Genomic DNA, 144,179 nt, shown 5'->3' with positions numbered 1-144,179 from the left:
GATCCGTTAAGTTTTCATGCTGGCTTTTGCATTGTAACTGTATTTTTATCTATGATGATTGTTATTGCCAACTAGTGTGGTTGGTCAGTATGCTATGTATGTTTTTGCGCGCAATCGTTGCGCTTCTGTACATTTCTATTTTGGGAAAAAAATAATAAAGAAAAACTTTAAAAAAAAAAAAAAAGAAAATGTCCTGGGACACAGGCTGAAATGGATCTGGCACTGGTTCAAAAATACACGATAGGAACCTGCATCTCCATCATAGCGGTCCGGAAGTGGCAAAGAAAAACGTGGGTGACACTGCCAGGAGGTGTAGTCTGAGGATCAACACTGCCAGGAGGTATAGTAGGAGGAACGGCAGCTCTTGCTTCCTGCTGACGAACGAGAGCGTTCAAAGCTTGGAGGAGTTGGTCCTGTCAAGACTGGAGATCCAGCAAATCCGCCCGCATCTCTTGTGATGTCGTCATCGTCTTGGATTGACCGGCGGGGTCCATGCCCTGAGCTTACTGTCACGTCGGGGTTCGTGGGCCAGCTGGGCCCTACCATCTTGGAGGCAAAGCTGTCCAACAGGACGCAGGTCAAAGTCTATAGTTCGTATAGGGTACCTGTGGCAGCTCAGATAGTAGCGAGGCAGACTAGGCAGGAACTTGGCAGCAGGTGGACGACAGGTGTGGAGGCAGGTCAGACATAGAATACAGCACGGCTACATCTCAGCATGGCACTAGATCAGGATACAGGAACAGGAAACAGGAACAGGAAAACACTGGGAGCAGGAAACACTAGGGGGCCATTTGCAAGACAGACTAGGGATACAACAACAAAGCTCAGGCATAGAACTATGGGGCTGGACCCTTCTTATAGTCCAGAGTACTCACAGGTCAGAGGTCAGGTCCTACGAGATCCGGCATTGGTGAGTAGACGCGAGCGCTGGCTTCTCCTGAGGAGGAGGCTGGGGCCAGTGCTCGCCGACTCGTGGCAGCGGCTGTCAGGGGAGGAACGGAGCTGACAGCCCGCAGCCACAGACATGACAGGGGGTGCATAGTATAGAAAAAATCTGTAACGATCCGTGGGTATGTGGACCCACTAGGCTGTACCGCCGTAGCGGAGTAGCAGCTGGCCAAACAGCAGTCTATACAAAGTCCTAGTGCAAGAGTACCTGTAATTCTCCAGACTGTAGCAGAGGCTTAGGCACAGATGAAACTTGAAGGTAGATGACGCCACCTGTGGTGGATGATATCAGGCGTGACAGAAAACACCAGATGTGGTGTACGACAGCAGGCGTGACAGGTGGCACAACACTAGATAAGGATCAGGAACAAACAGCACGGCATACAGGTAGAAGGGTACGGGAACACTGGGAACAAGATAACACTAAGGGGCCATTTGCTAAGACTTACATGGGAATACACAACGCTCAGGCAAGGAGTGAAAGGGCAGAGCTCTTTTTATAGTCCAGAGTGATCTGGGGCTAATTTGTAATATTTTTCAGGAACGAGCGCGCGAACCCTAGAGAACACCGCAGGACAGAGCGGAACAGAGTGCCAGGTTCTCCTATGAGGGAGATGCTGGCCCGAACTTGGCAGTCCGCGATCGCGGCCATTGAGGGGTGAGTAGGGACGACAGGCGGCGGCCGCTGCACAATCATTAAAGGGCCTTCATGGTCGAAAATCAGCTGGAACACAGAGCGGTAGAATGGAATTCAGGGGCCCCTTTCTAGAGATATGTGCGGGTCCCAGAGGTGGACCTCGTATAAATCACAGTGGAGAGCCGAGACAACAAACGCTCTACTCCATCAGTGACAACTCTAGGCTCATATGCAGTATTACAAAGCTATACCTGACCTCATCTCCTTACTACATACATGTGCACCATGTATTGTAGATTGATATCTTTATGCAGGGTCCATATATACTATAATAATGAAGGCTTTATTAATATTAATTTAATCTAAAGTCACTACTTCATTGTGCAGTCATCATAATAGGTCATCATGGCTCTGCCCTGCCATCTCGTGCCATGGAAGCTGTCGCCGGGCCAGGGCGCTTTTAAAACAAGCAGGGGAAGGGAGCCAGCGCAGTGCTCCCTTCCACCTGCTGTACACCCCGGCCCTGCCACACAGTGTATATACTTACCTCCAGCGAATAGCCATTCGTCCAAATGGCATATACTCCTCCTCCTCACATGCACTCTGCGCTGTGAGGAGAGAGCGAGCGACGGAATACATGGCCATCACTCGGGACACATTCCGGTGATGGCCATGTATTACCCGGCCCCATAGACTTCTATGGGAGCCGGGCGGCCGGTTAAACGGCCGAAAATAGGACATGTCCCATTTTTTGACGGCCAGGCTTACCGGGCCGTCCAAAAAATCGGTCGTGTGAATAGCCCCATTAGGGGTCTATTGTTCCTACTGCAGCTGGGTGACGGCCGCGGCCGGGAAACCCTGTCGTGTGAATAAGAGCTAAGGCCTTACATTAATCAATAAGTCTGTGGAACACAAATCTGCCATCTAGCTAGTTGCCCTTTAGTTTGGTGTACTGCTAACTTTATTAATTTGCTCCAGAGATGAGAGGTTAACTCAGTGCAGCATCTCCCGTCCCTTAAGTAACATGAAGCCTTATTTCTGCAGAATTATCTTGAGACAAACAATAAAACATAATTCTATTTTTGAGGTTGTGGAGTTTATATTAAGAGAAGCAGACAGAATAATGAAAGTGCCCATGTGTTCTAGTGGGATTTCATTTACTACAAGCAGAAGAACTCATCAACGCTCCAGAATAAATGCGCTGAACACAAATTGCAAAAATATTTGTCTGGCCGTTTTTTATTGTCTACATCCCTTAAACTGTCTTCTTAGACAATCCTTACAGCAAAGCTTTTCTCCTCATACACAAACAAGCAAAATAACTATGTAAAATCCTTAACTTACCTCTGTCAATTCAGTCTCTTCATAGAAATTCCATGAAGCAGAGTAGAAATTCTGCCTGGAAAAATCAGCACCGTTTTTTTTTAAGTGGCTTTGCACCACATGCGTTTTTGCCACCGTTTTTGTCACGATTTTCGCCGTGTTTTTTTAGGCTTTTTTTTTTTAGCTATCTCTCCAACAGAAAAATGGAATAACCAAAGGCTTTTTTTGCTGAAAAACGCGTAAAAAAAAAAAACGTGTTTATTTCCATCTCCCATTGATTTCAATGGGGTTTTTGAGGCGGAAAACGCCTCAAGATAGGGCAAGTCGCTTATTTTTCCCACAAGCGTTTTTTTTTTTGCTTGCGGTAAAAAAACGCCTCCACCTCCCATTGAAATCAATGGGAGTAAATTTCGGCTGTTTTTTGCCACGGCAAAAAACTCTGTGTGAACAGTTTAGTAAATATTTGTATTGCTTATGAAATAAAAATTCTGGAGCATCTTTACTTAGAACTGTGTTGTGTTGTGTTGTTCCTCTGTTATTCCTCCTGGAAATGTATGAATAAATTGACAACTGGGTGATATCATTTGTCTTGTCAAAAAGGTGTGACCCAACACAGTCTGGCACAGCTATAACAAATTAAAGAGTGTCAAACTGTGAAGGGACACCCCCCCCCCAACCGGTAACACTCAGTTGTCAATTTAATCATACATTTTCAAGAACAATAACTGAGGAACAGCACAGCATGGTGTTCTAAGAAAAGATGCTCCAGCATTGTTGTTTCATGAGGAATACAAGTATTCACTAAAATAGGCATGTGCTCCTCAAGGTAAGGTTTACACTTGCTGGTAGTGGTGTGATACAGATTCAAGGGATAATTTATGGCAAAATAATGAGTTGGAACAGTTTTTTAATCTGTATGGTGGAAAAAAAACAATAGATTTCCCTGACCAACTAAATTGAATAGAAGAAAAAAAATATATCCATTATGATCTTTTGTTGCTACCATTATTTCACAGGCAATCAGACTAACAAGCAGATAGCAATAGCAAGTGAATGGGCAACATTTTTCAAGTGCTGCAGTGTGCATAGTCAGCAAAAATTTAGCAAATTGTACCAAATTTATCATAATGGTGTGGTGCCATGATAAACTTGGTGATGCTCACTAGACATGTCAGGTAATTTTCTTTCCCTTATGGCTAGCATACATATATACCAATATTTTATAAAATACTGATCGCTGGCAAATAAATAATACAGCATTGCAATCACGGTCTCTGGCACTACTCTATGCTGCCCTCATATAGGGCAGCATAAACCTGGGGACAGATTCCCTTTAAGGTCCCATGCACACAAACTTATTTTTGCAGCCCGAGTCATTTCAATGAGCCCATTAACACGACCGTGGTTTCCACGGTCCATGCATTGCCCAGGAGTCTGGACCGCAAAAAGATAGGAGGTAGATATAAAGGACATGTCTTATTACGGCCACATTTTGCAGTCCAGGCTCATTGAAATGAAGGCACACGGCAAAGTACTGTGATTTGCGGGCAGCCGCGGGTGACACTCCGCGGCCATCCAAGCTGCAGATCACGGCCCACGCACACCACTACAGTCGTGTGCATGAGGCCTAAGTCTATCCAGAAAAGAGCTCCACTTTTAATTAAGTAGAAATATTTAGAAAGGTCTAGATTTGCCTATAGAAATGTTGATTGCAAGAATTTCTGGTTTCTAGCAGTGTCCAATGCATTTACGTTATTTGTGTTCAGAGAATCGACATCTTTTACAAAGTGCGTTATGTATGACAGCACAATGATAATTAGCTCGGCAGAATTCTTATTATTTTCTTAAATTGCAGTAATTTCCTACATATGCTTTATCACATCATTCAAATGAAGATATTTAGTGCATATAAGGGATGGCCACATTTACTTTTCAATTAAAACTTCCATTTTCTGCATTTTATATCATCCATTCATTTGTGATAGAGTTCATTTATACTTTATCTATTAATGCAATTTTCTGAATTTGGCTCTGCCATATTAATGCCGATATTAATATTTCTATACTGCCGTAGTGTCATTCAGTCACTGGATAAATAGTACTGTACAGTGCCCAGATAAATAGAGCATGCTACTTTATTCAGATTGTCATACTTTGCCCAGGTAGTGTTATATAGTATCCATATCCTGCCACACCGTGCCCAGAGTGTTTCATATAGTGCCAAATTATGCTGCACTATTGTTTTCTGTATTTTTTTTGCAACGAAGGCCCCTAACGGAGCATCCAACGTAGATGTGAACAGGCCCTTACGCCCCCTGCACACGTATCGTAAAAGCTGAGGAATTTCCGTGCAGAACTTTCATCCTGCAGGTTAAGAATCTGCATCGGAGGGTAAGTTCCCATCCTGTTTGCTGTGGATTTTTTCTGCAGCGTGGGGATGAGATTTGTTAAATCTCCATTACTTTGCTGATACTGTTAGGGTATGTTCTCACAGGCTATTTTCAAATGTTTCTCGGGCCGTAAATGCCCTGAAAAACGGCTTAAAAATGCAGGGGCTAAAGGCCTCCAAACATCTGCCCATTGAATTCAATGCGAAAAACGGCGTTCCGTTCCCACGGGGCGTTTTTTACGTGGCTGTTTTTTAAAAACGGCCACGTAAATAACGCCTCGTAAAAAAGAAGTACATGTCACTTCTTGGGCCATTTTTTGAGCCGTTTTTCATTGACTCAATAGAAAAACAGCTCCAAAAACGGCCGTAAAAAAGGCAAGTTGCTTAAAAAACTGCTGAAATTCAGAGGCTGTTTGAAAACAGCTCCGTATTTTCAGCCGTTTTTGGATGAGTGTGAACATAGCCTTAGGCCCCATGCACACGACAGTAGTTTTCATCAGTAATTACGCACAGTAATTACTGACAGTAATTACGGACCCATTCATTTTTATTGGCCACAGACACCTTTCAGTATTTTTACTGATGGGTGTCCGTGCTGAAAAAATTATAGAACCTGCCCTATTCTTGTCAGTAATTACGGCAAGGACTATCCCATATCATTTGCAACCTACCTCTTTTTGTACGGATCTGTATATACAGACACCCTTCCGTATATATGGATGAAATACGGATGACTACTGATCCGTATTTACGGACAGTATTTCAGGATAGATGAAAATACTGTCGTGTGCATGGGGCCTTAGGCCTCATTCACACGACAGGGTCCGAGTGTCGGCCGATAAAAACGGCCGGTTTGCATTCGTTTTGCATCCGTTCCGATTCCGTTCCGGGCTGTGTTGCCGTTTTTAATGGCCGATTTTGACCCGTTTTGCATCCGTTTTTTCCCCTGTCCGTTTTACAAAATCGTATGAATTTCATTTAAATTTGTTGCCACTCCCAGCCCTCTGTAGATAATGCCACAGCCCCCCTGGTAGGTAATGCCACAGCCCCCCTGGTAGGTAATGTCACCCAGCTCCCTGTAGGTAATGTCACCCAGCCCTCTGCAGGTAATGCCACCCAGCCCCCGGCAGGTAATGCCACCCAGCCCCCTGCAGGTAATGCCACCCAGCCCCCTGCAGGTAATGCCACCCAGCCCTCTGCAGGTAATGCCACCCAGCCCTCTGCAGGTAATGCCTCCCAGCCCTCTGCAGGTAATGCCACCCAGCCATCTGCAGGTAATGCCACCCAGCCCCCTGTATGTAATGCCACCCTACCCCCTGCATGTAATGCCACCTAGCTCCCTGTATGTAATGCCACCAAGTCCCCTGTAGGTAATGCCACACAGCCCCCTGTAGGTTGCACCCATCCCCCCCTTCCAGGAGAAGTCACTGACTTCAATGTCCATATATGGACAGTGTAGTCACTGACTTCTCCTGGAGAGGAATTCCCTGCAACAGGTCGGGAATTCTGCTTCAGAAGTGAGTGACGTCACTGTGTCCATATATGGACAGTTTGGTCACTCACTTCTTCTGTAGCGGAATCCCCGGCCACAGGGTCGGTGATTCCGCTTCCGAAGTGAGTGACGTCGCTGTGTCCATATATGGACAGTGTAGTCACTCACTTCTCCTGTAGCGGAATCCCCGGCCACGGGATCAGGGATTCCGCTTCAGAAGTGAGTGACGTTGCTGTGTCCATATATGGACAGTGTAGTCACTCACTTCTCCTGTAGCGCAATCCCCGGCCATAGAGTCGGAGATTCCGCTTCAGAAGTGAGTGACGTGGCTGTGTCCATATATGGACAGTGTAGTCACTCACTTCTCCTGTAGCGGAATCCCCAATCCGCGGCCGGGGATTGGGGATTCCGACTCCTACAGGGAGCAAAAAAAGACCCTCCTCCTCCTCACATGCACTCTGCACTGTGAGGAGGAGGAGGAGGAGAGAGAGCGCGAGCGACGGAATACATGGCCGTCACTCGGGACACATTCCGGTGATGGCCGTGTATTACCCGGCCCCATAGACTTCTATGGGAGCCGGGCGGCCTGGTAAACGGCCGAAAATAGGGCATGTCCCATTTTTTGACGGCCAGGTTTCCCGGGCCGTCAAAAAAATCGGTTGTGTGAATATGGGTCTATTGTTCCTACTGCAGCCGGGTGACGGCCGATTTATGAACGGCCGTCACCCGGCCGGGAAACCCTGTCGTGTGAATAAGGGCTTACACTGCAGGATTTTTGCATGGAAATTCTGCTGCATTTACACAACGTGTGCTGGAGCCCTAAGCAGCCTAGGTGTTCAATAAATAATAATGTAAGACAAGATCAAGGGTGAGGGGTTATGTTCCTGGTACAGAATTTCATTTTTTTTTAAATTTCAGTTTGCCACCTGCAGAATATCTGCATGAAAAAAAATGAAATTACTGGACACTTAACATCTTAAACCAGCAATTAACCCATACCTGCACAGAACAATATAATTAGTCTCTGCTGGACTAATTAGATAAAATTGCTGGGTTGTTTAGTCAAGCAGCCCATAAAAAACTGATTACATGGACAATTCAACTATTCTGTTCACATACATCCATACTGCAGAATAATGGCAGCCCGACCAGGGGCAACATCTGTATAGAGTTTGTTTTCCTTCTGTTACGTGAGTTTCCTCCATGTACTCTAGTTTCATTCCATACTCCAGAATAGGTAAATTAGATTGTTAGCTTCACTGGTGACAGAGTGACTGATGTGAGTACACAAGACATGACATAATAATCAATTACACTACTTTGATTCATTTCATTACAAAGAAATGTATTACCAATGCCATTTTAACCGGCAAGGACAAGATAATATATACGTTCTGGCAATGCGTTTTTCTACGGGTTTGATGCATTTGTTGGCAAGGAACCTGGCTGACCGGCAATCTTCACACCAGGGAGAAGATTTTAATTGCCCGTACTAATAATACAAGGAGGAAATCCCAATAAGGCATCACTGGGATTTCCTAAACCACAAAAAGTTCCTGTGTCTTACAGCTCCCTCTAGAGGTAGACCAAATATGTATATGGTCTACCAATAGACCTGCATGTCTTATATCAAGGGCTATTATATAGCATGCAATATCATGCTATATAGGCCAAGTCTTATAAAATAATGTAAAATAAAGACACAGACAACACATAAAATAAATACACGTTGAATAAACACGTTACCTAAATATTTTACTAACCTCTCAAAGGTGGTAACCTCATGACCATTAGGGTATGTGCACACGATAACGTCAATTACGGCTGAAATTACGGAGCTGTTTTCAGGAGAAAACAGCTCCTGCATTTCAGACGTAATTGCTCGTACTCGCGTTTTGCGAGGTGTCAATTACGGACGTAATTTGGAGCTGTTCTTCATTGGAATCAATGAAAAACGGCTCCAATTACGTCCCAAGTAGTGTCCTGCACTTCTTTGACGAGGCTGTTATTTTACGCGTCGTCTTTTGACAGCGACGCGTAAAATGACAGGTCGTCGACACAGTACATCGGCAAACCCTTTGAAATGAATGGCCAGATGTTTGCCAACGTATTCGAGCCGTGTTTTCAGGCATAAATCGAGGCGTAAAACGCCTCCATTACGCCTGAAAATAGGTTGTGTGAACCCAGCCTTACTGTAAAAAATAAAATACAGATATTATTTATCAGTACATTTCTCCTTAAATAATAAGAAAACATTGCATATTGTCATTTTTCCACTAATTTTCCCAAATGCTAAAGATAAAAATATTAAAATACTAAAAGTAAAAAAAAAAAGATTTTTATGTTACATCGTGATCTGAAAACAAAGAAGAATAACCAGTCGCATAATATCAGTAATAAAAACAAAGCAGAAGATCTATATTTCAATGCTACTAAGAGAGCCTTCTGACCCCCCCCCCTTAGATATTAACTACTAGTAATATATAACATCGATCTCAGAGCAAATATATATTCTATTTAATAGAGGTCACTACTTTAAGTTATTTTTTTATACGATTCCTTTGATTCATTTACTAACACTCAATCGGCCCACAGGTCCGACCGTTCATTAAATGACAAGATAAGTATCATAACAAAGCATTGGAAAGTCTATTATTATAGATCTCACCGCTCCCAGCACAGCGTCTTTTTGGGGACTCCTTCAGTTTCCTTAAACGTTCTTCCAATATTCCGCCCCTCATTGACACCCGCTCTCCTGTTGTGTGTAGCTACAGATGCCTAGAATGGTCAAACCTCCTTTTGTTTTTTTGTTTTTTTATATAAAAATGTTTATCAGTGTGTTTGGTGCAACTGTCTAAATACATTTTATTAAAAATAATTTTTACTTTTCGAGATACATCTGCTTTGTATCCTGTATACAGAGCAGCTGTATCTTGCGCTGAGACCTGAATCTATTAGGTCAGCGGCACTGACAGGTTCAGTGACATCGGGTCCTGCGTGTCCCACGCAGGATCCACCGACCGATTATCGCTCACATCTAAGGTATGAACTTAGATGTGATCGGTAACAGCTTGATACTGCGTGTCAGAGATACGCAGGACCCGCTGTCACTGAACCTGTCAGTTTTGCTGACCTGACGGATGCAGGTTCCAGCAGTAGATACAGCTGCTTTGTATACAGATTCACTGTATAGCTTCCATCTTTATATACAGGTACACAGGTGATAGATAGGAGACGCAGGTACAATTACATGCATAAGCGCTACATAAGCGCTGAATGGCAGGGTACCCATTCAGCGCCTTTCAATGATGCAAGTGGCGCGATGACGTCATCGTAACGCTTGCGTTGTTCAGCCCCAGCAGACCTGCTCAGAAGGGAGCAGGCCTGCATTGAAAGAGGATGGCACGGGAACGGCATCAGGTGAGTATGTAAAGTTTTTTTTTCTCTGAAAAGTGTGAGTTATCATTAGCATTATCTACAGGGGGAGCTCTATCTACAAGTGGCACTATCTACATGGTGGGCTATAGGTGGGGCACTATCTACAGGGGGGATATATGTTGGGCATTATCTACAGGGGGGCTATATGTGGGGCACTATCTACAGGGGGGCTATCCTGAAGAGTCACATAGTCCTGCCTCCAAACCCAGGAGGAGGCTGCTAGTGATGTAGAACAGCCAGGGGGATGTAAATCAAGATCTGGGCGGTGCAATTACAATTTTCGCCTTAGGCAGCAGAAAAGCTAGAATCGACACTAGAATAAACCTACTATATTTAATTTCATTTTTTTTTTAACATATTGACATAGGACTCTCCTGTGGTGTGCAGCCTATAATTTGTTACTTTTACATATATTTTCCCACTGTGCTGCTTTGGGTTTTTCTGAGATAGATATATATATATATATATATATATATATATATATATATATATATATATATATATATAAAACCATAAAAAGATAGATAAGATAGATGATAGATGATAGATAGATAGAAGCAAATCAGCAGCACAGGACGGCTTTAATTCTCTCGAACGGGTGCACGTCTCCCAGGCCACAGTCCAAGAGTGACCCCTCAGTCAAGATAGGAAGAAATTGAGACAGCACTCAAGTGCTGTCTCAATTTCTTCCTACATAGATGATAGATAGATGACAGAGATAGATGGAGATGATAGATAGACAGACAGACAGATAGATAGATAGATAGATAGATAGATAGATAGATAGATAGATAGATAGATAGATAGATAGATAGATAGATAGATAGATAGATAGATAGATAGATAGATAGATAGATAGATAGATAGATAGATACAAATCGAAAAAATGAGCAGCAACTCCAAAGATCAAGTGAAAAAATGGGTACTTTATTGCCCGTGCGACGTTTCAGCTCCGTCCACTGGAACCTTTCTCAAGCAAATGACTAGTGTGAGTTCACACATTATAACAGGTTTCAAACATAAGTGCTGTTTAACAGTAATCAAAAGAAAATGCAGACGTTTGTACATAATGGACTGTGCAAATTACAATACATATACGTGAATATGGATACAGAAGTTGAATACATATATAAAAGTTTGTATTTGTATATACAAACAAATAAAATAAAAAGATCATCACAACAAGGTGATTAGTGCAAAGGTGCAGTGAGCTAAAATCTATCTATTCACCTCTGTGTATACCGTGGGTGTAGCCGAAAGCGGCGTCCGGGCAGCGCAAGTGCGCATGTCCGGAAATAAATCAAACTCAGGGTAACAGAACGAAGCGGCGCATGCGCCGTAAGGGAATGAGGACATAGACGCCATTTTGGATTATGGAAAGCATGCCTAAGTTGCTCGTACGCGCATGCGTGGGATAGTAGCGCTCGGTCATCCTGATATTAATATCTATATAGATTTAAGTTATAGTATAGTATGGAATAATATCTGTTAGACTAATGGGAACAACATGCAAGGATGTATCCATACATTTATGCACCAATAGTACGAGTGTATCTCTACACTCGTAGTAGTCAGGTAGCCATGTGACCTCATACACTTGAAAGGATTTTTGGGAGAGGAGAAAGGATAAAGTGCCCATCAAGGATGGTCATAATCCAAGCTCCAAAATACGGAGCACCAGCGGCCAGAACGTGCGTTAGCTTGCTCTTCGGCTGGTAGAGCATCCATATAACTCCCTATAGGTAGTGTGGTGGGGACCACACAAATGTGTATAGCGAGGGGACAAGGGTGGCATATGACATTTCAAAGTTGTGACATACAATGGACATCAAATGCAGGTTCCTATCAGGAGACCAATTATTGGAGCGGTATACATAAGTAAATATATCCAATTACCCAAAAGTAGATATAAAGAAAAAACATATAAAACACCAGTAGGGTATCATAGAGGTGATGGATACGGAGTGTGGATCATCTGCAAAAAAGTAAAAAGAATAGTGTTAGCATATAATAAGAAAAAGAAAAGTCATAAAAATCATAAAACCAGAGGGCGACCTCAAGTAAGGAGCCCATGGGGACCCAAGGGGGAGCGGGGAGACTAGACCAGCCCACCTAAGGCAAAGTCTACATTTAAGCCATGTGGTTTAAGGGAGTTGAGTCTGTTAATCCATTGGAGCTCACGTATTTTAAGCAGTTTAGACCTGTTACCCCCTCTTCTAAGAGGAGGGATGTGGTCAAGTATCCAAAACCTGAGTTGATTCTCATTGTGTCCCATGTCACAGAAATGTTTGGACACGGGTAAATCTAGCTTCTTTTTCCTGATAGTATACCTGTGTTGGTTGAGTCTGGTCTTAAGATCAAGTGTAGTTTCACCGACATAGAGAAGGTTACAGGGACACTGGAGAACATAAATGACAAAGTCACTTTCACAGGTGAGAAAGTGTCGAATGTCATAACTCTTATTGGTGGTGGGATGTACAAGAGCCGGGCCCTTGTTGATAAGTCTGCAATTGACGCATTTCAGGCAGGGGAAACATCCTAATTTGAGCTGTTTGAGGAATGTTTGTCTACTCACTCTCTGTGGGCCCAGATCAGCCTTTACAAGTTTGTCCCTCAGATTTGTAGGCCTACAATATGAGAATAATGGGGGATTAGTAAATTCAGGTATATTTCGAAGACAGTTACCTAGCATCGGCCAATGACGGCGGATGATATCAGCTATTTGTCCACTCTCGTCAGAGTATGTTGAAATGAACGGTATACGTTCCTGTCTGAATCTTGTGGCGATGTTCTTTAAGTAAACGCCGTGGATAACCACGTACTTTGAATTTGTTGATCATGGTATCAATAGATTGTTGGGATGTCTCAGTGTCACTTACAATTCTTTTAACTAGCATGAGTTGACTAATTGAGGAAACACTGATCTATACATCCTCACATTTTTCACATGTCCTTACATGGTGGCGCTATATTGATGATGTCTTTTTACTTTGGACAGGTGATCTGACAGAACTGCAAGATTTCTACACATACATTAACGAGATAGATGAGACAGTCAAATTCACCATGGTGTACTCTGACACAAAATACAATTTTTGGATGTACTGATCATATTGGAAGGGCAGAATTTTATAACCGAACTCTACACTAAGCCCACTGACTGCAACAACTTGCTAGAATTTCACAGCAACCACCCCAGAAAAATGGTAAGGAGTTTACCAATTAGTCAACTCATGCGAGTTAAAAGAATTGTAAGTGACAATGAGACATCCCAACAATCTATTGATACCATGATCAACAAATTCAAAGTACGTGGTTATCCACGGCGTTTACTTAAAGAACATCGCCACAAGATTCAACATGTAGAGAGAGGCACACTTCTCACACAACAGACATCTAAGAACAGACAGGAACGTATACCGTTCATTTCAACATACTCTGATGAGAGTGGACAAATAGCTGATATCATCCGCCGTCATTGGCCGATGCTAGGTAACTGTCTTCAAAATATACCTGAATTTACTAATCCCCCATTATTCTCATATTGTAGGCCTACAAATCTGTGGGACAAACTTGTAAAGGCTGATCTGGGCCCACAGAGAGTGAGTAGACAAACATTCCTCAAACAGCTCAAATTAGGATGTTTCCCCTGCCTGAAATGCGTCAATTGCAGACTTATCAACAAGGGCCCGGCTCTTGTATATCCCACCACCAATAAGAGTTATGACATTCGACACTTTCTCACCTGTGAAAGTGACTTTGTCATTTATGTTCTCCAGTGTCCCTGTAACCTTTTCTATGTCGGTGAAACTACACTTGATCTTAAGACCAGACTCAACCAACACAGGTATACTATCAGGAAAAAGAAGCTAGATTTACCCGTGTCCAAACATTTCTGTGACATGGGACACAATGAGAATCAACTCAGGTTTTGGATACTTGACCACATCCCTCTGCTTAAAATACGTGAGCTCCAATGGATTAACAGACTCAACTCCCTTAAACCACATGGCTTAAATGTAGACTTTGCCTTAGGTGGGCTGGTCTAGTCTCCCCGCTCCCCCTTGGGTCCCCATGGGCTCCTTGCTTGAGGTCGCCCTCTGGTTTTATGATTTTTATGACTTTCATTTTTCTTATTATATGCTAACACTATTCTTTTTACTTTTTTGCAGATGATCCACACTCCGTATCCATCACCTCTATGATACCCTACTGGTGTTTTATATGTTTTTTCTTTATATCTACTTTTGGGTAATTGGATATATTTACTTATGTATACCGCTCCTATAATTGGTCTCCTGATAGGAACCTGCATTTGATGTCCATTATATGTCACAACTTTGAAATGTCATATGCCACCCTTGTCCCCTCGCTAAACACATTTGTGTGGTCCCCACCACACTACCTATAGGGAGTTATATGGATGCTCTACCAGCCGAAGAGCAAGCTAACGCACGTTCTGGCCGCTGGTGCTCCGTATTTTGGAGCTTGGATTATGACCATCCTTGATGGGCACTTTATCCTTTCTCCTCTCCCAAAAATCCTTTCAAGTGTATGAGGTCACACGGCTACCTGACTACTACGAGTGTAGAGATACACTCGTACTATTGGTGCATAAATGTATGGATACATCCTTGCATGTTGTTCCCATTAGTCTAACAGATATTATTCCATTCTATACTATAACTTAAATCTATATAGATATTAATATCAGGATGACCGAGCGCTACTATCCCACGCATGCGCGTACGAGCAACTTAGGCATGCTTTCCATAATCCAAAATGGCGTCTATGGCCTCATTCCCTTACGGCGCATGCGCCGCTTCGTTCTGTTACCCTGAGTTTGATTTATTTCCGGACATGCGCACTTGCGCTGCCCGGATGCCGCTTTCGGCTACAACCACGGTATACACAGAGGTGAATAGATAGATTTTAACTCACTGCACCTTTGCACTAATCACCTTGTTGTGATGATCTTTTTATTTTATTTGTTTGTATATACAAATACAAACTTTTATATATGTATTCAACTTCTGTATCCATATTCACGTATATGTATTGTAATTTGCACAGTCCATTATGTACAAACGTCTGCATTTTCTTTCGATTACCGTTAAACAGCACTTATGTTTGAAACCTGTTATAATGTGTGAACTCACACTAGTCATTTGCTTGAGAAAGGTTCCAGTGGACGGAGCTGAAACGTCGCACGGGCAATAAAGTACCCATTTTTTCACTTGATCTTTGGAGTTGCTGCTCATTTTTTCGATTTGTATGTACCTGGAACTTGGTCTGTTCCTCAGAGCTTGCACCCACACGCTGCCAGTGCTGCCTAACTCTGTATATGCCTAGATAGATAGATAGATAGATAGATAGATAGATAGATAGATAGATAGATAGATAGATAGATAGATAGATAGATAGATAGATAGATAGATAGATAGATAGATAGATAGATAGATAGATAGATAGATATGTTCTATTTGACTAGTAGCATTGAATTAACATAATCATCTGCTCATTAAGAATTAATGATGGAAAACTCTGATACACTGTAGATGAATCTGTGTTTTGTCAGTTCAGGCCAGGTGTGTTCTTTGTAATTATGATTCCGAAAATGACAATGACATGAAAATTACACCCGATATAATGAAGGCAAACGAGAAACAGTCATTTAGGGAAGAAAAAATAAATAGCAGAGTAAACACTAACTTTCATGTTGTGAGCTAAATGAAGGGGAAATAACTTGCAGCTGTAGAGCTAAATCTGATCCATAAATTGCGCTGAAGGTATTTCTTTGTGATAAGAAGCTCACAGTCTATCGGGACTTTCTAATCCTTCCTCAGCCAAAGAAGAATCATGGCTGGCTGCGAGATATCCGTCATGAAGCCAAAATGAACATGTTGTAGTACAGGACACGTACATTGGCACAGCATCGAGCAGAATAGCAGGATTTCTATGAAGTGAGGGCGTTTTAATATACAAGCATTTTGATAAATGGCACACATATATGTATGTAGACAGGTCAAATTCGTGGAACACTATACAGACACATTCATTCCTGGGTGTATTCTTATTTCATAGAATGCACCCAGCCTGTATTGTTGGTTAATCGGTGTGCTGTAAGTTGTCTGAAGTTTGATGCCAAATTGCAACAAGCCTAGCCTATCAGTTATATAAAGTTAATTATTTCAATGTATAAACACTAATGGAAAGGACAAAAAACACACACAAGGGTATGTATATGGCAAAAAGTCTATCCAGTGTATCGCAAAAAATACAAATTGTATTGATGACAGTAACACCACATGAACATTGTAAAATAGCTAGAGCTAATCTCCTGGGGATGCCACCCTGATAAGTAGCCAGTAACAAAAACCCCAGAAAAAGACCCGCCTACAGACTCCTCCGATAAATGCAGAAATACGGATCTGGGTAAACCAAATATTGCATCAAGCTGTGAAGTATACAGACATGAGGTGTACAAATTCTACCAGATCATGGAATACTCAATGGAGGGGAGAAAGAAGGGGTCTGGATGCCCCACGCGTATCGCCACAACATGGCTTCCTCAGGCATAATGCTATAGTAAGGTGCATAATATTATATATAGACATTGGTTACTCGTCTGTCGCACTGGTCATGTGCGGGGAGCCGTGGTATGTTGGTTTTGGTGTCGGCCACTGCGCATGCGCACTGTGTATGGATGGGGTTGCTGTTGTACGTTCGTCTATGTGGCGCCAGCCTTTGGTGCATGCGCATTGCGTGAAGACAGACGCCGGATACCATTTGCCCGTCGCTTGCACCTAGAGAGAGGACGAGGTAAGTGTGCGCATTTATGCGCACATCTTTTTATCATTTAAAAATTAACCAATGTCTATATATAATATTATGCACCTTACTATAGCATTACCCCTGAGGAAGCCATGTTGTGGCGATACGCGTGGGGCATCCAGACCCCTTCGTTCTCCTCCTTTTGAATATTCCATGATCTGGTAGGATTTGTACATGTCTGTATACATCACGGTTTGATGCAATATTTGGTTTACTCAGATCCATATTATTACATTTATTGGAGGAGTTTGTAGGCAGGTCCTTTTCTGTTTTTTTTTTTTTACTGGCTACATATAAGGGTGGCATCCCCCAGGAGATTAGCTCTAGAATGCATTTGCTTTTTAAATGATTTGACTATGTTCATGTGGTGTAACCGTCATCAATAAAATTAGTATTTTTTGCGATACATCTAGTGTCTATAGACTTTTTTCCATATACATACCCTTGTGTGTGTTTTTTGTCCTTTCCATTGAAGTTGAATAGGGTATGTGGCAATATATGTGCGGTGCCCGCAAGTGTGTTTTGTTTGTGTAGATAATGTATAAACACTATACAGTGAGCTCATAAGCTCCCCCTAGTGGTGACTGCAGGCGGATAGAATTTATCATATAACTCTGGAAAGCGCAAAAATACCTAAACTTCTACTGCTTGAAAAATTTATTAAAAAATAATAAACATTTTGCTGTGCTTCCCTGACTCCCTAATTCTGCTACATCTGTAAGGTATGGAGAAACATGGAGCAGATAGTCAAAATAGTGCCATGGTCGATGGTCGACTTAGTTTCTCACTTGGACTGTGCCAGGAATGGTCTGATTGCAAAGACATTTATTGATAAAGCTAGAGTTTAACCAGAGTCAGTGGTTGACATGTAATGGGACGATGACTGTAGAGAGTGTCATAGTAGCTGTGTATGACATAGCGTTGCAGTTTGGAGAATTACATGCTACTGTCTCTTTAAATTTGCACAGTGCTATGTAGACCTATTTTACCTCCACAGGTGTAGATTCTGAAGATAAGGCCTTTCGGAGATGTCATTATGTATATAATTGTAATTGTTTATTTTGTGTTATCTGTTTGTAGGATGGGTAATGGTGAATCACTGTAGTTTTAAATGGAGGACGTACCGATGCATTAGGTAGAAGTTAAAGATCTGTCCAAAAAGCCAAGTGAAGTGAGTCAGTCACGATTGCTTGCATTACCGCTATTTTTTATTATCTGCCGTAACGTTAAAGGGTAACTAAACTTTCAAAAAACTTTCTGACATGTCAAACCGAATGGTTTGCTGTCTCCCTGGTGCCAGGGTTCGGCATGTGGTGGAACGGGTGGACAAATTGCTGGGAGGGGCTGGTGATGATCCAGCTGTCGTGGTCCATGTCCGTACCAACGACAGAATAAATGGTAGGTGGAGGAGCCTTAAGAATAATTTTAAAGAACTAGGCTACAAGCTGAAGGGAAGGACCTCCAAAGTAGTATTCTCAGGAATCTGCCTGTGCCATGCGCATCACAGGAAAGACAGCGGGAGCTCAGGGAGTTAAATGCATGGCTGAAGTCTTGGTGTAGAGGAGAAGGATTTGGGTTCCTAGAGCACTGGGCTGACTTTTCATTGGGGTACAAACTGTATTCTGCAGATGATTTGCACCTAAATGGAAGGGGGTCCGCTGTGCTGGGGGAGAGAATTCTAGCTGGGGTGGTGGAGTATTTAAACTAGGGCTGAGGAGGGAGGTCAATGTAGAAAAAAAAGGGGTAGCCAGGTTAGAGAGGGGTCAGTCTATATTGGTGGGGGGAGAAACAGAATGTGGGGAGAGGACTAGACAACAAGATAAGGAGATCCTTTCGTTACAAAACAGCAGTGAAAATAAAAAGGCCCAAATAATGGCAAATCACATTTCTGATAATAAAAGTGAAAAACTGACAGGCAAGTTAAAGTGTATGTTCACAAATGCCAGAAGTCTAGCAAGCAAAATGGGGGAGCTGGAGGCCTTGATACTGGAAGAAAATATAGATATAGTTGGTGTTGCTGAAACATGGCTGGACTCTTCACATGATTGGGCTGTAAATCTACAGGGTTTTACACTGTTTCGGAAAGACAGGACAAATAGGAAAGGCGGTGGTGTATGTCTGTATGTGAGAAGTGATATGAAGGCGAGTGTGAAAGAGACAATAGTGGGTGAATACTGTGAGGAGGTTGAAACCTTGTGGGTGGAACTAGAAAGGGAGGTAAACACTGAAAAAATTACTTTTGGTGTAATCTATAGACCCCCCAATATAACTGAGGAGATGGAAGTTCAGCTATATAAACAGATGGAGCGGGCTGCACAGGCGGGTACTGTAGTGATAATGGGAGTTTTTAATTTCCGGGATATTAATTGGTGTCATGGTTCAGCTTCAACTGCAAAGGGGAGACATTTCCTCAACCTGTTGCAGGAAAATTTTATGGGCCAGTTTGTGGAAGACCCGACTAGAGGTGAAGCTCTGTTGGATCTGGTCATTTCTAATAATGCAGATCTTGTTGGGAATGTCAATGTTCGTGAAAACCTCGGTAACAGTGATAATAATATAGTTACATTTTACCTATACTGTAAAAAACAAACGCAGGCTGGGAGGGCAAAAACATTTAATTTTAAGAAAGCCAATTTCCCCAGGATGAGGGCTGCAATTCAGGATATGGACTGGGAAGAACTAATGTCAAATAATGGAACAAATGATAAATGGGAGATTTTCAAATCTACTTTGAGTTATTATAGTGCAAAATTTATTCCTATAGGTAACAAGTATAAACGACACAAATTAAAACCCACATGGCTTACACCTTCTGTGAAAGGGGCAATACATGACAAAAAAAGGGCATTTAAAAAATACAAATCTGAGGGTACAGCTGTAGCCTTTGTAAAATATAAAGATCTTAATAAAATCTGTAAAAAGGTAATAAAATTAGCAAAAATACAAAATGAAAGGCAGGTGGCCAAGGATAGTAAAACAAATCCCAAAAAATTCTTCAAGTATATAAATGCTAAAAAGCCAAGGTCTGAACATGTAGGACCCCTAGATAATGGTAATGGGGAGTTGATCACAGGGGATCAAGAGAAGGCAGAGTTAATAAATGGGTTCTTCCGCTCTGTATATACAACAGAAGAAAGAGCAGCTGATGTAGCCGGTGCCAGTGCTGTTAATATATCAGTTGATATACTGAATTGGATGAATGTAGATATGGTCCAAGCTAAATTAAATAAAATAAATGTGCACAAGGCCCCGGGACCAGATGGGTTACACCCTAGAATTCTTAAAGAGCTTAGTTCAGTTATTCCTGTCCCCCTTTTCATAATATTCAGAGAATCTCTAGTGACTGGTATAGTGCCAAGGGACTGGCGCAGCGCAAATGTGGTGCCGATTTTCAAAAAGGGCTCTAGGTCTTCCCCGGGTAATTATAGACCAGTAAGCTTAACATCCATCGTGGGGAAAATTTTTGAGGGGCTATTGAGGGACTATATACAGGATTATGTGACAAAAAATAGTATTATAAGTGACAGCCAGCACGGTTTTACTAAGGACAGAAGTTGTCAAACTAACCTAATCTGTTTTTATGAAGAGGTGAGCAGAAGCCTAGACAGAGGGGCCACTGTGGATTTAGTGTTTTTGGACTTTGCAAAGGCATTTGACATTGTCCCCCATAGATGCCTAATGGGTAAATTAAGGACTTTAGGTTTAGAAAATATAGTTTGTAATTGGATTGAGAATTGGCTCAAGGACCGTATCCAGAGAGTTGTGGTCAATGATTCCTACTCTGAATGGTCCCCGGTAATAAGTGGTGTACCCCAGGGTTCAGTGCTGGGACCACTATTATTCAACTTATTTATTAATGATATAGAAGATGTGATTAATAGCACTATTTCTATTTTTGCAGATGACACCAAGCTAAGTAATATAGTTCAGTCTATGGAAGATGTTCATGAATTGCAGGCAGATTTAAACAAACTAAGTGTTTGGGCGTCCACTTGGCAGATGAAGTTTAATGTAGATAAATGTAAAGTTATGCATCTGGGTACCAACAACCTGCATGCATCATATGTCCTAGGGGGAGCTACACTGGCGGATTCACTTGTTGAGAAGGATCTGGGTGTACTTATAAATCATAAACTCAATAACAGCATGCAGTGTCAATCAGCTGCTTCAAAGGCCAGCAGGATATTGTCGTGTATTAAAAGAGGAATGGACATTAGTGAGGCCTCATCTAGAATATGCAGTTCAGTTCTGGGCTCCAGTTCATAGAAAGGATGCCCTGGAGTTGGAAAAAATACAAAGAAGAGCAACGAAGCTAATTAGGGGCATGGAGAATTTAAGTTATGAGGAAAGATTAAAAGAATTAAACCTATTTAGCCTTGAAAAAAGACGACTAAGGGGGGACATGATTAACTTATATAAATATATTAATGGCATATACAAAAAATATGGTGAAATCCTGTTCCTTGTAAAACCCCTTCAAAAAACAAGGGGGCACTCCCTCCGTCTGGAGAAAAAAAGGTTCAACCTGCAGAGTTGACAAGCCTTCTTTACCGTGAGAACTGTGAATCTATGGAATAGCCTACCGCAGGAGCTGGTCACAGCAGGGACAGTAGATGGCTTTAAAAAAGGGTTAGATAATTTCCTAGAACAAAAAAGTATTAACTCCTATGTGTAGAAATTTTTCCTTCCCTTTTCCCGTCCCTTGGTTGAACTTGATGGACATGTGTCTTTTTTCAGCCGTACTAACTATGTAACTATGTAACTATGTAATAGTGATATGTCAGAAGTTTTGATTGGTGGGCCCTGAGACCCCCAGCGATCGCTAAAACAAAATGACAGAAACGCTCGGGTGAGCGCTGAGCCGCTTAGTTTGGCTGAAAAGGTGCTGAAAAGTCCTTACTCCTTTGCTAAAAGATGGTTGAAGTGTAAGCCGAGCTCAACAAGGACCACAGGCTTCGTTCACATCTGCGTCAGGGCACCGTTCATGGGTTCCGTCGGAGCCTTCCGTCAGGGGAACCCATGAACAGAACCCTGACTGAATAAAATGGAAATTTCAATGGTGACGGATCCGGTGCAAATGGTTTCCATTGTTTAAGGGTTCCATAGTTTTGACATAATGAATTGATTCTGTCAAAGTGACAGAACCCTTAAACAGCGGTGACAAAGGGAAACCATTTACACCGGATCCCCCACCATTAAAATCAATGATGATGCAAACGGAAACCTATGGTTTCCGTTTGTTTCAGTCAGGGTTCCGTTCATGGGTTCCCCTGACAGAAAGCTCCGATGGAACCCATGAACGGAGCCCTGACTCAGATGTGAACGAAGCCTGTGGTCCTTGCTGACTCGGCTTACACTTCTAGCATCTTTCAGCAAAGGAGTAAGGACTTTTCAGCACCTTTTGTGTTGCTTTGTTCATATTTTAGTTGGTTAGTATTTTCTTTTAGAAAGTTCCTGAAAGTCAAGGTCTGAAATTGCACTATAATTACTTGAAAGAGAATTTTCCAATTACAGAGTTTCCACAAAACAGACCATGGAGACCCATATTATCTCGCCCTGTATCACTGTAAAAGCACATTTGTCTTCAATTTTTCATGTTCAATTTGCTTTGACATGATACTAAAAACGGAATAGCCTGTTTTATAACAAAATCTATACAACCAAGTAAAAAAAGAAGAAATAAATTATAAACTTCTGGAATGATCACCTGCAGATCAAAAACAACATACCAGGTAAACTTAGAAATATAGGAAAAACATGAAATGTCAAACCATGTGACAAAATCTCATTAATAATAATAATGTTTCCTTTATCATTAAAATGAATGTTTACCTTAGCATACTATTTTGTCTTTTTGTTCTAAATAGATCCAAATGTCCGTGTTGATTCATTTCATAACATATAAATAAAAGGGTCGGAGCTCCGTTTCTCTGACACAGAATTCCAAATCCCCTGCATAGACCTAGATATAAAAGATACAATTCTGGCTGCTAGGAGCTTATAAGATACTGTTTGTACAATTAAACCAATAATAAAACAGGATGCAAAATAAGCTCTTAAGCTCCCCCTAGAGGCTGCTGCAGGCAGCCAGAATGATATATTTTAAAGAGGTTATCCCATTAATAATTTTCAAAACTCCAGAAATGCTATTAATAGTTTATTAACAATTTTTAAGTAATTTGCAATGTTTCTTCTATTTTAAAAAAACTTTTTTTTTTGCTTTCCTGCTGCTGTTAATCTGTGCTGCTGGGGGAGAGGCCCTAAACAGAATTAGTCTTCTCCCCCCTCTTGCAGCTGACAACAAGGTTCCTTCTTACTTTCCTTGCACATGGGTAACATGGGATCCAGAGTAGTGAAGATATATACTGTGTAACATCCACAGTAGAGATGAGCGAACTTATCAAAAGTTCGGTTCGGCTAGTTCGCCGAATTTCCCGAAAAAGTTCGATTCGGACCGAACTAGTTCGGACCGAACATGTAATTTCCGTGCGCCGAGCATGCTACTGTCCAGGGTGCTGATAGAGTTAATGGGCTGCACTAACTCTTTCAGCAACCTTGACAGTACATGCTCGGCGCGCGGAAAATACAATTTTAATGTAATAATACGTTCATACTTACTTTCCTCCTGTCCGGCCTCCAGCGATGACGTTTCATCCATGTCGCCGCTGCAGCCAATCACAGGCAGTAGTGGCGGTCACGCACGTCAGGATGACGTCAGAAGGCCGGCCTCCAGGGATGACGCTTCATCCCACGTGACCGCCTCTGCAGCCAATCACAGACTGCAGCGGCGACATGGATGAAACGTCATCGCTGGAGGCCGGACAGGAGGAAAGTAAGTATGAACGTATTATTATTTTTTTTTGGCATGTACAGTGAAGGAAATAAGTATTTGATCCCTTGCTGATTTTGTAAGTTTGCCCACTGTCAAAGACATGAACAGTCTAGAATTTTTAGGCTAGGTTAATTTTACCAGTGAGAGAGAGATTATATAAAATAAAAAAAAAAGAAAATCACATAGTTAAAATTATATATATTTATTTGCATTGTGCACAGAGAAATAAGTATTTGATCCCCTACCAACCATTAAGAGTTCAGCCTCCTCCAGACCAGTTACACGCTCCAAATCAACTTGGTGCCTGCATTAAAGACAGCTGTCTTAAATGGTCACCTGTATAAAAGACTCCTGTCCACAGACTCAATTAATCAGTCTGACTCTAACCTCTACAACATGGGCAAGACCAAAGAGCTTTCTAAGGATGTCAGGGACAAGATCATAGACCTGCACAAGGCTGGAATGGGCTACAAAACCCATAAGTAAGACGCTGGGTGAGAAGGAGACAACTGTTGGTGCAATAGTAAGAAAATGGAAGACATACAAAATGACTGTCAATCGACATCGATCTGGGGTTCCATGCAAAATCTCACCTCGTGGGGTATCCTTGATCCTGAGGAAGGTGAGAGCTCAGCCGAAAACTACACGGGGGAAACTTGTTAATGATCTCAAGGCAGCTGGGACCACAGTCACCAAGAAAACCATTGGTAACACATTACGCCGTAATGGATTAAAATCCTGCAGTGCCCGCAAGGTCCCCCTGCTCAAGAAGGCACATGTACAGGCCCGTCTGAAGTTTGCAAATGAACATCTGGATGATTCTGAGAGTGATTGGGAGACGGTGCTGTGGTCAGATGAGACTAAAATTGAGCTCTTTGGCATTAACTCAACTCGCTGTGTTTGGAGGAAGAGAAATGCTGCCTATGACCCAAAGAACACTGTCCCCACTGTCAAGCATGGAGGTGGAAACATTATGTTTTGGGGGTATTTCTCTGCTAAGGGCACAGGACTACTTCACCGCATCAATGGGAGAATGGATGGAGCAATGTACCGTCAAATCCTGAGTGACAACCTCCTTCACTCCACCAGGACATTAAAAATGGCTCGTGGCTGGGTCTTCCAGCACGACAATGACCCGAAACATACAGCCAAGGCAACAAAGGAGTGGCTCAAAAAGAAGCCCATTAAGGTCATGGAGTGGCCTAGCCAGTCTCCAGACCTTAATCCCATCGAAAACTTATGGAGGGAGCTGAAGATCCGAGTTGCCAAGCGACAGCCTTGAAATCTTAATGATTTACAGATGATCTGCAAAGAGGAGTGGGCCAAAATTCATAAACTACAAAAAACGTCTGACTGCTGTGCTTGCCAATAAGGGTTTTGCCACCAAGTATTAAGTCTTGTTTGCCAAAGGGATCAAATACTTATTTCTCTACGCAAAATGCAAATAAGTATATAGAATTTTGACAATGTGATTTTCTGTTTTTTTATTTATGTAATCTATCTCTCACTGGTAAAATTAACCTAGCCTAAAAATTCTAGACTGTTCATGTCTTTGACAGTGGGCAAACTTACAAAATCAGCAAGGGATCAAATACTTATTTCCTTCACTGTATGTATGTTGGCATGTATGTATGTTGGCATGTATGTATGTTGTCATGTATGTATGTATGTATGTTGTCATGTATGTATGTATGTATGTATGTATATATGTGCATGTATGTTGGCATGTATGTATATATGTGCATGTTTGTATGTATATTTGCATGTATATATTTGCATGTATGTATGTTTGCATGTATGTATGTTTGCATGTATGTATGTTTGTATGTATGTTTGCATGTATGTATGTTTGCATGTATGTATGTTGGCATGTATGTATGTATGTTGGCATGTATGTATGTATATATGTGTATGTATGTATGTATGTATGTTTGCATGTTTTTATTTGTGCATGTATGTTTGCATGTATGTTTATATATATGTGCATGTATGTAATTATGTTTGCATGTATTTATGTTTGCATGTATATTTGTGCATGCTTGTATATATGTATGTATGTATCTTTGCATGTTTGTTTGTATGTATGTATGTTTTCATGTGTGTGTGTATGCATGTATGTATGTATGATAGTTTGCATGTATATATGTGTGTATGTTTACATGTATGTATATTTGCATGTATATATGTGCATGCTTGTTTATATGTATGTATGTATGTTTGTATATATGTATGTATGTATGTTTGCATGTATGTTTGTTTGTATATATGTCTGTATGCCCATGTATGATACTGTCTGCTGGCGCCCTGTATCTAAGTCAACTTCGCGGCAGGCTTCTATACATGGTATAACAGTCAGTATCACACATTAAACTGAATCTAAGCCTACGACATGTTTTATTTCATTTTTTTTTATTTATTTTTTTACAGGTTTGGTGTTTGGACTACGTCGGTTTCGAGGACTACTTAGATGATGGTTTTTTTTTCTACAATAAAATGGTTAATGAGGGTTGTGTTGGGGGTGCTTTATTTCAATAAAATATTTTATCTATATCTTTGTCTTTTCTTTTCAAATTGTATTACTACCACTTTAGTAATGGCCGCTGTCTGAATGACAACATCCATTACTAAGGCGAGGCTTAGTGTTAGCCGGTGCAGAGGCTAACACTAACCACCATTATTACTCCGGTACCCACCACCACCAGGGGTGCCGGGAAGAGCCAGGTACGATCCAGTACCCGACCATCTGTTATGATGGTCGGTCTCTGGGGTGGCCGCAGGCTGGTATTATGAGGCTGGGAAGGGCCAAAAACAGTGGACCTTCCGACCCTTGTAATGCTAGGCTGCTGCTGCTGTGTTGTATCTGGCTGGTTATAAAAGTGGGGGGGGACCCCACGTCATTTTTTTAAATTATTTATTTATTAATTATTATTTATTTTTTTAAAAAGACATGGGGTTCCACCCAATTTATCATAACCAGCCACATACAACACAGTGTTATTAGCCTGGGAATGGACAAAACCAGTGGCCCTTCCCACCCATGTAATGCTAGACTGCTGCGGCCTTGTATATGGCTGGTTATTAAAAATGTGGGGGACCCGTCTATTGTTAAATTTGTTAAATTCAAAAAAAAAACGACGTGGGGGTCCCCCCCATTTTTATAACCAGCCCGATACAACACAGCAGCAGCAGCAGCAGCAGCCTAGCATTACAAGGGTGGGAGGGTCCACTGTTTTTGGCCCTTCCCAGCCTCATAATACCAGCCTACGGCCGCCCCAGTACCCGACCATCACAACAGATGGTCGGGTACTGGATCGTACCAAGCTCTTCCCGGCACCCATGGGGGTGGTGGGTACCAGGGTAATAATGGGTGGTTAGTGCTAGCCTCTGCACCGGCTAACACTAAGTACCGCCTTAATAATGGACGCTGTCAATCAGCCAACTGCCATTATCTAGGCACTAATAAAGTTAAAAAGAAAACACAAAGACAATTATTTTTTATTGAAATAAGAAATCCCCAACAAAACCCTCGTTAACCATTTTATTAAAATTTGAAAAACGTAGATCTACGCAGTAGTCCAACGAATCGAAGATGTAGTCCAATCGGTACATCAAAATCTGCAACAACATAAAAAAACAGTTATCAATGTGAACAATAACAATACTTCTACTCACCTACACACATATATACACGCACACACAAACAAACAACCATACACAAACACACATATATACACAAACACAACAAGATATACACACACACACACACACACATACACATAAACAGACAAACACACACACATATACACGAACTCACACATATACAAACAAAAACACACATATCCAAACACACACATATACACAAACACACACACACACACACACACACATATACACAGTTATACACAAACACAAGATATACACAAACACACACACACAAAGAGACAAACACACACACATATACACACACATATACACGAACTAACACATATACACAAACACATATACAAACAAAAACACACATACCCAAACACACACATATACACAAACACACACATATACACAAACACATGTACACAAACAGACCCATATATACACAAACACACACATATACACACAAACACACACCCATATACACACATATACACAAACACACATATACAAAAACACACACACACACAAACATCTACACACACACACACACACACAGTTCACAGCAGCACAGAGTATTTCAGGAGATGAGCGTGCAGATCTTGTGCGGGGTGGTGACTTGCCAATCATGTGAAGGTGTTATTGAGGACAGGAGTGGAGGAGAGGTAACAGACTGAGCTACGTAATGGTAAGAGCAGAGTTCACAGCAGCACAGAGTATTTCAGGAGAGGAGCGTGCAGATTTTGTGCTGCTGTGAACTCTGCTCTTACCATTACGTAGCTCAGTCTGATACCTCTCCTCCACTCCTGTCCTCAATAACACCTTCACATGATTGGCAAGTCACCACCCCGCACAAGATCCGCACACTCATCTCCTGAAATCCTCTGTGCTGCTGTGAACTCTGCTCTTACCATTACGTGGTGACTTGCCAATCATGTGAAGGTGTTATTGAGGACAGGAGTGGAGGAGAGGTACAACTGAGCTACGTAATGGTAAGAGCAGAGTTCACAGCAGCACTGAATCTGCACGCTCATCTCCTGAAATACTCTGTGCTGCCTTAAACTCTATGGACAGGTCAGGATCCTGTTTCTTTTAAATGCTGCCCTGTAGCGCAGCCTTATATAGTGGATCGAGCGGGTTCCCCAGCAGCATTTAAAAGAAACAGGATCCTGACCTGTCCACAGAGTTTAAGGCAGCACAGAGTATTTAAGGAGATGAGCATGGCCGGCCACGGGCAGCCGGTCGTTTTTCCGAGCCGTGCTCCCATTATAAAATATATTACCCGTAATGACCCGTAATGTGTGCACCCGTCATTACGGCAGCGTTGCTAGGCAACGTCAGTAAATAGTCACTGTCCAGGGTGCTGAAAGAGTTAACTGATCGGCAGTAACTGTTTCAGCACCCTAGACAGTGACTACCGATCACAATATAGAGTAACCTGTAAAAAAAAAGACGTTCATACTTACCGAGAACTTTCTGCTTCCTCCAGTCCTGTCTCCTGGCCGTTGCCTTGGTGACGCGTCCCTCTCGACATCCGGCCCGACATTCCTGGATGACGATACAGCCCATGTGATCGCTGCAGCCAATCACAGGCTGCAGAGGCCTCTGCAGCCAATCACAGGCTGCCGCGTCAGAAAAGAAGGTCGGACTGGAGGAAGAAGAGGGACTCGTCACCAAGACAACGACCGGGTACGTATGAAATGCTTTTTATTTTATTTTTAATCAGCAGCCTCTCTTCTCTATCAGTGATTGATAGAGATAAGTGGCTGCCGATTTGTATAATATTTTTGACCGGGTTCGGTCAAAACGGGTTCGGCCAAACCCGGTGAAGTTCGGATTCGCTGCGAACCGAACTTTTCCGGATGTTCGGCCCGAAACCGGGTTTGGTTGTCCTGGTTCGCTCATCTCTAATCCACAGTTTGCACTCTCTCAGAAACCAATGAAAATGTAATCACATAAAACAATATAGAGTCGGTTGGCATGTGCAGGGACCATACCAGCTGTATGCAAAGATTTACAGTCCTAACAAGATGAGAAGGAGTCTACTTCGCTATACTGCCATTCTACTGCAAAGAGTCTGCACCTTCCCTGACAAGCAGGGCAGGCAGCTGTTTCTATTGGCTGCTCTGCAGTGAACAGAGGAAGACTATGCAGAGAACTGGCTTTGGGAGAGTGACTGAGCATGCGTGTCCACCAGCACTTCAAGGTGGCGTTATACTATGTAAGTAAATGTCATAAAACTTGTGGTGTTAAAATATATAAAGATTAATATTCACATTTCTTCTGAAAGTCCATGAGGATCCTGCCTCTCTGAGTGTGAGAAAGTAGGATATTAGGGTTAACTGCAGTCACACTTGTACTTTCAGATTTTGAGTAGAGTTAGGTTTATATTGACTTCACAGATCATAGGTATTATATATAAATGTTGTGTGGTCTGACGGAAAAAATAGCACTCCCCAGGCCTAGGAATTAGTTTTACGGCTAGTGTACAGAATTCCACAATAGTTAGCTAGACAACTTTGAAATCACGTTTGAAAAAGATTCTGCATTTCCCTTGATAAAGACCATATGGTTTTCAATTTCTATCACATACTTAAAAATTAATATAATTCTAGCCATATAAATGTAATGGAAAATGTGAGTCAGTTCACGAAAACAGAACATCTCATACATGTAATATTAAATACAACTGTAAGAAAAAATATACAAAATATGATGCTCATCATCCAGAAAGATTATGAAAATATTTTAATATTTCATATTTCACATATAAATATATAATCAAATATTTTGTACCAAGTAACATATAGGAGTGTATGTACAGGACTTTAGATTGTGGCCGTTCTGTCTGTTATATATTATGTTATCTCATACCTTCGTCTATCATTTCCATATTTAAATGCAGCTGGAGTTTTATCTTCATAACATATATAGAATATAATAAGATATATAACATACATAATGCAAATTTCAATAGATTCAAAGTACTGTAGACTCATTGAGAATCATGCATGGAAACTTTGCTGACTAAAGAAACAGAGGGTGTTGCTGCCATCTGTTGGATGCAGTATACACCATCCAAAAATGATTTATCATAATATCATGAAGTAGTAATATCTCATCTTAGTAATGACACCTGGAGTCTTATACAAAATATTACTATTGCATAATTTTTGTTGGGCCCAAAATCCATCTAAAGTACTGTGGTTATGATTTGGTAGAATAGTTTAGTTTAGGCACAATAAATTAAAGCTTCATTCCCTAAAATTTTAGTTTAAAGTGTAACTGATTGGCTGATGTGTATAAACACAAGCCCACCAGGAAGTCAGTGCAAAGAGAGCTGATTTCCATTACAGCAAAGATGTAATGTTTATAAAGTACAGGTTACTAAACTACCAGTGAGAAAAAGAAGATAATCAAGCAATTGCTACATAAACGGAAGCAAACAAGCCATGGTAAAAGGAGCCTGAAGATTAAATTACAGAAATTCTTCACCTTAGAATGCGTCAATCCAAAGGATGAAATGTTATTCTGGACACAGATGCATTGATGACCCAGGTTACAACTGTAAGGGTATGTTCACACGGCCAAATTTCAGACGTATACGAGGCGTATTTTGACTCGTTTTACGTTTGGAAATACGTCTCAAATACGTCGTCAAACATCTGCCCATTACTTTCTATGGGTATAACGCTGTATTGTCCACAGGACGCGTAATTTTACGCGTCGTACGGCAATTACGACGCGTAAAATTACGCCTCGTAAAAAGAAGTGCAGGACACTTCTTTGGACGTTTTTGGAGCTGTTTTCTCATAGACTCCAATGAAAACAGCTCCAAAAACGGACGTAATAAGCGCCGCGAAAACGGCGTGAAAACGCCGCGAAAAATGCGAGTTGGTAAAAAAACATCTGAAAAGCAGGGTCTGGTTTCCCTTGAAAACAGCTCTGGATTTTCAGACGTTTTTGTTGACTACGTGTGAACATACCCTAACACCTGCAGAGAAAGCATTGTGCATAGTGGATGCTGCAGTTAATGCCAAGCAGGGACTCACATCAACAGACATTAGCACTTCTTCTTCTGAAGTGCATTGGACTACATGTCCCAGCACCACTTGCTTCTCTATACCCCTGCAGCCTAGGAGAGGAGCAGCAAAGTGGAGCACTGATTCGCTGAGCAGAGGATTGTGGGATAAGGCTGAGTAGGGAGGAGAGACAGTGGCCATCTTTGGGAGAGACACATGATCAGGAGATAGGGAGACTGTGAGTGCATTGCAGAGAGAAGAGAGTCCTCCACTGGGGCACACAGCACAGAGACCCAGAGACAGTCCTGACAGCCCGGCAGCTCACTGTATGAGAGGAAGAGATGCTGCAGCAGCATCACCTCTGCAAAACAGCCTGATTCCAGGGAGGTTCCCTGGTCTGCAGCACAGGAGGATTTTGCCCCCCACTCCATTGTCGTCCACGCGTCTGAACGCTGCGGCCACGAGCTGGATCCCGGGGGAATATCATCTTTGCTGCAAGAAGTACTGAGTACACAGTGCTGGAACTTATTGTGCTGATATTGAGGACTTAGTGAGAGAACTGTTCTTCAGAGGAATTTCAGTATTTAACCAACGGTTCCTGAAAAGTGCGCCAACGTCCACGGCAACAGGGCCCCAACATTTGGACTGTGTTCATTGCATTACTGCAGCCATTAGTAACAGTATAAGTGTGTGCCAGCTATTACCAGCAGTATAAGTGTGTGCCAGCTATTACCAGCAGTATAAGTGTGTGCCTGCTATTACCAGCAGTATAAGTGTGTGCCGGCTATTACCAGAAGTATAAGTGTGTGCCGGCTATTACCAGCAGTATAAGTGTGTGCCGGCTATTACCAGCAGTATAAGTGTGTGCCGGCTATTACCAGCAGTATAAGTGTGTGCCGGCTATTACCAGCAGTATAAGTGTGTGCCAGCTATTACCAGCAGTATAAGTGTGTGCCGGCTATTACCAGCAGTATAAGTGTGTGCCGGCTATTACCAGCAGTATAAGTGTGTGCCAGCTATTACTGTCAGGTCCGTATATCAGGGAAGCTCCTTTCTCCCTGTCATTTCACACCGAATAACCACCTCTGTAAATTGAAAGCTGAAGGCATGCCTGGAAAGAAGTGAACCAGTCAGAAATGTTTGCTACACAACTTTCCCTTGATCAGAAAAGAGGAGAACTGAACTTTATTCAGAACAAAGAAACAGACAGAGGAGACACATGCCCCTCCCTCGAGATGTGGGACTTGCTTAAGTCCCATTGGCTCCTCTGCTCTAAGTTTTCCTGTACATTCTTCTGAACACTCCTCTTTGCATTCCAGGGGGCGGTGTTCTCCATAGGCGTGTTATGCAGGCTCTTTGTGCTCCATCAATCCAATCTCTTTGTGTAATATACTGAATATATATATATATATATATATATATATATATATATATATATATATATATATATATATGTGTAAGGATAATATTTTTCAAACAATATACATGGTAATGATCCCTGACAGTCTTGCCTATCAACCTACAACTGACCACTCGAACCAGGCGGGTAGGGGTTTTGGATTTCTTCACCAGCTTGAGACGAGCTACTCCTTATAAGTAACCCCCCTTTGTACCTGGACTTCCAAGGTTTCTGAATGGTCCTAACTGTCCCTATTCTCCTCAGTATACAGGATGGTTGTCTTTAAAGGGACTGTCGGTGTCACCTCATCTATTTGTGTAAGCATAGTGGGCACAGTCTGTTCTACAGCTTTCGTCATCATTTTCCTGATACAAGGGAAAACACAGCACACAAGGACAGAGAATAGTATTAAAAAGGCGACTACCACTACTCCTATTTGTGCTAATATTTTCTGCCATCCAGTCATCCATGAGAAATACTGGTCCCATGGGTCGGTAATACCTGAGTTCCTTTTCAACTACTGAGATAAGCTCTCCAGCTTATGTATGGCCATTGTGACTTTTCCTTTGGGCCCGGTGTTGTCGGGGATATACGTACAGCAGGTTGTCCCTATCATTCGGCATACCCCACCTTTTTCAGCCAATATCATATCAAGAGCTATTCTATTCTGGAACGTCATAGTTGAGGTGGGCCCTAGTTGGTCGGCTAACCCTTGTAAAGCATCTCGGGTATAATTTACAAACCGCTGCTGGTTGTCATATATATAATTAATCCAGTCTACATTTTTATTAACAGTAATAATTGGGATAAGAGACTCAAATCCTGCCTTCACCTGATCTCTGGCCTTGAACTCGTCTGGCACCCCCCTCGGGACACCAATTGTATCTATATACACATGTGGATCGAAGCTTCCCCTTGGGGATGCCTCCCTCTTTCTGCGGGGGTAAGATCCTTTCATTGGGTCATCTGAACCTTCACCAAGAATGTGGAAAGGCATAATTGCTTTAGCCAATGCACATTCTCCTTTCCATTGCCCCTCAAGTCTGGTTCTGATTTTCATATCCCCACATATCCAGTATATATCGCCCAAAAACTGCACCTGATTCTGAGTAATAGATGCATTTAATGAGCTGTACTTTGAACAGTACCCTTCCGGAAAGTTCCCTAGGAACCGGCCATTTCCTTCTGTATTGGTGTAACATGTGTAGTTGCCTTTGTAGATGGTAAGTCCCTGGGCTTGTTTGGGTATCGTGGTGACTATGGGGTATTCCTTTTTCCAGGACTCGCATACTGTGTGGTCTAATGTTATATTGGTGTATAGGCTTAGGAAACATTCTTCAGCATCGTCAGGAATATTAAGTGGTACTATCCCCAGGTGTGGCCGGGCTCCTGCACACACATAGCAGTTGGACTTATTCACTTTCCGTGTCGTGTATTGTACCCACTCTAACCAGACATTATGGTCCCCAAATCCGGTTTCTACGGCCATAGTGTCTTCCAATCCTGGGTCAGCCATGGCCATCATTTTTTTATGCATCTGTATTTGGGATAGCAACACTTTTATCAGTCTCTCAGGGTTCAACTTTCTCCATTCTCGGGAGTCTACCATATCTTTTAGTTTGAATTTTCCCATTTCTCTGTTTTCTCCCCCATGGGTCCCTAATATGTATGTGTCTTGGTCTGTTTTACTAGGGTTTTCTATGGTGAGGATCAAGTTTAATCCTGACAGACCACAGGCTTTCCTTGATAACGTCATTCTATTTAGAAGTGACTTCCTATTAATGTCTTTCTTTTCTAAGGCACTCTGTGGGCGATATCCCCAATGGTCCCCCGTGTTCCAGCCCACCGCCTTCCAGGATGTACAATGATTGCTGTAATAATTGTCTGTTACACATATATATTGAGTGCCTCGATCACACTGGTGATAAGCATTCCAATATCCGCATGTTTGTTTGACACAACTATGTTTGTTTCTGAAGGATGTTATAGACTCAAATTCAAACTGGTATGTAGCTACATGTGTACTAGAAGAATTATACCAAAAAGTGGTCACCCCATCAGCCTGGGAGATTCCTACATGTTCCCCCTCAACACTCTGTTCAATAACACGAAAAAGGATAAGGATGTACATGGTGACAGTCATTCTTTGGAAGAGACCCTCTTGCAGTGCGAGGCGTGGATCAATGTCGGCCTTCCTTCCAGCTTAACTGCAGTGGGCGAGATCAGGAGGACCTGGTATGGACCCTCGAATCTGGCTTCTAAGGCCCCTCTGACGTGTCTTTTCACCAGTACACAGTTTGCCGGTTGTAGCTTGTGCACCCCTGAGACAGAATCTGGATCTGGAATGGAAGAAAATACTGCAGCATGTGTTACTGTCAACTCTTTACTGAGGGAAATAACAAAATTAACAAGACTATCATTTCCTAGACTAAGCTGTTGCGGGTAGTAACATCCCATTCTGGGAGGACCCCCAAAGAGGACTTCATATGGGGTGAGTCCTGTTGGCTGTTTGGGGGTATTTCTAACCGAGTACAAAGCAATGGGCAATACTTCGGGCCATGGCAGGGACAGTTCTTTAGTGGCTTTAAGAATTTTACTTTTCAGAGCACCGTTCATTCTTTCCACTTTGCCACTGCTTTGAGGGTGGTACGGGGTGTGTAGTCCAAGATCTGCACCCACCATCTTCCAAATGTCTCTGGTCACATCTGCAATAAATGCTGGTCCCTGATCACTTTCTATGACTTCAGGGATGCCGAATCTACAGACTAACTCTGTCAGCAGTCGCTTCACCGTGGTTCTTGCTGTCATGTTGGACACTGGGTACGCTTCAGGCTATCCTGAAAACATGTCCACCACCACCAGGACATATTCATACCTTCCACTCTTTGGTAATTGCATATGGTCTATCTGTATCCTTTGAAACGGGTACAATGGTCTTGCCAAGTGTTTGTTTGGAGTGGGTTCAGTTCTTCCTGGATTGCAGGTATTGCAGATTTCACAGCTTTGGGTGTATTGCTTAACTGGTGTGGAAATTCCGGGTGCTACGTATAGTTTGTTTATGGCAGCAATCATCTGATTCTTCCCTCTGTGTACTAGTCCGTGGGCCCATTGTACTGTAGATGGGTAAAGTGCTCTGGGTAGACATATTCTGTTCCCTTTTTTCCAGAGTTCATCCTGCGACGATTGTATCGCCCCTGTTCTGAGCCATTCTTCTCTCTCGTGGGTCGGGGCTTGTTTTTGAAATTCCTGGAGGGTCCTAACTCCTGGATTATCTATTTTCTCCCCCTCCTGCTCTTCTTCCTTCCTTTTACCCCTCCTCGTCACTATGTACACACCTGCCTCCTCTCGAGGTGCTATGGCTGCTTGCTTAGCCTATTGATCCACAAACAGATTTCCTTGGGCTTCTGCCGTATGGGTTTTCCCATGTGCTTTAACTTTGATTACCGCCACTTGCAGGGGGAGCTGGAGGGCCTCCAGTAAATTCTCCACCGCCTCTGTATTCTTGATAGGGGATCCGGTGGCTGTCTTGTAGCCCCGTATGGCCCATAGCTGACCAAAATCATGCGCCACCCTGAATGCATATCTAGAGTCAGTATAGATATTGACGGTTCGTCCTTCTGCATGTCTGCAGGCTTCAGCTAGGGCTATCAGCTCCGCCTCTTGCGCTGACATGTGCGGTGGAAGAGATCCGGCTGTAATGACCGTGGTAGGGGACACCACAGCATATCCAGTGTGGAAAGACCCCCATTCATCCGCATATATGGATCCATCAGTGAAGAGGGTAAGGTCAGCATTGACTATCATCTGTTCAGTCACTGTGGGCAAATGTGATGTTTCATGGTGCATTACCTGAAGGCAGTCTTGTTCATGGGCATCTGGATCATCATGATCCGTCATAAGCGGGGGGTTAGGAGTGTGAGAAGAAAACCCATCTGTATAATCCCCCCTCGAGAGAGAGAGAGAGGAAGCAGTGTGGCCGGATTCAGGATTGTGCATCGCTGTAGGGTCACATTTTCTGGGAGAAGAAGAGAACATTGGAGTCTCATATGCCGCTGTGTAGAGAGATGCTTTTGTTGGCTTTGATCAAGGATGACTTTGAGATCATGTGGAGCCAATATCGTAACTGAATGTCCTAGAAGAATGTCAGACGTTTTATCCAGCAATTCCTTGGCGGCCAGCACAGCTTTGAGACATACAGGGGCCGCTTGTGAGACAGAGTCCAATTTACAAGAGTAATATCCAAAGGGACGGTGTGTCCTGCCATGGTGTTGGGTTAACACTCCGGATGCATGGCCGTGGTATTCTGACACGAAGAGGAAAAATGGTTGCTGATAGTCGGGGATGCCAAGGGCTGGCGCGGAGACAATCAGGTCTTTGAGTCTTTGTACCGCATCCACTGCTTCCACAGGCAGATGTGGATTCCAGACTACATCCTTCAAGGCAGCATACAGCGGTTGCATAAGGGCAGAAGCATTGGGAATCCACTGTCTACAGTAGGTGACCATACCCAGGAACGCTTGGAGTTGTTGCACTCCCCTTGGGAGCGGAATATCTCGAATAGCAAACTTCCGGTCTTCAGTAAGGTGTTTCATCCCCTGAGAAATGCAGTGTCCTAGGAAAACAACTTTGGTGGCACACCACTGGAGCTTCTTCAGAGAGACCTTACAATTAATTTTCGCAAGAAACTGGAGCAGGCGTAGAGAAAGATGATGACTTATCTGTTTGTCCGGACAACAAAGGAGTAGGTCATCCACGTATTGGAGAAGTGTGGCTTCAGGGTGAGTTCGTATCCAAGGATCCAGGCACATGGAGAGGGCCTGAGAAAAGTGATTTGGTGAGTTCTGTGCTCCTTGTGGCATAACTGTCCAAGTGTACTGAGCTCCCCTGTAGGTGAACGCAAAGAGATACTGACAATCAGGATGTAGAGGGACACTGAAGAAAGCATTGGCCAAATCAATAACCGTGAAGTATGTAGATTCGGGCGGAATGTTACTCAGCAGAGTATGCGGGTTGGGGACCACTGGAGTTTCTAGTACCGTGGCAGCGTTAACTGCTCTCAGATCCTGGACCAAGCGAAATGTATCGGGCTCACCTTTCAGAGTTTTCTTCTCCACAGGGAAGAGGGGGGTATTCGCTGGAGATATGCAGTGGATAAGGGCGCCATTCCGTAGTAGTCCCTGAATCTGGGCGCCTAAGGAAGCTTCTAGTGTAGCCTTCAAAGGATATTGTGGGAGCCGTGGTATGTGCACACCTTCTTTGAGGAACACTTGAACAGGTGGAACGGGTAATCTCCCTATATCTTCCGGGCCTGTGGACCACAAAGAATCGGGGATCTGATTGTAGAAATATTCCGGAATAGGGGTGGGAGGGGGTTGGTGTAGAAGCAAAGGGATAGCCCTGATCTGACAGGTCTCTTCCTGGGACAGAGGAGTGTCCAAATCAAGGTACATTCCAGAGTTTTCGTAGCGGATAATTGCGTGAAGATGGCTTGCCGTCTACACCAACACAGGAGATATAATCTTCAGATATGAAACTGTCAGCAGGTAGATCCTTAGTTCTTATGACTGATCTGGCTGCACCCGTGTCCACTAGAAAAGGCAAAGAGTGGCCTCCCACCAGGATCCTAACAGAAGAAATAAGTCCAGACTGTGCAGTAACAGATGACATGGTGGGCACGGGCTTGCCGGTTCCCTACGGTCGGTAAGGGCGTTCCGGAGAGTGATGACGGTAATCGCCTTGAGGTCGTGGATCTGATCGATCGTCCATACGAGTCTTGCAGTTTTGCTGGAAGTGTCCTGGTTCCCCACATCTATAACAGAGGAGGACTTCCTTGGCCCGTCCCGGACCCTGGCTGTCAGGATATTTCCTTGTAAATCTCGCTCGTACGGGTCTGGGCCCGTAAGATCGGTGAGGAGGACGGTAAGCCTGCTGCTGGTAGAGAGGGGGGCGTCGCTCTGCTGGTCCGGCGTACATAATTGTATTGATATCCTGGCACACAGCTACCTTTGTAGACTCCTGTGGGGTGGGGGCTGGTTGCTTTTCAATAGCTTTAGCTATGAGGAGGACCTTCCTGGGATCCATGTCAACATATTCCGGCCTGCCCTCCACCAACTTCTTCTTGATATGCTCCTTAAGACCATTAACAAAGAAGGACACTGACAACACCTGTTGCCTTTTGACTTTAACATCAAACCCCTGGTCTTGGAAAAGGGATTGTATCCGGGCATAGAACTTCTCCACTGACTCCGTGGTGTCTTGGGTGCAGTCTGAAATACTCGTGGAAGATTCCGTTAACCTATCCCTGGCCCATCCTTGCATTTGACGGCAAAACACATCTCCTGATTCAAAGGTTACCTGATTTGATACTTGTGTATCATCCAAGGCAGACTGGATTATGGGCCAGAAACCATCCCCCGCCTTGATGCTAGTGATGAGTTGCAAATCCTTCCATGCTGCTTAGTATGTCTCTTGAATTTGTCTGAGTCTCCTGTAGAATGGCATAGGATTGTTGTCCGGGTCCGGGAGTTGGCTCACAATCTGGTTCACTTGCGTCGGATTGAAGGCCACATATTTGTTGGGTGCGTCACCTTGGGACGCGGTCGTGGTTGTAGGTGGGTCAGGGACTGGAGGAGAGCCGGGGATGGCGGAGGAGGCGGCTGTGGTAATCCCGATCTCCTGAGGCAGTGCCGCATCGGGGAGTACCACGATGGGTGTGGATATGGGAACTAGAGGTAAGGCTGTAGGAGGGGGTGGGTAGACCGGTGGGCGGGGTAGGCCAGGTAGCAGTTCATCCGGATCTTCAGGGAACATCTCCTTAAGTAAAGGTGAGGGGATAACTTGCTTGGACATGTTCTGCACGGCCTGCTTCAGTGCTTGAACAGTAACATCATCATTGCTAATTAATCTGATTTCCTCCAGGGACGGCACTGCTGGGTGATGCCGTATGGCCTGAACAATTGCCTGTGCGCATGCTTGAGGTGGGAACCCGAAAATTGCTGCACTAATAGCTGGGAGTGCTATGGTTGTGAGACGTTTATAATTGGCGAAATCCAGAATCCTGCGGACAGTTGTTTGAAGCTGTTGAACACAGTGCTCGTGATTCTCGGCCTCATACACAGGGCCTACTGCATGTACTATCAGGGTGCAGGGGAGATTTCCTGGGCCTGTGGATACCAGATCTGTCACTCTAAGTGGGCCTTGTTCCTGAACTATGAGATCGCTGTCACGTTGGATTCCGACACCTCCGGTGTGTACTATTGCTCTGGCCACCCCTCGCATATGGCGGAGCTTACTATTAGCTGGATTGACAATTGCATCCACTCGCTGGGTGACAATATCGCCCATTCCTGCTATCAACAAAGTGTCAGTAGGCCACACCAGTCTTTTTGCCAATGGTTCCCAGTGCTGTGGGTGTCCTGCATCAGAGAAAGTATCCCTCTCTTCCACTGGTGGGGACTCTGGTATGTGAAATGTGACACGGCCCGGGATCTGATTGACAGGGAGGGGGAGCGAACAATCCTCTTTCACAGCATGTAACTCATGCTGGGATTCCTTGTCTTCATCCGGTTCACACTGACTCCTTCTCTTCGCCATTTCACGTTGAAAGGCCGGGCTATTAAGAAAATCATCTATGGACGGGAAGCGCCCAGTCATGGTTGGGGGGACAATAGGGAAAAGGGGCACAAAATCTTTCGGCACATAATAGGCACCATCTGGTGTAAGGACTGGGTATAGTGGTAATAGTGGCTCTATGGTAGCTTCATGTGGAGTAGTAAGATGGCTGCCGGGGGTAGGAACTTCCTGTGACGTACTGATGTCAGTTCCGGGTGTACTGGGCGTGTCGGTGGGTGCGGAAGGGGTTGGTCTAGGGGTTGGGCTTGGGCAAGCTGATTTGGTTGAGCCGGACGTGAGCTCATCAGGGAGTGAGGGGCAGCCTCTCCCACAGGAAACACATTGTTCAATTGTAAGGGGGTTTTGCTGGCCACAATAAGGGCACACCCAAAATGAGGGATGGCGGCCATTATAAGGTGGGGGCTGCTCCTTTGTTGTATAATACATATAACATAATATAATGCCTTTCTTATTCCTAACTTCTGCTTCTTCAAATCCCTCTTTGCTGACCGCTATGGCTGTTCGCTGCCATGCTAAAGCACTTTCCATCAACTTACTATCTTCTAACTTCCCTTTGTTCTCACAAATCCCTCTTGCCCAATCTGCGGCTTGGATCCTACCTCCTCTATGGATCCCACACACATCCATCAATGTCTTCATTTTACTCACATACTGCTTGCCTTCCCGTCGCTTCACTAAATCATACAAATAGGACTGTCGGAAACGGACGATCCTGGAGATTTGAATATGGACCGTAAACCATCCATTCTAACAGTCTATGTTATACATGTAATTTATATATCAATTTTTCAGTCTACAATGTATCCCTGTACATCTCACTGAAATATAACAATATTTATCTAGACTCTCCGGCCTCGCTGGAAATATTAAAATCCCAGTCGATAGCTCTCCGGCCTATTATATAATTTTTATTTCGACTCTCCGGCCTCGCTGGAAATATTAAAATCCCAGTCGATAGCTCTCCGGCCTATTATATAATTTTTATTTAGTCCCTAATTACCCAGAGTATGGTTAGTCGGGCGCGACTAAGGTCTCACAGGTTTTTTTTTACCCTCACAGCGGAAAATATCACCTCTGTCGCCTGAGATAATTCAGGAAATCAACAAAAGGGTTCTACAGATCACCACAAGACTGTCCACTAACACAGATAAGACGAAGATTTATAAAATCAATTCGCTTACTGTGTTATTTCGGAGGTGATCAAATTCCTTATCAGTGGGAAATCTCGGGTCCTCTGTTTCACCCTGTGATTGTCGGTTATCCGGATTTCGATATTTCCTCGAGTGAGGCCCCACGTTCGGGCGCCAAAAATGTCAGGTCCGTATATCAGGGAAGCTCCTTTCTCCCTGTCATTTCACACCGAATAACCACCTCTGTAAATTGAAAGCTGAAGGCAAGCCTGGAAAGAAGTGAACCAGTCAGAAATGTTTGCTACACAACTTTCCCTTGATCAGAAAAGAGGAGAACTGAACTTTATTCAGAACAAAGAGACACATGCCCCTCCCTCGAGATGTGGGACTTGCTTAACTCCCATTGGCTCCTCTGCTCTAAGTTTTCCTGTACATTCGTCTGCACACTCCTCTTTGCATTCCAGGGGGCGGTGTCTTCCATAGGCGTGTTATGCAGGCTCTTTGTGCTCCATGAATCCAATCTCTTTGTGTAATATACTGGAAAAAAAAAAAAAAATAAAAAAAAAAAAAAATATATATATATATATATATATATATATATATGTAAGGATAATATTTTTCAAACAATATAAATGGTAATGATCCCTGACATTACCAGCAGTATAAGTGTGTGCCGGCTATTACCAGCAGTATAAGCGTGGGCCAGCTATTACCAGCAGTATAAGTGTGTGCCAGCTATTACCAGCAGTATAAGTGTGTGCCGGCTATTAGCAGCAGTATAAGTGTGTGCCGGCTATTACCAGCAGTATAAGTGTGTGCCGGCTATTAGCAGCAGTATAAGTGTGTGCCGGCTATTACCAGCAGTATAAGTGTGTGCTAGCTATTACCACCAGTATAAGCGTGGGCTAGCTATTACTAGCAGTATAAGTGTGTGCCAGCTATTACCAGCAGTATAATTGTGTGCCAGCTAATCCCAGCAGTATAATTGTGTGCCAGCTATTACCAGCAGTATAAGTGTGTGCCAGCTATTACCAGCAGTATAAGTGTGTGCCAGCTATTACCAGCAGTATGAGTGTGTGCCAGCTACTACCAGCAGTATAAGTGTGTGCCGGCTATTACCCGTAGTATAAGTGTGTGCCGGCTATTACCAGCAGTATAAGTGTGTGCTGGCTATTACCCGCAGTATAAGTGTGTGCCAGCTATTACCAGCAGTATAAGTGTGTGCCAGCTATTACCAGCAGTATAAGTGTGTGCCAACTACCGTGTTTCCCCGATAGTAAGACACCCCCGATTGTAAGACGTATCGGGGGTTTCAGGGGGGTCGGCTAATATAAGCCGTACCCCGAAAGTAAGACATATGTCTTACTTTCGGGGAAACACGGGGGTATTGCCGCCTCCTGCCCACTTCCGTGCCGCCCCCCTCTCCATACGTCACCGCGCCGTCCTGTGATGGCGCGGGTACTGAGACTGTACCCACGCGATCAGCGGCAGGAGCACGGCTGTTATACACAGCCTGGCTCCTGCTGCAACTGCCGGAATCGAAGCGCGCGCCGATTCCGGCAGTTTAACCCATTAAATGCCGCTGTCAATAGTGACAGCGGCATTTAATGTGTTTGACAGAGGGGGGAGCTCCCTCTGTCACCCGATCGGCGCCCCCGCAAACAAATCGCGGGTCGCCGTCGGGTTTCCATGACAGCCGGGGGTCTAACAAAGACCCCCAGGTCTGCCTTCAGCATCTGCCTGTTAGGCGATGCCGGAGGCATGACCTAATAGGTTGCCTGTCAGTTTTACACTGACAGGCAATAATGCTTCGGTATACTAAGTATACCAAAGCATTATATATGCGATCGGCACATCGCATAGTGAAGTCCCCTGGTGGGACTAAAAAAAAAACAGTTAAATAAAGTTTGTGAAAAAAAAATAAAAAATAATTCGACTATTTTTTTCCAATATAAGACATACCCCGAAAGTAAGACATAGTGGGGCTTTTGGGGATAAAAAGAAAGTAAGACACTGTCTTACTTTCGGGGAAACACGGTATTACCAGCAGTATAAGTGTGTGCCAGCTATTACCAGCAGTATGAGTGTGTGCCAGTTATTACCAGCAGTATAAGTGTGTGCTGGCTATTACCAGCAGTGTAAGTGTCTGCCGGCTATTACCAGCACTATAAGTGTGGGTGAGTGATCATTATCTTGTGTGGGTCACTGATATACCGTATATGTTTGGTGAAGACAGTATCTTAACCCTTTGTTATTCCCATAACATTTCAGGGAATATTGATAAGTGTTGTACCAGCCAGGCCTGGCATATAGTCCATGCCACCACTAGGGGAGCAATCACACAGAACTGTAATTGTTATGTCATTTGTGCTTTATTTCTTTATTTACATCATTCTTATTCAGATCGCCCTTGTTTACCTTTCCCTAAATAAAATGGTTGAGTAATTTCACCATAACCGCTTGTGAGTGTGTACTGAGCTCAGGTGGGGGTTTCCCGAGTCGACCCCTGGCTGAAGAGGAAGACCCTCCTGCTTTCCTATAGAGCTCCTAGCAAGACTCGGGTGGAGGCACTGCGCCATAGTGAGGTCAGAACTACAATACACCCTGCCTACAGAGGTCGGCCCAAAGGGGTGTTACAGTGGAGGCACTGCTGAGATTAGAAATAGCCGCCATGGAAACGTTCACCGAGGGAGAGGTGTACACGTGGTGTGAGAAGATGAGTGCTGCTGCGGAACATAGTTTTGTAGTGTGGGGCGAACTCTTTAAGGCGTCTAATGATGACATACTGCAGATAGTGAACAGGCTTCATGGGATTATCTACCCCAAAGTGATTGACCGCCGGGAAGAAGAAGGGGACAATTGTCAGTAGCTTTAATAGCCACGGAAAGGGTTTTAGAGAGAGAATATTTCCCATCTGTTATAGCTGTGCCACCAGAACATGGTCGGCAATGGAGGATCATATGACCTATGAGGCCTGCAGCAACCTTGCATCAGGATCCATTCATTCAGAATAGGAGGCCGAGTAGATGTTTACCTACTACTCCACCTCAGGCCAAGTCAGAGGAGACTTCTGCTACTGCTGACATGCTGATGGCAGCCATGGAGAAAGTAGTCAGCCAATTTGCAAAGATGCAGCCTGAGGGGAGCTACCGCCGTCTGAGGACCTTCTCAGGTGTCACCCCTACACCAGCTGGAGAAGAAGGGTATGACACATGGAGAGATGTTACCCTGCTGTACCTAGAAGAGTGGCAGTGTACTGATATTGCAAAGAAGCAGAGAATAGTGGAGAGTTTGAGGGGTCCGGCTATGGAAGTGGTATAGGCTGCATGGCGAAGCAAGCCCCAAACAACTTCCCAAGACTATATGGCTGCTCTTGAGGATGCTTTTGGGTCCCCAGAGGATGCCACAGACCTACTTTATAAACCCTGTACTACATACCAAGATCCTGGTGAGAAAATGTCTGACTATCTTTACAGACTAGACATACTGATTAACAGAATAGTATCCAAAGGAGATCTTAGCCCTGGAGAAGTTGACTGGTGCCGCCTTGATCAAGTACTGCATGGAGCTCTGACCCTGGACCCTATCGCTCAAAGATTGAGGTGCTGCAATAAAGAGAAAATTCCCCATTCCTTCCCTCAGTTACTTAAGGAAGTGCGACTAGAGGAAGTTACTTTGGCAGCCAGGGAGCAGACACCTAAGATGGTAGCTGCTGTTGCTCTAAAGCCTATGCCAAGTTGTCGTGAGGAGGAGCTTCTTAAAATCATAGAGAAGCAGGGGGAGCATATTGCACAGCTCTTAAGTGCCCAGGCTAAGGAAGTGGAGTGGTTAAAACAGGTTGCTGAGGCTGTCACTGAGAGACATCAGCAGTACCCGAGAAGGGCAAGTGATGATCCACGGAGAGGTAGAGATATGAAAACAGAGGGGTGCAATGTTTGTGGGGAGTCCAGCCACACAACTCGCCAGTGCCCGAAGCGGTGGCATTCCAAGACGTCTCCGTCTCCTCCCCATCAGAAGAATAAGCAGTCGGGAAATGGGAAAGGGGTCCAGTAGAGTCCCATACTGGCCCCCCGTCAATATCAAAGGCATACTCTACTGCCCCATCTGCTGTTGCAGGTTGGAACAACTTCCTGAAGGTCTAGTAGGACAGGCCCCACATGTACCAGCCTGTATCAATGCTCAACCATGTACTGTGTTGCTGGATAGCGGATCTCAAGTCTCATTTTTGAGAAATAGTACAAGAAATACCTGTCAGACGTGCCCATACAGCCCTTATCGGGACTTGTGGTTTGGGGGTTGAGTGAACATAGCTACCCATACAGAGGATATGTGTCTGTTATGCTACGGTTCCCGAAGACAGTTGCTGGAGTGGAGAAGGGGATACCCATCATAGCACTAGTCTGTCCAGAGTCTGAAGCAGACCAGAGATCCGTGCCTATTATAGTGGTGACAAATGCAAACATCTTCCATACCCTAGCACAGTGGTGTCGAGAAATCGGGGGCAATAATTATTCACAGACCCTCACCATTCATCTAGCCTGTCTGGCTGCTTACGAGAGAAAGGAGGAGGAAAAAGAAAGGGAACTACGTCATGAATGTTTCAAACGAAAAGGGGTCAATAATAAAGGGCCTGATGGAGCGTGGTGCCGCCTTCTCATTATGAGACTGGGATCTGGGCCTGGCACAAGGAGTGGACTGATCCGACTGACTGATGAGAAGCCTTTCCGAGAGAGGTCCCGAAGGATAGCTCCTGCCGATATTTAAGATGTCAGGCTGCATCTAAGAGGCCTGCTAGATACTGGAGTCATCCAAGAGTCCAACAGTCCATACGCTTCTCCCATAGTGGTTGCTCGGAAGAAAAATGGGGATATCCGGATGTGTGTGGATTACCGCACTTTAAACAGGCGCACAGTTCCTGACCAATACAATGTGCCCAGGATTGATAAAGCTTTGGATTGCCTACAAGGCAGCAAGTGGTTTTCTGTGCTTGATCTCCGGAGTAGTTATTACCAGATACCCATGAATAAAGAGGATCAAGAGAAGACCGCTTTCATGTGCCCCATTGGGTTCTTCCAGTACCAGAGGATGCCCCAAGGAGTTTCTGGTGCTCCCACCACTTTCGAGAGGTGCATGGATAAGGTGATGGGAGACATGAATTTCCGGGAAGTACTGGTCTACCTAGATGACCTGATCGTGTTTGGGCAAACCATAGAAGAGCACAACCAGAGATTGTTCAAAGTACTGGATCGGCTGAAGAAGGCTGGGCTCAAGTTGTCCCTCGACAAGTGTCGGTTCTGACAGAAGACTGTGAAATATGTGGGACGCATTCTCAGCCGGGAAGGGATCTCTACAGACCCAGCCAAAGTGGAAGCTGTAGTCAAATGGCCCAATCCCACCAAATTGTGGGAGCTCCGGTCTTTTCTAGGATTCTGTGGGTACTACAGAAGATTTGTACCACAGTACTCGAAGATTGCAAAGCCTCTGACTGCCCTCACCCAGGGGTATCCTCCTCCTAGAGGGACTCACTCCAAGAAGCCAGCTAAGCAGGCCTACTTCAAGGTTAAAGGGGTTGTCCGAGATAACATAATATTTTTAATAACACCATTAACTCATTTAAGTTAAAAAAATAAATACATTTGTAATATACTTACGTTTTCCAAAGTGGCCCCGTTTCCAGATCCTGCCGTCGGGAACTTGATTGTTGACGTCTCTCTCTGCTCTGGCTCTGCTGCTTTGTTGATCTTGAATTCTTGCCGGGTACACGACACGTCACTTGTGACGTGGTGTGTATCGGCTTGTTCTGTTGTAACGCGCATGCGCGGCCCCTGCTGTTATCTCGAGAACAGCAGGGACTGCGAGAACAGCAGTGACAGCGCATGCGCGTTACTGCATGTGAAGCAGAAGAAGCCGATCTACACCACGTGACAAGTGACGTGTCGTATACCATCCGAGGTCTCTCTGGTGCGAGACCATGTGATCGGGATACGACACGACAGTGGAGGCGGCTGAAAAGGTGACGTCAGAGCTCAAGTGACCAGAAGGAAGAAGCAGCCAGAGCGGAGAACAGAAGCAAGATTGCACAGGTAAGTATATTATGCAATTTTTAATATGTGTAATGTATTTCTAACTGTACTTAAAAAAAAAATCTCGGACAACCCCTTTAATGAGCTGTTTGGAGAAAGATGGATACCGGCATGTGATGAGGCATTTGAAAAGCTGAAGTCCTGCCTTACACAGGCTCCAGTATTGGCCTATGCGGACCCCAGCAAGCCATACATTCTGCATGTGGATGCTTCCCTTGAGGGGCTCAGAGCAGTCCTGTATCAGGATCATGGTGGTCCCCTGAGACCAGTCAATTACATCAGTCGAGGATTAACTCCGAGTGAGTGCAACTACCCAGCACACAAGCTTGAGTTCCTAGCATTGAAGTGGGCAGTGGTGGACAAGCTGCATGACTACCTTTATGGGGTACAATTTGAAGTTCACTCCGACAACAATCCGCTGACATATGTGAGGACCACAGCCAAGCTTGATGCAACTGGGCATCGGTGGCTTTCAGCGCTGGCAGTGTACGACTTCAGCTTGAAGTACCGACCGGGCACACCAACATTGATGCTGACGCCCTATCCTGTATGCCCAAGCAGCTGCTGTATGATGACGAAGAGACATGGATAGAGGTTCCTGCCCCAGAGGTGAAAGCCATGTGTCGCAGACACCAAGCCAAGACTGTTCCTTTACGGGGCTGCGCTCATTTCTTAGGGATTTCAGAGGAGGCCCTTCCACCCTTGTTTTGGCAGTTGACTAAGGTGAACACTGAGTCCTTGACTCAATTAACCAGAAGCCAAGTAGAGAAGGCCAACCGGAAGATCTTTCTGTTGGAGTGGTCCGGTGGCCAGTGAAAAGGGACTGGAGACCTGAGAGAAATGCTCTGAAAACAGAAGAGTCCATCTTGTTTGCTCGCCAGTCAGAGTTTCTAGTAGTAAGAAATGGACTGCTGTATCGAGAGGCCAAACGGCAAAATGGAGAGGTGAGAAAACAGCTGGTGCTACCTGGCCAGTTTAGGGAGATGGTCATGAAGGCTTTGAATGATGACCACGGGCATCTTGGCATTGAAAAGACAACTGGTCTTGTTGCAGACAGATTCTACTGGCCAAAAATGGAAGCAGACATTGAGGGCTACTGCATGTCATGTGCACGGTGTGTTCTGAGAAAGACTTTGCCCACTCGATCAGCCCCTCTTGTTAACATCACAAGTGATGGCCCACTGGAGCTCGCGTGCATTGATTTCCTCTCCATTGAGCCTGACGAGGGCAATGTCAGTAATGTCCTAGTGGTCACTGACCACTTCACCCGTTATGCGCAAGCCTACTCCACCAAAGATCAGAGAGCGGTCACCGTGGCCAAAACATTGTGGGAGAAGTACTTTGTACATTATGGGCTGCCCGCCCGCATCCATACTGACCAAGGAAGAGACTTTGAGAGTCGGCTGATCAAGGAGCTGTGTGAGATATGTGGGATTAAGAAATCTAGAACCACACCTTTCCACCCCCAAGGGGATCCTCAACCAAAGAGATTCAACCGTACCCTTCTCAACATGTTGGGCACCTTGGACCCCAAGCAGAAAGGACGATGGAGCCGACACATAAGTCAGTTAGTTCATGCCTACAATTGCACCAAAAATTAGTCAACTGGGTACTCCCTCTACTTCCTCATGTTTGGTAGGGAAGCCCGACTACCAGTGGATATTAGCTTTGGAGTATCACCTGACCAGTCATCGGGAAATACCTATTTGAAGTATGTGTCACAGTTAAAGGAAGAACTGAAGGAGGCTGACAGATTGGCTGACCAGGCTTCCAGTCGATCAGGAAGGCGAAACAAAAACCGTTATGGCTGCAGAGTCCGAGAGCAAGTTCTGCAGCCTGGGGATAGGGTCCTCATTCAACAGCTGGGCCTTCCTGGAAAGCACAAGCTTGCTGATCGGTTGTGTCCAGAACCCTATGTGGTGGTAGAAAAACTGCCTGGTGTTCCAGCCTACAGAGTGAAGCATGAAAATGGAAGTAGGACCATCAAGACCTATCATCGCCAGCATCTGTTGCCTGTAGGACAAAATATTTGTTTGCAACAGCCACAAGCAAATGGAGCCAAGACGCCCACCTGGCCTCCTAGAAGGAGTGGCCGCCATCGACGAGGGATCAGCCCAGTGCTTCCCCCTGAAGGAAGTGATAGTGAATCCAGTGATGAATGGGGTCCAGACTACAGATGGGTAAGCAACCGAGGCCATATCATCAAATATGGTACAGATCGGTTGCTTGATGTGAACAACCAGGAAGAATCCAGTCTAGAAGACAGCATACAGTGTCCCAAGTCGGGAGAGAATTTAGAAGAAATAGAGTCACCAGGTAACGAAGTAACCATCATGGAACCGGAGTCTGAAAGTCAAAAGCTAGGGGTCGAGGAGGGGGCTCCCACAGTACATACCCATCCCAGACGGGACACTAGGCCCCCAATGATGCTAACCTATGATAGAATGGGGCATGCAACTGAGGTACCCAGAGTATTACACCCCAATTTCATTGACATGTAGCCATATTTACCCTCTGTGCCAATGTAGCATGGAAATGGTATGTGCGTGACTGATTGTGGTGTTGGTCAGGATGCTTTAATGCCCAATTGTATTTCAGGTGGTGAGTCTGACACTAGCACCGACTTACCAGGGGGAGAGTGTAACACCTGCAGAGAAAGCATTGTGCATAGTGGATGCTGCAGTTAATGCCAAGCAGGGACTCACATCAACAGACATTAGCACTTCTTCTGAAGTGCAGTGGACTACATGTCCCAGTACCACTTGCTTCTCTATACCCCTGCAGCCTAGGAGAGGAGCAGCAAGGGGGAGCACTGATTCGCTGAGCAGGGGATTGTGAGACAAGGCTGAGCAGGGAGGAGAGACAGTGGCCATCTTTGGGAGAGACACATGGTCATGAGATAGGGAGACTGTGAGTGCATTGCAGAGAGAAGAGAGTCCTGCACTGGGGCACACAGAACAGAGACCCAGAGACAGTCCTGACAGCCCAGCAGCTCACTGTATGAGAGGAAGAAATGCTGCAGCAGCATCACCTCTGCAAAACAGCCTGATTCCAAGGAGGTGCCCTGGTCTGCAGCACAGGAGGATTTTGCCTGCCACTCCATTGTCGTCCACGCGTCTGAACGCTGCGGCCCCTCTGCTGGATCCCAGGGGAATATCATCTTTGCAGCAAGAAGTAGTGAGTACACATTGTTGGAACTTATTGTGCTGATATTGAGGACTTAGTGAGAGAACTGTTCTTGAGAGGAATTTCAGTATTTAAGTGCACCAACGGTTCCTGAAAAGCGCACCGACGTCCGAGGCAACAGGTCCTTAACGTTTGGACTGTGTTCATTGCATTACTGCAGCCATTAGTAACAGTATAAGTGTGTGCCGGCTATTACCAGCAGTATAAGTGTGTGTCGGCTATTACCCGCAGTATAAGTGTGTGCCAGGTATTACCAGCAGTATAAGTGTGTGCCAGCTATTACCAGCAGTATAAGTGTGTGCCAGCTATTACCAGCAATATATGTGTGGGTGAGTGATCATTGTCCTGTGTGGGTCACTGATATACTGTATATGTTTGGTGAAGACAGTATCTTAACCCTTTGTTATCCCCATAACATTTCAGGGAATATTGATAAGTGTTGTACCAGCCAGGCCTGGCATATAGTCCATGCCACCACTAGGGCGTCAATCACACAGAACTGTAACTGTTATGTCATTTGTGCTTTATTTCTTTATTTGCATCATTCTTATTCAGATCGCCCTTGTTTACCTTTCCCTAAATAAAATGGTTGAGTAATTTCACCATAACCGCTTGTGAGTGTGTACTGAGCTCAGGTGGGGGTTTCCCGAGTCGACCCCTGGCTGAAGAGGAAGACCCTCCTGCTTTCCTATAGAGCTCCTAGCAAGACTCGGGTGGAGGCACTGCGCCATAGTGAGGTGAGAACTACAATACACCCTGCCTACAGAGGTCGGCCCAAAGGGGTGTTACACAACAGTTTTAATAAATTCATAATGTTAATATGCAAACCACATTCTCTGCAAAAATTAAAGCCTTAGAAAATTGCATTAAATTGCTGTAGGTGACTATTTGTAATGTTATAGATGTTATTTTTTAGCTAAACCCTGAGAGCAGCAAATTATTGTTTTCTTATAGTAAACTGTAGCACTACACATGCTTATGTATTAACACGTAGACTCTACTAGAGGGGTTTCTTTGTTTGTGAAACATATGTTCAAATCTTGGGGGCATATATAATGTATGAAACATCAAAAGCTCATTCAACGGGTTTTGTCTCTGAGTGATTTTTCTTGCTACTGTATCACCTACCAGGAAAAGCTACAAGTCATAAAAATATGTAAATCTTTATAAAAGGCTGGAATGTTTTACATGATTTGGAAGAAATTTGGGTTAGAGTTAGAAATTGTATCAAATTGTATTTGAATTCTATATAAAGCATGGATACAATTACATAGAGATTCTAGTTGAATTCTTTTTTTTATGACTTGTAAATCCAAAGTAGCCAGATAAATCTAGGTTAATTATCCCACAGTTTACTTTTAAAGTATTGCCAATAGGTGCATTAACTGTAGTAATACCTACTGATAACCAGTAGTGTAGTGATACTATGTGCAGTATAGTATACATGGGTGCATCTAGCCATTTTAGCTGTCTGAGGTACAAAGTGAAATGGTACTAATCTGTCAAAATACTGCTTCTCGTAGTCAGGAAAGAGAACCACCTGGAGAAAAGTTCTCACCCTCATAGTAAACTAGGTCTATTCATGAAGAAGACATTTTAGGAATAGCACTGCTATAATGTTATCCCTGATATGGGACTACTGCATTACAGAGGACAGATAGAACTATATATAAATATTAATGTATTGTTTTTATTTCCAGAATCTAAAAACATTTATTGAATGGTAATTTGAATGTTTTTTTACATTAAGATTAAAATGAGCACATTATACCACATTCTTGACTACCATCAAAAGGGAGGGGAGGGTTTAATAAGAAAATACTCTAAAAGCACTACTATTGGCCATTAATGTAGGACAAAATGTCTGCAGTCAGCTACATAGATATAGGGGTTGCAGTAATCGCAATTGCGGCCAGGTCCTAATGCTTAGGGATTACAGACCTTCCATCACATCACTCGGTGCTGGTTGTAAAAGCTGACACTGGGCACATTGTGCAGGTGACACCGATTGGATAACTTACTCCTGACTGCCAAAGGGGTCACTGCAGCGTCTGTAGTGATTGAAGCAAAGCAGCAAAGCACTGCGTACCATGAGGCATTGAGATCCTGGGGAATGAGAGGAAGGGGTAGACTGAAAGGAACAGAGAGAAAAAGGGAGACACTGTACTCACCATAGTGGATAGTTGTCACTACTACTGAGTTACCTGCAGCTAGTGAGAGTCAGAGAACACACGCCGCAATGTACTCCTTGTACCGCAGTTGTACAGAGGTGATGGGCGGTGCTGAAGCAGAACCTTGGCACTGGGGACCGTGAGCCTTTATCTATGCCTCTGTAGTCAGTAAATTGGAAACTGCATTGTTTATATTCGAAGGATAAAAAACTGACCCGTTAAGTGGTGATCAAGAGGGAACTCTGATAACCCTTGCTTTCATTGGGCTTGCTGGATTAAGTGGCTAGTGTAACAACGCTTGCTCTCATTGGGCTTGCTGGATTAAGTGGCTTCTGTAACAAGTTGAGTTATTAAACCGGATTGGGTTCCTGCGTGTGATACTGTGTGGGATAAATGAATTGAGTACGTGCAAGTAGAAGTGTTATGGCAGCGGTCACGGACCGCGACCTTCACTTACCTGCCTCCCACAGATCTTCCTCTTCTTACCGGCGTCGTCCTCCCCAGAGATGTCGGCACATGAATTAAAGGGCCAGTGCTCACATATGTAAATAATTAATTAATAATTCCCTGATCACCCTGAACTATAAAAAGGGCCCTGCCCTTCTGATCCTTGCCTGAGTGTTGTTAGTTAATCCCATGTTAGTTGTAATGACGGGGTAGGGAGACAGACAGGTGAGTTCTAATCTACCGCCACTCAGTCCCTGCCTACTTGCATGGCCCGTCCTAGGCGACGGCGTACAACTGGGCGACGGTCCCTACGCTCACTAAGTGCATGGCAGACCAACAGACAACGGTACAGAGAAGCTAAGGGTAATGGTGCAGTTGCCCACGGCAACACCGTGAGCAACAAGAGTAGTGAAAGAGCCGAGTCAAACCAGGAGTGTACGAGGTACCAAACGCAGAGCAGGAGAGTAGTCAGTAAAGCCAGGGTCAATTTGAAGTAGAGGTCAATAGTACTAGCAGGAGCAGCAGACAGAATCACAGGCAAAGGAGGAGCAGGAAATGAAGGTATAAATAGACAGAGGGCGGGAGCTAGGTTCTCCCACTCCTCAGCCTCCCAGCCTGAGTGGTAGCAGATCGAGTCACTCTAACAGACCTAGAGACAGATGCAGGCTGATTAACCACGGGCGTCGACACAGAAGCTGTGTCAGGCAAATCCTTTACATTAGTCTTTGCAAATGGTCCCTTAGGGTATGTGCACACGATGAGAGGCTTTTACGTCTGAAAAGGCAGACTGTTTTCAGGAGAAAACAGCTGCCTCGTTTCAGCCGTAAAAGCTCCTCCTCGTATTATGCGAGGCGTCTGTGACGCTCGTAAATCTTGAGCTGCTCTTCAATGAGTTCAATGAAGAACGGCTCAAATTATGTTGCAAAGAAGTGCCCTGCACTTCTTTGCCGAGGCAGTCAATTTACGCGTCGTCGTTTGACAGCTGTCAAACGACGACGCGTAACTTACAGGTCGTCTGCACAGTACGTCGGCAAACCCATTCAAATGAATGGGCAGATGTTTGCAGACGTATTGTAGCCCTATTTTCAGACGTAAATCGAGGCACAATACGCCTCGTTTACGCCTGAAAATAGGTCGTGTGAACCCAGCCTTAGTGTTATCCTGTTCCCGTTGTTTCCCTTGCCCTGCTACCTGTATCCTGTATCACGTGCTGTATTATTGTCCCTGAGGCAGTTTAGTGTATGGACTGGTGTCCGGCAACACCCGTTGTCTTCCACCTCGTCTGGCGCAACCTACTGCATCGGCTGTCATCCGTGCCAGAGCCCCTGCCACCATCTGGACTATTTCAGGTACCCTTGTGCTACGAACTTGTAGAGACTCTTGCATAGACTGTGACTTGGCCAGCTGCCTCTCCGCTATGGCGGAGCGGCCTAGTGGGTCCACATACCCTGTAATCGTGACAGTACGCTCAGGCCATGGAACCCGCTGGCCAGCCCAAGACCGCAGTTCAAAAGATACAGATGGAGATGCATTACCTACGGACATGTCAGGATCAACTCCTTGAGGCTGTAAATTTCATCATGGCCTGTCTGGATCAACTCAATGTTCCACCTCCGATTCTTCCTCCAGAGACTGTTGCTGTTCCACGGTCCGTTGCTCTCCCTGTTTTTTCCAGATCCACAGTTTCACTGCTTCTTCCTCCTCACTATGATGGTGATCCCAGAACCTGTAGAGGGTTCATCAACCAATGCACAGTTCATTTTAGGCTATGAATTCACCTCTTCCCCTCTGAGGAGGCCAAAGTAGCGTTTATCATCTCCATCCTCGCTGGCAGGGCCCTCACAAGGGCGAATCCCATCTTTGAACAACAAGGACATGTATCCTCGGACCTAGCCTTGTTCTTGCAGTCTTTCCGTGCCGTGTTCGAGGAGCCGGGCTGAAACTTCTTCTGCCGCAGCCACTCTGCTAATCCTCAAGCAAGAGGGTTCCACAGTAGGAGAGTGTGCTATCTCCTTCCGTACAATGGCAGCAGAGTTGGCATGGAACGAGGCATTTGTGGCGACCTTTTGGCAGGGACAGTCCTCGCATATCAAGGACGAGTTTACAGCCTGCGACCTTCCTTCTACCTTTGATGCCCTCATCCTGTTGGCCACTCGGGTTGACATGAGGATCCGGGAGCGTACTCAGGAGGTTGGACAGGAGAGCCGGTGTCACAGACCAGCACCCTCAGTCCAGAGACCACTATTTCCTCCCCTTACTGCCCGGTGGATTTACTTCCTAACGCTTCACCACCTCGAGGGCGCATTTACCCTCTCACCCTGCCAGAGACCCCAGCCATGTTCGCCTACGTTAAAAAGAATCTCAAAAGAGGGTTCGTCCGAAAGGCTTCCTCCCCGGCTGGAGCCGGATTCTTCTTCGTGAAAAAGGACAGTTCTCTTCGGCCATGTATCGACTACCGGGGCCTGAACCAAATTACTGTTAAAAATAAGTATCCCCTGCCGCTCATCTCAGCACTTTTTGAGAGAATCTGTGGGGTCAAGGTATTCACAAAACTGGACCTACGCAGAGCATATAACTTGATCCGTATCCGCAGAGGATTCTAATGGAAAACCGCATTTAACACCCGAGACGGCCATTACGAATACCTTGTGATGCCCTTTGGCCTGAGTAACGCTCCAGCTGTGTTCCAGGAATTTGTAAATGACATTTTCTGTGATCTACTATATGTCTGCGTAGTGGTCTATCTGGACGACATCCTGATATACTCACCGGATTTAATGATGCATCGGGAGCACGTTTGCCAAGTACTGTCGCGGTTAAGAGAGTAGAGCCTTTACGCTAAAATTGAGAAGTGTGTGTTCGAGAGAAGCTCTCTGCCCTTCCTGGGCTACATAGTGTCCGATTGTGACCTCAAGATGGAACCAGAGAAGGTGAAATCCGTCCTGGAGTGGCCCCGTCCACAGGGCCTTTGGCCCATACAAAGATTTCTGGGATTCGCAAACTTCTATTGGCAGTTTATCCTGAACATTCCCCTCTCTGACTGCCCCAATCTTGGCCCTCACTAAGAAGGGGGCAACGCCAAGTTTTGGCCTCCAGAGGCAGAATCGGCATTTACTAAGCTCAAGAACGCTTTCATCTCAGCATCTGTTCTTCATCACCCTGATGATTCTCAGCAGTTCCTTCTGGAAGTGGACGCATCTTCAGTTGGTGCTGGAGCACTATTAGGTCAAAAGAACTCTAAGGCCAAGATGGTGGCTTGTGGCTTCTTCTCGAGATTGTTCTCTCAGGCAGAGCGCAACTATTCCATCCCTACTACCGTCCGTGCCAGAGCCCCTGCCACCATCTGGACTATTTCAGGTACCCTTGTGCTACGAACTTGTAGGGACTCTTGCATAGACTATGACTTGGCCAGCTGCCTCTCCGATACAGTGGAGCGGCCTAGTGGGTCCACATACCCCGTGATCATGACAAGAAGCTAGCAAAACTGACACAATTTAAAACAATTTTTTTCATCCCAGCTTCTCTGCTGTGCAGCTAACTAGGGGAGGGGTTAAAAAGAGGCTCTGTCACCACATTATAAGTGGCCTATCTTGTACATAATATGATGGGCGCTGTAATGTAGATTAAATCAGTGTTTTTTATTTAGAAAAGCGATCATTTTTGACGTAGTTATGACCTATTTTAGCTTTATGCTAATGAGTTTCTTAATGGACAATTGGGCGTGTTTTACTTTTTGACCAAGTGGGCGCTGTGGAGAGAAGTGTGTGACGCTGACCAATCAGCATCATACACTTCTCCCCATTCAGTTACACAGCACATAGCGATATAGCTATATCGCTATGTGCAGCCACATAAACACACTATAACGTTACTCAAGCGTCCTGACAGTGAATATCATTACCTCCAGCCAGAACGTGATGTCTATTCAGAATCCTGAGACTTCTGTAGCGTCTGTGTGATATTTACAGCAAGGCAAGCGTAATCTCGCGAGATTACGATGTAACCTGTCATTTAAAATGAGATTACGCTTGCCTTGCTGTAAACATCACGTACCGGCTGGAGGTAATGTATATTCATTGTCCGGACACTGCAGTAACGTTATAGTGTGTTTATGTGGCTGCCCATAGCGATATAGCTATATCGCTATGTGCTGTGCAAATGAATGGAGAGCAGTGTATGACGCTGATTCGTCAGCATCATACACTCCTCTGTACAACGCCCACTTGGCCAAAAAGTAAAACACGCCCAGTTGTTCATTAAGAAACTCATTAGCATAAAGCTAATATAGGTCATAACTCCGTCAAAAATTATCGTTTTTCTAAATAAAAAACACTACTGTAATCTACATTATAGCGCCGATCACATTGTGTACAATATAGGCCACTTATAATGTGGTGACAGAGCCTCTTTAAGAATAATTTTAAAGGACTAGGCTACAAGCTGAAGGGAAGGACCTCCAAGGTAGTATTCTCAGGAATACTGCCTGTGCCATGCGCATCACAGGAAAGACAGCGGGAGCTCAGAAAGTTAAATGCATGGCTGAGGTCTTGGTGCAGCTTAGAAGGCTTTGGGTTCCTAGAGCGCAGGGCTGACTTTTCATTGGGGTACAAACTGTATTCTGCAGATGATTTGCACCTAAATGAAAGGGGGTCCGCTGTGCTGGGGGAGAGAATTCTAGCTGGGGTGGCGGAGTATTTAAATTAGGGCTGATGAGGGAGGTCAATGTAGAAAAAAAAAGGGGTAGTTAGGTTAGAGGGGGTCAGACTATATTGGTGGGGGGAGAAATAGACTGTGGGGAGAGGACTAGACAACAGGATAAGGAGATCCTTTTGTTACAAAATGGCAATGAAAATAAAAATGCCCAAATAATGTAAAAAAAAAAATCACATTTCTGATACCAAACGTGGCAATTTGTAATGCAAGTTAAAGTGTATGTTCACAAATGCCACAAGTCTAGCAAGCAAAATGGGAGAGCTTGAGGCCTCGGTACTGGAGGAAAATATAGATATAATTGCTGTTGCTGAAACATGGCTGGACTCTTCACATGACTGGGCTGTAAATCTACAGGGTTTTACACTGTTTCGGAAAGACAGGGCAAATAGGAAAGGTGGTGGTGTATGTCTGTGTGTGAGAAGTGATATGAATGCGAGTGTGAAAGAGACAATAGTGGGTGAAGATTGTGAGGAGGTGGAAACCTTGTGGGTGAAATTACAAAGGGAGGTAAACACTGAAAAAATTACTTTTGGTGTAATCTATAGACTCCCCGATATAATTGAGGAGATGGAAGGTCAGCTATATAAAAAGATGGAGCGGGCAGCACAGGGGGGTACAGTAGTGATAATGGGAGATTTTAATTACCGGGATATTAATTGGTGTCCTGGTTCAGCTTCAACTGCGAAGGGGAGAAATTTCCTCAACCTGTTGCAGGAAAATGTTATGGGCCAGTTTGTGGAAGACCCGACTAGAGGTGAAGCTCTGTTGGATCTGGTCATTTCTAATAATGCAGAGCTTGTTGGGAATGTCAATGTTCGTGAAAACCTCAGTAACAGTGATCACAATATAGTTATATTTTACCTATACTGTAAAAAACAAACACAGTCTGGGAGGGCAAAAACACTTAATTTTAAGAAGGCCAATTTCCCCAGGATGAGGGCTGCAATTCAGGACATAAACTGGGAAGCACTAATGTCAAAAAATGGGACAAATGATAAATGGGAGATCTTAAAATCTACTTTGCATAATTATAGTGCAAAATTTATTCCTATAGGTAACAAGTATAAACGACTAAACTGAAACCCCATATGGCATACACCTTTTGTGAAAAGGGCAATACATGACAAAAAAAGGGCATTTGAAAAATACAAATCTGAGGGTACAGCTGTAGCCTTTGGAAATTATAAAGAGCTTAATAAAATCAGCAAAACTACAAAATGAAAGGCAGGTGGCCAAGAATAGAAAAACAAATCCACAAAAAAATCTTCAAGTATGTAAATGCAAAAAAGCCAAAGACTGAACATGTAGGACCACTAAATAGTGGTAATGGGGAGGTGGTCACAGTGGATCAAGAGAAGGCAGAGTTACTAAATGGGTTCTTTATCTCTGTATATACAACAGAAGAAAGAGCAGCTGATGTAGCCGGTGCCAGTGCTGTTAATATATCAATTGATATACTGCGTTAGCTAAATGTAGATATGGTCCAAGCTAAGTTAAATAAAATAAATGTGCACAAGGCCCCGGGACCAGATGGTTTACACCCTAGAGTTCTTAAAGTGCTTAGTTCAGTTATTTCTGCCCCCTTCTTCATAATATTCAGTGATTCTCTAGTGACTGGTATAGTGCCAAGGGACTGGCGCAGGGCAAATGTGGTGCCTATTTTCAAAGGGCTCTAGGTCTTCCCCAGGTAATTATAGACCAGTTAGCTTAACATCAATTGTGGGAAAAATGTTTGAGGGGCTATTGAGGGACTATATACAGGATTATGTGACAAAAAATAGTATTAGAAGTGACAGCCAGCATGGTTTAAGGACAGAAGTTGTCAAACTGACCTGATCTGTTTTTATGAAGAGGTGAGCAGAAGCCTAGATGTGGATGTAGTGTTTTTGGACTTTGCAAAGGCATTTGACACTGTCCCTCATAGATGTCTAATGGGTAAATTAAGGACTATAGGTTTAGAAAGTATAGTTTGTAATTGGATTGAGAATTGTCTCAAGGACCGTATCCAGAGAGTTGTGGTTAATGATTCCTACTCTGAATGGTACCCGGTTATAAGTGGTGTACCCCAGGGTTCAGTGCTGGGACCACTATTATTCAACTTATTTATTAATGATATAGAGGATGGGATTAATAGCACTATTTCTATTTTTGCAGATGACACCAAGCTATGTAGTATTGTTCGGTCTATAGAATATGTTTGCAAATTGCAAGCTGATTTGGACAAACTAAGAGTTTGTGCGTCCACTTGGCAAATAATGTTTAATGTAGAGAAATGTAAAGTTATGCATCTGGGTACCAACAATCTGCATGCATCATATGTCCTAGGGGCAGCTACACTGAGGGAGTCACTTGTTGAGAAGGATCTGCGTGTACTAAATAACAGCATGCAATGTCAATCAGCTGCTTCAAAGGCCAGCAAGATATTGTCGTGTATTAAAAGAGGCATGGACAGGCGGGACAGGGATATAATATTACCAGTTTACAAAGCATTAGTGAGGCCTCATCTAGAATATGCAGTTCAGTTCTGGACTCCAGTTCATAGAAAGGAAGCCCTGGAGTTGGAAAAAATACAAAGAAGAGAAACAAAGTTAATAAGGGGCATGGAGAATCTAAGTTATGAGGAAAGATTAAAAGAATTAAACCTATTTAGCCTTGAAAAGAGACAACTAAAGGGGGGACATGATTAACTTATATAAATATATGAATGGCACATACAAAAATATGGTGAAATCCTGTTCCATGTAAAACCCCCTCAAAAAACAAGGGGACACTCCCTCCGTCTGGAAAAAGAAAGGTTCAATCTGCAGAGGCGACAACCCTTTTTTACTGTGAGAACTGTGAATCTATGGAATAGTCTACCGCAGGAGCCGTCACAGCAGGGACAGTAGATGGCTTTAACCCCTTCCCGCTCCTTGACGTACTATTACGTCATGGCAGCTGTATCGTTCGCGCTCCATGACGTAATAGTACGTCTCGGGAGTAACGGCCGTTTCGGCCGTCCTCCCGACACATACAGGAGCTGTGACGCTGCTGTCTTGTTCAGCAGCTGTCACAGCTCCTACAGCGGGGACCGATCGCTGTGTCCCCGCTGATTAACCCCTTAAAAGCCGCGTTCTATAGAGATCGCGGCTTTTTAGGGGTTAAGCTGCCATCGCCGGCCTGCTACGCGATAGTGGCCGGCGATCAATGGCGTCCGGCTATGCCATAGACGGAAGCCTAGTGGGTCCTGACAACGTCAGGACCCACTATGCTTGCTGTCAGTGAGTAGCTGACAGTTCTAATAAACTGCACTACGCATGTAGTGCAGTGTATTAGAATAGCGATCAGGGCCTCCTGCCCTCATGTCCCCTAGTGGGACAAAGTAATAAAGTTAAAAAAAAGTTAAAAAAAGATGTGTAAAAATAAGAAAATAAAAGATTTAAAAGTAATAAAAGTAAAAATCCCCCCTTTTCCCTTATCAGTCCTTTATTATTAATAAAAATATATAAACAAACAAATAAACTATACATAATTGGTATCGCCGCGTCCGTAACGGCCTGAACTACAAAATTATTTCATTATTTATCCCGCACGGTGAACGCCGTAAAATAAAATAATAATAAACCGTACCACAATCACAATTCTTTGGTCACTTCACCTCCCAAAAAATGGAATAAAAAGAGATAAAAAAGTCGCATGTACCTAAAAATGATACTGATCGAAACTACAGTTCGTTACGCAAAAAATAAGTCCTCGCACGGCTTTATTGATTGAAAAATAAAAAAGTTCTGGCTCTTAGAATAAGGTAACACAAAAAGTGAATGATTGTTTACAAAACGTATTTTATTGTGCAAACGCCATAAGACATTAAAAAAACTATAAACATCTGGTATCGCCGTAATCGTATCGCCGCGCAGAATAAAGTGAATATGTCATTTATAGCGCACGGTGAACGCTGTAAAAAAAAACGAAAAAAAAAAACAATAGAAGAATTGCTGTTTTTTAGTCACCACGCCACCTAAAAATAGAATAAAAACTGATCAAAAAGCCGCATGCACCCCAAGAAAACTACAATGGATTCCTCAAGGGGTCTAGTTTCCAAATTGGGGTCACTTTTGGGGGGTTCCCAATGTTTTGGCACCACAAGACCTCTTCAAACCGGACATGGTGCCTAATAAAAAAGAGGCCTCAAAATCCACTAGGTGCGCCTTTGCTTCTGAGGCCGGTGTTTCAGTCCATTACCGCACTAGGGCCACATGTGGGATATTTCTAAAAACGGCAGAATCTGGGCAATAAGTATTGAGTTGCGTTTCACTGATAAATCCTTTTGTGTTATAAAAAAAATGGTATAAAGAGGATTTTCTGACAAAAAAAAATTTAAATTTCACCTCTACTTTGCTCTAAATTTTTGTGAAACACCTAAAGGGTTCATAAACTTTCTAAATGCTGTTGTGAATACTTTGAGGGGTCTAGTTTCTAAAATGGTGTATTTCATAGGGGTTTCTAATATATGGGCCCCTCAAAGCAACTTCAGAACTGTACTGGAACCTAAAACAATAAATAAATGAGGCAATACTTCGCTTCTTACATTATACTGATAATGAGCCGTGCCCACCCCGAGATGACCCCAGTTTTGACCGTTTGTATAAACGGAGACCCCTATTAGACCGTTCCAGTGCCCGGTTTTCCCAAGCATACACCCCCGAGAAGTGTATTTCTATTGATGAGTCCCTGGTACATTTTAAAGGGAGAGTTCAATTCCGCGAGTACCTGCCGGGTAAGAGGGCAAGGTATGGCGTGAAGATGTATAAGCTGTGAGAGTGCATCAGGGTATACCTACAGGTTTAGGATATATGAAGGAAAGGCCACCCCTAAACCAGACTGCATCCTGGACTACAATAGGTACATGGGAGGGATGGACTTGTAAGATCAAGCCCTGAAGCCCTACAGCGCTATGCGGTGTGGTATAAGAAGCTGGCCGTGCACATCATACAGATGGCTTTGTACAATGCGTACGTGCTACGTCGATGTGCAGGCCAGACGGGAACTTTCCTGGAATTTCAAGAGGTGATTATCAAGAACCTAATCTTTAGGGACCAAGAAGGGGGGGGCACCCAGTACTTCTGGAAGCGAGGCCACACGCATCGTACCAGGGCAACACTTTCCAGGAGAAGTTCCCCAAACTGGCAAGAAGGGAAAAAGTCAAAAGAGGTGCAAAGTCTGCTATAAGAGGGCGATAATGGATGACACAATATATCAATGTGACACGTGTCCCGAATAACCAGAGCTCTGTATGAAAGAGTGTTTTAAAATTTATCATACATCCCTTGGTTTATAATTTACCCCAATTTTACTTACCCTGATGCACTCCACACAGCTTATCCCCCCTCGTCTTTCCCCTCTGAGCCCTGCTGTGTGTCCAGGCAGCTGATAACAGCCACATGTAGGGTATTGCCATACCCGGGAGAACCCACATTACAGTTTATGGGGTGTAGGTCTAAATGCTCACTACACCTCTAGATGAATGCCTTAAGGGTGTAGTTTTTAAAACGGGGTCATTTCTTGCGGGTTTCAACTGTACTGGTACCTCAGGGGCTTCTGCATACATGACTTCGCACTAGAAAATCCCCAGTAGGGAAATGGTGGTCCTTTCCTTCTGAGCCCTCCCATGGGCCCAAACGGCAGTTTATCACAACAAATAGGGTATTGCGGCACTCAGAACAAATTGCGCAACAGAATGGGGGTATTTTGTTTCTTGTGAAAATAAGAAATTTTCAGCCAAAACTACATATTATTTGAAAAAAATAATTTTGTTTTCATTCCCAGCCCAATTCAAATAAGTTCTGTGAAAAAACTATGGGGTCAAAATGGTCACAACACCCATAAATGAATTCCTTGAGGGGTGTAGTTTCCAAAATGGGGTCATTTGTGGTTGGTTTCTATTGCTTTGATACCTTTGGGGCTCTGCAAATGCGACATGGCACCCGAAAACCAATCCAGCAAAATCTGGACTCCAAAGAACACACAGCGCTCCTTTCCTTCTGAGCCCTCCCATGGGCCCAAACGGCAGTTTATCACCACAAATGGGGTATTGCCGCACTCAGGACAAATTGGGCAACAAAATGGAGTATTTTATTTCTTGTGAAAATAAGAATTTTTGAGCTAAAATGACATATTATTGGAAAAAATATATATTTTTTTTAATTCCCAGCCCAATTCAAATAAGTTCTGTGAAGAAACTATGCAGTCTAAATGGTCACATTACCCATAAATGAATTCCTTGAGGGGTGTAGTTTCCAAAATGGGGTCAATTCTGGTGGGTTTCCATTGCTTTGATACCTCTGGGGCTCTGCAAATGCGACATGGCACCCGAAAACCAAACCAACAAAATCTGTACTCCAAAGAACACACAGCGCTCCTTCCCTTCTGAGGCCTCCCATGGGCCCAAACGGCAGTTTATTGCCACAAATGGGGTATTGATGCACTCAATTTTGGTAAAAAATTACATCTTATTGGAAAAAATGACATTTTTTTAATGTCACAGCCCAATTGAAATAGGTGCTGTGAAAAAACTGTGTGGTCAAAATGCTAACAAATGAATTCCTTGAGGGGTGTAGTTTCCAAAATGGGGTCACTTCTGGTGGGTTTCCATTGCTTTAATACCTCTGAGGCTCTGCAAATGCGACATGGCACCCGAAAACCAATACAACAAAATCTGGACTCCAACAAACATATAGCGCTCCTTTCCTTCTGAGCCCTCCCATGGGCCCAAACGGCAGTTTATCACCACAAATGGGGTATTGCCACACTAAGGACAAATTGGGCAACAAAATGGGGTATTTTGTTCCCTGTGAAAATAAGAAATTTTGATCACAAATGACATTTTATTGGAAAAAATGACATTTTTTTCATTTCACAGCCCAATTCAAATACGTGCTGTGAAAAAACTGTGCGGTCAAAATGGTAACAACAACCCTAAATGAATTCCTTGAGGGGTGTAGTTTCCAAAATGGGGTCACTATTGGGGGACTCCTACTGTTTTGGCACCTCAACACCTCTTCAAACCTGGCATGCTGCCTAAAATATATTCTAATAAAAAAGAGGACTCAAAATGCACTAGGTGATTCTTTGATTCTAGGGCTTGTGTTTTAGTCCACGAGCGCAGTAGGGCCACATGTGGGACATTTCTAAAAACTGCAGAATCTTGACAATACATATTTAGTAGTGTTTCTCTGGTAAAACCTTCTGTGTTACAGAAAAAAAAATGAGGAGGGAGGTCAATGTTGAAAAACAAATGAGGAGGGGGTCAATGTAGAAAAAAAAAGGGGTAGCCAGGTTAGAGAGGGGTCAGACTATATTGGTGGGGGGAGAAACGGAATGTGGGGAGAGGACTAGACAACAAGATAAGGAGATCCTTTCGTTACAAAACATCAGTGTAAATAAAAAGGCCCGATTAATGTCAAATCACATTTCTGATAATAAAAGTGAAAAAATGACAGGCAAGTTAAAGTGTATGTTCACAAATGGCAGAAGTCTAGCAAGCAAAATGGGGGAGCTGGAGGCCTTGATACTGGAAGAAAATATAGATATAGTTGGTGTTGCTGAAACATGGCTGGACTCTTCACATGACTGGGCTGTAAATCTACAGGGTTTTACACTTTTTCGGAAAGACAGGACAAATAGGAAAGGCGGTGGTGTATGTCTGTATGTGAGAAATGATATGAAGGCGAGTGTGAAAGAGACAATAGTGGGTGAATACTGTGAGGAGGTTGAAACCTTGTGGGTGGAACTAGAAAGGGAGGTAAACACTGAAAAAATAACTTTTGGTGTAATCTATAGACCCCCCAATATAACTGAGGAGATGGAAGTTCAGCTATATAAGCAGATGGAGCGGGCAGCACAGGCGGGTACTGTAGTGATAATGGGAGATTTTAATTTCCGGGATATTAATTGGTGTCATGGTTCGGCTTCAACTGCAAAGGGGAGACATTTCCTCAACCTGTTGCAGGAAAATTTTATGGGCCAGTTTGTGGAAGACCCGACTAGAGGTGAAGCTCTGTTGGATCTGGTCATTTCTAATAATGCAGATCTTGTTGGGAATGTCAATGTTCGTGAAAACCTCGGTAACAGTGATCATAATATAGTTACATTTTACCTATACTGTAAAAAACAAACACAGGCTGGGAGGGCAAAAACATTTAATTTTAAGAAAGCCAATTTCCCCAGGATGAGGGCTGCAATTCAGGATATGGACTGGGAAGAACTAATGTCAAATAATGGAACAAATGATAAATGGGAGATTTTCACATCTACTTTGAGTTATTATAGTTCAAAATTGATTCCTATAGGTAACAAGTATAAACGACTCAAATTAAAACCCACATGGCTTACACCTTCTGTGAAAGGGGCAATACACGACAAAAAAAGGGCATTTAAAAAATACAAATCTGAGTGTACAGCCGTAGCCTTTGTAAAATATAAAGAGCTTAATAAAATCAGTAAAAATGTAATAAAATTAGCAAAAATACAAAATGAAAGGCAGGTGGCCAAGGATAGTAAAACAAATCCCCAAAAATTCTTCAAGTATATAAATGCTAAAAAGCCAAGGTCTGAACATGTAGGACCCCTAGATAGTGGTAATGGGGAGTTGGTCACAGGGGATCAAGAGAAGGCAGAGTTACTAAATGGGTTCTTTAGCTCTGTATATACAACAGAAGAAAGAGCAGCTGATGTAGCCGGTGCCAGTGCTGTTAATATATCAGTTGATATACTGAATTGGATGAATGTAGATATGGTCCAAGCTAAATTAAATAAAATAAATGTGCACAAGGCCCCAGGACCAGATGGGTTACACCCTAGAATTCTTAAAGAGCTTAGTTCAGTTATTTCTGTCCCCCTTTTCATAATATTCAGAGAATCTCTAGTGACTGGTATAGTGCCAAGGGACTGGCGCAGTGCAAATGTGGTGCCGATTTTCAAAAAGGGCTCTAGGTCTTCCCCGGGTAATTATAGACAAGTAAGCTTAACATCCATCGTGGGGAAAATGTTTGAGGGGCTATTGAGGGACTATATACAGGATTATGTGACAATAAATAGTATTATAAGTGACAGCCAGCACGATTTTACTAAGGACAGAAGTTGTCAAACTAACCTAATCTGTTTTTATGAAGAGGTGAGCAGAAGTCTAGACAGAGGGGCCGCTGTGGATTTAGTGTTTTTGGACTTTGCAAAGGCATTTGACACTGTCCCCCATAGACGCCTAATGGGTAAATTAAGGACTATAGGTTTAGAAAATATAGTTTGTAATTGGATTGAGAATTGGCTCAAGGACCGTATCCAGAGAGTTGTGGTCAATGATTCCTACTCTGAATGGTCCCCAGTTATAAGTGGTGTACCCCAGGGTTCAGTGCTGGGACCACTATTATTCAACTTATTTATTAATGATATAGAAGATGGGATTAATAGCACTATTTCTATTTTTGCAGATGACACCAAGCTATGTAATATAGTTCAGTCTATGGAAGATGTTCATGAATTGCAGGCAGATTTAAACAAACTAAGTGTTTGGGCGTCCACTTGGCAGATGAAGTTTAATGTAGATAAATGTAAAGTTATGCATCTGGGTACCAACAACCTGCATGCATCATATGTCCTAGGGGGAGCAACACTGGCAGATTCACTTGTTGAGAAGGATCTGGGTGTACTTGTAAATCATAAACTTAATAACAGCATGCAGTGTCAATCAGCTGCTTCAAAGGCCAGCAGGATATTGTCGTGTATTAAAAGAGGCATGGACTCACGGGACAGGGATGTAATATTACCACTTTACAAAGCATTAGTGAGGCCTCATCTAGAATATGCAGTTCAGTTCTGGGCTCCAGTTCATAGAAAGGATGCCCTGGAGTTGGAAAAAATACAAAGAAGAGCAACGAAGCTAATTAGGGGCATGGAGAATTTAAGTTATGAGGAAAGATTGAAAGAATTAAACCTATTTAGCCTTGAAAAAAGACGACTAAGGGGGGACATGATTAACTTATATAAATATATTAATGGCACATAAAAAAAATATGGTGAAATCCTGTTCCTTGTAAAACCCCCTCAAAAAACAAGGGGGCACTCCCTCCGTCTGGAGAAAAAAAGGTTCAAGCTGCAGAGGCGACAAGGCTTCTTTACAGTGAGAACTGTGAATCTATGGAATAGCCTACCGCAGGAGCTGGTCACAGCAGGGACAGTAGATGGCTTTAAAAAAGGGTTAGATAATTTCCTAGAACAAAAAAATATTAGCTCCTATGTGTAGAAATTTTTCCTTCCCTTTTCCCGTCCCTTGGTTGAACTTGATGGACATGTGTCTTTTTTCAGCCGTACTAACTATGTAACTATGTAACTATGTAACTATGAAATTCAGCAAGAAAAATGAAATTTGCAAATTTCACCTCCACTTTGCTTTAATTCCTGTGAAATGCCTGAAGGGTTAAAAAACTTTCTAAATGCTGTTTTGAATACTTTGAGGGGTCTAGTTTTTAAAATGGGGTGATTTATCAGGGTTTCTAATACATAGGCCCCACAAAGCCACTTCAGAACTCAAGAGGTACCTTAAAAAAAAGGCTTTTGAAATTTTCTTAAAAATATGAGAAATTGCTGTTTATGTTCTAAGCCTTGTAACGTCCAAGAAAAATAAAAGAATGTTCAAAAAACGATGCCAATCTAAAGTAGACATATGGGAAATGTGAACTAGTAACTATTTTGGGTGGTATAACCGTCTGTTTTACAAGCAGATGCATTTAAATTCTGAAAAATGCAATTTTTTCAACATTTTCTCTAAATTTTGCAATTTTTCACCAATAAACACTGAATATATCGACCAAATTTTACCACGAACATGAAGCCCAATGTGTCACGAGAAAACAATCTCAGAATCGCTTGGGTAGGTTTAAGCATTCCGACGTTATTACCACATAAAGTGAAATATGTCAGATTTGAAAAATGGGCTCTGAGCCTTAAAGAGGCTCTGTCACCAGATTTTGCAACCCCTATCTGCTATTGCAGCAGATAGGCGCTGCAATGTAGATTACAGTAACGTTTTTATTTTTAAAAAACTAGCATTTTTGGCCAAGTTATGACCATTTTTGTAGTTATGCAAATGAGGCTTGCAAAAGTCCAAGTGGGTGTGCTTAAAAGTAAAAGTCCAACTGGGCGTGTATTATGTGCGTACATCGGGGCGTTTTTAATACTTTTACTAGCTGGGCGCTCTGAAGAGAAGTATCATCCACTTCTCTTCAGAACGCCCAGCTTCTGACAGTGCAGATCTGTGACGTCACTCACAGGTCCTGCATCGTGTCGGCCACATCGGCACCAGAGGCTACAGTTGATTCTGCAGCAGCATCAGCGTTTGCAGGTAAGTCGATCAAACACTGATGCTGCTGCAGAATCAACTGTAGCCTCTGGTGCCGATGTGGCCGACACGATGCAGGACCTGTGAGTGACGTCACAGATCTGCACTGTCAGAAGCTGGGCGTTCTGAAGAGAAGTGGATGATACTTCTCTTCAGAGCGCCCAGCTAGTAAAAGTATTTAAAAACGCCCCGATGTACGCACATAATACACGCCCACTTTGAATTTTACTTTTAAACACACCCACTTGGACTTTTACAAGCCTCATTTGCATAACTACAAAAATGGTCATAACTTGGCCAAAAATGCTCGTTTTTTAAAAATAAAAACGTTACTGTAATCTACATTGCAGCGCCTATCTGTTGCAATAGCAGATAGGGGTTGCAAAATCTGGTGACAGAGCCTCTTTAAGGCCAAAGCTAGGCTGCGTCCTTAAGGGGTTAAACAAGGCTTAGATAGTTTCCTAGAACGAAAAAATCTCAGGTCCTATGTCAATGTGTAGAAATTTTTCCCTTCCCTTTTCCCATCCCTTGGTTGAACTTGATGGACATGTGTCTTTTTTTCAACAATACTATGTAACTATGTAACCCACACTGTAACGAGCCATGTACCTGTGTGATCATAAAATAATCAGCACACATTTCACTCCCTGAAAGTGAACAATTAAAGTTCCCATTCAATGACTACAAGCAGAGATCTTGAAAACCGTGAAGGATTATTAGTATATTATTAGAAAATTATATCAATTTTTATTATAAAATAAAAATAAAAAAACGGAAGTAACACTTTAAGGGCTTTACAGTCTGGTTCCCAGTGTTGGTCACAACTGATGTACTGTGGTTTATGTCCGCAGCCACCAAATATTTTCCTTCCAATAATGCAATAAGTTTTATGAAAAGTTACTGTGTTTATTTAGTAAAATCATCAGATTTTTGTAGATTAAATCTTTGGGCACATAATATTGATGTCGTAGAGCCTTCTGTAGTTTGCATATGCATTTAGTCTTTTAGAAACAGCCTGAAGAAAGTTAGAGATATGATGAATTCTACAAAGACAGATGCTTTTCTGCTTCTCGTACTTTAATCCACACTTTAGGCTTCACTAATTAATCTAATTCCACCTCCTCTAGAGTCAACATCTGGTATTTAATTTGGTTTACTACTGCTCAGAGCTATCTGAAAATGAATTCAATTACGATCCCTACAATAAAGTGAACAATCTTTCAAAGTCCATTAATTGTTCAAAGGTGCAAACAGCCTCTACACTCATCTCACTGAAAATATGATCATTATAGTCAACGAAAATGATGATAGAGAGGTGCAAGGTGCTATCTGTGAAGGAGGGACAAGAGGAAATAAGGCAAAACAAGAGAATCACATAGGCAGGCAGCAATGAGCCAATTACCATCCCCTGTACAACTGGCAATATTACTCGGATTTACTGCAATTAGGCAAGTTTTTCGCTATGGTTTGTGGCCGTATAGTTTTTACAGGCGTTTCACCTGTTAAAAAAAATTTTGTAGCTGAAAAGTACATAGAAAAATGACATATATGTTTTTTGACCGTGTGGCAAACTACCGCTGCTAGTACAGGAACCCTAAGGGTATGTTCACACGGCCTATTTTCAGACGTAATTTGGGCGTTTTACGCCTCGAAATACGCCTGAAGAAACGCCCCTATTACGCCTACAAATATCTGCCCATTGCTTTCAATGGGTTTTACGATGTCCTGTTCCCACGAGCCTTTATTTTACACGTCGCTGTCAAAAGACGGCGCGTAAAATGACGGCTCGTCAAAAGAAGTACAGGACTCTATTGAAAACAGCTCCAAAAACGGCTGTAAAAAAACAAAGCAAAAACGCAGCGAAAAACGCGAGTTGCTCAAAAAATGGCTGAAAATCAGGAGCTGTTTTCCCTTGAAAACAGCTCCGTATTTTCAGACGTTTTTTGTTAAGCGTGTGAACATACCCTAAGACTTAAGGTACTTGGGTGATTTTTAGTGGTGTGATTAGCAATGTACTATTACGTTGGATGTATGCCATGACAATATGGCTCAGGCTTAGGAGCTGAGCCCACACCATAAGTGGCATGTGCTGTTTCAAACAACTGGCACTCACCTGCAATGGCTAGGATCGGGATAAAACCCATGCCGGCCGTTAAACCCCTCAGATGCCAAGGTCAATAGCAACCGCAGCATTTGAGCGGTTAGACATAGGAAGGGGGCTCCCTCTGTCCCCTGATCGGTCCCCCCGTAATGAAAATACTGGGTGTTAATCTATTGAAGGCCACCAGGACTGCTTTCTATGATCTATTATTAAGCCTTGCCCAAGCACAGATAAAGGCAACACAATGCAATACATAAGTATTGCAGTGTATTGCATGAGTGATCGAAAAGCGCATGTGCAAAGGGGTATGCCCAACTTAGGAAGCAATGGCATATCCAAATGACCCGCACCTATATCGAGAACAGGGGTCACTCGACCGATGTTTCATCTGGTGCAGCAGCTGTAGCCGCAAATTCCTGACGGTGATTCTGTTCAATGGTAGCTACGGAAATAGACGAACGAGTAATGCTCGGTTGTGTTCCGTAACTTCTATTGAATAGAAAGAAGAAGGGCACGCACATTCACATCCCTCCCTCCACTAGCCCTTGCCTAGAATCTGCGGCCAGCAGCCACTACTGCGGGCAGAACGGGGGTTGAGTGACCCCTGTTCTCAATTTAGGTGTGTCCCAGAGCTGGGACCCTTATCTATCAGACATTTATGGCATATCCTGTGGCTATGCCATAAATGTCTAAGTTTGGAATAAGTTTGAATTCTTTTAGCGTTCTATTCAGATGGTTTTTCTAAGTTTGGAATACCCTTTAACCCCCTCCTTCTTTGGCCACTTTTGACCTTCCTGACAGAGCCTCATTTTTCAAATCTGGCATGTCTCAATTTATGTTGTAATAACTTCGGAATGCTTTTACCTATCCAAGCAATTCTGAGATTCTTTTCTCGTGACACATTGGACTTTATGTTACTGGCAAAATTTGCTCGATACATTCAGTATTTAATTGTGAAAAACACCAAAATTTTGCGAAAAATTACAAAAATTATAATTTTTCTCAATTTAAATGTATCTGCTTGTAAAACAGGCAGTTATACCACACAAAATTGTCACTAATTAACATCCCCATATGTCTACTTTAGATTGGCATCATTTTTTGAACATCCTTTTATTTTTCTAGGACGTTACAAGGCTTAGGACTTTAGCAGCAATTTCTCACATTTTCAAGAAAAAATCAAAAGGCTATTTTTATAGGTTCCAGTTCAGTTGTGAAGTGGCTTTGAGAGCCTTATATATTAGAGACCCCAATGCATCACCCCATTTAAAAAACTGCACCCCTCAAAGTAACTAACTGACGCTAACTATAACGCTGTAAATTTACCCTAAAACTGTCGCTACGCTAGTGAATGAACTTCAGTTAAAAAAACCCCCGCTAACTATAACGCTGTAAATTTACACTACATCTGTAGAAAAAATCTATAGCTAAAACTTCTGCTATATATATATTTTTTTATGAAACGGATGTCAGTAAACGTCCGCTACACTAACGCCCTAATGTTACTATCTTTTTTCCAGTTTCATAAAAAAAAGGCCCAAAACAAAACCTACGTCAACAAATTACCACTGATGCTGATTATAGACTCCGCACTCAGTGGCTGCAGGGTGCACACAAAAAGATGGTGCAGTAAAAAAAGGCCAAAAAATAAAAAACCTGCGCCAAAAATTAAGCACAGATGCTGATCCGTAATGGTGGTCACTGATCGGTGCTCAGCGGCCGTAGGATGCGCAAACTGAAATGGTGCGTATACAAAAAGACAAAAAAAAAACTGCATCAAAAAAATTACCACAGATCAGTGATGGCGGTCACTGATTAGCACTCAGTGGCCGCAGGGCGCACACAGGGCGAAGGTGCAGAAAACAGAAAAAAAAAGTCCTGTGCCAAAAATAGAGCGCACAGGGCGATCAGTGATGGCGGTCACTGATCCGCACTGAGTGGCCGCAGGACATAAAAAGGGGAAGAGGAGGGGGCAGGGATAAGAAATTTAGGGACAAAAAAAATAAATCAGCAGTAGCACAGATAATGATGATGACCACTCAGTGTGATCACACAGCAGCAGGAAGCAGACAGATGAAATCTCAGCAGAATCGCAGCACAGAAGGACTCAGAACCGGTAAGTATGGCTCACAGACGGTCACACCAGCTCTGCTCATCGTTCCTAACCGGAATGAGGTGGACAGGGCTGGTGGAGGGTGTTTCAAACACCTGTCATTGCTGCGATTGGTCGGTCGGAGCAGACCGAGCAACCGTAGTGATCGGGGGGGTGGCATCACCGCCATTTTCTACAAGGTACATGGTAGGGATTGGTGCTGTCCTAGACAGCACCAATCACCACGTTATCACTGTGCCTTGTGGCACAGTAATTGGCTAAGGGTATGTTCACACGACTTAATTTCTGCAGTTTTTCAGACTGTAAACGGCCGAGAAATCGGAGGCAGAACACCTCAAACATTTCCCATTCATTTCATTGGGAAAATGGCGTTCTGTTCTTGAGCTGTTTTTCATTGACTCCAAAAACTGCCGTATAAAACGTAGTGAAAAACACGAATTGCTAAAAAAAACGCCTTAAAATCAGAAGCTGTATTCCCTTGAAAACAGCTCTGTATTTTCAGACGTTTTTGGTTTGTGCACATATCCTAAAGCCGCAAATGGCCGCAATTGGTCGGTCTGAATTGACCGGCCAATGGCAGCGATCGCCAATGGGCGTCGTGTACAAATGGCCTGCTGTTATGAACAGCAGCCATCTTTATTTCAAAAAGTTATTATTTTTTACTATAACCATTTTCCCGTTTGTCGTAAGTATACGACATTTCGCGGGAAGCACTGGCTTTCCATGACATATACTTACAACAAATGTCGGGAAGGGGTTAAGTTACTTAGGAGGACTACAAAAAAAGGTAAAACGTTTTTAAAAATTTAAAACTCTAAAGAAACCTATTTCTCACAAAAAATTATGTAAGCAATAAGAAAAAGTAAACATAATTGGTATCGCTGAATCCATAAAAGACAGAAGTGGTTTCATGTAACTTTATTTAACCTGCCGAGTGAACACCATTTGAAAAAAAAAATCAGATCTTTGTGTCACTTATCACAGGCTTCAGAAGTTCCTGTACCACACTAGTTCTGCACAGGGGCGACAAAAACTTCTATCATCAGCTACCACTGACACTTAGACATGTTCCTGTCACACAGGTATAATGAAGAAGAATATAGTGCAGCCTCCCTGTCTGTATACTTATGGTTTCTCCGCTTATTTAGAAGAACATGGAGAGATTTAAATTCACAGTGTCCCCCAGCATGCAGAAATGGTATGGTCTTTAGCTGGTCATGTGATGCTGTGCGAAAGCATCATTGGATTGATAGCAAAGCAGAGAGCAAGAGAAAGCTGGGGAAATCTAAGAATCAAGATGGAGGCTTTTTTTAAAGCACAGACAAGCATTTTAAATAGTAAGTCCAGTATACATAAAAGAAGTGTAGAGTGTGGTATACAGTCAGGTGGGGAATGAAGACATGGAAAGTTGTATTTCCACTGGAGGTCTTTATTAACAAATAGTTTTTCCTTGTAAAAAGTAGTAAAACATAGTATAACTATATCAATTTGGTATAGTTGTAATTGTATTGACCCACAGAATATAGTTAAACCCAAAAAAACAATGGAAGAATCCCTGTGTTCTTGCTATTTCACCCCACAAAGAATTTTCTTTTCAGTCTCTCAGTAAATTATATGGTACATTAATGGTGCTCTTGGTTATGGCTCTAGGAAGTTGACAATGGAAAAACTAAAATGAAAAAAAGGAAACTTGGCTCTATGTCCAAGTGGATAAAAAAACGTGCACAATGGTGTCATTGTAAACCATGTGTAATCGCGTGGCATGTGATTTAAAAAAAAAAAGATTAATTGCTAATCCTATTTGTGAACAGATCTCCATACCATTTAGGCCCCATGCAAACAAAGCCTGTATGGCAGCACATGGAAGCAATATGGCTCCTTAGTATGGGGATGCACAGCCTATATATACCATTGTTAAATGCTCTGTTATAGCTAACCTCCCCTAGAAACAATGCTATGAAATTGAATGGATGCTGTATTATGACTCCTTACAACATGAGGGTTGTACAGAGCTGTGATATCATGATTTGATCCCAGGGACTCTCCTGTTCCAGATAGCAGCATTGCTCACTGAGCTATCTGGGATATTGTACAGCTCTTTTTTCAGTGTCAGTGTCCAGTTTCACCAAGGTCTGCTAATAAACAATCAGGTCTCATTAGCGAAACTCTCTGACCCCTTATAGAAACTTTGCCCTTTGCACGTCCTCTTCGCCAGATTATCGAGATGTCTGCCTTTAGTCTAGCTCATTGCTGCTTTGCTGCCTTAAGGCTTTACTCTGCCGAACTTGGACTGCTTCTGACCATGTCTCTGCCTCATGCTACAAACTGTTGCCGCTTATCTGTGTATCGAACTTGGATTGTTTTTTTTACCACGTTTCTGAATACCGAACCAGGACTGTTACTTAACTACTCTTGCTTAAAGGGTACCTAAACTTTCAACAAACTTCTGACATGTCATAGTGACATGTCGGAAGTTTTGATCGGTGGGGGTCTGAGCACTGGGACCCCCACCGCTCAGGTGAGCGCTGAACCACTTGGTTTCTGATCTGCTTTTCTTGGAAAGCCGATGTAACGGTGCATGGACTCAATGGAAAGTCTATGGGCCCGTAAACCGTTACATAGGCTTTCCGAGTTCATTTCGTTCTAGCGATCGGTAGGAGTCTCAGTTCTCAGACCCCCACCAATCAAAACTTCTGACCTGTCACTATGACATGTCGGAAGTTTGTAAGTTTAGTTACATTTTAATAAATCCAGCCTTCAAGATTGTTTCAGCCACTGGACTGCAAACCTGCTTTCAGAACTTGACACATAGTACAGCCATGTGCCTGAGCCCTAACTGGAGAAAATCAATTTATGCTACAAAATCACTAATTTATGCTATGGTTGAGGAGTCATCACCTTTTCCTTTGAAAAGAATAGACCAATATATTGCTACTATCTTCTTACTAAAAACTGATCATTTTAAGTGCTACTTTTGTAGGTAAAGCTCAAGATTACACAATTGTTAAGCCCTAATGCAGCAAATCCCACAACCAAAATTAGGTTCCAAAAAGTTTAATTAAAACTAAAGAAAATTCAGCATTTGATCAGTCCCAACACTACAATTGCCGATTGTAGTATTGCATGGCAGCCATTCAAATGTAACACATGGACTGCCCAAGTCCGCCAGAGCTGGAAACGCTCAGGGACACACATATCATATGTGCAACTAGTGCAGCTGTAGGACTATGATAATTACTGCTCACAATTACTCGTGGTCTATGACCAGCATCCCACTCCCATCAAATTTAGGTTCCATATCGTAATGGTCAGATTTTTTGCAGTGATTGCAAAGTGCTTTGTGACTTTTTCCCAATAGTGAAACACTGACATTGCTGAGCGAGTTGCAGTAATCTTCTGATTTACCTTCACTCACAGGTTACCTAGCCAGTTGATAAGCAAAGGCTCCATATACTGTCCTTGCACATTGTTGTTGTGCCTGCCCCTAGTGACGCCAATTCTTAGTGGCTCTCCGCTCTGGCTTATATGTAGATGGCACATGGAAATTGTTTGTCTTAGTGAAACAACCCTTTAAGGGCTTGTGGGTGATTCTTTTAATATTTTCTAGGAAATGAAAGTTGATTTTTCTATTGTACAATATGTCTTGCAATTCCTCTGATAATTAGTTTTCAGAAAAATGTGTTAATGACAAATATAAATAAACTGGGGTTACGAAGAATTGGTCACATAAATCCGTATAAGGTTTCATTTTTAAGTAAATAATTTTTATATACTGAGATGCAAAATTCTATTCTGACATTTTATAATTATGTGTAGGTACATTAGATATTTTTCAAAGAACTACAAGTTCATAAATATATCATGAATTATTAATGTTGAACTGTAAAAACAGAAATCAAGTCAACAAATCACAAAGTACAATTTACATTGCGGAACAATTACACTTATTATAGTGACAATTTAATTAACATATGCATGAAACATAAAATCTGTGACAAGTGGAGGTTCATATTTTATGAACCAGTGAGTTTAAAGAATAACTGGGTTACGTACCCTGTATTTTATTATAATGATCCTCACTGTGAGAGTCATAATCACCTCAGAGACTTAAAGCGCTCTTCTGTCTCCGATGTACCCGTGTCTTTGTCTGTGTCAAGATTTATCTAAGATGTCTTGCAGAACGATTTTCCAGTGATTTGATTAGATGAAAATTTGCTGATTTGATGCATCCTTTTAATTGATTTGCAATCACAAATATTCTGTGCACTAAAGACAAAGATGATGGGGGGGGGGAGAGACAATTTAAAATGAAATTTTAAATTGAAAACTTTCCTAATTACCAGATGTGTGGCATTTCCTGTAATGGTTCTGTTCTCTGACTGTTATCAAGGGACAGGTACAATAAAACACAACGACATGCAGAGAATCACAGCTAGAAATTTCTAACCATATGTGCACCGTATGTAGAGATGCAAATTTCATCTCCATAAATATGTATTGCTTCTCATTCTCATTTGCTTCAGCGGTAAAGCACTCTGCTCATTTATATACTGTAGATGCAAAAGATTCTATTGTATTCTTTATGGAATGGATATTTACATATCTTCCAAAAAGATCAAATAAAAACAATATACTTATAAGTTTACAGTATACAAAAGAAAGTTCAAATCCACAGCATGTGGAAATTGTCGAAAATAAGGACATTTCCAAGTCAGTTGAGGCCGGGGTTCACACAAGGAGATAATTGTGCAATTAAAAAAAGCCCACAATTATCACGTCAGGAAAAGCATAGCAAAAAAAAGCAGCAATGAAAGTGCCTTCCCCAAGTTATTGCCACAAAGTTATAAGTAAACAATATCCTTGCATGTCTTTGTATGTGTAGGCACTTTTCAAACCATTTTTAGTGCTTCAATGCATCAAAAACAAAGTGAAAAATGTAGCAACTTTCCAACTAATCGTGATTACAAAATGTAACACTTTGTGTATACAGCTCATATGCAGACCTATTTGTCTTCATGGCTACAGACTAGAAATAAACCTCCCATTTGTCCCCCTCCTCTCACCAACCTACTATATGTGCAAAGTTGCTTAATTTTCTTTTCAACTTTAGAAGCATTGGAGCTTTGGTTGCCAAAGTGTACATAGCCTTTAGGATTTACAGTTGCCACTGCACCATTACAGTGATCTCCTGGCATCCTCTAAATGTTGAATCATTAGTCAGATTGCCCACCAGAGGATCCTCTGGTGGGTACAAGTTTTGACACAGTAAAGAGCCCCAACAATAACAGAGCCCCAAAGGTCGAGCAGAAGATGACCTGATTTGAAGCTGTTTTAGAGCCAATCACTTGCCGCTAAGGACTATTTTTTATGGGTTTATTCAGAACAAACTTATTAGACTATTATTATTATTATTATTATTATTATTTATGACCTGTGTGAACAATTATAACAGCAAAGTTGAAAATGCAAAGATGGATATGCACATGTTCTGTATAGATTGACAATGGCCCCTCAGAATCATTTCCTCTGGAGGAACCTTAGGTCGACACTGTTTCCACTGAGTCCAATGATAATGTGGTTCACATGATTCCAGCTGATGCTTGGTATTGCACACGGTGATCTAAGCTGGTGCTCAGCCATGAAAAACCATTCCATTAAGCTCATAAACTGTTCTTATGCTGATGTTGCCCCTGGAAGAAAACTAGAACTCAGTGTTCACATCACTTTACAGACCTATGGCATATGCGCCAGAAAAGCTACATACCACGTACATATGCCAAATGTATCTATAGAACCCTATTCACCTGGTATATGCCAATAGAGTGTCCTTTTGGCATATGCCTGGCCGGTATGCATTAGCATACCTTGATTTTGCTGTATAGAATAGTGTAGTAGAATACACTATTCTATACAGATGGATACAGTAAAACAAATGTATACTGCATGGTGTACGTTTTTTTACAATGGGATACTATTAGTAACCTACGCCCCTGTATGCCCATACATTGGGATATGTCCCAGCCTCTGTCAGGAGATCCTTCTAACATATACCTCCAATACAGAGCTGTAATGTCATGTGAACAGAGCCTTAAGGTTGTTTTTGCACAATTAAAATTTATCGGTCGTCTGTTTCTCTTGGCTCTATAGAAATCGAATAAAGCGGCATGCGACCACAGCTTTATTTAAAATCCTCTGCAGTGAGGAGGAATGGGGGTCGGGACCCCCGTTCTAGAGTTCAAGGAGGGGGGTCCCAGTGGTGGGGCCCCCAGCGAACATACACTTATCACCAATCCTGTGGATAGGTGATAAATGCTAATTGTGGGAATACCCCTTTAAATGGGGTGTCTTAAGAAGGAATCACTTTGTAGTTATCCCTATACAGTACAGTAACAGGGTAGAATTGCATATGGGGAAAGCGACTGGCAGTATAGGCATCTATAATAATGTGTGACAAAGGTAATGTTGTTTCCGCAAAATAAAAAACGTTCTATATTTCATATATTCGTGTATTACTTGTAAAACAACTGCATGATCCACCTTGAAACTATCCACTAATTCAAAGACTAGCAGCACCGCCGGCAATAAATGAAATGGGTTGTATTCAATAAACTGTGAAACAGCTATTAGAAGCTTTGTGTCCCATGATATCGCACTAAGGGATATGGCTGTTTATCAGCTCATTGAATCAGGATCAGCGTCTTAAGCACCAGCTCCCTGCCATGATGTCTCTATAGCACAGGGGATAATACAATGCCGGCATACCATTTGCAGGCTAATTTTTTGGGTAGTGAATGAAAAAAGCATGTGTTGAAACAGAATGAAATTGTTAGCACTTCATTGGTCTTGGTGAGTGCTAAATTGTGAGCAGCATGAGAATGAGACTTTATTTTTTGGAAATGGCTGTGAGTTAAACAGTCTGTAAAGAAAATCCTGAAAATAGTAATAGACAGACACATTTTGCCATGTTTAGATTACGAGACATTTCCCATTAGTGTATTATTGGCACAGCGGGGGGAAAGACTTTACAAAATACGGTTATAAGAAATATGAGCCAGAATCAAGTCAATTCCCATGGCTTAAAAACCCAACAGAAATTACTGACCCAGCAAGATGATAGTCTGTGCACGGCATAGCATATGTATTATATACAGTATTGCCTATAGTTTGGTTTGTGTTTTCATAGAATGTAACAAAGCTTGAAATGAAATTATATAGAAGGATTATTATGTATAGATATATACTAATATAAAATTACATAGCCATAAAGTTTTCCTTTGACATTATTATTTGTAAGCATTTCCAGATATTAAAAATCCATGCAAATAGGCTTAAAAAATTATTGACTGTGCAATATACTTATCGATTCCGCTGTTTGCCTCGCGCATCCCACACCACTCCTGTTGCTCCTCCATGCGCACTGGTGCGACGTCACCTCAGATTACCGCCACGGTTAATCTTCTGGTAATGCTACTGTTGGAATGTCACCACTGTGGCCAGGAGAAACAAAGGGAAGAGCAAGGAAAGTGGTTGGAAGAACCCCTTTAAAGAAGACTTGTCACCTCTCCTGAATTTTAGTAAATACTTGTATTCCCCATGAAAAAACAATTCTAAAACATATTTTCTTAGAACTTTGCGAGGTGCCACTCTTCTGTTTTTCATCCTAGACATGTATAAATAAATTGACAACTGGGTGTTATCATTTTCCTTGTTAAAAGGGGTGAGTTCCTGCACAGTCTCACTCTGTCAGCACTGATTGGATGTTGCCAGTATGTGTAGGGACACGCCTCCAACTTGTACCCCCCAGTTGTCCATTTATTCATACATTGCTAGGAGGAATAACAGAGGAATAGCACAACGTAGAGTTCTAAGAAAATGTGTTCCAAATTGTTATTTTATGTGGAATACAATTATTTGCTATAAGAGACATGTCAGAAGATATGACAGGTCCTCTTTAAGTTCTATAGAAATTAATGGTATAAATAGCACATCCTTTAATTCATAAATAATGGGCACTATAATGGGCAAATAAAAACTCTTACTTGATGCTTATTCAACTGGAGATATTCTCAATATAATTTTCAAAAAAATAAAAATACATATCCAAATTTTACAGATTCTCACATTAGCCTCCTGTACCAGAGAACGCATGATTTAAGTTACAGTATAGGCTTAGGCCTCGTTCATACTTGCTAGGAATAGGAAAGAATAGCCCAGTGTTTCTCTACACTATTCCTTCCTATAAAATATATATTTACCACAGTTATTCTATTAATCTCTTTAAAAAATCTTGTTACTGATTCCTGTATTAAAAGTGTTGTCTAATGACATATATTAGTGGTATCATCAGGATACGCCACCCGTGTCTGTCATGAGACAACCCTCATGACGCTAGGATATGTCACCAGTGTCTGTTCGGCGGGGCTCTAACCGATTTGTGACCAGCGTCAATTGCTAGAATGAAGTGGCAATGCCGCTGTCCTGAGGTAGCTACTGTAGTAGCCATGCTGGTTATAATGTAAAAAAATGGATATGTCCTTTAGCTGCCCATGCACACTCGATAAACATTGTCGAATCTGTATGTGAGCACCTCGACTGTCCCCCAAGTATCTGGCATGTAGGATTTGGACAAGCTATCCTTCCTTGTGCCAAGAAATAGGCCACTGACGAAAGTGTTTGACAGCAGCTTGTCCCCTCTGCCCTTTGAAATAAATGTGCATTATTTTAACTTATCGCCCTGTTTCTAACCTTCCCTTTGCTTCTAAACATCTAGAACGTCTGGTGTATAATAAAGTCTGGTCAATTACTTCCCTACTGATAAGGCCACATCCTCGGCCGCTGCCTCCTGCTCCCACCACAGCATACTTACCTGTCCCCAGAGTTTTCTGGTTCCCCTGGGCCACACTGCTTGCGGTTTTCTCGCTGCTGCTGCTCTCCTTCAGCTCTTCTTTCTGACACGCTGACTGCGTACGCTGATTCTTACGGTCTTAAAGGACCAGCATGAGCCAATCCACCCAGCTTTCCTGGATACAAAATGTACCCTCCCCCTTTACTCTGGACCTGAGCAATGAGGTTAGTTAGTTTGTTTTTAGTTTCCCTGTTGGATTGCGTTTAGGATTACCATTGCTGACTCTAACCTAACCTTGACCACGTCTTGTCTGACGCCAGGGCCGGCCTTAGGATAGATGGCGCCCCGTGCAAAATGATCTTTCGGCGCCCCACTCCATCATTAAAAAAAAATGCCCAATAAAAAAAAAGTATAATGCCCCTTTAGTGCCCCCATACAGTATAATAATAATAATATTTTATAATATATTACAACCCCTTCAAGGACACAGTATTTTGACCTCTAATTGTGCCCACAATATTATGCCACCTGTAGTACCCCTACACAGTATAATGTCCACTTAGTGGCCCCCACAGTATAGTGTCCCCTGTAGATTTTGCCATACAGCCTCCCTGTAGACAGTGCCATAATCCCCACCTCCTCCTTGTAGATCGTACCATACAGCCCCCCCACCTCCCCCTTGTAGACAGTTCCATAAAGTCCCCCACCTCCCCCTTGTAGACAGTGCCATACAGTCCCCCACCTCCCCCTTGTAGACAGTGCCATACAGCCCCCCCACCTCCCCCTTGTAGACAGTGCCATACAGTCCCCCACCTCCACCTTGTAGACAGTGCCATACAGCCCCCCCACCTCCCCTTTGTAGACAGTGCCCCCAAAATAAAACAAAAAATGTACTCGTCTAGGCACCGTTCCCACAAGCTGAGCTGCTCCACAACGGGATCCTTGCGTAAGCCGGCATGATCTTGTAGCCTAGTACAGAGTTTCCCAACCTTTTCAGGATCGAGGCAGCACTGGAAAAATAATATTTCCTCATGGCACCCCTACCAAATTTTTTTTCGATAAAGACAAAAAACTGCTAAAAACAAGTACTACACTCGTAGGGTATGTTCACACAGCGTTTTTTGTAAGGCAAAAAAAATATGCCTTAACATTCCTTCGGGAATTGACAGCGCTGTTTGACCTTTTTTTTTTTTGCATTTTTTCTTAAGCCGTTGAAGTGAATGCAAAAGACACAGGCAAAAAAGCACCAAATGGGCGACGCAGGTATTTACTGCCTCCTATTAATTTCAATTGGAGGTCAGAGATGGAAACCACTTGAAGACCATCAGCCCCCCACTCACCGTAAAATGACAATCAGCCCCCCACTCACCGTAAAATTACAATCAGCCCCTCACTCTCAGTAGAATGACCATCAGCCCCCACTCACAGTAAAATGACCATCAGCCCACCACTCACAGTAAAATAACCATCAGCCGCCCACTCACAGTAAAATTACCATTAGCCCGCCACTCACAGTAAAATGAGGTCAGAGATGGAAACCACTTGAAGACCATCAGCCCCCCATTCACCGTAAAATGACAATCAGCCCCCCACTCACCGTAAAATTACAATCAGCCGCTCACTCACAGTAAAATGACCATCAGCCCGCCACTCACAGTAAAATAACCATCAGCCCGCCACTCACAGTAAAATGACCATCAGCCCACCACTCACAGTAAAATAACCATCAGCCCACCCCTCACAGTAAAATGACCATCAGCCCCCCACTCACAGTAAAATAACCATCATTCCCACACTCACAGTAATATGACCATCAGCCCCCCACTCACAGTAAAATGACCATCAGCCCGCCACTCACAGTAAAATAACCATCATTCCCCCACTCACAGTAATATGACCATCAGCCTGCCACTCACAGTAAAATGACCATCAGCCCGCCACTCACAGTAAAATGACCATCAGCCCACCACTCACAGTAAAATGGCCATCAGCCCCCCACTCACAGTAAAATGACCATCAGCCCGCCACTCACAGTAAAATGACCATCAGCCCACCACTCACAGATTCCCCCTGTAGATAGTGCCACACAGCCCCTTGTAGGTAGTGCCACACAGCCCCTTGTAGGTAGTGCCACACAACCCCTTGTAGGTAGTGCCACACAACCCCTTGTAGGTAGGTCAACACAGCCCCTTGTAGATAGTGCCGCACAGCCCCTTGTAGGAAGTGCCACACAGCCCCCTTGTAGATAGCGCCACAATTCCCCCTTGTAGATAGCGCCGCACAGCCCCCTATCCACAGTATATATGGACAGAGACATCAAGCGGAGCGCTCCAGGAGCGGAATCCCTGGCCACACAGGGATTCCGCTACTTCAGGGAGCTACAGTGGCGGTAGTAGATAGCAGAGCAGGGAGATACCTCCCTGCTGCTATAGTGCCGTCGCTACGGCTGTAGCAGCCACAGCGGGCGCCCTCATGCCCGGTGTCGCCACAAGCAGCTGCTATGGCTGCTACAGCGGTAGCGACGCTACTGAGTGAAAAAGCGCCTGGGCGGAAAGGCGACTGCTGAGTCGCCGGGCCCGAGCGCTTCTGAAACAAGCAGGGGAAGGGAGCCAGTGCAGCGCCCCCTTCCACCTGCTGGAGTGATGCGCCCTGTGCAAAGGTACAGGTCACACACTCCTAAGGCCGGCCTTGTCTGACGCTTACCCTGACCTTCTGCCCATCTTTCGTTATGAACAGACTCTGCCTGCCTTGACCTCGGCTCGTCTTACCGTGAGTGAACGTCTGCCGCCTGCCCTGACCTCTGCTAGTTTTGACTGTTCAATGTGAAATAAATCTTTATGATGCTGTTAGTCCGGGCCATTAGACCCATGGTTTGGCAAAAATTTACCTGTATTATGCTTATGTGAATCCGGCTTTAGAGGCTTAGGTGTCCTTATTCTAAAGACTAATGTGCAGCACAATAAATAAGATCAATATGCCTGATAGATGGATATGAAAAATATTGTAAAAAATTACAAGTACATGAGAAATAACTGCAAAATAAACATTGATATCCTTCTGTCTGTGTAGACATGCCTTCCCCAAATACAAGAAGACAAATGAGGTACAGGCAGGGGGAATAGATATAGGGGGTGCAGAGGTAGCAGACACACCTCGGACCTGGTGCCTGAGGGGGCACAAAGTATCCTTTGCCACATAAGAAGATACCAGTTTTATAAATGGAACATGGTAGGTGGGGACCGTTACGGATTTTGCATTGGGGCCCAGGTTCCTTAACCTATGACATCTAGATACAGGGGAGTTACTATAGAAGAAACATAGACTACCAAATGTGGAGGATGAGAGACTGTATGCAGCGTGGTAACAGCTTCACACCTGTAAAATGTCTGACTATGCTGTTGTAGCAAGTAAATACAGGAGTAAGCAAGGTTTTTTTGTATTTAGTCAGAGGTGCACCGGTCTCACCGCTATTTTCAGGATGAGGGCATATTCTGAATATATCATCAGCGTACAATAAAGACTAACTCCTGTAGTACAACATTAATTTATACATTGACTAAGTTATGTTACTAATTTAAATAACTAATTATACTGTTAATTGATTCAATGTTTTAAGTGTCAACGTCTATGTACAGAGACAAGACCGCAGAGCGTTCATTTGTTCATTTGCCAATTAATTGTTAGTAATGAAGAAAAAAGTCTATATTGAAAGAGAGTGAAATTTTCAGCACCTCATTAGTTTTGATTATATATGTATTTTAAGTATCATTTGAGACTTTCCAATGTGAAATAGTGGCACAGCTATAAAAATGCTATTAAATAATTTATTTAATTTAAATAACATTGTAGTAGTTAATGTAGTGGTGGTCAGCCTCCCACATTATAGGGGCCCCAGATGGGCCCTTGACTCCAACCATGGGCTGTATGTTACATTTAATGTCACACGTCCTCCATTTGGAAAAGTAAGTGGATGGACATAGGTAGTCTTCATTATAGTCTATGGGTGATATGTAAACCGCTGAGTGAGTGTTCTCTGTATTGTGGGAGTCAGACTTTTACAGATCAAACATTTAGGTCAGATCCTATCGCTAGCCCCTTTAGCAATACTGATGATTCCTACACTATAAAAAATGTCCTTGTCACAAAAAATAGGCAAAATAGTGGCCAAAGCAAAAGAGCAAGTCTTCGGGGGGGCACTCTCCAACGAGCACCCGAATAAAAAGAGAAAATGTAGACAGAACTCACGTCTCCCTGCAGAAAGTTTGTGAATTTTATTCTGGCTGCTGGAGAAAGGCTAAATGACCAGAATAAAATTCACGAACTTTCTACATGAAAACATAAATGCTGTCTACATTTTTTATTTGAATTGACGGTAATAAAATAGGGACAATTTGCCGCAGTAGTAATCTGTATTTACTATAGGTAAATAGTTACAGGTGCAGTACATTAAAGTCTAGGCTGCATTTTTTTTTATTTATTTTTTTAAAGAAACCAGTTAGAGGAAATGTTCCCAGAACCAGAGACGCAACTTGAAGCCGAGTCTCCCGTCACTTAGGTCAATGATAAACGGGGTACAAAAAAATTGCAGAATATTTATTTTGTATTCATACCCAAAAATAGTATGAATAAAAAGTACAACTTGTCCCACAAAGAAACAATGCCTTATTCATCTGCGTCTATGCAAAATAAAACGTATAATGTATAAAAAGTTATACAATCCAGAATCAAGAGGTGAAAAAACTAAAAAATGTGTCTGGTTCTTGAACCCAATACTGAATGTGTCCATAAGGAGTTAGATTGGGGAAAGGAATATATGTGAGAAATGAAAATTTACAGTGTTACGGAGTATGCTGGTGGTATATAAGCAATGAGAAATAAAGATCGATGGAATACCCCTTAGGCTGGAGTCACACTTGCAGTTTTTTATTGAGCCATAGTCAGGAGTGGATTCAGAAAGAAGGAAAAGTGTAAAGTACAGACATGTTCTACTCTATTCTGTTTTCACCCCCACTGTATGTTTGGCTCAAAAAACTGCATGAAAACTGAATGGAAATGAGCTGCAATACCAGACACAGCCACAACCAAATGAATGGCGAGGTGCCTGAATAAACAATGAAGGGGACGCTCACTGGATAACCACGGCCCCTTCAAGCAGCTGATTAGGGAAATCGTGCAGTTTTGGACCCCCACAAATCAGATATTGATAGTTTATTCTACAGATAGGCCATCAATATTACAGTAAAAAAAAAAAAAAACACCTTTAAAAGTGTTGTCCAGGTTCGGGACCGTTTTTTATACTGATGACATATGCACAGGTTAGGTCATCAGCATATAATCTATGAGGGTCCAACACCCGGACCCCTTACTGATCACTTGCTACTGCTGCTTCCGGTCACAGAAAGCTATGCAGAACTGTATATCGGCTCTGCGGGATTACGGCAGCTCTGCTCCTATTCACTTGAATAGGAGTAGAGCTACAGTACTGCAGCTCGGCCGCTATACAGTGGTCGGAGCCGTCTGCTTCCGGCACTGGCCCACTGTATGGTGCCCGGAGGCAGCCGGAGCAGCTGATCGGTGCGAGGTCCGGTTGTCGGACCCCCACCGATCATATACTGATAACCTATCATATGGAAAGTTCTTCAATATAAAAAACAACCCCCAACCTGGGCAACCCCTTTAGGCTAGAACACCATAGCTACATCTTGTTGGATTTTTGTGAAGGGCTCAAAGTGTAAATTTGTAACAGTGTATTACAAAAAAGAACTTTTTCATTTGCTTGAACTGACAGCGAGACTTGAGAAAATTAATGTTCTTTCTACAGTTTTGGAGTTATTCATTTAGAGAAAATAGGGAGAATTAACATTGTCTTAATCAATGAATTAGTGGCTCATTAGGCGAACCCAGTGTGAGAGATTTTAATTATGTGTAGTTAATTTGTATATCCATAAGTAATATATATCATGATAATTAATTTCCATCTAAAATACAATTATGCTATAAGTAATGATTCTCAATATTATTTTTTTTAAACCCAATAAATAATCTGGAGTCTGCTTAACTAAACATTTCACTTTCTTTCACTGGAAAGTGCTTTTAAATTGAACTCACCACTATAATTACCATACTACATTATAGTTATATCTATTATATGGCACATTCCCTGCTATGATATTGTATGACATGCTCAAGGACTGGCTAACCAAATGCCCTTATTGTCCTCTAATCATACCTTAGTCCCATGACAATGTACTTAATTTTATATTTTACATGCTATTTACTAGGCTTTAAATGCCCTGAGCAAAATTTCCATTTGCTATGAAATATTTAAATATCTTCTCAGCAATAGGTTATAAGCAAATTGCTGCATGCACCATTGTAGGATATCAAAGAATGCTCAGATATTCAACATTGGTTTTATCTCATTGGCTGCAAGAAAATACAGTGAAATCACTATTCTAGGTTTCTACAAGGTAGGTTCCCAAGTTTTAAAATTCTTTTTTTTCAAAACACTAAAGGTACATCCAATACAGGGAGGTATAATAATCGCCACCAAAAATTTGTTTTCAACCTTTTGTGGGGCGTGCTGTAGCTATAAAACAAAGTAAAGCTGTTGTTAGGTTTTTTTGTCTAGCATCACGGGCCATTGAACAGTTGAGCTATCGCATGTACGAGCGCTCGTTTCCGATCATTGCCCTTTGAAAACAGGGCAAAGATCAGCCAATGAACGAGCAAACGTGATTGGTAGTCGGCAGCACATCTACCTATTATTATTGATAAATAACATTATATTGGCTGCATGGAGATGCCACAAGAGGGAGCTAACTACATATGGATTTATACAGCCTGTATTGAACAGGAAGGGATCTCCTTATGCAGTGAGCTCCACCTAGTGGTGGCTGCCAGGAGAAGCTAGGACAGAGGCAAGCAGGGGAAGCAGTACAGATCCCATGACTGACACCATAGCACTCACATGCCCTGCCTTTAAAGTACACATATCTGAATACTAGCAACTGCTTCTTTTTAACCTGTTACTTCACTTGAAATATTCTGTTCCTTTAACATAAAAAGTTTAGAAATAATTTGTATTATGTGTTTAATTGACCATGAGAACGGTATATTCTACAGAGTAGAAGATATTAGTGCTTCTCATGTAAAGATTAGCCATCTCCACCACTGTCAGGTACAGATGCAGTACTGTATTGAAATAGGTTCCCTTGGAGGATACCTACTAAACCACTATAATGAAATAAAACATAACAGCTGTGATCTAATGGGAAATTGTTAACGTTGACAAAAATCAATTAAGCAGATGTTAACAACATTGAAATTCAAAAACTATTATTCTCATCAACTTTATCACTTAAAAATCTCTACTGAGACTGAATGGTAGGAAACCTATTCCCTCCAAGATGATGTTTGAGCGTGTAGCATTGTACATCTTTGTTGGGTATACTCAGCTATTTAGAATGATTCCTAAGCTCATTATAATGGTATTAATCCTTCCAAAACAATAGAAAATTTTACTGATTATATTTAATTTGTGAAATTGCCTGCGTTGACATGCATAGTGAAAAAGAGTCGTCAAGAACCAACTAAAATCAGTAACATACTGTACTTGAAAGAAAAATGGAACCAAAGTCTCATTCACACCACCATATTACGGATGGACGCTCCCTGGAATGATATGGGCCCCGTCCTGTATGTGTGCGAGCCTCCAGAGTGTGAAAAAAGAATAGTGCCATACTAAATCCTAAGAAGGAAAACATATACAATATGTATCTATGGATGACTGATAGTATACGGTAAATCAGATGTGATCGTAGTGAAAGGTTTACGTCTGCTTGTCAGAGTTCATCCACTATTCATCTCTTATTTTGACTGGAGTCTCTACCTCTGTCTACTTGCTAAAACAAGCACTGGCCTCCTAGTATTAATGGACCTGTGGTACAAAAATGTGGTGTCTCATTCTGATAGTATCTGTAGGTGCTAGTACTGATTCTGTTCTGTGTAGAACCCCGCCTGCTTCATACTTACTTGACCTCTGCTAGACAACCGGATACCTCCTCCTCTGATCCCGTCTTCAGTCGCAGCCATTTTGGATTCGTCCATGGCTCTCCTCTTCACCACAGCCGGCAGCATCAGCAACCGCTCATGTCGTCAGGTCTGGCGGCCTATTTAAAGGGGAATCAGCCTGACATGCCTTGCCTGCAGATTAAAATACATCCTTGCCTGAGTACTTGTTCTTGGATATTGACTCTGTTCCTGACTCCTGATACTGACCTTGGCCTTGTTCCTGGATTACGCTCCTATCTAGTCCCTTGTATTTGTCACCTGATTCTTGTGGTTCTGCTTGTGGTTCTGCTTCTGGTATCGACTCCTGACCTGTCTACCTGCTATGATTCCATCTCTTCCTCCGGCTTGTAGTATCCTGACTGCTATTTCATTGATGAATGTGGCTACGATCCTAACTTCGCTAGAAGTTCTTCACTACAGTGCAACTGACGCAAATCTGTGTCTGCTCTGGGGACCGCAACCTGGGAATGAGACTGGGAAAGTCCATACGTCCTCGCAGAGATTAAAGGTGAAGAACGTTGACTTTCCTTAGACTCCACACCACAGTCTAGCCAGCACCAAACCGATTGCAGCTTAGAAGATCAACTTCTTTGGTGAGAAAAGTTAAAGTGGCTCTGTCACCACATTATAAGTGCCCTATCTCTTACATAAGGAAATTGGCGCTGTAATGTAGGTGACAGCAGTGCTTTTTATTTAGAAAAACAATCTATTTTCACCACGTTATGAGCGGTTTTAGCTTTTTGCTAAATTAAGTTCTTAATGCCCAACTGGGCATATTTTTACTTTTTGTGGGCGTTGTAAAGAGGAATGTATGACGCTGACCAATCAGCGTCATACACTTCTCTCCATTCATTTAATCAGCACATAGTGTTCTTGATAGCTCAGTATGTGCAGTCACTTACTTACACATGAACGTTACTGAAGTGTCCTGACAGTGAATAGACATTCCTTCCAGCCAGGACGTGATGTCTATTCACAATTCCGACACTTCGGTAACGTTTGTGTGGGACTTAGAGCACAGCAAAGCGTAATCTCGCTGTAAACTGTCATGTACAGCGTGATCTCGCGAGATTACGCTTTGCTCTGCTATAAATCACACACAAACGTTACCGAAGTGTCGGGATTGTGAATAGACATCACGTCCTGGCTGGAAGCGATGTCTATTCACTGTCAGGACATTTCAGTAACGTTAATGTGTAAGTAAGTGACTGCACATACTGAGCTAGCAAGAACACTATGTGCTGATTAAATGAATGGAGAGAAGTGTATGACGCTGATTGGTCAGCGTCATACACTCCTCTTTACAACGCCCACATGGTCAAAAGTAAAAAAATGCTCCAGTTGGGCATTAAGAAAGTAATTAGCATAAAGCTAAAATCGCTCATAACATGGAAAAAATAGATAGTTTTTCTAAATAAAAAGCACTGCTGTCACCTACAGTACAGTGCCGATCTCCTTATGTAGGAGATAGGGCACTTATAATGTGGTGAGAGAGCCACTTTAAATTGTTTGCACAGTTTGTACAATCAATATAGGGTATATACAGTTAGGTCCAGAATTATTTGGACAGTGACACAATCTTCATAATTTGGGCTCTGCATGCCACTACATTGGATTTGAAATGAAACAACTGAGATGCAATTGAAGTGTAGTCATTCAGGTTTAATTCAAGGGGTTGAACAAACATATCCTGTGAAACGTTTAGGAATTGCAACCATTTTTCTACACAGCCTCCTCATTTCAGGGGCTCAAAAGTAATTGGACAAATTTACATTACCATAAATAAAATGTTTTTTTCTAATACTTTGTAGAGAATCCTTTGCAGGCAATGACTGCCTGAAGTCTGGAACCCATGGACATCACCAAACGCTGTGTTCCTCCTTTGTGATGCTTTGCCCGGCCTTTACTGCAGCTGTCTTCACTTGTTGCTTGTTTGTGGGTCTTTCTGCCTTAAGTTTTGTCTTAAGCAAGTGAAATGCAGCTTGATCGGGTTGAGAGCTGGTATTTGACTTGGCCATTGCAGAATATTCCACTTCTTTGCCTTAAAAAACTCCTGGGTTGCTTTCGCAATATGTTTTGGGTCATTGTGCATCTGAACTGTGAAGCCATGTCCAATCAACCTTGCTGCATTTGGTGGAATGTGAGCAGAAAGTATATCCCTGAACACTTCAGAATTCGTCTGGCTACTTTTGACTTCAGTCACATTCATAAACACTAGTGAGCCAGTGCCTTTGGCAGCCATGCATGTTCATGCCATCACACTGCCTCCACCATGTTTTTCAGAGGATGTGGTGTGCTTTGGATCATGAGCCGTTCCAAGCCTTCTCCATACTTTCCTCCTACCATCATTCTGGTACAGGTTGATCTTAGTTTCATCTGTCCAAAGAACACTGTTCCAGAACTGGGCTGGCTTCTTTAGATGTTGTTTGGCAAAGTCTAATCCGGCCTTTTTATTTTTGAGGCTAATGGTTTGCATCTTGTGGTGAACCCTCTGTATTTGCTCTCATGAAGTCTTGTCTTTATGGTAGACTTAGATACTGATACACTTACTTCCAGGAGAGTGTTCTTCACTTGGGTAGATGTTGTGAAGGGGTTGTTCTTCACCATGGAAAGGATTCTGCGATCATCCACCAATGTTGTCTTCCGTGAACGTCCAGTCCTTTAGGAGTTCACGAGTTCACCGGTGCGCTCTTTTTTTTCCCCAGAATGTACCAAACTTAACATTTGTGCTATCTCTTTTATGGATTTCTTAATTTTTTTCAGCCTAATGATGGTCTGTTTCACTTGCACTGGGCGCTCCTTTGACCTCATGTTGTGGGTTCACAGCAACAGCTTCCAAATGCAAATGCCACACCTGGATTCAACTCCGGACCTTTTACCTGCTTAATTGATGATGGATTAACGAGGGAATAGCCCATGCAGCCCATTAAATAGTTCTTGAGATAACTGTCCAATTACCTTTGGTCCCTTGAAAAAGAGACAGCTACATATTAAAGAGATGTAATTCCTAAACCCTTCCCCAAATTAGGATGTGAATACCCATAAATTAAAGCTGAGCATCTGCACTTTAAGCCCATATTGATTATATAACTGTATATTCAATTAGTTTTGGTAAACAGCTAAAATGCCAAAACATGTGTCACTGTCCAAATAATTCTGGACTTAACTGTAGATGCCATAGAGGGGGGTCCCCCACTCGCAACCTTGGTCATTGAGTAACTCAGGGGGAATAACAGTGGGTAAACTTAGTCCAGCAATTATTTTTTATATCTTTAATCCTAATTGCTGAGAAAGGACCTCTGCTGCAAAAATGTAAAAAATAAAAATTAAAAAATATATTATATCGACTAAACCTATTTTTCCCCAATATTTTGTAGGACAATAGTATTCTTTGAGCGATTAGCGCAGCGTACTAATTACACATATGTTCTATTTACCTACATACTGTGATAATTAAAACTTGATTATTTAGTAAAGAATTTTCCTGTTACGTTAAGATGCTCGTGGCAAAAAAATGCTTAAACAGCTTTAATTTTTGAATCACTAAGCAAACAACCAATTAAACGGCAATTACCTACAATAAAACGTAAAGTGTTACATCGCATATCTGCTAGGATCAGGGTAAAACTAATTTATTTAGGTGGCTGTTAAAACGATGACCAAACATAGTTCTGCCTTCATAATAGCTAATCATAAAGAGTTCTAGACCTTCAGGCAAGAATTAGTATTAAAAGCTATTATGATTGTGAAAAAAAAAAGCATTTAGCTTGAATCCCTTTTGACTCGGTAGTTTGTTAATAAATCTCCCTCATGCAATCTCCTTCTGCATAGACAGATGCCTTAAGGAGATCTTCTAGCCTATGATAAAGCACTAAAAGTGTTATTTTTTTTTACAGAGATGGCACCATTGGTTACATATTTATCCTTGGGCAAAGTCATTGAGAAAAGATCTTCTCCAGATATTTGCCTTTGAAGTTTTTTTTTATTAAGCAGAAAAACTGACTGTCCTTTTGAATTTCTCTTTTCTATTATCTTCAAGTTTTATAGCAAGGAAGATAATTGTTTCTGATTTTACAATATACAGTGTAACAAATGTTTGTATTTCAGCATAATAGAGAAGCATTTGTATTCAACAGCATTCACCTTCACCTTCTCACTATTTACCTTTCCCCGTGATATTATGGGGGTCTCTCATATGAGGGTATGTTGTTATTAGGGGTATTACATTTGCAACTATATAATAAGGATCGCAGCACCCACAATTTATATAGTCTGTATTTTTTCATTATTTATTGTCTTACAAGATTACAAAAAGACTTTGCTGGGTAACTTGTCATATTTTGCCATTATCACGGTGTCCACATGGGGCCATACAAAAGAATGGGTCCGCAATTTATCCTGTCGTGTGCATGAGGCCTAAGGCCATTGATATTGCTGTGTACTTTAGATCTCATGATGAGTTAGCCAGCAAAGTCTTAGGGGTAGTTCAAACAACGTTTTTTGTCTGGCAGAAAAAAAATGTGCCTTAAAATTTCTTTGGGAAGAGGTCAGAGGCGGATAACGCTCAAAGAAAAAGCATGCCACGAGTCGACTGCGCTATTGATTCCGTCAGAAAAACAGAAACCTACCGGAATGGTGACGAGCAGAAACCATTAGCAATGTTTCTGTTCCCATTGATATCAATGGTGATGGAAACGGAAGCTGTGGTTTCAGTTTGACTTTCCGTTGCGGGATTCACCCGAGGGAAACCTCAGACGGAACCCTGGAACGGAAAGCCGATGCTGATGTGAACAGGCCCTTAGACAAAAAAAGATTCTTTTTTTTCTATATTCTGAAAGCCATAACTTTTTATTTTTTTGTCGATTGAGCGGTGTAAGGGCTTATATTTTGCGGCACGAGCTGTGGTTCTTATTGGTGCGTTTTGGAACATACAACTCTTTGATCACTTTTAATTACATATTTTTTCACCGCTAAGTTGACCGCAAAATAGCGATTCTGGCGTTTTATATTTTTTTATTTTTACGGTGTTCACCGTGCGCATTAAATAATGCTATATTGTAATAGTTCTGACTTTTACGGATGCAGCAATACCAATTTTGTTTATTTTTTTCATTACTTAAAAGTAAAAATGGGAAAAGGTTTCTTTAAATTTTAATATTTTTTTTCACTACTGAAAACTGTATTTAACGTTTTTTACACAATTTATTAGTCCCCCTAGGGGACTTGAACCAGCGATCGTTGGATCACTGGTAAATGTATTGCAGTATATTGTCATTTTTACTGGCTTCTGTTAACAAAGGCAGAGTGAAGGCAGTCCTGGTGGCCTTCATTGGGCTGCCACGACAATACACAGCTGAGACCCGCATGGTATGGAGCGCGCTACATATATTCACCCCAGCAGGGTTAAACTGCATATGAAAATGATCATTTTTTTTCATCATAACAAGCATTTTTTATGTCATTTATGGTGGTATTTTTTATTTTCTGTCTTTTGTGCCTGAGTTTTTCTGTTGTTTTTCATGTCATAGGAAGAAGCCTATGAGAACAATTTCAGACAAAAACACCATACCCAGAGCATGCTGCATTTTGAAAAAAGTGCCACTGATCCCAAAAACGCCACAAAAATGCCACGAATTAAAACGCTTTATATGTAGCCTTTTCAAAATGTATCTATATTACTGTAAAGTAACATCTGGCCGCAGAGTTTTTTACTTTATTGGGAAGCATCTCCTCTCAGTCGTCTCCACCGTACCATGATCATATTTTACTTATATATTTTTGTAAGTTTTGTTTCAAGAATCAATGAGACTGTCATGAAAACCTCTTGATAATAGAATATGACTTCAATAAAATTGAATGATATTTCTCTTCAGTGAAAATTGATTCTTCTGTAACAAGAACAAGATCATAAAAACAAAGCAGAGACCTAATTGGCATAAAACTAAATATACCAATGTCAACATAATACCGCAGGTTGGGGATATTGAGGAGTCATTTACTTTCTTTGACCTGTTACGGGGAATTTACACTCGGAGTGAATATTGTAATCATGGAGCTAGGGATGCAATTGAGTCCATTATTACTATCCCTGTACAACATGCCATAAATTTTAGTGAGTGCAGTCGTACATGAACGAAACAGAGACAGTGACATGAGGCAATAAATAGATAGAAAACCAGATTCTGAATAAAAATAGCGTTCCTTGTTGGATGGAGTGATAAATCTTCACCCTAACAAAGCAAGTGTACAATAGTTATATTTTATGTGTGCGTTCTGGGTGTCCTATTACTTTATATTACGGCTATTGTTTCTGAAGCAGGTTACATTTGTGGTTAAAATTAATAAAAAAGGACAATAGTTTTTGAATTCCTAAAAATTAACAGTCCTGCACGGTGCACTCCTCCAATTCTTCCTTAAAGAGGCTCTGTCACCAGATTTTGCAACCCCTATCTGCTATTGACGTCACTCACTTCCTGCCCCAGGTCCTGCATCGTGTCGGACGAGCGAGGACACATCGGCACCAGAGGCTACATTTGATTCTGCAGCAGCATCGGCGTATGCAGGTAAGTCGATGTAGCTACTTACCTGCAAACGCTGATGCTGCTGCAGAATCAACTGTAGCCTCTGGTGCCGATGTGGCCGACACGATGCAGGACCTGGGGCAGGAAGTGAGTGACGTCACAGCGTGATCTCTCGAGAACACGCTGTGTCTGCACTGCCAGAAGCTGGGCGTTCTGAAGAGAAGTGGATGATACTTCTCGTCAGAACGCCCAGCTAGTAAAAGTAGTAAAAACGCCCCGATGTACGCACATAATACACGCCCAGTTGGACTTTTACTTTAAACACGCCCACTTGGACTTTTGCAAGCCTCATTTGCATAAATACAAAAATGGTCATAACTTGGCCAAAAATGCTCGTTTTTTAAAAATAAAAACGTTACTATAATCTACATTGCAGCGCCGATCTGCTGCAATAGCAGATAGGGGTTGCAAAATCTGGTGACAGAGCCTCTTTAAATCCATTGCCGATTAATCTACCTCTGCCTTCGTTCCTCTACTGCAGGGGTCAGCAACCTATGGCACCGGTGCCACAGCCGGCATGTGGGGCAAGGTTTGCTGGCACACTTCCCTCTCCCAGTGTCCTGCGCTATTGTGTGCTTGGTGGTGCTAATCACCAGGAGAGAGAGCAGTGCTTCATTGTGTTTGTCGCTGCTGAACACTTGGCAAACACACAATGCAGCACTGCTCTCTCCTGGTGGTCAGCATCGCCAAGCGCAGAATGAAGCACTGCTTTCTTTTGGTTATTATCGCCACAAAGACCGAGCTCAGTAGCCGCTATGCAAAAGTTAGCAAAAGTTGGCAGTTCTCACTCCTATGAGCACCCCCCCAGCTTGTGTTCAGTAGCCGTGGTCTCTCCTATGTGCAAGCTGGTATTCAGTAGAAGGCGGTCTATTCTATGTGCACACTTCAAATCTGGTGTTCAGTAGCTGCAGCCTCGCTTATGTGCACCCCAAAAGTAGCTCAGTAGCCTCGTATGCACCACAGATTGATCGCCTTTGCAAAGAAAGTCAGGGACAAGATTTACCCTAAAATGTAAGCTTAATTAACTGATTAATTGGTTTATGGTTACCTACCCCTGCTCTACTGCTTCCACCCCCTTCCTCCGTACCAGTTCCTTCACTGGCTACCCATTTCCTAGCGAATTGATTTTAAAATACTGACAATGATATACAAGGCTGTCCACAATCAGTATCCTCCATACATCTCTGCCCTAATATTCCGACACCTCCCCACATGTAATCTCTGGTTCTCACAAGACCTTCTTCTCTCCTCTCCTCTCCTCTAGTCTGTTCCTCCCATAATAATTCCAAAAATGTCTCCTGTGTAACCCCCATACTATGGAACTCTCTCCCACCTTTCAAAAGCAACCTGAAAACTCACCTCTTCAATAATATTGCAACATGCACTGACCCTGTCTTCACTACACAGCTAAATAAAGGGGTTGTCCAATCCCGTTCCATTTTTAAAAACTGCTTATCTTATCAATAACCTGCCGCTCCCATACCACTGCTTCCCCTGTCCCACGACGATCTCTGTTCTTCCTGTTCCAGCGATGATGTGTCGGCACAAAATGTGACTGCTGCAGCCAATCACTGGGTATAGCGGTGACGTGTTGACACCCCTGAGGTCCCCACTGCAGCCTCTTCAGCTTAAAAAGGTTTTCCTAGTATAGGTATATTACCAGAATATGTAACACATGGCGGCTGGCTATACAAATACATGTACTACATGGAGGGACTGGGCCTGCAAGAGCTGGAGCCACTGATACATAGAAGCTCTTTGCTCTGACTCATAAAGGGGGCTCCCGAGCAGGGGACCCCCCTATCATGTACATACTGTATGCGCTAATAAGGCATCAGGGCGAAGGTATAGGCGGTGCAGTTGTAGAAGTCACACCTAGGCCATGGTGCCTGTGGGGGCTTAAAGGCCCCTCTACCACATAAAAAGACGTTACGCAGTATAAAATGCACATGGAAGGTGGGGGGCCCTGTTATAGATTTCCCACTGGGGCCCAGGAGCATCAAGTTACACCTTTTTAGGGCATATGGACAGGATTTGTTTAGGAGAAACCCCTTGAAGGAAATCCATTCTATATTCATAAAGGAAGCAATTCAAGTCTGAAGTTTATATTAAGGAATTGCTCACATTGCAATTCCCTAATATATTAATTAAAACGGATCCAAGTGTGGCACTTCATGTTAAATAATGCTGACAGCTAATAGTGTATTTATTAATTAGAAAAAAGTTCATTTACAGAACTAAACAGCGTGATTATATATTAAATAACTAAACAAGAATTGCGTAAAGTGTAATGACAAAACAGCAGGAGCCTGAACTCTGGGACTGCCAGCCGAGTCTGGGTAATATACAAAGACGTATATACACGGATAATCGCCCGACAGAACAATCTGATTATTGATAATTAATAGGAGGCATCTGTGTTCATAAAGCAAATATTACAAAGTGGCTAGTTTATAACCCACATCATCTTCATACACATCATTAGCGAGATAATTACATTTTAATTATGATAATTGTTCGGAATTGTCCCATTTTTATATTTTTTTTCTAAAAAAAATATGATAATTTTGGGTTTAAAATTGATTAAATAGTAAAAATATACAGTAGATTGTACTACAAAATTGTATATTTTAGTTATTTTTATGTAAAGGCAATGACTCGCTCTCGTAATCTATTTGGAAATTCTTAAGCGCGCTGCTCTATATGATAATTAATGCATCTTGTAATGAATTTCCTCTTTTCTTTATTCCTAAGAGAACATGTAAAGCCTGAGGCTGAAAACTAACAGCGGGGTCATGAAACCTAGTGTCATGCTCGATTGAATACATTTCCACAATGTTTAATTCCCACTTGTAACGACTATATACATCCCCGCGTGCAGCACAGCAAAAGCACAAAATCATACTTGAGACCAAAAATATGAAACTCTCAAAGGCCATCAAAATTAATATGAGCATTCAGCATGAGGTAATGAATTTATGTTGACATTAACATTCAGAAGAACTCCTGACATGGAAAATGTGTCAAGATGACAGAGGTTCTACTTGTAGTTAACAGGACACCCAAGTCATAACCTTCACCACCCAGAGAAAATTCAGTGCTGCCGAGTTGTATCCTTACAATATAATAATGTTAATGTTCGATCAGTCTGAGCTCATTTAAAAGGAACGTGTTCTTAGACAGGTCATTGAAAAGATTTGATAAATGTTTATGCCAGCCCCTAAACACCCACATTATATCTATAAATCTCTCTCTATATATAATAGGCCTTCTGCCACTACTCCACATCCCCACCACACACTTTAGTTGCAGAGTGCTGCCATCTTCCCATCCTCTACCATTCACATTGGGCAGGACATTTCCAGTTAAAAGCATAGAAGACCTGACTGGTGGATCCCTTCACATCGACACCTACAGGCATCATGCCAATCAGCACTTTCTGGTTAACGAAGGAAGGTTGAATTGTGCAGTCACATGCAGCAGATTTTGACTGAATGGAACTTGCATATGCTGCAGAAACAACCAAGTTCAGATGAATGGAACAAAATCTGCCACGTGTGACTGCACCCTTAATTGGAAGAGTGCTGGTCAATGACTGTGACAGCTGCAGCCATAATAGTCACCATTTCATTAGCTAGGAAGAGCTGTTTGCAGAAAATAAAACAATTTCTTCAGTCCTGTAGTCGTAGTCACTCCAAATAGTTGAATGTGCATATGTATATGTTTGCAATTTGCACCCATTTTCAATGTGCCCAAGGAAGGTGCCTACCCGTTCTCCGAGCCCGGTGTGTACTGTAGGCTGTAGGGCAGTTGTCTCTATAACACCAGTAACCCTCCCACCGATATGTTCAAACGGCTGACTCCGCTAGGTAGGTATCAGGTCATGTATTCCTGCCATCTAGCGCTCCAACCCCATCACTCGCCTATGCAGTCGATTGACTGTTGAATCCACTGTATAAGAAAGTGGAGGGGCTGGAGCGCTAGATGCCGGACTCTTTCTGGTTTGGCGGCCATGGCGTTCTGTAAAATAAAACTTATTTTTTCCACTAATGCAAGCAGTAACAGCAGGAACACAGGTATGTCCCTAATCAGTAACCCAATATCTACCTAGCAGTAACAGTCATTTGGTAGCGTAAAATCTCCAGACTACTTTTAAGTCATTCTAAAAAATCTATTTCCTGATCTATCCAATCAAAATTACTGTACATTTGTAGATTATGCCACCACCATGTGATCGCTGTGGGTCTGACTGCTGTGATTGTCACCAATCACAAGAATGAAGGGGCCGCTGTATTTGGTGGGATGTTGTGGTTCTTTTGGCTTTTACCAGAGACATCACCCTGTTGTGTGCGCTCTATTTGGTAGAGTTTGTATGTTATGTCTGTGTTTGAATGGGTTTCCTCGCACATACATACATACTTACATACATGCATAGAGATAGGGAATTTAGATTGTGAGCCCCACTGCTGACAACTTCTTTACAGCATAGCAGAATATGTTGGCGCTAAATAAGCACAATATGTCATAAATAATTATTAGTTCAGATCTCCTTTAACTCGGCAGATGTATTTATTTCCCGCCCATTTTCCATTTAAAATAATGGAGTTCAGGCTGAACAGCATTTTAGCAAAGCCCTGAATCCTTTTTATTGAAGTGCTGGGGAAAAAGGAGATTAACTTTATAATTGAACACAGTACGACTTAAAATAACGCCACTTTCTGCTTGGAAAAGTGACAGTGCGCTATGACAGACGAGACCCTAGCACAGAAGCTGATCCATATTCATCCACACGCCATGCGCAGTGTTGAGGACTATGACGCCTGTTGCATTCAACAAGATAGTGTGAAACGTTTTGAGAGTCTCAAAGGAATGATCAGAGAAAATGACCTCTGGTCCACACAGCAGACGCTGTAGGAATGAGAGTCAGATCGAGGGTCACGTGGTCTGATGGAAGGACTGAACGGAGCATGAAAATACACAAATAAAGTGCTCAGTACGTTTTTTAGCCACACTATCATGTATGCCATTGCAATTTCAAATGGAGGGGGGGGCGATTACGGGGAGCGATTCTTTAACCTTCCAGTACCTTTTGGTAGAGACGGCTGGGGACGCTACTGAGAACACTCTTCTCTGTTCCCACATACACTTCGCTCAATAAGCGCAAACCCAGCAGAGTAACAATTGAGGCTATAACAGGACAGATTCCCCCTGTGCAACAGCAGTTACAGAAGAAAAGTATAGTGTAAAAAAAATAAATTATAATAACAGTCAAAATGTCCCGCAATAGTCTTATTTGAGGGAAGAAAAATACAAAAATATATTAAATAAAAAAATACACGTAAAATAACTTCCCCAAAAATGCTCCCCTACGCCCGTCTCTGTTGTACCGCTTGCTTCGATCCAATTACCATAAATTGAACACGTAATGCATCAGAATGTACGTTAGACAATGACAAACACTACGAAAAATTTTCTTGTAGGGTAATGCGATATTATTACCCAAAAATTAACTAGAAATTATCTCTCAGTCTATACGCCTAAAAATTCTAAAAAAGCTAAAATGATGTGTATAAAAAATATAAGAAAAAAAATCTAACAGAAACGGCTAAACTGAGTCTGGTCCTGAAGGCTCAAAATATCCTGGTCCTGAACCTGTTAACTCAGAATTCCCTAATAGGATATATAAAAAAAAATTTTTTAAACTGAACAATCCCATGAAGGTTCCACCCATATATTATCTCTCTCTATATATATATATATATATATATATATATATATATATATATATATATATATATATATATATATATATAAAGATAATATATGGATGGAACCTTCATGGGATTGTTCAGTTTAAAAAAAAAATATTTCATATATACACTACCGTTCAAAAGTTTGGGGTCACCCAGACAATTTTGTGTTTTCAATGAAAACTCACACTTATATTTATCAAATGAGTTGCAAAATCACTAGAAAATATAGTCAAGACATTGACAAGGTTAGAAATAATGATTTTTATTTGAAATTATATTTTTCTCCTTCAAACTTTGCTTTCATCAAAGAATGCTCCATTTGCAGCAATTACAGCATTGCAGACCTTTGGCATTCTAGCTGTTAATTTGTTGAGGTAATCGGGAGAAATTTCACCCCATGCTTCCAGAAGCCCCTCCCACAAGTTGGATTGGCTTGATGGGCACTTCTTGCTTACCATACGGTCAAGCTGCTCCCACAACAGCTCTATGGGGTTGAGATCTGGTGACTGCGCTGGCCACTCCATTACAGATAGAATACCAGCTGCCTGCTTCTTCCCTAAATAGTTCTTGCATAATTTGGAGGTGTGCGTTGGGTCATTCTTCTGTTGTAGGATGAAATTGGCTCCAATCAAGCGCTGTCCACAGGGTATGGCATGGCGTTGCAAAATGGAGTGATAGCCTTCCTTATTCAAAATCCCTTTTACCTTGTACAAATCTCCCACTTTACCAGCACCAAAGCAACCCCAGACCATCACATTACCTCCACCATGCTTGACAGATGGCGTCAGGCACTCTTCCAGCATCTTTTCAGTTGTTCTGCGTCTCACAAATGTTCTTCTGTGTGATCCAAAAACCTCAAACTTCGATTCATCTGTCCATAACACTTTTTTCCAATCTTCCTCTGTCCAATGTTTGTGTGTTTTTGCCCATATTAATCTTTTCCTTTTATTAGCCAGTCTCAGATATGGCTTTTTATTTGCCACTCTGCCCTGAAGGCCAGCATCCCGGAGTCGCCTCTTCACTGTAGACGTTGACACTGGCGTTTTGCGGGTACTATTTAATGAAGCTGCCAGTTGAGGACCTGTGAGGCGTCTATTTCTCAAACTAGAGACTCTAATGTACTTGTCTTGTTGCTCAGTTGTGCAGCGGGGCCTCCCACTTCTCTTTCTACTCTGGTTAGAGCCTGTGTGTGCTGTCCTCTGAAGGGAGTAGTACACACCGTTGTAGGAAATCTTCAGTTTGTTGGCAATTTCTCGCATGGAATAGCCTTCATTTCTAAGAACAAGAATAGACTGTCGAGTTTCACATGAAAGCTCTCTTTTTCTAGCCATTTTGAGAGTTTAATCGAACCCACAAATGTAATGCTCCAGATTCTCAACTAGATCAAAGGAAGGTCAGTTTTATAGCTCCTCTAAACAGCAAAACAGTTTACAGCGGTGCTAACATAATTGCACAAGGGTTTTCAAGTGTTTTCTAATCATCCATTAGCCTTCTAACACAGTTAGCAAACACAATGTACCATTAGAACACTGGAGTGATGGTTGCTGGAAATGGGCCTCTATACACCTATGTAGATATTGCATTAAAAACCAGACGTTTGCAGCTAGAATAGTCATTTAGCACATTAACAATGTATAGAGTGTATTTCTGATTAATTTAATGTTATCTTCATTGAAAAAAACTGTGCTTTTCTTTCAAAAATAAGGAAATTTCTAAGTGACCCTAAACTTTTGAACGGTAGTGTATATATATACTGTATATATTTTTTTTATGTTGTTCTCCTTCTGTCTGCCCTTCACACCCTAGTATATACTGCATTTCTAGTGTATATCTGTGAAGAAGCAATGACCTAAAGCTGAATTACTGTCATTTCATGTATTTGCAGCTGAGTAAACAGACTCAATGGGATTTCTCCCCTGATTTATCTCTCAGATAGAAATGACTAAGAAAGAGACTTCACGTTTTGTCGGCTTAAGATTTACATTAATTGGTTTTCTTGTTTTTGTTGTGCAATTTATAAAGCTCACAGTGATAAAATCATGCACATAAAACCTATTGTTCATTTGTGACAAGTAACATACTGTTTTATGACATTTCTCTCAAATCATGAGTCTGTTGTATAACATGCATCACCAGCGTTTTACAATCCTTATTTTATACTCACCGGCAATGCATTTATTCCTGCATAAATGCAATAAATAAAGAACAGAGCACAGAAGACATTGGATGACATCCTGAGAAACTGATAGCTCAGCAGCGGAGACTTAACCATGGCTGTAGTGGAGGGACCAGTCTATATAACATTGTTCGGGATGAACGCCAAATTTAAGAGGCCCCTGTGCCGCTTTTTTCAACACATCCGAATGTGTAGAAAAAAAAGTGAGCTGGGCTTCAGCGTCGTGCTGAGTATGATTCATTTGTGAAAGATTTCCCACAATTTTCTAACTAGAAACAATGCCGGATTCATCAACTCTGTGTGCTCCCTGAATCTGTGGGACACAACACTGGGGGAGAGACTGGTGCACCATGCCACAAACCAAACCCTCAGTACTGTGTGACTTTAAATAATTTTAATTTAAATAATGTTTATGTTTTGCTAGTAGACATTTATTTACTGTATTAGCTTCTTCCACAGAAAAGTTCAGAAAATGAAATATGACCAGATTCCAGCGCTGTTATGGCAAATTCAGATATGGCGGACAATTTCCGCTGTGGATTTTGCAACGATTTCATGGCAAATCTGCAACAAATCTTCTGAAAATCTGCATAAGTAACATGCAGATTTAGTTGCAGATCTAGTAGCGGATTTGCTACAGGTTTCAGCCTATGTATTGCAAAGGCTGAAATCAGCGGTAAAAATTTGCTGCTTCTTCACAACAAATTGTGCATTCTACGGATTTTAAATAACGCAGCATGCTCTGATTTCTTTACGGATTTGTGGTTGGAGTTTTAAAAACGTTATACACTTGTATTATACTGTAAATGGCACAAATCGAATGCATGTGAATGCTGTTTTACAAAACATGATTTTCATGCTGCCAAAAAATGTCAGCTGCATCAAATGTGGATTTTAAAATTTACAGCATGTCCTTTTTGTCGTGGATTTTTTGCAATGCAATGTGTTTTTAAAATGCATAAAAATCTTTGTGTGAAGGCCTTGAAATAGGAAAAAACAGGCTCCAACACCAAAAGAGTTTTAATATTTTTTTAATATACTATTGTGACATGTCAACAGTTTTGACCAGTGAGGTTCTGGATACTGAGACCTCTGCCAACAGCCCGAAGGGGCAGGATTGCTAGACTGAATGCTGTGTCTCTTCACCAGGGCTTATTCCGGTTCTCAACCGAAAGCAGTAAAATAGAGGAAAAAACTTATGAGAACTGAATCGGCACAGCACATAGACAAGATCTTCGGCACCTTCATCCTAGCGTTCACTGGGGGTCTCAACAACCAGATCCCTACCAATCAAAACTTCCACTATTTCTCACACATCAATTTTTCATGTATGCCAGAAGGAAGGTTGCCGTGGCATACAACCTGCAAGCTGTGACTTATTTACAAAAGAAAGTGTAAAAAAATGGCGGTGAGTATAGCACTGTAGCTGCGCCATAGTCCTCAATTGGCATATACTGTGTTGAAGAACCTTGTGCATACTGCATTACAATTTTATACTTGCATACTGCTTGGTGGTACAATGCTGCACATAAGTCCACACATAAAATCCACAATACTTATGCCACATGTAAACGTGGCCTAACTCTAAGGGTCAGTTCACACAGAGTTTTTGACACGTTTTTTGATGTGGAAACCGCATCAGAAAACACGCCAAATATCGGCCAAAAATGCCTCCCATTGATTTCAATGGGAGGCGGAGGCGTTTTTTCCCGCGAGCGGAAAAACCGTCTCGCGGGAAAAAGAAGCAACATGCCCTATCTTTGGGCGTTTACGTCTCCGACCTCCCATTGACATCAATGGGAGGCAGAGAAAGCAGATTTCGCTGCGTTTTTGCCCATCGGCGCTCCATGACCGGCAGTGAAAAACGCAGCAAACGGCGTCCAGGCAAATCAAAATCTGCATCAAAATGCCAAACTGAATTCTGAGGCAGAATTATCTTCCTGCAAAAAACTCTGTGTGAACACACCCTAAAAGGTCTAGAATGTTTAACAGGAATAGAACTAGAGGGTTCAAGCTAACAGAATATCACAGAAAAAAATTCCCCTTACTCTAGACAGGATTCCCTAAGGTACAGAGTTGGGCCCTTTCCTGATTTCGTAGTTGGGCAGACTATCACAGGTCAAGTGAGTCTAAAATGCAGTCTGGCGGCTCAGTTAGCACACATGTCAAGATTGGGCAGCCCCTTTTTAGATAGTGCCGCAGTGCCCTCTGTGGATGCTGCCGCAGTGCCCTCTGTGGATGCTGCCGCAGTGCCCTCTGTGGATAATGCAACACACCCCTAGATAAGGCCGCAGTGCCCTCTGTAGATAAGGCCACAGTGCCCTCTGTAGATAAGGCCACAGTGCCCTCTGTAGATAAGGCCACAGTGCCCTCTGTAGATAAGGCCACAGTGCCCTCTGTAGATAAGGCCACAGTGCCCTCTGTAGATAAGGCCACAGTGCCCTCTGTAGATAGGGCCACAGTGCCCTCTGTAGATAAGGCCACAGTGCCCTCTGTAGATAAGGCCACCGTTCCCTCTGTAGATAATGCAACACACCCCTAGATAATGCCAGTGTTCAGATACTGTCATACACCCACTTGTAGATAACGCCACAGTGCCCTCTGTAGAGGCTGCCCCAGTGCCCTCTGTAGAGGCTGCCCCAGTGCCCTCTGTAGAGGCTGCCCCAGTGCCCTCTGTAGAGGCTGCCCCAGTGATGTCAGGGGCAACCCCAGAGCTGGAGTCCCAGGCAGAGCGCTAGTAGGCTCTTCCTGGGACTCCAGCTGTGCTCCTGACATCACTGGGACTCCTGCTCTGGGGAAGCCCCTGACATCATTGTCGATGTATGGACAGCGATGTCAGAGGCTTCCCCAGAGTCCCGGAGTAGAGCCGATAATAGCGCTCTGCCCCCGCTCTGGGGAAGACCCTGACACACTGTCCATATATGGGCAGATGTCAGGGAATTCCGCAGCGTCCCGGAGAAGAGCCTATACTAGCGCTCTGCCCGGGACTCCGCTATGGGGAAGACCCTGACACACTGTCCACATATGGGCAGCGATGTCAGGGAATTCCACAGAGCCCCGGAGCAGAGCCGACACCAGCGCTCTGCTCGGGACTCCGGCTCTGGGGAAGCCCCAGACATCGCTGTTCATATGTGGACAGCGATGTCAGGGAATTCCACAGAGTCCAGGAGCAGAGCCGACACCAGCGCTCTGCTCCGCTCTGGGCAAGACCCTGACACACTGTCCATATATGGGCAGCGATGTCAGGGAATTCCAGAGTCCCGGAGCAGAGCCGACACCAGCGCTCTTGTAATGGCAGGAAGGAGGTGAAGGGAAAGTGAGCCCTAATCTACCCACCGCCCTGTCCCTGCCTACTTGCAACGACCCGCCCTAGGCGACGAGGTACAACTGGGCGGCGGTCCCTACGCTGGCTAAGTGCACTGGAAGACAAACAGGGAACACGCAAGGGAAGGGGCAGTAGCCACGGAACGCCAGGAGGAAACGGGGCGGCGAACGAACAGTCAGGACCAGGACGAAGTGAGTACACCCGAGCGGGCACGGAGACAGGAGCAAGCCAGGGCAAGCAAAGCAGGTCAAGCAGAACTGCAGCAAGGCAGAAGCACGGCAGAAGCAGGCTGGAGCAAGCAGCAGTGGGGCAAGGAATCCAAAAGAATTACAAGCACTGAGGGAGAGCACAGGGCAGGTAATAAAGGGCAGGGGGCGGAGCTAACTCCGAGAGACCAGGCCGCGATAGGCTCTCCCACTCCTGAGCCTGCCAGCCTGGTTGGTGGGAGATGGTGTCAGTCGAACAGGTCTGGCCTCAGGTGTGGATTGATTAATCCCAGGAGTATAGCTAGATGAAGTACCTGGCAGATCCCTAACAGTACTCCCCCTTTTATGAGGGGCCACCGGACCCTTACTAAGGGGACCCGGTTTAGTGGGGAAGAGGAGGTGGAACCTCCTGATCAATACCCCAGCGTGAACATCACGGGCAGGTACCCAAGTCCTCTCCTCCGGCCCGTATCCTTTCCAATGGACCAGGTACTGGAGGGAGCCCTGGACCATCCTACTGTCCATAATCTTGGCCACCTCGAATTCCACCCCCTCAGGGGTGAGAACGGGAACAGGAGGTATCCTCGAGGGGGACCAGGACGGGGAGCAGCGTTTAAGGAGGGAGGCATGGAAGACGTCATGTATGCGAAAGGATGGGGGGAGCTCCAGACGGAAGGATACAGGGTTGAGGACTTCAATGATCTTATAAGGTCCAATGAATCGGGGAGCAAACTTCCTGGACGGGACCTTAAGGCGCAAGTTCCTGGACGACAGCCAGACCAAATCCCCGACGACAAACCGGGGGTTAGCAGAACGTCTACTATCCGCCTGAATCTTTTGTGCGCTCTGGGACGCCTCTAGGTTCTTCTGAACCTGGGCCCAGACAGTGCACAGTTCCCGATGAACCTCCTCTACCTCAGGATTATTGGAACAACCAGGGGAGACGGAGGAGAACCTTGGGTTAAACCCGAAATTACAGAAAAACGGGGAGACCCCTGACGAGTTACTGACCCGGTTATTCAGGGAAAATTCAGCAAGGGGAAGGAATGAGACCCAATCGAATTGACAGTCAGAGATGAAACACCTTAAATATTGTTCCAGGGATTGGTTGGTCCTTTCCGTTTGGCCATTAGTTTCGGGATGGAAGGCGGAGGAGAAGGACAGATCAATCTCCAATTTTTTACAAAAAGCTCTCCAAAATAAGGAAACAAATTGTACCCCTCTGTCAGAAACGATATTGACTGGGGCCCCATGGAGACGCAGGATGTGTTTCACAAACAAAGAAGCTAACGTCTTGGCGTTAGGTAGCTTCTTAAGGGGCACAAAGTGGCACATCTTGCTGAAGCGGTCGACTACCACCCACACCACCGACTTGCCCTGAGATGGAGGCAAATCGGTGATAAAATCCATGGAGATATGGGTCCAAGGTCTCTGGGGAATGGGCAAGGAACGTAGTAGGCCCGCAGGTCGGGACCTAGGGGTTTTGGACCTAGCGCAAACCTCACAAGCGGCGACGTAAGCCCTAACATCTTTAGGCAACCCAGGCCACCAATAGTTTCTGGTAATGAGGTGTTTGGTGCCCAAGATGCCAGGATGACCAGATAGAGCGGAGTCATGGTTTTCCCTGAGTACCCTCAGCCGGTATTGCAGGGGAACAAACAGTTTGTCCCCAGGGACGTTCCCGGGAGCTGCACCCTGATCAGCCGCGATATCAGAAGCTAAATCAGAATCCGTGGCAGAGACGATTATACCAGGGGGTAAAATACAAGCGGGATCCTTCTCGGAAGGAGGATTGGCCATGAAACTACGTGACAGAGCGTCAGCCTTAATATTCTTGGACCCAGCCCTATAGGTAACCAAGAAATTAAATCTGGTAAAGAATAGTGCCCACCGAGCTTGTCTAGGATTAAGCCTCCGGGCCGATTCTAGGAAAACCAGATTCTTGTGATCCGTAAGGACCGTTACCTGGTGTCTGGCCCCCTCCAGGAAGTGCCGCCACTCCTCAAAAGCCCATTTAATGGCTAGAAGTTCGCGGTTGCCAATATCATAGTTACTCTCCGTGGGCGAAAACTTCCTAGAGAAGTAAGCACAGGGGCGGAGATGGGTGAGGGAGCTGGTACCCTGGGACAAGACGGCCCCCACTCCCACCTCGGAAGCGTCAACCTCCACAATAAATGGCTCCTCTTGGTTGGGCTGAATCAGCACGGGGGCCGAGATAAAGCACTTCTTGAGAGTCTCAAAGGCCTGGACGGCCTCAGGGGGCCAATGGAGGACATCGGCACCCTTGCGGGTGAGGTCCGTAAGAGGCTTAGCGACGACCGAGAAGTTGGCAATAAATCTCCTGTAATAGTTGGCGAACCCTAAAAAACACTGTAACGCCTTAAGGGAGGCAGGTTGGACCCATTCCGCCACAGCTTGAACCTTGGCAGGGTCCATGCGGAATTCATGAGGAGTGAGGATTTGCCCTAAAAATGGTATCTCCTGTACCCCAAAGACACATTTTTCAGTCTTAGCAAACAGATTATTCTCCCGAAGGACCTGGAGCACCTTCCTGACATGCTCCACGTGGGAGGACCAGTCCTTGGAAAACACCAGTATGTCATCAAGGTACACAACAAGAAAATTACCCAGGTACTCTCTCAGGATTTCATTAATAAAATTCTGGAAGACAGCAGGGGCATTACACAACCCAAAGGGCATGACCAGGTATTCGAAATGACCCTCGGGTGTGTTGAACGCAGTTTTCCACTCATCCCCCTCTTTGATGCGGATAAGGTTATATGCCCCCCGTAGATCGAACTTAGAAAACCACTGGGCTCCCTGAACCTGATTAAAAAGATCCGGAATCAAAGGAAGTGGGTACTGGTTCCTTACGGTGACCTTATTCAGGTTACGATAATCAATGCACGGCCTAAGACCACCATCCTTCTTCCCCACGAAGAAGAAGCCAGCACCTACAGGAGAAGTCGAGGGGCGAATGAAACCCTTGGCCAGGCATTCTTGGATATATACCCTCATCGCTTCACATTCAGGACATGAAAGATTAAATATCCTACCCTTAGGAAGCTTGGCACCAGGCACCAAATCGATAGCGCAATCGTAATCTCTATGGGGGGGCAACACCTCGGAGGCCTCCTTAGAAAACACATCTGCGAAGTCCTGAACAAACTCAGGAAGCGTGTTTACCTCCTCCCGGGGAGAAATAGAGTTAACGGAAAAACATGACATAAGACATTCATTACCCCATTTGGTGAGATCCCCAGTATTCCAATCAAATGTGGGATTATGCAACTGCAACCAGGGAAGGCCTAAAACCAGATCAGACGATAATCCCTGCATCACCAGTACAGAGCACTGCTCCAAATGCATGGAGCCAACCAGGAGTTCAAAAACAGGAGTATGCTGAGTAAAATAACCATTAGCAAGGGGGGTTGAGTCGATTCCTACTACAGGGATAGGATAAGGTAAATCAATACAAGGCATCTTTAGAGACATAGCAAATTCCACAGACATGATATTAGCAGATGAGCCAGAATCCACGAAAGCACTGCCCGTGGCAGACCGGCCAGCAAACGAGACCTGAAAGGGAAGCAAAATTTTATTGCGTTTCACATTAACGGGAAATACCTGTGCGCCCAAGTGACCTCCCCGATGATCACTTAGGCGCGGAAGTTTTCCGGCTTCTTATTCTTGCGCCTGGGACAGGTGTTCAGTAGATGCTTGTCGTCCCCACAGTAGAAGCAGAGACCATTCATTCTGCGAAACTCCCTACGTTGTCGAGGGGACATGGAGGCCCCGAGTTGCATAGGTACCTCCGAGTCCTCCGTGGAGGGGCGAGGAGACGGGACCTCGGGGGGAATCGCAGAAAAGTCAGAGGGGAGCACACTGAAGCGTTCTAGCTGACGTTCCCTGAGACGTCGGTCAAGTCGTACTGCTAGGGCCATAACCTGGTCAAGGGAGTCAGGCGAGGGGTAGCTAACCAGCAGATCCTTCAGGGCGTCAGATAATCCTAACCTAAACTCGCACCTTAGGGCCGGATCGTTCCACTGAGAAGCTACGCACCACTTCCTAAAATCAGAACAGTATTCCTCAACCGGTCTCCTACCCTGACGTAAGGTCACCAGCTGACTCTCGGCTAAAGCAGTCCTGTCAGTCTCGTCGTAAATGAGTCCGAGGGCAGAGAAAAAACGATCAACAGAGGAAAGTTCAGGGGCGTCAGGAGCCAAGGAGAAGGCCCACTCTTGGGGCCCTTCCTGGAGTCGGGATATGATGATACCCACCCGCTGGTTCTCGGAACCTGAGGAGTGGGGCTTTAGGCGGAAATACAGTCTGCAACTCTCCCGGAAGGAGAGAAACGTCTTACGGTCCCCTGAAAACCGGTCAGGTAACTTGAGGTCGGGTTCTAGAGGTGAGGTGAGGGGTACTACTAAAGCAGCGTCACCCTGATTGACCCTTTGGGCCAGGGCCTGGACCTGTAGGGAGAGGCCCTGCATCTGCTGGGTCAGGGTCTCAAGGGGGTCCATGATAGCGTCAGCGTAGGAGAAAGGGTAGACTAGGTAAGGCTTGTAATTATGTAATGGCAGGAAGGAGGTGAAGAGAAAGTGAGCCCTACTCTACCCACCGCCCTGTCCCTGCCTACTTGCAACGACCCGCCCTAGGCGACGAGGTACAACTGGGCGGCGGTCCCTACGCTGGCTAAGTGCACTGGAAGACAAACAGGGAACACGCAAGGGAAGGGGCAGTAGCCACGGAACGCCAGGAGGAAACGGGGCGGCGAACGAACAGTCAGGACCAGGACGAAGTGAGTACACCCGAGCGGGCACGGAGACAGGAGCAAGCCAGGGCAAGCAAAGCAGGTCAAGCAGAACTGCAGCAAGGCAGAAGCACGGCAGAAGCAGGCTGGAGCAAGCAGCAGTGGGGCCAGGAATCCAAAAGAATTACAAGCACTGAGGGAGAGCACAGGGCAGGTAATAAAGGGCAGGGGGCGGAGCTAACTCCGAGAGACCAGGCCGCGATAGGCTCTCCCACTCCTGAGCCTGCCAGCCTGGTTGGTGGGAGATGGTGTCAGTCGAACAGGTCTGGCCTCAGGTGTGGATTGATTAATCCCAGGAGTATAGCTAGATGAAGTACCTGGCAGATCCCTAACAGCTCTACTCGGGACTCCGGCTCTGGGGAAGCCCCAGACATCGCTGTTCATATGTGGACAGCGATGTCGGGGAATTCCACAGTCCAGGAGCAGAGCCGACACCAGCGCTCTGCTCCGCTCTGGGCAAGACCCTGACACACTGTCCATATATGGGCAGCGATGTCAGGGAATTCCACAGAGTCCCGGAGCAGAGCCGACACCAGCGCTCTGCTCGGGACTCCGGCTCTGGGGAAGCCCCAGACATAGCTGTTCATATGTGGACAGCGATGTCAGGGAATTCCACAGAGTCCAGGAGCAAGCAGAGCCGACACCAGCGCTCTGGGCAAGACCCTGACACACTGTCCATATATGGGCAGCGATGTCAGGGAATTCCACAGAGTCCCGGAGCAGAGCCGACACCAGCGCTCTGCTCGGGACTCCGGCTCTGGGGAAGCCCCAGACATCGCTGTTCATATGTGGACAGCGATGTCAGGGAATTCCACACAGAGCCCCGGAGCAGAGCCGACACCAGCGCTCTACTCGGGACTCCGGCTCTGGGGAAGCCCCAGACATCGCTGTTCATATGTGGACAGCGATGTCAGGGAATTCCAGAGTCTCGGAGCAGAGCCGATACTAGCGGTTCTGTGTCCCGCGGGCCGCAGATGACAGCCCCAGGGGCCGCATGCGGCCCGCGGGCCGCGTGCTTGAGACCCCTGGTCTAGAGGAAACGCTGCCACTGGTCAGTACACAGTCTAGTGATTGTTTAAACCTGGAACCTTGTATCAGCTTGTTTGATTTCCAGTACCATCCTTATGCTGATGACCTACCACTATAAACATGTAAATACAACTACAGCCACTTTTACACGGGTCAATGATCGGTTGAATGAGTACTGTTCAACAGTTAATTGCAACTTTTATGTAAACCTAAAAATGGTCGCTAGTCGGCAGCACATCTCTTTGTGTAAACAGTGAGATGTGTTGCTGACATGATGTAAATGCATGGGGATGAATGATTGTAGAATGATTGTAGTAACGATCGTTGGTCCTCACGATCATAGGTCCTTGTGAATGGAGCAAAAGAGCGCCGACGTGCTGTATTCTTGGCAATTATCAGGCAGTCTAAAAGGACCTAATATACCTCTTTATAGCTGAAACTTGATCTTTTTAAACAAAACAGTAGAAGTCCCCAGGTCGGCATTCCTCACAGTCCTTACTTATCCTGGGAGCAGGTATGTCTCCGGAGGTTAATATATATACAATAGGTCAAGGTGGTGCTCAGTTTAAAAGATAAGAAGTATCCAGCTATCCAAAAATCCAGAGACGAAAGAAAAACAGAAAGCGTCAACTCACCATCCTGCGTTTATCTTTTTTAAAAACGGAGCCCCTTCTGTTTCCTTGATCATCTTCTACAGCTAAACATGATGTCTTCACCTCTGTCTGTAAGGCCTTATTCACACGAACGTGTATTACGTCCGTGCTACGCACGTGAAAATCACGCGCGTCGCACAGACTTATGTAAGTCATTGGGGCCGTTCTGACAGGTCGTGATTTTCACGCAGCATATGTCTGCTGCATTAAACTCACGACATGTCCTATACTTGCCCGTGTTTCGCGCAGCACGCACCCATTGAGGTCAATGGGTGCGTGCAAATCGCACTCGGCACACGGAAGCACTTCCAGGTGCCGCGCGTGATTCGCACTACAGTAGTAAAAAGAATGAATGAAAACAGAAAAGCACCTCCTGCTTTTATGTTTGTAAACATAAAAACAGAGTGTCATAATGATGCCGGCTGCGCGAAAATCACGCAGCGACGCACCATATGCTTATGCCACACTGAGCTTTTGTGCGCAAAACGGACACGTTCGTGTGAATAAGGCCTAAGGCAGTGGATTGGCTGTGGATAAGTTGCAGATTTTTGTGGTGGGTAATAGGGCAGTGCCATTCTATGTGTAATTTGATCCTATTGTAAGCACAAGAAACAAGCAAAAGCTTCCACATTGACACAGCCAGGAGAGGGTTAAACAGGAAGATAACTCACTGTGATCACGGATCTTTATCCCCAAAAAAAAAAAAAGCCTTTTTGGAATTTAAGCAGATAAAATGATTTGACCTGTGCGGATCAGGTGTAGTGTGACAGATTAATGAGCTGTATCCAAAGAAGTAGTAGGACAACAGCACACGTCTTCAAATCATCAAAGTGGTTTTATTGTCAAGACATCCACAAACGACAAGCAACGTTTCGACCCATAGTGAGTGAAGGGTCTTTGTCAAGGCTTGACAAAGACCCTTCACTCACTATGGGTCGAAACGTTGCTTGTCGTTTGTGGATGTCTTGACAATAAAACCACTTTGATGATTTGAAGACGTGTGCTGTTGTCCTACTACTTCTTTGGATATACATCGTGCTGGAGTTGGTTTGCCTGGCTTGACAGCGTGCACCGCACCATACTCGGGACTAGTGCTGCTTCAAAAATCTCCTTTTTTCAGATTAATGAGCTGTGTCATAAAAAACAAATGACGTCCCCTCACCCAAATGTTAATGGTTCCCAAATCCATTCCCATGACTCAAGTTCAATTAGTCAAACTGGAAAAGAGGTAAAACCAAGCGCTCATCTCCATCATAAACCAGGAAGAATTCCACTTTCTTTGTGAAAAGTATTAATGAAATACATTATTCAGCACTTGTAAACCTTCCATTTTCTGTCTCAACAGGATCATCACGACATTATCCGAGACTTGGCCCTAATGACAAATCCATTAATCTCCAGATCTCCTGCTGGGACATGTAGACCACCCAGCAACAGCCATTCATTTACCTTGAACCTTGTTCAAGATTGTATGCCAAGGTTTTTACAGATTAATGATCCCAGTAATCGAGATATTTATATAACTGCAAACCCAAAAATACAAGCTGCAATACAAGGCAGGAGCAAGTATGGAAACCGGTACATGAAAACACAATGGTGTCTACCTATACCGGCCAACGCGTCTCTTATCTTTTATTACCAGTGCACCGTAGAGAGACGCAGTCACATCTGCGATTGTTTGGTATTGGACTCAGAGTTATGTTTCCTGTAGTTTTCGTAAGTGACATTGCCACAAGAACGTTGGCAGTATGCTAACTTAATTTACACCGAGTTCTTGCTAATAGTATAAAACCCCTAGTGCTACCTACTATACCCACATTATTTTTCATCTGTCCTTTGTTCCAAACCTGTTTTCCCATGTACATGCAGTGACCAGGCATCATCTTGATACTTTCTGTCTTTAGGTGGCCGTAGCTAATATGAATGGGGACTGGCTAATTGTAGAAAACAAACATCTAACATAAACGTGTCCACCCTTATCTTTGCTTGAATTTGGTTAAGAGCTCATGAAACCAATTCAACTCAATATCGCGACATGCTAGGAAAACCCTTTTACGGGCTGCAATTCACATCATCACCACACATAGCTACATATAACATAGATATCTCGTGTAAAATCATGTATTTTTTTCTAAGCCGGTCATCTTGCACCAGACATATTAGGATATTTTGATATATGAGGAAAGGTAAGAAAGAACACATCTGTATTGACTATTGTTCTTCTTGAGATAAGCGGTACCATATATGTCTGGTGGCTGCTCATCCCCGTCCCCCTAATTGAAAAGACATTCAGCTGAACATGTATGTTTATGGGAGAGTTGTGGCTTTTAGCTGTCGGCCAAACAATCATGTCTATGAACAGCTTTTACTATGGGTGGTCCTCTCTACTGTACAGTATACCAACCCTGACGCAGTCGACTTCCCTAAGACTACCATGCCAAATTTGAAATACAGCATAGCTAAAGAGGCACGCTGGGTTTTAGCTGGAATAGTTTACCCCCACTAAATTTTATAAATTAGTCCCACAGTGTGCAATTTTAAGGCCACGTCAAAGTGTGAGGAGGCTGGGACGCCATTTTTTTTTTGCAATGCAGTTATTTCTGATAACTGGAGTACTTGCCTTGATAAATATGCCAGAGTCTTCCTTGGAGATGGACCTCTTTATAACCTAGGGCGTACTACTGATCCCACAAAAAGTAATTCATATCATACTGTATAGAGTAATACCGCATCAATAGGATCTTCTAGGTATTGTAACAGGTTATTATATATTTTGGACTGTTGGATTCTGAAAGAAAAGTATATAACTTACTTACAAGGATAGTGGTATTTCTGGAAAATAAAAAGTTAAAGGGGTTGTCCAGGCACAGACAACTGATGACCTAACCACAGGATAGGTCATCAGTGTATAATCGCGGGGGTCCGACACCCGGACCCTGCACCGATCAGCTGCTCCAGCTGCCTCCGGGCACCAGACGTCCATGCTGGAAGCAGATGGCTCTGGTCACAGAGTAGCGGCCGAGCTGCAGCTCTGCTCCTATTCAAGTGAATAGGAGCAGAGTTGCTCTTCTGCAGCACGGCAGCTATGCAGTGTACGGCCAACTGCTTCCGGCTCCGAATACTGCATACCCTGCAGTAGCTGTTCAGTGAGATGTCGGACCCCACCGATCATATACTGTGTATAGGTCACCAATTGTCCGTGCCTGGCAAACCCCTTTAACACAAAATATGTAGCTATAACTTAATTTTTTAATCAGAGGAATTTTATGGGTTTTTTTCAGCTTTTTTTATTGTATTTAGAAGTTTGACTGTCAAGGTAAAAATACGATATACTTGAATGGGACTGAGTTGCAAATTTAAGTGAGTTATACACTTTTCTTTCAGCATCCGACGATCTAAAATATCTAATAACCTGGTACCTAGAAAATGCACAGAAAGGCCAGAAAAAAAGCTTAGTTAGTAGTGCGTGTTATATTTCACTATAGACTTTACCTAGCATCTGGCAGCAGCGGCTATAACAAAATAAAAACGCAGGGAAAAAAACGCCTAAAAAAGCTATGAGTGAAACCACCCTGGTCTGGACTCAGACATGGAGATTTGGTGCAGTTTTTCATGCAGTTTTTTGAGCCAAACTCAGAGTTGGATTAAAAAATCTAAATGAAGGATTTAGGGTAAAATCACACACAGAGTTTTGATGCAGTTTTTTGGTGCAGTTATTTGAACCAAAGCCAGAAGGGGATCTAAAGGAAAGAAAAGGTATATAGAAAAAACTGATGCATCTCCATTCTTTGGTGTCCACTCCTGTGTTTGGCTCAAAAAACAGAGACAAAAGTGTGGCCCTAGCGTATGTCCACACCTAGCGAATCTGCTGCTAAATTTCTGTCTAGATTTGCGGGCGTAAAATCTGCAGCGTATAACAGTAGCAGCAAAGTGGATGAGATTTGAAGAAATTTCATGCTGTGAAAAAATCGTTCATAAATTGACCTGGGTTGTGGATTTAGAATCTGCAGCTTGTCAATTTAAGTTGCTGTAGATTTGCTGCGAAGATTTCACATTGAGATCAATAGAAAAGTAAAATTCTGCAACAAATGCCAAATGTTGTGGCATATGCTGCGTTTTTTTCAACAAATTCTAAGTTCCAAAAAAAGCTAATAATATAGTAACATTTTTTTCTGTCAGTACAGTGTGAGCCCAACAGTCTGATCAGCTAAATCAGGCCGCGGCTTTAGAGTCATGTGACACACGATAGTGCTGTGAGAGAAATCTGAAGTTGCGATTCGGATGAGACTTCATGTCACCACTTTTTTTGCGATGGTTGCAAGGTCACATGCAACTTTTCTCTCCATAGAGAAACACTGAATTATGTTACAACCGACACCTTAGTGCAACGGGCAGGATAGGAGATCTCAACCATTTAATCACACAGATGCCGAGGTCAATAGCGAGTGTGTCATCTAAGCCGTTTGAAGGAGGGGGGCGTTGCCCTCCATCAACCAATCGATCTCTACCCACCAGTGTACACTAAAGGCCCTTTTACACCGGCCGATAAGCCGAGACATCGTTGATCGGCGCTCGTTTGCTCCTGTCACACGGCAGCGCGTTCATATGCTGATCGTTCCCATTTACACAGGTCAATTATCGGCAACGAGCGTTATATGAACGCTCGTCTGCACGATAATCTGCCAGTGTCAAACCCCCTTAAGGGTCCTTTTACACCAGCCCATTTTGGCCGGTAGAACGAGTGCTGATCAATGAGACAACTTGTTGATCGGCACTCCGTTGCTCCTTTCCCCAAGGAGTTTTATTGTGTCGGTAGCACGTCTCCCTGCCGACAACGATAATACTTTGGGCATTTAAAACTATACAATCAGCCGTTGAACGAGCTCGTTCATTGGTTGATCGTTGCTGTTTGCTCAGGGCAATTATCGGGAACAAGCATTCTGTGAATGCTCGTTTGCCCGATAATTGGCCTGTGTAATAGGGCCTTTAGGCCAGATTTACACAAGCCGCGTTTTTTGCGTACGCAAAACGTACTTAACAGCTCCGTGTATCAGCCGCGTATGATGTGCGGCTGCGTGATTTTCGTGCAGCCGCCATCATTATGACACTCTGTTTGTATGTTTGTAAACAGAAAAGCACGTGGTGCTTTTCTGTTTTCATACTTTTGACTGCTGTTGTGCGAATCACGCGCGTCACACAGAAGTGCTTCCGTGGGGCGCGCGTGATTTTCACGCACCCATTGACTTCAATGGCAGTTTTTCACGTCCGAGGTGCATCCGCGCTCTGCGCTGCGGGACGCGATATCACGCATCCCCCATAGACTAGAGTCTATGGAGGGATGGGTGAAAAAATAGGACATGTCCTAATTTCTCACAGACCCTTCACACGCTCCGTTGAAACACATTGAATTCTATAGGTCCGTGTGAATAAGGCCTGAGGCCCCACGCACATGACCGTAAAAAAGCCCGTAATTACGGGCCCATAGACTTCTATTGGCCACGGGTACCTCCCCGTATGCTTACAGGAAGGTGCCCGGGCCGTTGAAAAAGATAGAACATGTCCTATTTCAGGCCATAATTACGGCACGGGCAGGCCATAGAAGTCTATGGGGCTCCCGTAATTACGGGGGGCTACGCGTGTGCACCCGTAATTATGAGAGCGTTGCTAGGCGACGTCAGGGGATTTCAATTTTTAAATAAAGAGAAGCAGAGAAAATGGCGTCTGAGCGATCATGTGACCCTTTTAAGGGGTTTGGACATGATTGTGACATCATTTCCAGCCCACCTTTTTTTACGGGTCCGTAAATACGGGTGGAATACAGATGACAACGGACCTGTATTTACGGCCAGTATTTACGGTCGTGTGCATGAGGCCTTACTCCTTCATTTATATTTGTTTAATCCAATTCTGACTTTGGCTCAAAATCTGCACCAAAAACGCTGTGATTCCGGACCAGGGAGGTTTCACTCACAGCTTTTTTAGGCATTTTTTTCCTGCATTTTTATTTTGTCAAAACTGGTGTCTATAGTGAAACATAAAACGCGCGACTAACAAAAGCTTTTTTCTGGCCTTTTGGTGCATGCTTGAAATTCATAGCGTTTATTTACAAGCAGAAAACACAAAAGCACAGAAAATAATGCGGCCAAAGGTTTGGATTTCTTGCAGCTGACGTGTCGCGGAAACTTGCGGGTGGCAACGCAGCCACATTGCTTGCAATTTAGGCAGAACGACACTGAAATCTTAGGCCGTGTGACCAAATTGCCACGTAGGCCTATCCTATATCTCATATATACATGGAGGAGAGGGTAGGGCATCTTGCAAGGGTTAGACCATATTCACACAGTGCATTTTTTTCTATGCAGTTTTTGAAGCCAGAACCAGTAGTGGATGGTAAGGGAACGTTTATAGGAAAGATTCTTCTCTTATTTTGAACCCACTCCTGGTTGTGGCTTCAAAAACTTCACCAAAACTGCACTGTGTGAATATACCCTTATGCTATAGCTCCAGCGGTTCTTTCCTCGCAGATTTGAATAGTATGTGTTGTACAGAAATGTTCCCCTAATTTCCCTGGTCAGCGATACGTATCGGGAACTTCATACACTTCAGTGGTAAAGTGGGCACAATAGTACATACGGATATACGGAGCCCGGTAATAGAAACCAATAATGAACTAGTCGGTGGCTCAGCTCATCGCCTCAGCGACTGTCACGTGACCAAAACTCGCCGGGATTCCCAGGGCGACAAGAACGTCAAGGAAAGGGGCGGGGCCGTGTGGTGCGCTGATGGAATCACGCGGTCTAGGGGAGGGCGTGGCTTCTCGGATCACGTGAGTGAGGAGGGGGGCGAAGCAGAGTAACCGGTTCCTGGTTGCAGAGTGAATAAGGAAGTAGCGCGAGCAGCAGACATGGCCTCCCTGTTCAAGAAGAAGACGGTGGACGGTGAGTGTCATCCTTACCATTATGTGATGTCCAAAGTGCCCTGTCCTCCCTGTACCCGCTGCCAACTGTGTCACCATATTGGCGGCGGCTGTGCTGCATCTGTGCCCCCTCACCCGTTCTTGCTCATCATCTATCTCTATGGTGTTTACATTTTCCTCCCTTTCCTATTTCTGACCCAGCAGTTTCTAGTTTATTAGTATCACACTCCTGGCACTCTGTGCCCCCCTCCTCCGTTGCCACCCTCTCCACCTTATGCTGCCCTGTGACCCCCTCCTCCCTTGCAACCCTGTCCCCTCTCCTCCTTCTCATGCCACCCTGTGCCCTCTCCACCTCATGCTGCCCTGTGCCCTCTCCACCTCATGCTGCCCTGTGCCCCCTCCTCCCTTGCCACCCTGTCCCCTCTCCTCCTCCTCATGCCACCCTGTGCCCTTCGCTTCACGACCTGATATTGAAGCTCGAGCCCTATGACCGTTCTGACTGATAATTGCCACCTGAACTGATCCCTTGTATCTGCCCTACGTGATCATTATAATCTGTACCAAGTCTGAGACGCTGACGGTTCCGCTATTCCTGTACGCCGCACGTTGTTACACAGGTGAACGCCGGCTTGGTCTCATTGTAGTCGCTTCATGGGGTGGCTTGGTGGGGACTGCATTGCACATTGGCACCATAACCGATAGTGACTATAGCGCCTGTCTGTACGGAGAACATTCACTTATATATAACTTGGTATAAGAGATGACGCTGTCAGAAATGTCCGGGGATAAATCTATGTCCAGCTTAAATCTTCTCCTGACCCTGTGACCTTGGTTTTTCCTTTTATACCTGTCCCTTATGCCACCTTGTGCCCGGTACCGTCTCCTCCCCCTATGATATTATTGTACAGAGCAGTGAGCTGTCCTGTGTGCCAGTGGCAGCCCTCGCCAGCTCCCCATACACTGCCCTCTCTCCATAGATATCATTGTGTCTGAATCTCTGTCTGCAGTTATTCCCCCCCCCCCCTGGCTATCGCTGCAGCGTCTATGTGCCCTCTATTACAACTATTGGCAACGTTGTTTATAGCAAAGCTTCAATCATCCCAGAAATGATTGTTTGGGGTTTTCTTGGGGGGAGGGGGTTGCTCTACATGAACTTCCCCCATCATATATATTCTGTTTATCTGTTTTGGATTGTACATTATATTATTATAATCCCTTCCCTGTTGTCGCAGACTCCTCGTGTCAGTGTTCGGAGAGCTCCTGTCTGGTAGTGAGAGATTTCGCTTTGATCCGGTGTATTCTTAGTTAAAAATTCAGCTTTTACGATTCTGTAGAATAGTATTATTAAAGTATAAGGGAGCAGCATAGTTAATGGCTTTATACAGATGTAGCTGAGCAGAGTTTGTAAGATGTAGCAGAGCTGAGCGTGATTTGAGACTTATTTTGGTATCCGTGCTATCTGTCGTTTTACTTAGGACTGCAGACCTACCTACCACGTTACCTGTTCTATCCGTTAATGCAGCAACAAAGAGATACATGACAAGTTCAGCTCTGCTACATCTGTATATGGAAAGTTAGAAAATGTTCTCTTATTGGAACAGTCAGATTTGGTTAAGTTGTGTCTCTATATATAGATTATTTTTTCCGGAAGCTCTTAACTCTTATTTACCCACGTGATTCGGCGTAGGACTCGGAACTGATGTCACTAACTCATCAGGTGACGAAAAGGGGCGAGACGAGGAAGGTGACTCATAGAAGGGCTCAGTGTCAGTTTTTCTTACAGTGAATGAATCACGAGTAATAGTATAAAAGTGATGTGGGGATGTGTTTTGTCATTACTGCAAGTCTACAATGTGAGCAAAAAGGGGAAAAAAAACACGCAATTTTACTCTAGAATTGTAATATATAGATGTAAATTATATATAAATGAATTCAATGAGTAACATCCGACGACGCTCCGCTCTTGTATCACTAGATATCGTTTCATATTGTGTGTGTGTGTGTATTATACACTTTGCTGTGCTTTGTCCCATATGTTACCTCTTCCTCATATCATTTCGGTGATGTTTAGATCATAGTATGAAGAACATTGTTTTTTTTTTTTTGTTTTTTTTTATAATGGTGTAAATTAAAATGACTTGCATGTACCAGATGTCTGACTGCCAAGAATTTGTAATAAAATATAGACACTTTAATAATATAAACAATTTAAAGGAAACAAAGGCATGAAATGAGAATCAGAATAACGGGTAAGAAGCCCCGGAATATATGCAAAGTATTCAGTTCATGGCCAATATCACCAGTAAGAATGCACCAGGTCTAATAATATTGGTATTTTCTATCATCTTTTATTACTATGATTTTATATATATATATATATGTCCTGCAAATCCCCAATCGTCCGTCAGTCACACCGCACCGTGAGACGTTCTCCTGGACGGTGTGATGATCTGCAGGAAAGGCCCCTGGGCTATTCTTCACGATGTCTAATTAATGAGGACATTTAAAAAAAAGATGTTTTTTTTTTTTTACACATAAGTAAACACATTTTTATAAAAACCCCTTCTGTCTCGTACATCTGAGTGTAAAAATCACATGTGCAGAATGGCGGTCAGGCCAGAACCGCAACAAAGTGATTATAATATTATTAACCCATTATGGCAACAACAAAAAAAAAAAAAATATGTGGCTTTATATAGGACTGCGGCTAGATGTACACTCTTATCTTCAGGTCTTATGTACATGGATATATTAGGGAAGCCGTCTTGGGCTCCTGTAGATGACATTTGGAGGCTTACACCGTTTTTTTAATGTCAGATTCTGTGCAAATCCAACAAAAGAAAAGTGCCGTGATTCAGCGGATACCTAAAAGCCTTGCTCCAGTCCATATCTATAAACAACTTTATATACCTTTAGTCTTTCAGGGAAATAAAATTATTTTGTTTCTATTATCAGCTGGAAAAAAGCTCATTGTCTAGAAAAATCCCTGCCCCCCAATCACTACTTGATCTCCACATCTGAGGACATTAAGAACTTACAATACATTTTATATGACCTTTGTCCATCCTTCCATGGATATGACGCACCTGTTGTATTTACTCCATGTATAATATGAATGGTGTGGTCCTGGTTTTATCTCACTGCTCCCTCTTGTGGAATGTCTTGATACTACAGCGATATAAAATCAAGTCTGTCTCCTAATGGAAAGTCTTAGGTGCAGGTATTTCTCCGATAGTATTGCCCAAACCCTTCTCAGCATTTATTACTGGTGGGACATCTTTACTGTAAATGAAAATAAAGCAGATTATATGAATGACTGCACTGACCTATCTGGAAGTGACTTATTAACCGGTAAGAAATCCTTCCATGATGATACAAGAGAAAAATAATTCAGTTAATACAAAAGAAAAAAAGCTTCAAATGAGCAGCTTGTAGACCAGGTTGATCTTTGTATGGATCAACATGTTTTTTTTTTGTAAAATGGACAAATTACAGGGATCGGCTATGTGCCAGCCTGTAACTACAGTATACCAACGGTGTGCCATCCCTGCTCCGCATTTTGCTTCTTCTTTGTTTTTTGTTTTTTTATTTATTCGCCACCTCCTTCTAAATCTATTCTACTAATGATGGTCTCTCTATATGTGTGGCAGAACAAAAGTTCATTGGCAGCCCTCCCACTCGGCTGTGTTGGACCAATTGGGATTGGCTGGCAGTGTTACTTACAAGTACTGCACTCTATAAGTGGGCACAGCACTGCCACATAGTCCGCATTTCTATAATATCACCTGGACTCCATGTAGAACTACAAGAGACTCCTGTTACAACATGGTTTTGGGTATACGGCGCAGAGACAACCGGATCAATTCGAGATCATGGATAGTGGAATCTCATGGATAACCCATTGAAGTAATGCCGGCGAGGACAGACCATGCGAAGGAAGATGAGATCGCATGGCTAGAGGTTTCTCCCTCGCTCGGCTTCCTGACTGGGATGTTTTTCGCTGCAATACGAACTGGAGTAAAGAAGAAAACACAACTATTTTCTATCAAAACGTCAATATTGTGTCTTTATCAACTATATGCAATAAGTAATGGCAGAAGCTGGGATTCAATAGCCGTCTCTTCTTCTCTCCAGTTGGTAGTGTGGATCATGTATAGTGCAATGGGGGGCTGTTAACCCTTTATGAACATAAAAGTACTTTAGGGTGACCTGTTTTGTACTATGAACAATTGGTAATTATTATGTTGACAAGTTCCTGTTGGATATAGAAACTTCAAAAATCCAATATACTTTCTAAGTGATAAGTATACAGCTTTTTAAATCTGGAATTTGCATTATATACAGTAATTGGATTTAAAAAAAAATAAAAATACACGTGCTCTGGAGGGTGTACAGACTTATCGAGAGGCAGCACAGTTATAGGGATTTCGGTTAATCTACCTTTTTTTAATGGCCAGCACTTTAAAGGGACACCAGCTTAAATATATATATATATATATATATATATATATATATATATATATATATATACCTGCGTTTCCATTCTGTACTTACACAAACATTGTATTTCTAGTTTTAGAGCATGCTGGGAGTTGTAGTTTTGTAGCACATCCCCTGCTTAGATGTCTGAAAATGTTCGATGCAGAATTATAAAGACCGTTCCCTTTATAGTTGTAATTATTTCTCTGGCTCCGTGGCCCTTAAAGACGATAAACGCCCTAATTAGATTAATGAGCCCCCTGAGCCATGTTTATCTCTCACTTGCCACAATCAGATCTTCAGCGCTCGCAGAACCAGAAGGTAAAAGCTGCTTTTTAAGCTATTGGAGTTGAGATACAATGTCCCTAAATCTTTCCCCTATTAAATATTTATATGTGCGAGTCGTCCTGTAGTTTCAACAGATTATTACAACCCCTCGCCAATGATCGCCCATCTGACCCCGGGAAGTCTAATGCAATCATTAATAAACTCCTGTTGTCTGCAGCAATCTTACCAGGAGAATTCCAGGATCATTTGGAATCAGACATTTATATGGGCACTTTTATTTATTTCCAAAGTCTTCTTTTTTTTTTTTTTTGCAGATGTAATAAAGGAGCAGAATAAGGAGCTACGGGGCACTCAGAGGGCGATAACCAGAGACCGAACAGCCTTGGAAAAACAGGAGAAACAGCTGGTGAGTGAACTGAAGACTCGTAGAGCTTTTAGTGTGAAAATGTATGCCAAGCCTGCAGGTTGGCATGTCAAAATCCAGAATTAAATGTATTAGACGGGTTGTACAGCCTAAGAGTTAGACTAGATAGTGGCAATAATAAAACCAGGTTAATAGGGCCATGGCAAAGAGGAGGTTACATTTATAGTGTTGTTTAAAGTATATGTTCATATATAGATATACTCCACATGCTGAGTAACTTTGTATATACACTACATTACTTATCTTGTACTGATCATACAACTGGTCATTGTGTATAGTCCAGAGCTGTATTCACAATTCAGCTGGATGTCGGCAATATGGTATGTCCTTGAAGGATTTCTATTTGCCCTATTGGGGTATATAAATGTATTCGCACCGGGAGGCTTCTTTGATGCAGAATAGACAACAAAGAGCATCTTTGTCTCTGGAGTTGCTCTGCTTGTAAGTGCTATACACATAACCCATTCGTCTTAATAGGGAGCGTGTAAGGTTTTATTTCTCCTGCAGCGTCGCACTGACCAGATACTTCTCTGCTGATCATGGGGCATGTTCATAGTATTGTCAGGCTTCAGGTGGATATAATTGTCCCGGATTTCTGAAAGCCGAACTGTGTGCAGTGATACGAGCGCAAGGGATTTATCATTCACCGACTAGGCAGAAATTAACATTTTTAACCTTGTTTTCTGCAAAAATTGCATGTCCTGCTGCTTTCTTTACATGTGAAGGACACAAAAACAGTCCGGGTGGACACGCTGCGTTCTTTGGGAAAAAAGGGGCAGTTTTTTTTAAGCCAAAGTCAGAAGTGGATTCAAAATGAATGGGAATTATAAAGGAAGGACTTATACATTTCCTTCCTGCAGGATCCAGTTCTCACTTTGGCTAAAAACAAACTGCAGTAGTCCTCTTTTTTTTTTTTTTTTTTTTTTTTTGTCCCCCCCCCCCCCCTCCCCAAAAAAATGCTGCGTGTGAAACCATTGTGAGGCTTCTTTTTGGTAATGACCTAAATATTTCAGCCGCCCACAGGGTGAATGTTCAGCATGTGCCCTGTAATTGACATAAAACTAAGAAATTGATGTATGTTTTTTGCAAAACCGTTCTCCTGTAGAAGGGAGAAAGCGCTCCGGCAGATTCAATGTTAGGGAATGTTCACATGTACAAAAAGATTTAAAGGTGTTTTTAAGCTGAGAATTAAGCTTTTTTTTTTTTTATAATTTTAAGCTTACTTTGAGGCTTTTTTTCTGTAATGTCAATGAAAAATCAGCTTAAAAAATGCTCTCAAGAAGTGACATGCTACTTTATTTTAAGTCACTTTTTTTTACGAGCCGTTTTTTTCAATTTAGCAGTGTAAAAATACACCTCATGTAAACAGCAGTGTATTTGTCATTGAAATCAATGGTAAACTGTTTGCAGGTGTATTTTGGAGCGTAATACAAGCGTTTTACACACCAAAATAAGCCGTGTGAACATGCCCTTAGTGTCGAGTAAGGATGCAAAATGCAACCTTGAGGCCACGACCAGTTGGGATGCAGTTTTTGTTGCAGTTTTTTGAGCCAAAGCCACAAGTGAATCCAAAAGGAAGAAAAGGTATAAAGAAAAGACTGATGCATCTCCTTCCATTTGTGTCCTCTCCTTTGTTTGGCTGAAAAAAAACTGCATCAAAATTGTGTGTGTGATCCTATCCTTAAATACTATTATAGTGTCAGCCACTTTAACCAACAAGCAGAACAGGACACCTTTTTTACAACCTCCATAAGTATTTGGAAAAATAGTTAGTTATTTTCAATACAATCTGTAAAATCTATATATAATTTTTTGGTTTTCTCCAGGAAATGGAAATAAAGAAGATGGCCAAGACGGGTAATAGAGAAGCCTGCAGGGTCCTAGCTAAGCAATTGGTACAGCTACGTAAGCAGAAAACGCGAACTTATGCCGTAAGTTCCAAAGTTACATCTATGTCAACACAGACCAAAGTCATGAGCTCGCAGATGAAGATGGCTGGTGCAATGTCCACTACTGCAAAGGTGAGGGCTCCATACAGGTGTATTAGAGCAGCCTTATAAAACACACTACCATGCTCTTTTACCATCGCAGGGCAGACAGACTTTTCAGAACATATTATTATTTTCTTAGACGATGCAAGCCGTTAACAAGAAAATGGATCCACAGAAAACCCTCCAAACAATGCAAAATTTCCAGAAAGAAAATATGAAGATGGAAATGACAGAAGAAATGAGTAAGACTCCCGAAATTCATGTTCTTGTTCTATGGTACTCGTGAATAAAGGACCAGGTTTGCAGTTCAATGCTGGGACCAGGCACTATAGCATTCAGCATAAGTCCCAGCATCAAGGGGCGGAGGAGCAATCATTGATTCATCAGTCCTCTCAATGCCCCGTGCAACCCCTAGACCACTAGGTGCAGGCCTTGCTGGTACCTGTAGTTCAACACAACTAATACTGAACTACAGTACCGGTGGTGTGTTTGGGCGCAGGACAACTAATCCAGAGCCCTACAATCAAGTCCAATCCGGCAGTTATAATTGTATAGTAATAGTATCAGATTATTACACATAAGAAGCTATTAAACATACAGATACAGAGTGATTTCACATTTGCTTATGTCCTTTGCAGTAAATGACACCCTGGATGACATCTTTGATGCTTCTGATGATGAGGAGGAAAGCCAAGACATTGTGAACCAGGTGTTGGATGAGATTGGAATTGAAATTTCAGGAAAGGTAAATATGTACTGAATTCAATAACATGCATAGCAGTACCGTAATAGTGTAGGGTTGCAGCACTTCATCTATACATGATCTTCAACCAGTGCCTTTCAAGGCATCTTGGAACTTGTACTTCCACTCATGTTATAACAGAGACATTTGTCATTTCCCTTTTTATTTATTCTATTTTTTGTTAATATGAACACAGTGGAGACTGAACTTTCCTGAACTGGAAAAAACGCGACTGAACAGCGCACTCTGCGTCAACAATGCGCAAACCATAGCTTTTTTTTTATTTTTATTGAGAAGTAAATTTGTAGGTGCCTTAAAGGCATACTGTAGATGAAGACTTATACAGTACTGCATTAAACCTAGTGCAGGCCAGAGGGGGCGGTGCATGACACAGCAGGATTCTCTTGTGTTCTTTGAACTCCTGTGTCATGCTCCGCCCCCTCAGACTTTGCACAAGACATAACACGATGTATCCATTTTGCCCGCATTATTCCTTTAACTTTTAAGATAAACAAAAAGGGTGACGTGTTAGTAAATTACAGTACTAGTAACTTGTTAGAAAGCAGTGCCTACATTTAGAGACCATGAGGAGAATTATGATGCAGCTCTCAAGCAACAGTTACATTGAGGAGGCAACTAATTCATGGTCCGGGCTAGGGCTGGGCGATCACGACCTAAATCAAAATCAGGATAAATTGTACATGTAACCTCGATTATGATTAATAAACGATCATTAGGCCACACCCCTTTCTGCATGCCACACCATTGAATAAATATAGATCCCCTGAGCCTGCTGTATACTACGGTATATAATATACCCCGACACTGCCCCTCACACAGTATAATGCCCCAATAGTGCCTAACAAAAATAATAAAATACATACTCGCCTAACCCCATTCCTACAACAAGTGGAGGAGATCCCTTTTTTGGTTCGGTGCATATTTTCAGATTCCACTGGACTTCTGCCATATACCGGTGTTTCAGGAATCCTTTTGGTCCACGGTGTCCTCAATGCCCGCCTGTTAGAAGAATTCATATTTTATCTGACAAGTGTGTCAAACTTTTTCTTACCTACTCTGAGATTCAAATGAACACCCATAAACATATACCTAATATCTTAGGAAGCTAAAAACAACTTCAATGAAATCCATACAAATGTGTTAGAATGGATATTGTGGACTTGGGAACTGTCCACTCTTTGGTCTTACATTCCCCTGTAGATTATGTTTGGCGCATGTTAAACAAGTTAAACAATTTTTTTTTAGAGTAGTTAGTAAAGCCACATACCGTGAACACTTTAGATATGATTTCTACCATCCCCCCTGTTGAGACATTGCTTGTCCGATGGCTCAATATAGCTTCATATCTGAATAAGTTGTTTGGTAGGATGTATTTGTTCTTACAAGATCCATGTACAAACCGTATGAGATCACTATTTGGTAGTGGAGCATCTTTATGATCTGATCTTGGTAACACTCTTTCTGCTATGGAGGATAGGCAATCATGTGGTTCACCATCCTCAGCAGTAGGCAACAAGGTCGAAAAATTTAAAGTGGTACATCTTTCTATCATAAATAACACTAATGTGGCAGAAGCTCTTATAGCTTCTGTGGCGGCTACAAGTGATTGAACACAGGGAGATAAGGCTCTAGCTACTGGGTCAAGTTTTCATGAGTAGTGAGCTAGGGGTCTATCCTATCCTCCATACTCCTGTGTTAGCACTGAAGTATTTTATCCATTTTTACAATCTACAGTTTGAATAAAGGTTTTTTTCTTATCAGGTAGTCCAAGCACTGAAGATCCTACAAGAACCTGTTTTATCTGAAAAAAAATGCCTCTTCATAAATAGACATCAATGGTCCCGTAATAGCAGCCTTATTGGCGATCCAACTCCTGCAGAAGTTAGTCATACCCAAAAAGGACATCATTTGTCTTTTTGTCAGAGGTTTCGGTGCTTGGAGTATTGCTGACTTTCTTCCTTCATACAGATGTTTACCTTCTTGGGTAATATGGTGTATGTAAATGGAATGCCTCTGTGATGCCGAGGCTAGTAAGTATATGCCCTAGTACTTTTCCTGTGAGGTGGGTTCTTCTGTCACTCTCAATTACTTCAGGACCCCATGTCGGCATACTACTTCACTGAGTATTTTCCTAGCAGTGTTTTTAGCTGTTTTTGGTTACTGGCCATGCCTCAGGCCAATTTGAAAACACGTCAGTACATACAAGGACATATTCATATACACCTACCTTGGGTAGCTGTATGTAGTCCACCTGCAGTCGTTAGAAGGGGTAATCAGGGCGAGGCATGTGCTTACTGGGTGTTTTTGTCATTTTTACCGGGGTTGTGTCTGACGCATGTCAGACAACCCTGTACAGGTCGAGCAGCTGCGTTCTGAAATTCAGGGGCAAACCAGTGTTGTATTGGTTTGCCTGCTGCAGTCAGAAAGCCTCTTGCGCGCCATATTGTGTCATAATCGTGTGCGACACCAAAGGTGTACCTTGAGTCTGTATAGATATTCAACCTTTTACCTGTGCCCAACTTACATGCTTCTGCGAGTGCCATGAGTTCTGCCTCTTGGACAGAGCTGCTGGAGGGCAATGACATTTGCAGCACTGTCTTACCGTCCTGGACTACTGCATACCCGGTGGTGAAATGTCCTGTCCGCTTATTCCAGTATCTGGATCAGTCTACAAAATACTGAACATCATAGTTAGTCAAAGGTACATTAGTGACACCTGGTAACCCTTCAGCTTCAAGTTGCATTAAACTGACAATCAGGCTTATGTTCCATATCAAACAAGTCCTTGTCATTTGCAAATTTGTACAATAAGGGTCCGGCATCCCCCCTTTCTCTACAACCATAGGCATAGTGATGGTTATATGGGGCTGGGTGGTCTTAGATAGCAGTACACCTATATAGAAAAATTACAATAATAATGAGACTGTTTCCTAAGCACATATAAATATATTGCAATAGACAAGTGGTGGAGTGTTTGGGAGACTACTTATCCAACAGTTCTTTCATTGCACGGATGACAATAATCAGGATAATTTGCTGCACCCTGGGGAAGCACCAACCATCCAGGCATATTGTTTGCCTCTGTGTGAAGGCAAAATATTGACAACAATCTAGAGACAGAGTGATAAGAGATTAAAATACATAATTATCAATTTATTTTCTAATAAATTAGCACTATCTTTCACATAGACTGCTTGTTGTAATATTTCTCTTCAGAGAGATCAGCAAATTACTTTCTAACACACTGCCCCCCCCCCCTTGTCTTTTACCACTTCCCTTTTCTTATAGAACTAGAAAGCACAGCAAGCCAAAATGCTAAAAGGAAACTGCTGTATTTATAACTCTAAAAACCTGATTTTACACAGCTAACTTTAATTACTTAAAAAGTCAGTCTAGTTACACAATCTTGTACTTTAGTTCAATGTTCTAGGACTTTTTATACACTAATATAATAACAATAATTTGAAATTCAATTAATTCAGTATCCACATATATTGACACATTCTTCTATAGTTCCGATCATTTTAACATTCTGTCAGAACCTTCTACCTTATTCCCTTTTCTGAAATGCTTCCAACCGTCGTCTTACACAATCAAGAACACACTTCTTTTCTGATTCTCCTCACGCTTTTCAATTTCCTTCACTAAATTATAACATTCAATTACACTCAAATTCCCTTTAAATCCAAATTTGCCACACCCTTATCATCATCATTTTACATTCACCACATCTAATTTGTGCATATACTTAACATCCCCTTCTAAAGGAATATATTTTTTTTGATACAACACAAACTACCACATCCTGAAGCTATTCCTGGTATGTTACCCATGTTATAAGCAGTGTCCTTTTGAAAGAACGTCTAATTTAGCAATTTCAGTATATGTCTCGGGTTCCTATCTATTTAATGGACACCTAAATGAGGCGTCCCCTAGGGATATAAAGTTTGCCTCCTTCTAGGTCCGTTAATAATGTGCCAATAGTTTTTTCTAGAATAGGAGTCTTATGTATATTTAATCTAAACACCGTTTAATATGGAAAGATTTGATTAACTTTGTATCCTTTATCAATTATTTTGACTATTCTCCAACCTTCAGTAGAAATAGCCAACATTAATCCAAACATACACCCATGACAAGACCTTTTAAAACAATCTGTTGGGCCTTTGTCCTTTTCTAATATTTTTAAATATCTTCATCCTCACAAATATAGTAAATAATAAAAGACCAACCAAACTTAATGAGAAGCCTTCGGGACAATAGACATTAATCCACTATTTTTCTACCTGACAATTTGACTTACTAACGTTAATTTATACCTTCATTCTATTATTTGATCTTGGTTCTATGATCTGACTCTAATCTGGTGTCATTCAAAGAGCCTTGTAGAATTTTGATGGTCAGTTGGGAATGTGGAATAACCGTGTTTGCTGCACCTTCTAGATAAGGCCGCTTACCAAATCGTTATTCTCCCTGGACTGTAGTACTCGCAGCACTCTAGACGTCTAGAGCCGCTTACCAAAACACAGTCCCAAGACAGTAATGTCGCTAATGTCGCTCACCCAAGGTGACCACGACGAGAAAATGTGAAAGACTCTCTCAACTCTCACTTTTGCCACATTTGGACAAGACACCTAATTAACAATTAACAAACAAACAGATTTGATATGAATAACAAAACCCACTATTCTATTCTATATTTCTGTATACCTCGTATATCTTGATCACAAAGTATTTTCACCAAAGTCACAGTACACACACACGCAACAACGTTCACAAGTATTATGCTGATCAGTCATATACTTAATGTTCCTGGGTGTTTTTAACAGTATTTTTCCTACTGATTTGTCAGTGTAACAATTTTACAAAGGACCATTTCTAATTGGACTCCCTTATACACACACAGAGTTTTATTTATTTAACCCTCATACATTCAATCTTCACAGTCAAGGAGTCTCATATATGTTTAATCTATAACAATCATTTCTTTCAACTGCACCAAATAAATACTAGATTACCTTAACTTCTGGTGTCAGGAGCGTCCAGAGACAATAAGAGGCTGGTCAAACCAGCAGCAGATGTTCTGGATGTGTCTTTACACCACAGTTTGAAAGTCTTTATCTTTCTTTTTAACTTTGATCATTCAATACTTTTAGTCACATTCTTAAACTTCTAATCCTAATACTCTATATGAGATCCTCCAAATCTCCAAGTGCTTTATCTTTTACGTGCTGCACGGAGTTATTTATTACCTGTAGCCTTCTCACATAGGCTATGGACTACTAACCTCGAGAACCGTTATTCCCAGGTTTTTATATTAAGACCTGTGCTTAATATAACTAAGACCCAGTCTTAGTACCTAAGATCCAACTTAGGGTTTTATCATATACCCTTATAACATTTAAATATGAAAAATAATAAAAATACATATAAACAAAATTATATTACAGTTATTCAGATGAAAACTTGAATCCTCAATTCTCCTTACTATGTTTTTTTAAAAACCGTCACTCCACCTCGTCCCTCTGTCTGACTGGCCTCTGTTTAACGGTAATTAAATCGGAGGTCTTTGAATGAAGTGAGTATTTTGATGACTCACCTCGTGCACGGTGTACAGTCCTCGGGTGGACGAGGGTCAGGAGATATTGGTTTCCGGATGTGAAGGACCAAGATGTTAGAAGAATTTTCCATACTTATCAATAATGATTCAAGTTTTCACCTCAATAAGAGCTTTATTCTCGCCGGTGAGGAGACCAGTGCAGATCAGCAGTTGTCTGCTTTCATTACATAAGCATAGGTTTATATACACATATCAAGGCGTATTGCAATACAGACTAACTGACAACCGTTTGTGGCTTTCCTGTCATATGAAATGTTACACTTCAGAATGAGATTAGGCCACGGTTGGACTTCCTCTGGAGATTGCAATCTTTGTTAAGAAGTCCAACCGCCTCACACACTTGAGTACAACATATTTAACTCTTTGTCAACTAAAGCATTTTCTGAGAAACCTGCATGCACATTTAATATCTATTACATGAAGTAAGAATACATTTATAATAGAACTTTCCTAACACCGCCCCATTTACTTCTTGTTTAGCCGCGATGCCCATGCGCCACGGCGAGCAGACGGTGCCTGCCCCAATGGTATATTTACGGATGATCGGGTTTTATACAGTTCTGATCCTACTATAGGATTCAACTGTATCTTCGTGCTGAGGACACAGTTACAGTTGAAACTGGAAAAAAAACAACGAAATACGCAAGATGACCTCGGTTATCTGCGCTGAATTTTGTTTTTTTACCGATTAATTGACCCAGCCCTAGTCCAAGCTACAGGGAACAATTGGTTGATTGCCTCTATACTGATTCCAGGGTTACAGAGTCCTGATGCAATGGGGCAGAAGTGTGAAAACTGGAGCAATTTCCTATAGCAACCAATCCAATTCCAGCCCAAATTTTTAAGAGGGCATTTAAAAAAATAAAATAAATGAAAGCTGCAACTCAACTGATTTCCCCCTCCCCCCCATCGCAAAAGTTTTTATACATGACCCCCATTGCATCATGACTCTTTGACACTGGAATCTATAGGTAATCAACCAATAGTGCCGTGTAGCCTGGACCATGAATTACAGTAGCCTATATGTCAATGTTGCTTGAGAACAGTATCTTGGAGTAGAATATTACACAGAACTAAACTTTTGCATCCTTTGTATTTGACATATAGTGTGGTTTGTAAACTTTCTTGTACAAGGGCTCATGCACGTGGCATGTTGCGGATCCGTACATTGCACATATTGTAGCTCCATGTGCCGTCTATTTTGCACTGAGGTTTTGTAAGAATCTTCCCCCAAAAAACCATGGCATATTCCATCACATTCTGTATTATGAAGATATATTATCTAGAAGCAATGCATATCTTTATAAAAAAAAGCTCAAAGGAGAAGTTGTGCTGTATAAAGCAGCAGATTACATTCTAGCTGTCTAATAAAGTTGTTATCTTTGCCAGATTTTTTTGTTTTTTTACTCACTAAGTTTTGCGTTCCCCATCTTTAACCTTTTCATTGTTATTTTAGATGGCAAATGCACCATCGGCGGCTAAAGGTCTTCCCTCCGCATCCTCGACTAAAGCCACCACCATCTCAGATGAAGAGATTGAGCGCCAGCTGAAGGCCCTGGGAGTAGATTAACAACCTGATCATGGAAAGCTTTCTGCTATGTGTGGACTTGTATTTTGGCTACCAATGGAACAGTTTGAACAGTGATTTATTTTTGAAGACTGAAGGAACAAACGTTTCTTTTGTTTGCTTAGGAACACTACATTAACTTGTATAATAATAGTAACTGTATATAGACGATAACACCTTAATTCTGTACAAACTTCCTATTGTGTCAAGAGGAGCTGACGTCTAGGGTCTGCTGCACTGCACAATCTTGTAAAAAATGCTCCTGTTTTACATGTAATGGACATATTCATTTCCATTATCCAACGATCAACGATCAGTTCTTCACTTTCCAGCCCTGTGCATGGTAACAGAATCCGAACATGCATGCAAAGAATTTAATTTTAGGATTTTTTATTAAAAAAATATGTATTTTATTCATGTAATATTACATATTATTCAATCTTCATCTTTCTGACAGATACCTGAATAGCTGAGTATTTTGCTAGAATTCAATTTATCCAGCACCCAATAATCCAGAATTTCCCTGCAATGACACTCCATAGACTGTGGGAGTTAGTGGTAGTCCAGCCTGATAGGGTTTCTATTTAATATTTCCTTAATGATGACTGGAATCCTGGATATTTTTTCCAAACTTTCATCTTTCCAAACTAACATTAGGTTTGAGAATTTTGATGGTTTGGATACTTTGATGCTGGACTATCACTACATTGCTGTTTGCACTTGGTTACCTACTAGGGTTGTACGAATATTCAGCCTGAGAGTCATCAGCCTACAAATGAATGGATGTGATGCTTTTTGTTTAAAGGTTTTTATTTCATTTTGTCTTTGTGGTTAAGGGTTAATTCCTGACAGTTTTACATCTAACGTCTCCCATTTTGAGCATTAGGCCTCATGCAGACGGCAGAGACAAAGGCATACGGAGTCCATGTGGCTCCGTGCTACAGCGCTGTTGGCACTCCGTGTGTTAACATGGTGCCTCTGTACAGCGGTGTATTACAGAGATATTCTACCTCCGAAGTAATGCTTCTAGGAGAGATTATACGTAATTCATTGTCCGAAGGAGCTTGCCACCTGTGACATCGGAGGCATTTGAAGGTACTGGACATAGAAGACTATGGGTGCCGTATTACAACTTCGTATATAGAGGTTGTACTGCACGATTGTGTGCATGAGCCCTTATCCTCATAAATCCCTTATCCTTACTGTATATTTAGTATGATTTGCCTTTTTATTAGTAGTGCGCTCCTCAGTTTTGGGAAGTTGGAAACCATGGTCTTATTACATTTTCATGTGCTATCCACCTCCTGATTTTGTGCCTTTGTAAATTAAAGCCTTTTCATAACCATCATCTTATCTCCGCTAAGTATTTATGATGAAAGTATTATGATGGCTCAGAAGAATATACAGGGGAAAAAAGGTTTCAAGCAAAGTTCCAGGAGCGTTGGAGAAAACCATGCATACATGGGGCCAGAATAAAACTATTAAGTGTTTCCTCTATTCGGCTTCAGCACTTCCTAAAATCTTAGTTCAAAGCAAGTTAATGATGCGCTACACTTATATTTTATGATTAATTTGTGGCCTTTTCTAGTGGACACTGGCTAGGAATATTTTTTGCCTTATGTCAAATTGCAAACCGTTTGATCCTGCAGTCTTACTCCCTTTCAGCTGCACTGAATGTACGCTAGCTGGAAGTATGAAACAAATGGAAGGCAGTTTGACTGCAGGATTTGACTACACATGGCTTATTTGTAGTCTGTAACCATAGAGACACATAGGTCTGTATTTCAGCTGTAAACACAAAACAGGACAATTCTAATCAAAACTATTTGTAAAGTTGCTTTATTTTGGATGCATTGGACTAATTAAAAAAAAAAAAGTTGACATTTGAATTTAGGATGAAATTGTAGTGATCTCACTATCAAATTTACATTTGGGCAATTTGCTAATATTTCAAAGTAGCTTAAAAAATTAACAGCTACACTTAAAAGGGTTGTCCGGTCACGGGGTGGTTTTTCATAACTTACCACAGGACAGGTCATCAGTGTATGATCGTGAGAGGGTCCGACACCTGGACCCCGCACCAACCAGCTGTTCTGGCTGCCTCCGGGCATCGGATGTTATGTAGTGTTCAGTGCTGGAAGCAGATGGTTCTGTACAATGTATGACGACTGTACTGCATTACTGCAACCCTGAGCTGCAGCACGGCTGCTATACCTCGACCGGAGCAATTTGCTTCAGTCACTTTATAACTTATGGCTGCCTCTGGGCACTGGAACAGCTGATCAGTATGGGGTCAAGTTGTTGGATCCCCACCGATCATATACTGATGACCTTTTCTGTGGATAGGTTATCGGTATGAAAAACCGCTCCGTGCCGCACAACACCTTCAAAGAGGACCTGTCACCTCTCCTGACCTGAAAACTTGTATTCCTCATAAAATAACAATTATGAAGCATCTTTTAACTGGTTCCCGACCGCTGGCTGTATTTTTACGGCCAGCGGTCAGGGACGGGTCCTTAAAACCCGAGCCATAGACTTTTTACAGCTCGGGTTTTAACTTGCTGCCCGCGCGATCGGGCAGCTGAATGTCGGGTCTCCGGCAGTCAGTGACTGCCGGGGACCCAGAAGGGGAAGATAGAAGCAGCTTTAGCTGCTTCTGTCTTCTCCGATGTCTTTTTACACAGCGCTCAATGAACGCTGTGTATAGGAATAGAGGCAGCGGCCGCGCCGCTGTCTCTATTCCTCCCGGTGATCATGTGACTGGTCACATGATCACCGGGTGCTGTTACTTACAGACTGCTGCTGGGTCTAACAAGACCCAGCACAGCCCTATTAGTGACAATCGTCACTATGAGAGGGCTGATTTCCCCTGTAACTGGGGCTGCTGTGCAGCTCCAGTTACAGCGTAAAAACATGGTGTAAAAGAAAGAAAAAAAATATATAAAGTTCCCCAAAGGCCTTTTTTGACCTTTTGAGGAACAGACCATAGTAATAAAAAAAATAATAAAGTAAAGTGCAAAAAAAAATTAAATAATAAATACACATAAAATACCCACCCCAAAAAAACAGTTCCCCCCGCCAATCATTATTGTAACGCTAGCGCTGACCCAATTACTCTAATATATTAAAATTTACGGTAGACAATGACGATCACAAATAAAAGGTCTATTTTAGGGTAAAACTATGTTATTACCAAAAAAAAATAATGGCTGAAATGTAAAAAAAGCTTCTTTTTTTACTAATATTTTCAAACTATGAATAAAAATTCTAAAATAGCAAAAAAGGGGTGTATAAAAATGATTAAAAAAAATGAAACCTGCATTGTCTACGGAAAAAACGTCGCAAAAATCACGGCGTTAGCCCAACAAATAAAAAAGTTATAGCCATTTAACTAACGCGTGCTAAAAAGGGCTAAACGATGTCTGGTCCTGAAGGCGCAAAATAGCCCGGTCCTGAACTGGTTAATAGAACTCTGCACTGTGCCGTTTCTCTTATTCCTCCTTGAAATTTTTAAATACATTGACAAATGGTTGTTACCATTCCCTGTGTCAAAAGGGCGTGTCCCTATAGTCTCACTCTGTCATCTGATTGGACATTGTCATTGATACTCCACCAGTTGGTAACACCCACTTGTCAATTTACTCATTTCTAGGAGGGATAACAGAAACGGCACAAAATAGTGTTCTAAGAAAATATGCTCCAGTATTATTCCATGAATACAACTATTTACTAAAACAGACGTGACCGGTTCTCTTTAAAATATTGAGAAATCCAAGGGAGTGAATGATCTCTGCTATGTAGAAAATCCACAGCTGTAGGCAATCGTTGTCCATTCACACGTAGAACTTAACTAAATTTGTCCCTCCTTCCCCATAATTAGTGAGTCCCTATGCACACTACTGTAAAAATTCTCCGTAATTGTGGACCGTAATACCGTCCACAATTAGACATATTCGGTTCTATTGGCCGCGGACACCTTTCCGTATCGCTACGGATAGGTGTCCGTGCCGTAGAAGTGTACCGCAAAATATAGGACATGTTTTATCTTATGCTTTTTATGTGCCGTGCTCCCATACGTTGTATGGGTGCACGGGCCGAAAACATTGGCCACAGGACGTGCCCGCATATTGCCTTTTCCAAAAATCAGTTTGTGAAATTCCTGGTCTGGTATACCAGGACACAGGGCCATTACAGGAGAAGAGCTAGACAAGGCCATAAAGCACGGTTTTACGAAGGACAGAAGTTGTCAAACTAACCTAATCTGTTTTTATGAAGAGGTGAGCAGAAGTCTAGACAGAGGGGCCGCTGTGGATTTAGTGTTTTTGGACTTTGCAAAGGCATTTGACACTGTCCCTCATAGACGTCTAATGGGTAAATTAAGGACTATAGGTTTAGAAAATATAGTTTGTAATTGGATTGAGAATTGGCTCAAGGACCGTATCCAGAGAGTTGTGGTCAATGATTCCTTCTCTGAATGGTCACCGGTTATAAGTGGTGTACCCCAGGGTTCAGTGCTGGGACCACTATTATTCAACTTATTTATTAATGATATAGAGGATGGGATTAATATATACTATTTCTATTTTTGCAGATGACACCAAGCTATGTAATATAGTTCAGTCTATGGAAGATGTTCATGAATTGCAGGCAGATTTAACCCCTTAGTGACCACTAATACGCCTTTTTACGTCGGTCACTAATGGGCTTTAGGCTAGGCTGACGCCTTTTCACGTCAGCCTAGTCTAAGTGCTGCACGGGTCTCCCGTGCAGGCTGGAGCCGGGGCTCTGCTGTCTGATGACAGCTGAGCTCCTGCTCCAATGCCCGCGATCGAAGTTTACTTCGATCGCGGCCGTTTAACCCGTTAAATGCCGCCGTCAATTGCGACCGCGGCATTTAACTTTGTTTACAGAGGGAGTGCGCTCCCTCTGTCACCCATCGGCGGCCCGCGAATGCAATCGCGGGTCTCCGATGGGGTGTCATGGCAGCCGGGGGCTTGATAAAAGCCCCCAGGTCTGCCCTGGGCATATGCCAGCTAGGACGCGCCGGAGGCACGTCCTAACAGATTGCCTGTCAGATTTACACTGACAGGCAATAATGCTCTGGTATACGAAGTATACCAGAGCATTATAGCAGCGATCGGAATATCGCACAGTAAAGTCCCCTAGTGGGACTAATAAAATAAGTCACCAATGTGAAATAAAGATTATTAATAAAAAGTACAGTAAAAAAATAAATAAAATCATTTTTCTCCATAAAAAGTGGTTTTATTTAGTAAAAGTGTAAAAAAAAAAACAAAGTACACATATGTGGTATCACCGCGACCGTAATGACTCTAATAAATTAATGACATTAATAAAGTTAATATGTAATTTAAACCGCAAAGTGAACACCGTAAAAAAAAAAACGCAAAAAAACATGGCGAAATTGCAATTTTTTTCCATTGCCCCCCAAAAAAGTCATAATAAAAATGAATCAATAAGTCCCATGCACCCCAAAACAGTACCAATCAAAACTACGTCTTGTCCCGCAGAAAACAAGCCCAAAAAATCACTACATTGATGGAAAAATAAAAAAATTACGGCTCTTGGAAAGCGACGATGCAAAAACAAATAATTTTAGTTCAAAAGTGTTTTTATTGTGCAAAAGTCGTAAAACATAAAAAAACCTCTACATATGTGGTATCGCCGTAATCGTACCGACCCATAGAATAAAGGTGACATGTTATTTACGTCGCATAGTGAACGGCGTCAATTTAAAAACGCATAGAACAATGGCGGAATTTCAGTTTTTTTTATAATCCCCCCCAAAAAGGTTAATAAAAGTTAATATAAAAATTATATGTACCCAAAAATGGTGCTATTAAAAAGCACAACTAATCCCGCAAAAAACAAGTCCTCATACAGCTATGTAGACGAAAAAATAAAAAAGTTATAGCTCTTTGAATGCGACTATAGAAAAACGAATAAAATAGCTTGGTCATTAGGGCCTAAAATGGGCTGGTCACTAAGGGGTTAAACAAACTAAGTGTTTGGGCGTCCACTTGGCAGATGAAGTTTAATGTAGATAAATGTAAAGTTATGCATCTGGGTACCAACAACCTGCATGCATCATATGTCCTAGGGGGAGCTACACTGGGGGAGTCACTTGTTGAGAAGGATCTGGGTGTACTTGTAAATCATAAACTCAATAACAGCATGCAGTGTCAATCAGCTGCTTCAAAGGCCAGCAGGATATTGTCGTGTATTAAAAGAGGCATGTACTCACGGGACAGGGATGTAATATTACCACTTTACAAAGCATTAGTGAGGCCTCATCTAGAATATGCAGTTCAGTTCTGGGCTCCAGTTCATAGAAGGGATGCCCTGGAGTTGGAAAAAATACAAAGAGCAACGAAGCTAATTAGGGGCATGGAGAATTTAAGTTATGAGGAAAGATTGAAAGAATTAAACCTATTTAGCCTTGAAAAAAGACGACTAAGGGGGGACATGATTAACTTATATAAATATATTAATGGCACATACAAAAAATATGGTGAAATCCTGTTCCTTGTAAAACCCCCTCAAAAAACAAGGGGGCACTCCTTCCGTCTGGAGAAAAAAAGGTTCAACCTGCAGAGGCGACAAGCCTTCTTTACTGTGAGAACTGTGAATCTATGGAATAGTCACCGCAGGAGCTGGTCACAGCAGGGACAGGAGATGGCTTTAAAAAAGGGTTAGATAATTTCCAAGAACAAAAAAATATTAGCTCCTATGTGAAGAAATTTTTCC

At 42.8% G+C, this 144,179-nt stretch overlaps 1 protein-coding gene and 1 long non-coding RNA gene across 2 annotated transcripts; one reads left to right on the top strand and one right to left on the bottom strand.

The window, feature by feature from the left end:
- Positions 1-41,976: 41,976 nt before the first annotated feature.
- On the bottom strand, positions 41,977-122,093 carry LOC142741535 (uncharacterized). The gene is made up of 4 exons (XR_012881175.1): positions 121,997-122,093; positions 81,266-81,396; positions 77,963-78,175; positions 41,977-42,261 (listed from the first exon to the last, which is right to left on the bottom strand). It is a non-coding gene; the product is annotated as an uncharacterized LOC142741535 (long non-coding RNA).
- A 90-nt stretch (positions 122,094-122,183) lies between these two features.
- On the top strand, positions 122,184-138,759 carry CHMP2B (charged multivesicular body protein 2B). Its single transcript, XM_075850918.1, has 6 exons — positions 122,184-122,301; positions 127,361-127,452; positions 129,297-129,491; positions 129,601-129,703; positions 130,100-130,206; positions 137,301-138,759. The coding sequence occupies exons 1-6, from the start codon at positions 122,268-122,270 to the stop codon at positions 137,412-137,414; spliced, it is 645 nt and encodes a 214-aa protein (XP_075707033.1). The 5' UTR covers positions 122,184-122,267; the 3' UTR covers positions 137,415-138,759.
- The last annotated feature ends 5,420 nt before the right edge of the window (positions 138,760-144,179 follow it).

This window comes from Rhinoderma darwinii, chromosome 2 (assembly GCF_050947455.1).
Source record: "Rhinoderma darwinii isolate aRhiDar2 chromosome 2, aRhiDar2.hap1, whole genome shotgun sequence".
Lineage (NCBI taxonomy): Eukaryota > Metazoa > Chordata > Amphibia > Anura > Rhinodermatidae > Rhinoderma > Rhinoderma darwinii.
This window is presented reverse-complemented; position numbering and strand designations above follow the sequence as displayed.

Bases quoted from the DNA above. Each gene is read 5' to 3' on its own strand.
- CHMP2B (XM_075850918.1), top strand. From the start codon at position 122,268: ATGGCCTCCCTGTTCAAGAAGAAGACGGTGGACG. The intron at 122,302-127,360 runs GTGAGTGTCATC...TTTTTTTTGCAG, and splicing joins CAAGAAGAAGACGGTGGACG to ATGTAATAAAGGAGCAGAAT. The intron at 130,207-137,300 runs GTAAATATGTAC...TTGTTATTTTAG, and splicing joins GAATTGAAATTTCAGGAAAG to ATGGCAAATGCACCATCGGC.